Source organism: Pipistrellus hanaki, assembly GCF_964339955.1.
Source record: "Pipistrellus hanaki genome assembly, chromosome: 3".
Taxonomy (NCBI): Eukaryota; Metazoa; Chordata; class Mammalia; order Chiroptera; family Vespertilionidae; genus Pipistrellus; species Pipistrellus hanaki.
In genome coordinates this window covers 142755180-142881867 of record NC_140505.1, presented here as the reverse complement: position 1 = coordinate 142881867, position 126688 = coordinate 142755180, and the positions used below count along the sequence as shown (strand labels likewise).

At 45.8% G+C, this 126688-nt stretch overlaps 4 protein-coding genes across 10 annotated transcripts; 1 reads left to right on the top strand and 3 right to left on the bottom strand.

The window, feature by feature from the left end:
* Positions 1–5326: 5326 nt before the first annotated feature.
* Positions 5327–48274, bottom strand: TFCP2 (transcription factor CP2). 2 transcript variants are annotated; one of them, XM_084877457.1, is made up of 15 exons: positions 47507–48274; positions 30356–30507; positions 25741–25817; positions 24822–24927; positions 20744–20850; positions 19014–19166; positions 18129–18239; positions 17503–17591; positions 16387–16435; positions 15890–15983; positions 15026–15116; positions 10976–11112; positions 10385–10527; positions 7217–7268; positions 5327–6785 (listed from the first exon to the last, which is right to left on the bottom strand). In XM_084877457.1, exons 1-15 carry the CDS (start codon positions 47626–47628, stop codon positions 6748–6750), a joined length of 1521 nt encoding a protein of 506 aa, XP_084733583.1. In that variant the 5' UTR covers positions 47629–48274; the 3' UTR covers positions 5327–6747. The 2 variants fall into 2 exon arrangements, with proteins under 2 accessions (XP_084733583.1, XP_084733584.1); XM_084877458.1 differs by having other exon boundaries at positions 5327–6782; positions 47507–48250.
* An 8996-nt stretch (positions 48275–57270) lies between these two features.
* POU6F1 (POU class 6 homeobox 1) lies at positions 57271–85836 on the bottom strand. Of its 3 annotated transcripts, none has more exons than XM_084877411.1 (11): positions 85479–85836; positions 78469–78563; positions 75063–75258; positions 69852–69973; positions 68798–69023; positions 68032–68285; positions 67264–67392; positions 65921–66124; positions 63825–63966; positions 62211–62379; positions 57271–60785 (listed from the first exon to the last, which is right to left on the bottom strand). In XM_084877411.1, the coding sequence occupies exons 2-11, from the start codon at positions 78514–78516 to the stop codon at positions 60440–60442; spliced, it is 1836 nt and encodes a 611-aa protein (XP_084733537.1). In that variant the 5' UTR covers positions 78517–78563; positions 85479–85836; the 3' UTR covers positions 57271–60439. The 3 variants fall into 3 exon arrangements, with proteins under 3 accessions (XP_084733537.1, XP_084733538.1, XP_084733539.1); XM_084877412.1 differs by having other exon boundaries at positions 66008–66124; XM_084877413.1 differs by lacking the exons at positions 68032–68285; positions 69852–69973; positions 75063–75258; positions 78469–78563; positions 85479–85836 and having other exon boundaries at positions 68798–68912.
* Positions 85837–99836: 14000 nt separating this feature from the next.
* Positions 99837–104398, top strand: DAZAP2 (DAZ associated protein 2). The gene is made up of 4 exons (XM_084877535.1): positions 99837–100000; positions 101009–101127; positions 101543–101788; positions 102961–104398. The coding sequence occupies exons 1-4, from the start codon at positions 99988–99990 to the stop codon at positions 103087–103089; spliced, it is 507 nt and encodes a 168-aa protein (XP_084733661.1). The 5' UTR covers positions 99837–99987; the 3' UTR covers positions 103090–104398.
* Positions 103533–123509, bottom strand: SMAGP (small cell adhesion glycoprotein). Of its 4 annotated transcripts, none has more exons than XM_084877538.1 (4): positions 123375–123509; positions 122139–122266; positions 107179–107253; positions 103533–106501 (listed from the first exon to the last, which is right to left on the bottom strand). In XM_084877538.1, the coding sequence occupies exons 2-4, from the start codon at positions 122227–122229 to the stop codon at positions 106323–106325; spliced, it is 345 nt and encodes a 114-aa protein (XP_084733664.1). In that variant the 5' UTR covers positions 122230–122266; positions 123375–123509; the 3' UTR covers positions 103533–106322. The 4 variants fall into 4 exon arrangements, with proteins under 4 accessions (XP_084733664.1, XP_084733663.1, XP_084733665.1 ...); XM_084877537.1 differs by having other exon boundaries at positions 123245–123417; XM_084877539.1 differs by lacking the exon at positions 123375–123509 and adding an exon at positions 123125–123206.
* Positions 123510–126688: the final 3179 nt, after the last annotated feature.

Below are 126688 nucleotides of genomic sequence, written 5' to 3'. Positions count from 1 at the left end.
AGAAGAACTATGGAGCCAGATCTAGAGGGTAGGGTAGCTTGGAAAAAAAAAAAAAAAAAAAAAAGCCAAGAATTCCATGCCTCTCCCCTAGGTGACATGAGACTCCAAGAGGCTAGGAAACAACACTGCAAAATGAAACAGGAGCAAATCCCCAAAAATCAGTCCTTAGGGTACCAGGTATTGATCAATTCCCTATCTGCCAAAATGTAGGTGTGATATAACATGTGATCCTGGAACCAGACAGCCTGAATATAACCCCCAACTCCTCCACTCACTAGTAGTGTGACCCTCAACAATGTACCTAACTTCCCTGGGCCATAGCTTTTTCATCTGCAAAATGGAGATACCAGTATGTATCTTGTAGGGTTTTGTGAAGATTAATGTTTATTGTATAAAATTTTTACAACAGTCAGTGCTATGTAAATGTTCATGATTCTATTTCTTCTGGACACAGGAGACAAAAAGGAAGAGAAGGCCCCAGGTCACTCTGTGAATCAATGGGCGGAGTAACAAAAACAAACAAACAGCCTAAAAGTCATTCACATCCAGAGCAGAACTCATGGAAATTCATCTGAATACCCTTAGCCTCGGTGCTAAGGCTTTGTTATTTAATGACAGTAAACTATATGACAGCCAAAGCAAAGTTAGCTCATTCTTTAAGACTAGCGGCCCAGTGCATGAAATTCGTGCATGGGTCAGATAGGATGGAGGGGTGTTCCTCAAGCTGGCCTGCACCCTCTCTAATCTGGGACCGCTCGAAGGATATCCTACTGCTGGTTTACAGGGATCGGGCCTAAACCAGCAGTCAGACATCCCTCTCACAATCCAGGACTGCTGGCTCCAGCCACTTACCTGCCTGCCTGCCTGCCTGATTGCCCCTAACCACTCTGCATGCCAGCCTGATCGCCCCCAACTGCCCCCCCCCCCCCCACTGGTGGCCTGCTCACTCCAAACTAACCCCACCTGCTGTCCTGATCACCTCCAAGTAACCCCACTGACAGCCTGCTCACCCCCAACTGGACCCCTGCTGGTCTATTTAGTGTAGATAGCAAAATACAGGCCTCCATGGCTGAGTATCAACCTATGAGCCAGGAGGTCATGGTCTGGGCACATGCCCGGATTGCTGGCTCAGTCCCGGATGTGCAGGAGGTAGCCAATCAACGATTCTCTCATTGATGTTTCTATCTCCTTTTCCCTCTCCCCTCCTCTCTGAAATCAATAAAAATATGTATATTTTACAAAGATAACAGGCAGTGGCTTGTTTGGCTCAGTGGATAGAGTGTCAGCCTGTGAACTGAAGGGTCCCAGTTCAATTCCAGTCAAGGACATGTGCCCAGGTTGTGGGCTCAATCCCCAATGGGGGGCTTGCAGAAGGCAGCCAATTGATGATCCTCTCTTATCATTGATGTTTCTCTCTCCCTCTTCCTCTTCCTTCCTCTCTGAAATAAATAAAAATATATTCAAAAAAATAAAAATAAAATAAATAAAAATAAAAAGATAGCAGAATCCAATTTGGCAATAAGCTCTAAAACAGTCAAAATATCACCTGAGCCCTGCGCAGTGTGGCTCAGTTGGTTGGAGTGTCTGTGAAACAGAGGGTGGTGAGTCTGGTTCTCTCTCAGGGCACTGCCCAGGCTTCAGGATTAATCCCTGGTAGGGGTGCATGCAGGAGGCAGACAGTTGATGTCTCTCTCTCTCTCTCTCTCTTTCTCTCTCTCTCTCTCTCTCCTTTCCTCCCTCTCAAAAAAAAAAAAAAAAAAAAAATCAATACAAACTACAAGACATTTAAAAAAAATCATCCGAACCTCTAACAAACATCACAACCATTTTCACAGGGTTACTTATTCAGCATTTCATTTTCTTGATAGAATCACTAGCTAAAATTACCTCAATGGTGCCAGTTGGCTCATAACTGCAATTCTGCCTCCAGCCTAAGTAGGGCCTATGGAGGTCAAATGACCAGGAAGCTCAAGTGCAGTATATTAGAAACTACAAAGTGAAAAGAAATGTTATTATTATTAATATGTAAATAACCTTGGACATCCAATTCTAAATGTTACTGCTTTGTCCTAGACCATGCTGCTATGTATGTATGAACCAGCTCAGCATGCACAAATCAGGGATGGCTGATTTGTTTGGGGAACAATAAAGTCAAAGCAGAATAGGCAGAAAAGACACACTATCAAGAGCAGCAGCCAACCACCACCACCAAAAAGAATAGCAGCCACCAATGGAAAGCAAAGGTCAGGTTTTAGGTCCTGGGTAGTGTTTACACAATTGTCTTACACTGATGTGCACATTTCGTAGAAGAAAAGAGACCACGTGCTAATCTGACAAGCTTAGGAAAGGCCTCACGGTGGCTTTGCAAACTCAGAGACCTAAAATAATCACAAAGGACGGTCTGAAATTAAAACTTTTTCACTAAAAGCAGTGTATGGCAGATAGTCATGTTCTCTAGAAACTTCCCTGACAAAAGTCAATCTTTATCTTATGTAAGCCTGCCTCTCCTCTTAAGCATCTGTGTCTTCGAGAACATTCCTTTGGAATGTCGGGTAACTCCCTTTTCTTCCAAACCCCTCAGAGCACTACCACTGCACTACAGTGGAGACCATAAATCCTTTCATTGTTATTGTTATCATGTTGTTAAGTATTAATTATCCTGTGTCCGCCTAGGTACGAGATGTTTGTGTCTATCATTTTACTTTTCACTCAATCCCAGAGGTTTCCCGGCTTTGCTTCCTCCCAGCTCCCTAATCTATCACCAATGAATTCCATGTAACCCACTGGCATCTTCTGATTGTAATGTATAAAGTAAGATGCAAAACTGCCTTTCTCCCGTGAGAAATATATTTAAAACAAAAGTAAAACTGCCCTTCTCGGGAGTATTATCTTATCTTAATCTGTTGAGGTTTTGCTTTCCAGGCAATTGTTGACAGTTTGGCTCTAATAAACTCACAAAAATTCTTAATAGGATTAAACATTTCTTTTTCTTTTATATATATATATATATATATATATATATATATATATATATATATATATATATATAGAATACAAAATAATTAGCTATTTACATACAATAAACAACTGGCATAAATGAGAAATAGTTCTATGTGCCAAACTTTCCTCACTTGCCAAGCCTCCCCATGCTCCTCTCACTCTCAGTGGTGAGATCATGACTTCCTCCTCACAACATTCCCAACGCCTGACAGTGCCTGACTTCCAGGCATTAAAAGGTCTCCCCGTCATGTGGATGGCTTTCTCAGGTCTCTCAAACTCTAGTGGTCTTGTATTCATTGTCTTATAATTTCTTTCCAGACAATATGGCCATTCCCATTTCTCCTCCTTTTAAACGACTTCTTAAAGGAATAATTTATGTGGGCAAACATTTTTATTGGGCCATAATACTGGACAAAGTCTTATTACTTACTAGATACATTTCATGAAGTGACTAGTACTCAATTCTTAGAGCCCTGTAAATAGCTCTTTCTTTTTTATTTCCCAATAACCCGCTTTTAACTACCAAGTCTTTATACAGCAGATTCTTCTAGATGGAACCTATTACACTTCAAGGGAACAGAACAGACAATGTGAAGTCAAATAGAATGCTACTCTCTTCTCAGGAGGGCCTAGAATCTAAACATTCTCCTTCTCATACACCCTCACTCTAACAGAAACACTAACCTACTTTAAATATCAACTGTCACATTGGATCCAGCAAATTTGACTTCTAGGAATATATCTTAGAGGTACATTGCAAAAAAATTCTGATGATGCCCCTTGGCCAGTATGGCTCAGTGGTAGAGTGTTAGCCCTTAGACAAAGGGTCGAGGATCAAACATCAATTTGTTGCCTACCATATGTACCCCATCTGGGGATCGAACCCACAACCCAGGTATGAGCCCTGGCTGGGAATCCAACCACAACTTTTCAGTATATGTGAGGATGCTCCAAACAACTGAGCCACACCTGCCCGAGCATGGGAATGGCCGTTCATTAAAAAGGGTGATGTGGAATTATAAATTCTAATATAGAACTATGTTCAATATATATTACATAAATATAAAAAGCAAATGCAGACTATTAGTTATTACATAAACCCATCTGAGTATTTGTGTGTGTGTCTGAGAGAGAGAGAGAGAGACACAGAGAGAGAGAGAGATATGGAGGGGTATTTTTTAAAATGATGACCTCTGTGGAATGGAACTAGGAGGTAAGTAGTAAGTTATATTGTTCTTTATTATTTGAATTTATCACTTTGTACATGACTTTCATAACAAAAAAGCTAGTTTAAATTTTGATTTAATAGGAAGGGTAAACTGTGAACAGATGCCATTTTTAAAGAAGGTGAATAATCACAATACCAATTTTTACCAATTATATAGTACTAGAGGCCCGGTGCAGGAATTTGTGCAACAGTGGGGTCCCTTGGCCTGGCCAACCTCCCCCAAGGGGTCCTGGATTTCAAGAGGGCACAGGCCAGGCCGAGGGATCCCACTAGTGCACTCTCAGGGCTGGGGAGGGATGTGGGAGGTTGGCCTGCGGAAGGGTTCCAGGGCATGTCTGGACTGTCTTGCTCAGTCCCAATCGGCCAGCAGCAAGCTAACCTACCAGAGTGTCTACCCCTGGTGGTCAGTGAGCATCATAGCAGCTGGTCGACTGTCTGCCCCCTGGTAGTCAGTGCATGTCATAGCGAGCAGTTGAGCTGCCTTAGTATATTATTAGCATATTACATTTTGATTGGTTGACTGGACTACCAGACACTTAGCATATTGGGCTTTTATTATATTGGATTGGCACTACAAATATTTTCTGGAGCTAAAGAAAACCTAAGAGACTTTTCTGGATAATTTAGGATCTGTGATTACAAACTTGTATGAATTCATTCCTATAAATTTGAATACTACTCTGAAAAACACACACACCCTAACTCCAAGTAAAAATCAGTAACTGTAAGTTTATAGTAAACATATTAATAGAATTCTATGTATCATTTGCAGTAAACAAGAGTCACAGATTCAGATTTAGGTGTGATCTTAAGTCATCTATTCCAACCCTCCTAGTCTAACATCATTCAGACAGAATAGAAAAAACAAATCAACACAATAGAAACCTGCTGAGAGCTGACTTCCCTGAGGCTGAGAACCAGTCTTAGGAATACAGTATACTAGGAATGTCCCCCTCAAATGGAGGCATCTGGTAATCACTCACTAAAAAAAAATTTGGTCTAAGATGCCAAGTTGCCCAGGTCAGTTCTAAATAACTTAGTTGACTTAATTTTCTAGTTTCAAGGTTTTCTATTTGTTTCTAATCAAAAGAAACAGACTATGCTGCAGATTGATTTTAATGAACAAAAATCTGTATAAAAACATTTAAATTTTATCAAATGCTTTAAAAACACACACATCCAAATCCAGTACATAATCTTTGAACATTATCTTTTTCAACTCAACATATATGTAAAGGGATTTCTGGATAAAACTTTACACGTGAAAAAGAAAAATGACCCATAGTCTTACACATGTAAACACACAATCATTCTTTAAGAAGGAACAAAAATATATGGGAAGAATGTGAATGGAATCAGAAGGAGTTTCTTATAAAGCTTAAATAAAGGAACACCACAGGAGTAAAAGAACTTCCTATACCAAGAGAAAATGCAGAGAGGGGCAAAAGAAAGGAGGGGTTAGTTTATCTCGTTAATAAATAGTTTGAGAAAGTCATTCAAGAACAGTGAATTTTGGGAGTTACAGAAAATCCCTAGTTTTCACCGCCTCAAATTCTGTGATCTGATAACTGAAGGTGCTTACAAAGCACTTTTCGTAGATTTTGATTTGTTCATCATTAGGTGTGGTTTGTCCCTTTCAGTGGTTAGGTACTCAGTTCTCACCCAGTGTTATGTCCTATTCGCCAGAAAAGCCACAGTTATCGATGGTGCCGAGCACCGGGTACTGACGGGTGGCCATAGTGAGTGGCAGTTTTAGGAACCAGCCGACCTGGTTTCGGATTTCAGCAGCACACTGTCTGCTAGCTGCCCGTTACTGAGCAGGCTACGTAGCCACTACACGTCTCCATTTCCTCATCTTCAATCAGGGATCATTATTACCTACTTCATACAGGATTATTAAGAGGGTTTAACAAGATAATCCATTCGAAGAAATTATCACAATGCATGGCACAAATAAAGGCTCTGTAAATGTTAGCTAAAATTAATATTACTCATAATATTATAGGGGAACCAAAAGAAAAATTCTCTTTGATGAGGTTTTCAGGGGCCAACGGTGGTCAAAAGCCAGTTTATGTTTGATGCAAAAGGGATTGAGGCTCTAGTCTTATGAATATAGATGTTCACTTTTTTTATATTAGAAAAAAATTTACACAGCTTCATATCACAAAATTTAACGTCTTCCCATTAAACATCACACAATTATCATCATCATTATGCCCTACATACACCCCAAATGAAATGGAGTTTCTACTGATATTCAACAACAACAGAGTCCAGAAATTTTAACTAAGAAACAGCTGCAGAAATGCATGTTGGGCAGTAATCTGTGTATTCCTCAAGAGCTTGGGCCAACACCGATGGCTGAGATTCTGCCTTCATGGCCTGGCCTCCCCCCCCCGCCCCCAAACACACACACAGTCAGGGTCCTGCAGACCTTCCATCGCCATTTGCAACCCCTTGAGAGAGGCGTTTCCAAGAGGCGAAGGAAGCAGCAGCCAGCGAGGACAGAATGCCCACACCTACTTCAGTATAATATGATAGCTATCACTGGTTTCTGCTGTAAAAAAAGGGAAAAAAAGAAAGAGAGAAGAATCTTTAAGTCACCTTTAAGACATATCAGGAAGGAAAAAATACAGTTATGTTCTTTTGAGGAAAAAAACACAGAACAACAACAAAAATACACAGCAAAGAGCAGTGTACGTATTAATTATCACAGAATACTTATAATAAATTTGTATTATAAAAACATGCCTCAGTTTCCTCATTTGTCCATGAAAGGCAAAAGAGAATGGCAGAGAATCATCAGTTATACTTTGTTTACTCTGATAATGACAAGAAGCCAATTCATACAAAAGAACAACCTCTAATGTTATGTCACTTTCTCTGTCTCAAATATGGTGATTGATACCTTCCCTCTCTCCTCAAAGAAGTATGAAAAAAAGCTTTTAAGCTCCTTAGAAAAAGGTGTTTGGTTTACTATTTTATTACCTTTCATGGTGTCCAGAATAAAACAGGCTTCTTCCTGAAAATTCTGAATCATCTGGAAAAAAAAAAAGGCAAGAAAATTTGCTGATTTTTTTTTAAAATATATATTTTATTGATTTTTTTACAGAGAGGAAGGAAGAAGGATAGAGAGCTAGAAGCGTCGATGAGAGAGAAACATCGACCAGCTGCCTCTTACACACCCCCTACCTGGGGATCTGCCCGCAGCCAAGGTACATGCCCTTGACCGGAATCGAACTCGGGACCTTTCAGTCCGCAGGCCGACGCTCTATCCATTGAGCCAAACCGGTTTCGGCGAAAATTTGATTTTAAAAAACTTTGGTTTGTTGTATTTATTTTGCTTATGTGGCTTTTTATAATATTGAGATTTGAGTGAAAAATAATCCTTTGCTTTGTTTTGTTCTCTACCGTTTAGTTTTTAAGTTTTAAAAGTGAAGTCGTTTAAAACAGTGATCTTAAAATTGGAGCATTTTCCTGGGTTAACCCCAAGATTTTCCCAGGGCACACAGACACTGAGAGGCCCATATGCGAGAACTGGCCCCGGGTTCTCCAACTCCCATATCTACTCTTTTCTAAAATGGCCTGAAACCTCTTCAGTTTTCCTTTCCCACCTTTCCTTCTCAAACTCCCTTTCCCCGCTTTATAAAATAAAGGCATGAATCTCACCTTCCTGGAATCCTATCAAAATCCATTACCCTGGAGTATAAAAGGTTCCAGAATGCGCCAAAACCGGTTTGGCTCAATGGATAGAGCGTCAGCTTGGGGACTGAAGGGTCCCGGGTTCGATTCCGGTCAAGGCATGTACCTTGGTTGCAGGCACACCCCCAGTAAGGGGTGTGCAAGAGGCAGCTGGTCGATGACTCTCTCTCATCGATGTTTCTAACTCTATCTCTCTCCCTTCCTCTCTGTACAAAATCAATAAAATATATTAAAAAAAAAAAAAGGTTCCAGAATACCCCAGTATAATTGTAACTGTAAACACTAATGACTTAGTGGGTCACATGGTTACCAATTCTGTCTTTTCACCAGAATTGGAGTGACCTAATCAAAAACTGTCAAGTGATAGATGATTCATAATTTTTGACAATACTATGTAATTTTTGGCACATAACTCAGAAGTTAAAAAAACATAGAGCAATGTTGTCATAACAAAACAACATCCATTGCTGTTAGTCAATAAACATGAACCAGGTTCCACAACACTTACATCTAGAGGAAAAAATAGTGGAATTGATGCTGAACTCTATTTCATTATATAGGCAGTATTCGTCTAGAGGTGAATTACTTGTGTGTGAGACAGGGGGTAGGTAATCAAACAATCCCATCCATCTTATTACTAGATGCATTTATAATAATTTTTTTCTTCATGTTTAATAATTACTCATCAAAACATGTAATACATTTATATTGTTTTAATCAACTGTATAATTAATGATGTTAATTCTATTCAGAAGAAATAATCTATCAATTTTACTGAAACAAATTTTTTATTGATTTTTTTTTTTTGAGAGAGAGAGAGAGAGAGAGAGAGAGAGAGAGAGAGAGAGAATATCAATGATGAAGGAGAATCATTGATGAGCTGTAGATCCCCTACGGGGGATCAATCCCACAATCCAGACATGTTCCCTGACAGGGAATTGAACTGTGACCCTCCCAGGGTCATGGGTCAATGCTCAACCACTTGAGCCACACTGCCTGGGCCTGAAACAACTTTTTTTTAAAAAATATATATTTTATTGATTTTTTACAGAGAGGAAGAGAGAGGGATAGAGAGCTAGAAACATCGATGAGAGAGAAACTTCGACCAGCTGCCTCCTGCACACCCCCTACCGGGGATGTGCCCGCAACCAATGTACATGCCCTTGACTGGAATCGAACCTGGGACCTTTCAGTCTGAAGACTGACGCTCTATCCACTGAGCCAATCCGGTTTCAGCAGAAACAGCTTTTTTATTGAAGCAAATGTTTGTCTCAATTAAATATAATAAAATAATTAATAAAAAGCGTTCAAGCATAAAAATGTTATGGTAAGATAAAATTATATGGAGAAGTAAACATAAATATGAATTCAAGGAAATTATATAAAAATTCTGTTAAAAAGTATATATTTCTTTTAAACAGATGATGGTATTAAATCACTTGTATTTAGGTTACATGGAATATAGTTAGAACAGTGAAGGAATCATTTCAGAATTATTTTATTTAAAAAAATTTTTCCCTGATCTTCACCTTAAGACATGCTTAGAGAGGAAGGGAGAAAGAGGAAAACAAAGATTGGTTGCCTTCCAAACATGCTGCAACCCAGGTATGTGCCCTGACCGGAAATCAAACTGTCAAACTTTCCGTGTATAGGACACATCACTCAACCAACTGAGCCACTCCAGGCAGGCAACCATTTCATTTTTAAATATAATATAATATCCCCAGAAATAGCATCCTTTGCAACTTCATTTAAACTTAAAAGAGCCCTGGTCCGTGTTGCTCATAATTAGAGGGTCAGCCCTTGGACCAAAGGGAATGAGGTTCAACTCCCAGTCAAGGGCACGTACCTTGGTTAGATTCAATCCCAGTCCTCCCTCTCCCTTTCCCTCCCTCTCCCTCTCTTTCTCTCTCTCCCTCCCCCCCTTCCCCCCTCCCTTCCACTCTCTTTAAAAGTCAATGGAAAAAATATCTTCAGGTGAGGATTAATAAAAAATAAAAATAAATAAACTTAAGAGTAAAAATTTTAAGTCCCTAAATGTACAAAGAAATACATATTTAGCCAAAATAGGTTTGGCTCAGTGGATAGAGCATTGGCCTGCGGACTGAAGGGTCTAGGGTTCGATTCCGGTCAAGGGCATGTACCTTGGTTGTGAGCACATCCCCAGTAGGGGGTGTGCAGGAGGTGGCTGATCAATGTTTTTCTCTCATAGATGTTTCTAACTCTCTATCCCTCTCCTTTCCTCTCTGTAAAAAAATCAATAAAATAAAAAAATAAATACATATTTTAAAAAAATTATTTTAGGAGGTAAATAAGCAAAAACATCTGGGAACCTCTGGTCTAGAAAACAGAGCACTCTGCCCCAATAGAACTGCTCTTGCTCCTGCTATATGTCCTGACAAATTCACTGTCACCTGGTGATTCAGCTGTACTGAAAATTCAGATGTACATTACCTCATCACTAATGAGCACATGAATTCCCGTTGGCCCCTGCTTGTAGATCTGGCTGATCTGGCAAGGGGAAATGCTGAAAAGCTGAGCAATTTTTTCTGTCAATTCAACAGCTGTCAATTCCTCTAGGTAGATGGCATGGTACACTGCAAAAAGGAGAGAGCAATGGCAGTCAGTACAAAGTTTATCTGTTCTTAAACTTTATCTGCTCTTATCTGTGCCCCTGACTGGTAATCTGATCACTAGGAATGCCCAATTTCTGAAGGGCTCAAAGTCAAATCCTGAGTCTTGACTCAACCACTTGCTTGAGGTTGAGAGTAAGTTACTTAAGATCCCTAAGCCTCATTTTCCTAACCTAAATGTGGGAGATAATAAAATCTACTGCAAAGAGGAGATAGTAGTAAAACTTCAAATGTGTAAAAAAGTGCTGAGAATAGTGCCTGGGCATATATTAGAAACTCAAGCTATTACCATTATTTCTAGCAAATTGCTTCTAAATCTGCTATTAGATAAATTCCTATCAAACATGCTTGTAAGTAATCTCTTTACCTTTTTTTATTCACATCTTTCCGGGCCTTGTCCCGAATGACCTACCGAAGAAAGTACCATTTGAGTCTCCATCCTCGTGCTTCTGCTGCTGCGGCTGCTGCTGCTGCTGCTGCTGTTGCTGCTGCTCCCTCAACTGCAAGGATTCCTGACAAACATAAATGGTTAGCCTTGGGCGCACCATCCTAGTGAGAGAGAGAAAAAGCTATTAGTCTTCTATTTTTCACAGCAAGCACATTTTAAGGGACAACTTGTGCAGTTATGCTAACACTACAGAGCGTCGGTTGAAAGCTGGCAGCCCATGGGCTAATGCAGCTCATTTGACCTGTTTTATTAGCTTCTGAGTGTGTTTGTGTGTGGGTGCTCACATTTAACTGAATTCTTTCCAACAGAAGACGCCATATATGCTGAGTGGCCAGATTATTATGATCTCTGAACGCATAATATTCTGGCCACTCAGTGTGTATCCTATATAATAAAAGGCTAATATGCAAATTGTCCTCTCAACCAGGAGTTTGACCAGCAGGCAGGCTGGCCAATAGCCCACGTCCCCTCCCCCAGCCAGGCTGGTTGGACCCCACCCATACATGAATTCATGCACCGGGCCTATGTATGTATATGAGTAATATGCAAATTGACCATCACTCCAACATACAAGATGGCCACCCTCATGTGGTCATAGATGGCTGCCCCCGTGGGAACACAAGATGGCTGCCATAAGATGGCCAACAGGGGAGGCAGTTGTGGGTGAGTAGGCCAGCAGGGGAGGGCAGTTGGGAAGGACCAGGCCTGCAAGGGAGGACAGTCGGGGGTGACGAGACTTACAGGGGAGGACAGTTGCGGGGGGAGGGAACCAGGCCTGCAGGGGAGGACAGTTGGGGGGGGAGGGACCCAGGCCTGCAGGGGAGGGCAGTTGGGGATGGGACCAGGCCTGCAGGGGAGGGCAGTTGGGGATGGGACCAGGCCTGCAAGGAAAGGCAGTTGGGGTAACCAGGCCAGCAGTTAGGGGCAATCGAGCTGGCAGGGGAGGGCAGTTGGAAGGACCATGCCTGCAAGGGAGGGAAGTTTGGGGGGACCAGGCCTGCAAGGGAGGACAGTTAGGGGCAACCAGGCCTGCAGAGGAGGACAGTTAGGGTCAACCAGGCCAGCAGGAGAGGGCAGTTAGAGGTGACCAGGCCAGCAGGAGAGGGCAGTTAGGGGCAATCAGGCTGGCAGGGGAGCAGTTAGGCATTGATCAGGCTGACAGGGGAGTGGTTAGGGGGTGATCAGGCTGGCAGGCAGAAGCAGTTAGGAGCAATCAGGAAGGCAAGCAGGCAAGTAGTTGGGAGCCAGCAGTCCTGGACTGTTGAGAGGGCAGCTGGACATCCCTCAAGGGGTCCCAGAATGAAGAGGGTGCAGGATGAGGTGAGGAACACACCTTCCTCCCCACCCCCATGCACAAATTTTGTGCACCAGGCCTCTACTATGTGTACACACACTGAGTGGCCAGATTATTATGTGTTCAGAGATAATAATAATCTGGCCACTCAGTGTAAACCTCTGAATTTTGGCTTTTCAAAAATCAGATCTGGCAATCCAAAGCCCTCATTCCACAAGACAAGGTAACAATCAGCTTTTTTCTTGTATGGGGCATGCATTCTTCCATACACCCCAGGCTTGACTGTCACTCATTTACATGTGGCCTCTGTAATCACCTGAGTTAGTGACCTTTAATGTAGAGGTTAAAAATGCAGATGTTCCTCAGCATATGGTGGGATTATGTCCCAATAAACCCATCATAAACTGAAAATGTCATAACTCAAAAATGCATTTAATACACCTAATCTACCAAAGATCATAGCTTAGCCTAGCCTACCTTAAACATGATCAGAACACTTACACGAGCCTACAGTAGCGCAAAACTACCTTACCGCCATTACTCAGCATTATAGTATAACTACGAATTCATGCACAGGTGGGGTCCCTTGACCTGGCGAGATGGGGCCGATTGGAGCCGGCGGGGAAGGACCAAGGGAGATTAGCTAGCCACAGGAGGTTGGCTGTGGGAGCACACTGACCACCAGGGGGCAGCTCCTGTGTTAAGTATCTGCCCCCTGGTGGTCAGTGCATCATCATAGCAACCGGTCAGTCATTTAGTCAACTGGTCATAACAGTTGCTTAGGCTTTTAGATAGATAGATAATAGATAGATAGATAGATAGATAGATAGATAGATAGATAGATAGATGGATAGATAGACACTACTATCATTTGTGCCAGGAAAAGACCAAAATTCACAATTCGAAGTACAGTTTCTACTGACAGCATATCACTTCCACACAATCATAAAGTTGAACAATAATAAGTCAAGCCATTTGAATCTATATTCAAAATGTATGAGCCAGACCTGGCCAGTGTTGCTCAGTGGTCAGAGTGTCGCCCTGTGCACTGAAGGGTCTCATGTTCGATTCCCAGACGAGGACACGTACCTCGGTTGCAGGTGCATGTGCAGGAGGCAACCAGTCAATGTGTCTCTCTCATATTGATGTTTTTCTCTCACACACTCTCTTCTCCCTCTCTTCCACTCTCTCTGAAAAGCAATAGAAAAATGGCCTCAGGTGAGGACTAAAAAAAAAAATTTTTTTTTAAACACACAAAAACCTAAGTAGCCTAAGCCTTCCTTCTGTTCCTACTTCTTTGGAGAGAGTGGAAGGGAGGGAGAGAGACAGAGAGCAAGAGAAACATGAATGTGAGAGACACACATCGATTGGTTGCCTCCACATGTGGGCAACTGAGGTAGGTGTCAAAACCAGTTAGTGCTATTCTTACTTCTTTGATAACCCTATTCAATTACTTCTTGATCTTATTACCTTATTGCTCCCTATTTCTTTTTTAAAAATTTAATTTAACTTTTTCCATCACTGCTTCCTTTTTTTAAAAACATATATTTTATTGATTTTTCACAGAGAGGGACAGAGAGCTAGAAACATCGATGAGAGAGAAACATCGATCAGCTGTCTCCTGCACACCCCCTACTGGGGTTGTGCCCGCAACCAAGGTACATGCCCTTGACTGGAATCAAACCCAGGACCTTTCAGTCTGCAAGCCGACGCTCTATCCATTGAGCCAAACCAGTTTCGGCATGCTTCCTATTTTTTAGTGCTCTTTAGATAATACATGTAAAAATGAAATGTCCATTCTTTTTCTCCAAGTCATTTACTCCTGATTTTCACCTTTCCTTAAAATTTTTCAAGATTATAGCCAACCTGATAACTCTTGTGATGTACAAACACAAATACTACACAATCTGTTTTATTATTTAGTCACTGATTTGGTTTTATGGCATTGACCTGTATGTCTTTTCCATTAATATTACTAGTACCTATTGGAAATTGGAAATCACAAACTGGGTCTATAAGTCACTCTCTTTATTATAAATAATATTTGTAAGAAGACCACTTAAGCAATTCCTGAACAAACTTAAGAATGATCTCTTTCCTAGCTAAAACTGAATTCAGAGTCTTAACATCTCTTGTTCCCTCTGCCTAGAAGGCTCTTCCCTCATAGTTTCATTTTCTCATAACAGTTTAAATAATCCCTCCTTCCATCCAAGTACTAACCAGGCCTGACCTGCTTAGCTTCCAAAGTCAGGGAGGTGTGGCCGTAGATGATAAATAATCCCTCCTCAGATCTTCTCTAACCAAATGCTGCATTCCATAGGTCACAAACTTGTTTTTGTTTGTTTTATTTCAAAGTACTACCACTAACCTAAGTACTGTTTATAGCTTTAACTCTCTTTCCATTAGAAAGTAGTATCCATGTTTATTTTGCTCACCAATATATTCCCAGAGCCCAATGGCTCATAATAAGGACAACGAATATTTACTGAATGAAAAAACTACTGAAAATAAAAAATGGGGTATCATGAGGAATTCCTTGAATCAAGTGTAAGAAAGGATATTTTTCATCTTTGTTTACTTGGTACATAGTTAGCATTCAAATTGAATGTTTTGACAAGATGGATTTAGCTGTGCAACAGAAATTGTGAAGAATCCCTGAATCCAAATCCATTTGAAATCCAACCTCACTGATATTTTAACACTAAACATTAATCACATACCGGCCTTTTAACGCATTAAAAAGTCTGATTCCATCTGCAGGGCCACAGATTTGGATCACATCATCTCTAGTTAGTTTCAATAAATCTGCCCCTGAAATAAACATAAGAAAATGGGTGATAGAGGCAAAGATTTTCTTTGTTAATGACTATTAAAATGGGCTCAGTTACAAGGACACCTCATTATTACTATGTTATAATTCATAATCTTTTGCATGATATGTAAGGCCCTCCATGACCTGGCTCCTGCTTCATCTTCCACCTCAACTCCCACCCAATTACTTCTCCATTTAACCCTATGTTTTCATCCAATGATGATGTCTAAGGAGAAGTTGCTCCTCCTGCCGGAATTAACCTCCCACTGTCTGACCAACAGATTCCTCCTCATTCTTCATGCATCACACATGTTCCTAACCCCAGACCCTTCTCTAAATTCCTAACTTTGTATCTACTACATCATAACTACTTGTTTACCCTTTTTTTTTTGGGGTGGGGGGGTATTTTTATTTGATTTTTTTTTATACTAGACAATGAATGATCAGGAAATATGTATGTCTTATCCATCTGTGTATTCCTACCATACCTGGTAACCGAAGGTATTAAATAAAAGTGGAATGTGCAAATAAAGTACAATATAATGATATCAAGAGGAAATTTCACACTACCTCGAAATGTTCCTTGATAAAATACTATGTGAAGTGTTGTAAAGAATAAATATTTTAAAATTAAAGTGAGTTTAAACTAAGAGATCTTTTTTAAAAAATATTTCACAGCACGCGCGCACACACACACACACACACACACACACACACACACCCTCACATGAATATCCCATGCTGGAGAAAACAAAGGACAAGCAAATTTAACCTGAGAAGTTTGTAAAAAGCCTTGTGAATGTAGAAAACCGGTTTCGATGCAACCATTGCTGAGCTTCCTGAGGTGTGGTTGTTGGCAAGAGGTTCTGAAAGAGAGAAAGCAATTTTTTTGGTAACTAAATAGAGTGAATTAAAAAAAGGTAAATATTATTAGGTAACACATAGCCAAACACACCCTCACTCAAATAGGCCTAGTTTGCTTGGAAGTTGTTTGTACATCAGTCTTCTTTCTCTAACCATACAAGATACCCTTGGAATTCCATCCTTATCTTCCCTACTGGATTGTAAATTCCTTAAATACAAGGGTCCTGCATTACTTGTTTTATATCTCCAGTCCCTAGCATAGTATTTGTTCATAGTCAAAATTCAATAAATGTTTGTTTAATGAATGAATGAATACTCCTTACAAGTTGGACACTTCAACTGAACTACACAGTCATCAGAACATTATCAGTCATTCAAACAGCTGACATTTAATTTTGGACTTACATCTGTGACTGGAGGGGGCGGCTCTGGCTGGTGGTTTGGTGAACCATTTCTAAAGAAACATAATGAAAGGATGAGTCCATGACACATACTAAGGGTCATCATCATTCTTTACCTCTTAAATCCAATATAATAATTAAAATTGCTTATAACTAGGCTGAATAATCCATGTGAATAATAAGAGATTTTTCTTTCCTAAAAAGTATTTTCTTCTTCTTCTTTTGGCCTTAACTGTAAAATCCAAATTCAGTCTTCAAATTTAGTAACTTATCTCAAGGCCCTAGTTCACTATTCTTTCTACAACACCTACCTATTTTTATTCTTAACTGATACATGTTGAATATTTAAACCACCTGAATTAAATATTTCAGAAATAGGTTGAACACAAAGCCTAAAGAAATTAAAAACAAACATTACAACCAAGCAATATAATCACAAATTTCATAGCTTATTTGAAATTTCAATATGGCCCAGGTGGAATATGTGCTAATAGGGTGAAAAGACACTCTTTAGCTACCATGTTCAACCTTCTTCCCCTGATTAGCAACAATTCATGATAATTAGGTGTTAGGATCATTATTAATAAGTAACAAAAAAGATATTAATGTTTGTACAACTGTGTTTCAATTCCGATGACCAATCTCTGGTGAGAGTATGATCAGGAAGTGAAATAATAAAAAAAAGCAGTTCTAGGGAGAAGTGAAAAGCCCAGAAAATCAGTCCCTGACTCACTAAAAATCCACCATAAAAGTGATTTCCTAATGGGAGGAAAAAAGAAGAGAAAGGAGTATATAAAACTCTTTCGGTCTCTTACCAGCAACACTCTGGCTGATGATCAAAACTGTCTGAAACAATTTGAGCTTGCCATAGCAACAAAGTCTAATCTACTCCAGTGCACTCTCCTCTATGAGACAAGGCCTTACAAAGACACAGACAGTGTTAAAAAACAAAATATCTTCCGTGTCTTTGAAGGTAATCCAAACCTCAGTTACTATGTAAGTCCATCAAAGCCAGACCAAATAGAAGTACTGATTGATTTAGAAAGATCTTGTCTATAGAAAGATAATAAAAAATACACATTTAGGACAAACACGAGTCAATTTCATTTCCCAGACTTACCCTTCCCCAAGGGAAAAACTGCTGTGCGAACTGTTGAAGCCAGGGGACGGGGAGTTATTGACATATGTGATTTCGGGCCATGGAGAACACTACAACAAAGGAAAGCTTAGATACTAAAAAGTATAATTGACCCTAGTGTTCCACCAAAACACGTTTACTTCAATGGCACATCTTGATTAGCAAAAGCACATTTTAATTCTACAGAGCCCCCCATAATTAAGAGGCCAAATAAAATTCGAACAAGTGGAAAACAATTTTTAAAAACCGAGATATAACATTATATTACTTTAGGTAAATCACAAGATAATGATTTGATATATGTAATTGATTGGATTTTTTTTCTTGAGTAAAAAGCATTGCCCTAGCTGGCTTGGCTCAGTGGATTGAGTGTCAGCCTACAGACTTAAGAGTCTCAGGTTCGATTCTGGCTAAGGGCACATGCCTGGTTTGCAGCTCAATCCCCAGTGGGGGATGTGCAGGAGGCAGCCGATCAATGATCCTCTCTCATCATTGATGTTTCTATCTTTCTCTCCTTCTCTCTTCCTGTCTGAAATCAATAAAGAAATATTTTTTTTAAAAGAGTAAAAAGTATTGATTAAAATTGTCACCAAAAGAAATCCTTTTACCTCTGTAAGTATAGTGGTCTCATAGGAAGGTTGATATTTTTCCTTTTCATGAGGTGTTCGTTTCTCCATCTTCTCTCTATCTGTTTTTTGCTTTCTGTCTGCACCTTTGGGCTGAAATGAGAAATACTTTGTTTTAAACTCACCCTCAACCCAACAGTATTATTTCTAAAAATGTAAACAGTCACAAATAAAACAAAGATATATTCTAATGACATAAAGACAAAATGCATCATTGCATATAAATCTGAAAATAGGAAATGTAAATGTTTGAGGAAGTTAAAAAAGAATAGGAGATTTATAACTATGGACATGGAAAGATCTCAAAAGCACACAGTTAACTGAAAAAAAGCAAGCCTCAAACAGTTCATACCATATAATCCCTTTTATGTTTGAAAGAAAAGAAAATATGTGTATACATATGAACATGTGTATGTAAAAGCACAGAAGGTAAGGGAAGGATATATGCACACCAAATTAAAACAGTGGGGACCTGTGGGGAGAGGTTGGAGAGTCAGGGTAAGAGTGATAATGGGGAACAAGAGTGTTGTGCTCGGAATACCTTTGTATTAATGAATCTTTTTAAATGAGAACATATTTATCCACGTGATAAAGACCAAAATAAGGAAAGAAGATCAAGTATAAATATAAGCAAAACTGTCAACTTTTCATAATTTTTGTGAGTTTTTAAAAGAACTTATCACTTTAACAGACTTTAAGAGCATTCAATGAAAAACCATGCGTTTTCATAGTTTTATATTTGAAAAAACAACAACCAACAACACAAACACAAAAAAACCCCAACAAGCTGGCTTTTTGACTTGGTGACTGAATGTTACAACTGAAAGACGAGGCAAGGACTAGCTCCCGGGCCACGATGCCAGGCACCTTGAAGACTTTGATCTGGCAGCTGGCTGAGTGCAGGTGCTCCGTATAGTCCCCGTTCTCATTCTCCTTGAAGGTATCGATTTGTACTCGGAAGGGCACTCCTTTTTCCCCGCCATGCTTCCTCATGGTGAACTCTGTGCTAATACAGTGCACCTGAAGAGAAGACAATGTCCAGGTTTCAGTACTGCTAGCCAGACAAACCAGTCAACAACATTTTTGAGCAACTACTACAATAATAGCAAAACTTTTCAAAAGCATTGTGAACAACTACAAAAACAACTTTTACTCTTTTTATCTTGAAGAACTTATACCTGCTGTGCCAGTATAATGTGGACGGTATCCACAAATTACCTGAAAGATGGGGGAAATATGTAGCTAGCGATAGACATTACTTTGAATATCAAAGCACTTTTGATGTTTCTCTTGAAATTATCATGTTTTCTTTTATTACAATATCTGCATTATTAACTGGTACACCTGGTATTCTAATGATGGAAATAAGGAAAACTTAAATGATTTACAAATGCAAACAAAATAGATCTAATGTTGCCCTAGCCAGTTTGGCTCAGTGGATAGAGTGTTGGCCTGCTGACCAAAGGGCCCCGTGTTCAATTCCGGTCAAGGGCGCACACCTTGATTGCAGGCTCCTCCCTGTCGGGCCCTGGTCAGGGCCCCTGCAGGAGGCAACCAATCGATGTGTTTCTCTCACATCAATGTTTCTTTCTGTCTTCCCTCTCTCTCCCACTCTCCCTAAAAATCAATGGAAAATATCCTTGGGTGAGGATTAACAACAACAACAACAATAGATCTAATGCTAACAAAAGCTACTGTGAGGAATCAAATTAATTAACTGCTTCAGAGAATATAGAGTTAACATAAAAGAGAAATGATTTCTTTTAGTAAAAGTTTCCTGGACTTTTAGATAAGATTTTAGCAAGTGGAGGCACCACCTACTAGTATGTTGGGAAAACAGTATATATGAAAGCTGACAATAGGAGGAAAACGGTTTGCCTGGCTTCTGCATAAAGTCTAAGACCTAGGTGAATCTCAACAGTAGAACTCTGACCAAACAAATACTAGCCTGGGTAAGTTATTAACTTCCCTAAGTGTCAAGGACTAGTCCTACTCCACAGGATTATTGTTGAAAATCTTTAGATAAAATTATGCATACAAAGTGTTAACATGGGAACCACTTAAACTATTAGCTATCATAATGACAAATAAGAATTTTCAAGGAATCTATCCAAAGGTGATAATCATATGTGCAAATCAAGTTTTACATATAAAGATGTTCAAAATAACCTTATGGATAATAGTGAAAAATTAGGATAATCTCAATGTTAAATAATCATTAGATAAGTTATGGTACATCCAGAATAAAACACAGGGTGGGGCAAAAGTAGGCTTACAGTTGTGAGTATGCAAAACACAAAGTGTATTCTTATTTATTAATTGTCGTATTATTTTCCAAAGGAACAGCTTTAAACCTACTTTTTGACCTACCTTGAATTATGTAAGCATTTTGGGGAGGAACAATACATAAATTGGGGAAATCAGAAGAGCAATTAAGAAACTGCTCATTGCTTTCAGGAACATGTTGGGGAGTCTGCACTTGAGAGTCATACTGGAGCCCTGTAAAGATTACCAACTCAACATGCTTTATTCTTTAAGAAACAAATTTGGAGAAAGAGCTGCTCTCCATAACTGGAACCCCCTTTGCAATGCCTTACCTGAATAAACACAGACGTCCTCTTTGCAGGGTCCCACAGGAACTCCACGGTGTTCAGTTGGTTTGGATTAGCCCTGGGATCGATTATACCCACGGACATTGGGACATCTGAGAAACAAATGGTATTCATTGAACAATTCTGAGTGCTACTGGGTTTAAGTAAGAAAGCACTGATTCTTATACAGGTATTGTTGGCCTTTAGTTACCAAGATTTTTATGTAAACCTCTTTTTGCCAGTGAAAGAGGTCTGAATAGAGCTAACGTTTATCTAAACGCTCTGCTTCTGAGTATCTTTTCTCTACTTTAAAAAGTTTAATTCTACTTAAAAATAAATTTAGTCTACACACTAGCTCTAGTGTCATGAAAATTGTAACATAATCTGCTTCACTTAGTTTTTAGATTAGTGTTACTGCTTGAAGTACACTAAGAGTATTGCTATAGAAGGATAAAGTAGAGTGTCTGAATAATAAAGTACTGTATCACAGATAGAAGTGGGAAAGTCATCAAATAATCCTATAGCAGAGTGGCACATCTTATACTCAAGAGAGAAGCAAAAATGAATGGGCTTTAGTAGAACTTTGCATTCCATTCCATATAGCACAAACTCAAATACCATTCCCTGACTTCTGTTATTATTCAAACTAAGAGATAAGGCCAAGCTGACATTATTATAACTGTGCTCTAACTATACTGTTTTAGTATCAATGATTTAAACAAGAAAGCGTTAAGTGGATCCCACTCCACAGTGTTGGTTGTGTTGGATTCATCCTACAGCCAATTTTATTACAGGATATCTGTATGAGAACCAGTGCTTTCTCAAGCAAACATAGCAGTACTCAGATTTAACTGTTTACCAATAGGAGATAGTAACTAATAAGAGATCAAAGACACAGATGCTGGGATTCAAAGTACGTTTGTGAAGAGAGCCTGTGCATATTTGTAAAGATCTTTCCCTTTTGTGCTATGGTTTAAGAAAAACAAATTCTACTCTGTAGAAAAACTTGAACTGCAAACCAAGAGACATATATTCTAATCCTAGGCCTCTTACTTAAGGTAAGACAAAGTACTAATCTAGCTCTCAGGTATTAGTAAAATAAAAGAACTTAGAGGAATTTAGAGGCAAAACCTGCCCCCCCCCTTTTTTTTAATATATATATTTTATTGATTTTAGAGAGGAAGGGAGAGGGAGAGAGAGATAGAAACATCAATGATGACAGAGAATCATTGACTGGCTGCCTCCTGCATACCCCTCACCGGGGATGGAGCCCGCAACCCAGGCATGTGCCCTTGGCTGGAATCGAACCTGGGACCCTTCAGTCCGCAGGCTGACGCTCTATCCACTGAGCTAAACCAGCTAGGGCAAAAACCTGGCCCTTTTATACACTACTCAAAACAAAATATCAGACCTGAAATAGCCAAAACAATCTTGAAAAGTAACAAAATTGGAGGTCTCATACTTTTTTATTTCAAAACTTCCTACATGCTCTGGCCGGGTAGCTCAGTTGGTTAGAGCATCGTCCCAATACACAAAGACTGCAGGTTTGATCCCCGGTCAGGGCACCTACAGGAATCAACCAATAAATGCATAAATAAATGGAACAACAAATCAATGTTTCTCTCTCCTTTCCTCTATCCCTATAAAAATTAAAGAAAAAGGAAAAAAAAAAAAAAGACTTACTATGAAGTTACAATTATTAAAAATGGTGTGAGCCCTAGACAGTTTGACTCAGTGGAGAGAGCACTGCAGCAGATGAAAGAGTCCTGGGTTTGATTCTGGTCAAGGGCACATTCCTAGATTGCGGGCTCCATCCCCAGTCCTGGTTGGGGCGCATGCAAGAGGCAACCAAGAGATGTGTCTCTTCACATTAATGTTTCCCTCTCTCTATGTCTCTCTGCCTTTCTTTTATTCTCTAAAAATCAGTGGAAAAAGTATCCTTGGGTGAGGATTAAACAAACAAACAAAAAACTGGTGTGGCCGAAGCTGGTTTGGCTCAGTGGATAGAGCTTCAGCCTGCGGACTGAAGGGTCCCAGGTTCGATTCTGGTCAAGGGCATGTACCTTGGCTGCGGGCACATCCCCGGTAGGGGGTGTGCAAGAGGCAGCTGGTTGATGTTTCTCTCTCATCGACGTTTCTATCTATCTATCTCCCTTCCTCTCTGTAAAAAATCAATAAAATATATTTTAAACAAAACAAAACAAAACAAAAAACTGGTGTGGTATAGGCATAAAGATGAATATATGGACAAATGGGACAGAACAGAGAGTTCAGAAACAAACCTTCATATATATGGAAAAATGATTTTAGACAAGGGTGATAAGGCCATTCAATGGTAAAGGATATCAACAAATGGCGTTGGAAAAACTGGAATCCACATGTAAGGAATGAAAGTGGTCTCTTACTTTACACCATATACGAAAACTAACTTAAAAAATCGATCTACACTGCCCTGTCCGGGAGGGCAGTTGGTTAGAGCATCATCCCGAAATACCCAAGTTGAGAGTTCGATCTCTAGTCAGGACACATACAGGAAAGCAATCAATGAAGTATAAATAAGTGAAACAATAAGTTGATGTTTCTTTTTCTCTCTTAAAAACAAGAATTTCCTTCCTTAAAAAGAAATATCTACACCTAAACCTAAAACTCTTAGAAAAATTTCATGATACTGGATTTTCCAATGATTTCTTAGATATAACACCAAAAGCACAGAAACACACACACACACACACACACACACACACACAAAGATATAGTGGACTATATTAAAATTTAAAACTTTTGTCCATCAAAGGACACTATCAACAGTGAAAAGACAACCTACACAGAATGGGAGAAAATACTGTAACTCATATATCTGATGTGGGTTTAACATTCAGAATATATACAGAACTCCTACAACTCCACAACAAAACCACCAGACTCAAAAATGGGCAAAGGTGTCCAGGGTGGGAATGGCTAGTGGTGGTGAAGGGGTGGGGTGGGGGGTGTCAATTGGGGAAAAAGGAGACATATGTAAAACTTTAGAAAAAAAAAAAATTTTTTTTAAATGGGCAAAGGATTTAAATACACATTTCTCCAAAGATATACAAATGTACATGAAAACACCACTAATCATTAGAGAAATATAAATCAAAATCACAATAAGATACCACTTCATATCTATTGGAATAGCTAATATTAAAAAAATAGAAGGTCAGTGTAGGTAAGGAGATAATTAGAACCCTTGTGTAATTCTGATAGGAATGTAAAATGTATAGCCTCTGTGGAAAACAGTAGGGTGGTTACTCAAAAACTTTTAAATAGAATTATCATATAATAGAGCAATTCCACTTCTGAGTATACACCCAAAAGAACTGAAAGCAGAGAATGAAATAAGTATTTGCACACCCAGGTTCACAGAAGCATTATTCATTCACAATAGGCAAAAGGTAGAATCAACCCAAGCATCCACTGAGGGGTGAACGAATAAACAAAATGTGCTATCTATATACAATGAAAAATTATCTATAGCAATAAAAGTGTAATATGCTAATTAGGCCTGATGACCTTCTGGACAAAGCCCTGAAGGAAAGCCGGGGTCCCGGGTGCCTGCCAGTGGACAGAGGGCAGTTAGTGCCGCAGCCGTGGGAAGGAAGGCCTATTCTTGCATGAATTTAGTGCACTGGGCCTCAAGTACAATCATAAAAAGGAAGGAAATTCTGACACATCCTACTACATAAATTAACCTTGATGATTATGCTAAGTGTAATAAGCCAATCACAAAAAAATAAATACTGGATAATTTTATGTATTAAAAATAATTAAAATTTTATGTTATGTATATTTTACCACAACTAAATTAAAAAGAAATGAAAACAACAAAAAAACCACCTGAAGTAATGAATGATTGTTCTGGAACTGAAGTGTCTCCACTTTCTAAATTTTGGTATCATCATACTAGTAAGTTTTTATACTTAATAACCACTTCCAAGTACACGCTAATTGAGCCCCTGAAGCATTTTGAATCAAAGTAAACTCAAGAACACCAATTCTCAGGCCATAGATTACAGGTGTTTCCTGGGAACAGATTCTCTTAACTCACCAATGTCAAGAATTCTATCTCCAGGTCGGTTCCACCTCCAGCCCTCCAGCTGCTGGTGTTCAGTGTATTGTAACCGTCTGTCATGGAACACTACACGGAATATACTCTAAAAGGAAGCAACAAAATCAAATGATAATAGGATTCCTTTAAAATAATGCTGACAAACAAAACATTGCAGAAGTCACCCCCAGTTGGTTTTTAGATACAAGCTAAAATTGTTTTTCTTAAGACTTATTTCACTCTAAGACCCACACCATACCAAGCTCTAATTCAAGGTAAACTTTATAATTGCTCAGATATAATCTTTACAATGAACCAGTGCCATAATCAGTTCTGATAGTAACTAAGCATAAAGGACTCAAATCAGTAGCATTTCTACATGCCCCTACTGCAATCATGTAATATTCGGCTTGGCACTTCAGATGTATATCAAAAATGCACCAAGGCCCTTGCTTGCTAGCCCGCCAGATACACTGTAATCACAGAGCAGGTAGCAGCTATTTCCATCCACTTTACTTTTATTACTCCTCCTTTTTGGAGGTGCCTATTAATATCCTTCTTATCATCTTTCACAGCTGCTGCCCAAACTCCTCTGTCCCAACTGTACTGTGAATTCATTACCATCCGTCTAGAAAACCGCTATTCGTCAACTAGCTTCTGTTTTCTTGGAAAAAGACAAAGTATCCAAAGAGACAGGGGAACTCCTCTCAAGGATGTTACTTATCACGAAACTCTCCTGACATGGGGTGGTAAGCCTTCTGCTCCTGCAGCTCTGAAAAACCCATGTGAATAGAGGGGCTCACTTGGACCCCACATTCTGCCAGCAAACTGTAGCAGGTAAGATATCAGCAAGCCTTTTATGGAAGCAAAATAATATTACAAAGAGTCAATAAAAAGAATGTTTTTCATTTTCTTTTACCTTCACCAACTTGCCGTTAATTTCTGGAAGTTCTCCAAGTTTCCTGTTGTCTAGCATGCGGATTTCATAAGACTGTCCTGGGAGAAAAAGTAACTACGTATTACAGTCATCGTAATTAACTTTGCAAAATTCAGACAGAACAAACTTAGTTGTGAGGCAAGTTTCCCTCTGGTTCACGGTGGCAGCAGCAAGTTGAGTTTTAGGAGAGCAGTGTTCTCTGAAGAATCTACTGTATGGGGCTACCGCACTTTGTTGGATGGGCTGAAGGACTTGAGTCCTGGGGATGGGGAAAACTGTCAGAAACATCCAGGCGTCCAGACTGAGGCAGGAGGCTCAGGGAAGAAGTGGGTGCTCGGTGGACCTGGGCACCCAAGAGGGAGCTGGAGCCTGTGTGTGTAAGAGGTCTGAGATGAGAAACCCCTTACTCCCATGCACCATAGGCTGTGGCGTGCTTGGCCCAAGAGAACTGTTGGCCCAAGATGAAACTCACTGCAGACTGATTCATTTGTCTGCAGGTAAACTGAGGGGCCCAAAGTCAGATCCAAGGGTCTAGAATAAGCTCTAGCCTTGAAGCGGCTAGAAAATGGCCCACACACAAATGTATGCACTACCGCCCTTCAATACCCCAGGAATATTCCTCTCAGACAGATCATGTTTGGGATTACTGAACGATTCAAGATTCCTCTTTCTCCACACCCCCACTTCTAGGAAAGGGCATTTTTAGCAGCATTTTTGGAGCTTTGAAAGTAATGTTAGATTCTGTGTGGGATAGGAACATACATAAGCCCTGGTCCCTTTCCTCAGTTTAATGTAGCTGGAAGCCATGCTATTTCCTGGGTTTATAAACCCTGTTCTTCCATTGTGTGCCCTTTTCAAATTTCTTAATCTTTGCCTCAGTTGCCTCAGCCTCAAAACGGGAACATTCAGTAATTCTTCTCACAGGGCTATTGATAGGATTAAATGCCTTAATACATATGAAGCATGTAAAACAAGGCCTGGCACTTAATGAATCTACAAATGTAAGCTGTCATCATCATTGTCGCATTATTGCCAGCATCATCTAGAAGTGCCAGACACACTATAGAAAAAGAAGGGTTTCCAATCACTTAAGGATAGAGTAAAACTTAGTAACAACCTGTCTATCTTGAGAGAGTATAGACAGAACCATATGAAAGTTTGTATCCCCCCAAATATCCTGTGTATGGATATATGACAGGTAGTTGTTAAATGCAGGAACTTTCATAAATTGCCTTAAAGACAAAAAAAAAAAAAAAAAAAAAAAAAAGGAATAAAATTCAGTTGCTTGAATATATAAGAATATATTATTAGTATTAGTAACAACAACTACAAATCTTTTTTTTCTTTTTTTAAAATTTCTTTATTGATTAAGGTATCACATATTTGTCCTCATCCCCCCATTCCCATCCCAAACCCTTCCCTATGTATGCCCCCACCCCCTGTCGTCCGTGACCACTGGTTACGCTTATATGCATGCGCACAAGTCCTTTGGTTGATCTCTCTCCCTTTCCCCCACTCTCCCCTCCCTTCCCTCTGAGGTCTGACAGTCTAATCGATGCTTCCCTGTCTCTAGGTCTGTTTTTGTTCATCAGTTTATGTTGTTCATTATTTCCCCTAGATGAGTGAGATCATGTGCTACTAGAAATACACTTATAAGAACCGAAAATGAGACAAGCAACATTGGTCATGCTGGGAGGCAAATGAATCAGTCTGCAGTGAGTTTCATCTTGGGCCAACAGTTCTCTTAAGTTCCAATTTCAATGTTAAACAGTTCCTTATGTGTACATGTCAGCAATGATACAATTCTTTACTACTAGAGGCCTGGTGCATGAAATTCGTGCACAAGGCTGGGGGTGTGTGTGTCCCTCAGCCCAGCCTGCACCCTCTCCAATCTGGGATCCCTCAAGGGATGTCCGACTGGCAGGTAGAATTGGGCCTAAACGGGCAGTCGGACATCCCTCTCACAATCCAGGACTGCTGGCTCCCAACTTTTTACATGCTTGCCTTCCTGATTGCTTCTAACTGCTTCTGCCTGCCAGGCTGATAACCCCCTAACCACTCCCCTGACAGACTGATTTGATGCCAAACTACTCCAGTCAACCTGATTGCCCCTAATTGCCCTCCCCTGCAGGCCTGGTCGCCCCCAACTTCTCTCCTCTGTCAGCCTGGTCACCTCTAACTGCCCTCCCCTGCAGGCTTGATCGCTCCCAACTGCCCTCCCTTGCAGGCCTGGTCCCTCCCAACTGCCCTCCCCTGCTGGCCATCTTGTGGTGGCCATCTGTGTCCACATGGAGGCAACCATCTTTGACCACATGGGGGCAGCCATCTTGTGTGTTGGAATGATGGTCAATTTGCATATTACTTTTATTAGATAGGATAGGATAGGCACAGTGCTAAATGTTTTCATACATTGTATCATTTAATTTACACAACTCTCTCTAAGTTATTATCAATCCCATTTTTACAGATAAGGAAACTAAAACATAGAATTTATGCAAACATAGTCATATCAATTGATGCAGAAAAGCATTTGACAAAATCCAACATCCTTTCTTGATAAAACCCTCAGCAAAATGGGAATAGAAGAAGCATGCCTCAACATAATAAAGCCTTATATGACAAACCTACAGCCAACATCATACTCAAAGGGCAAAAACTAAAACCATTTCACCTAAGAACAGGAACGAGACAGGGATATCCACTTTCACCACTCCTGTTTGACATAGTACTACAAGTGCTAGCCATAACAATTAGACAAGAAGAAGAAATAAAAGGTATCCAGTTGGAAAAAAGTAAAACTGTCATTATTCGCATATGACATGATATTGTACATAGAAACCCTAAAGACTCCATAAAAAATTATTAGACTTAATAAATGAATTCGGCAATGTATCAGTATACAAAATTAATGCCCAGAAATTTAATACATTTTTACATACAAATAGTGAACTTACAGAAAGAGAAATTTAAAAAACAATCACATTTACCATTGCACCAAAAAAAATTAAGATACATAGAAATAAACTTAACTAAGGAGGTAAAAGACCTGTACTCAGAAAACTACAGGACACTGAAAAAAAGAGATAGAGGAAGACATAAACAGATGGAAGAATATACTGTGTTCATGGATTGGTAAAATCAACATCATTAAAATGTCCATACTACCCAAAGCAATCTATAGATTCAATGCACTCCCCATTAAAATACCAATGGTACCCATCCCCTCCCCTCTCTTCTCCTCACCTCTCTAAAAATTCATCTGTTATAAAAAAAAAGACCCAGAATAGCCGAAACCAGTTTGGCTCAGTGGTAGAGCGTCGATCTGCGGACTGAAAGGTCCTGGGTTTGACTCCGGTCAAGGGCATGTACCTTGGTTGTGGGCACATCCCTGATAGGGGGTGTGCAAGAGGCAGCTGGTCGATGTTTCTCTCTCATCGACGTTTCTAACTCTCTCTCTCTCTCCCTTCCTCTCTGTAAAATATCAATAAAATATATTTTTTTTAAAAAGACCCAGAATAGTTGCAGCAATCCTGAGAAAGAAGAACAAAGTAGGAGGGATCTCAATACCAGATATCCAGCTATATTACAAAGCCACTGTTCTCAAAACTGTCTGATATTGGCATAAGAACAGAATACAGACCAGACTTTAAAACCTCAGAGGGAAGGTGGGGGAAAATGGGGGGAAAGGGGAGAGATCAACCAAAGGACTTGTATGCACACATATAAGCCTAACCAATGGACAAAGACACTAGCGGGGTGAGGGAATGAGCGAGGCTGGGGGGGTTGGGAGTGGATAAGGGCACATATGTAATACTTGAGTCAATAAAGAAAAAAAAATTGTTTATGCAACTTGTCCAAGGCCATACAACTGATAAACAATAATGCTGAGTGGGGTAATTCTTCTCAAATAGTAACCAGTAAGGATGTTCAGAGAACATAGATTAGAAAAAAGAGGGAGATGGAAACTAAAAATGGGCATGCAGATAAAAGAAGCTATTAATATATATCTCATATGTTATTAAAACTCAAATATTTAAAGTAAGCCTTGGATTTAAAAAAAAAATATTTTATTGATTTTTTACAGAGAGGAAGGGAGAGAGATAGAGAGCTAGAAACATCAATGAGAGAGAAACATCGACCAGCTGCCTCTTGCACACCCCCTACTGGGGATGTGCCCGCAACCAATGTACATGCCCTTGCCCAGAATCGAACCTGGGACCTTTCAGTCCACAGATCGATGCTCTACCACTGAGCCAAACCGGCTTCAGCAGCCTTGGATTTTGACAGTCCACACTAGAAAGATGCACTTAAAAAAAAAAAAAGTTTATATTGATTTCAGAGAGATGAAGGGAGAGGCAGAGAGAGATACAAATACCAATTAGCCTCCTCTCAACCCCCACTTGGAATTGAGCCTGAAACTCCAGGCATGTAACCTGACAGGGAACCGAACCTTGACCTCCTGGTTCATGGGTCGACGCTCAATCACTGAGCAACACCAGCTGGGCTGAAAGGTGCACTTTTCTCGTAAAGTGTACCTAATTAATATCATGAATTCAGCAGGTCTGCAGTAATACTAACAAACAAGGAAGCATCTCACCTTGATTGAGATATGTCAGGGTTTCGTCGTGGAGTTTCACTGCTGGAGAGGTGGCAGCACAAAGCACATACTGAAAAGGTAGGATTTTATTCTCATTATCAGCAGGCAAACTTGACTCTTCTTGCTTAAAAATGGGCAAGGCAAGGACATCACTGAAATAAAACAAATAAATGACTTTTGTTAACATCTGACAAAGGTGCAAGAGCAGATTTATTGTGGAAGCAATTTAACTGCAAGTTGCTATGGCAAACCATAAATATTACTCACTTTTCTGGAGTTTCTTCCCAACTATTCAGTTCAGATTACCAGCTGTGATATCCCCCTGACCACAAGGTGAGCAATGACCGATATTCACTGTTAAAACCACATAAATGCCCGAAGACCATGTTTCTAGGGAACAGAGGTGTTTCTAAAAGGGTGGAAATCGTATGTAGAGTTCTAAAATCACAATTTAGAACGTTCAGTAATATATTTGTTCTCTGAAATGCACTTCCGTGTCTTTATTGTGTAGTCCCCCTTTATCCACAGTTTCTGTTACATGCAGCCTGAAAATACTAATCAGGGGTCTTCAAACTACGGCCCACGGGCCACATGCGGCCCGCAGAGGAGTCTGATCCGGTCCGCCAGGTTTTTTGGGCAGTGAGCGCAGCCGAGGTGTTACAGTAGGAATTAGTAGTTCATATAGTCCGGCCCTCCAGTTCTCTGAGGGACCGTGATCTGGCCCCCACTTTAAAAAGTTTGAGGACCCCTGTACTAAATGGTAAATTTCAGAAATAACCAATTCCTAAATTTTAAGTTGCAAACCATTCTGAGAAGTGTGATGAAATCTCACACTGTCCTGTTCTGTCCCACTAGGACATGAACCATCCCTTTGTCCAGCATATACTTGGTATACGCTACTCACCTGTTGGTCACTTAGTAGCACTCTCAGTTATTAGATAGTTACAGAAAGGGAGAGCAGAAAGGGGTGGGGTGGGGTGGGGGACCGACACGCACATATTCCTTTTATTACAGAGCAATAAAATATGTTAGTCTTGCCGAAACTGGTTTGGCTCAGTGGATAGAGCATCGCCCTGCAGACTGAAAGGTCCCGGGTTCAATTCTGGTCAAGGGCATGTACCTTGGTTGCGGGCACATCCCCAGTGGGAGGTGTGCAGGAGGCAGCTGATGTCTCTCTCTCATCGATGTTTCTAACTTTCTAACCCTCTTCCTTCCTCTCTATAAGAATCAATAATATATATATATATATATATATATATATATATATATATATATATATATATGTATGTTTTTTTTTTTTTAAAGCTGTTAGTCTTTGGGAGAGTTTGTTGCCATACATTTTTTTTTTTTAATTATTGATTTGAGGTGATGGAGGGGGAGGGGAAGGGAGAGTGGGAGATGGAGAGAGAAAGAGGCAGAGAGATTTGTTGCTCCACTTATTTATGCATCCTTTGGCTGATTCTTGCATGTGCCCTGACCAGGAATCAAACTCACAACCTTGGGGTTTCAGGACAATGCTCTAACCAACTGAGCTAACCAACTGAAATCCCGGGTCAGGGTGCTATACATCCTTAAGTAGATCACATTTGATGATTCCTTGAAAGGAAGGGTGAGTGAAGATTACTAGGAACTAAGGAAAATAAGATCTTGCAACACAGCAACATCTCAGCGTTTAGGAATGTAGAGTGTTTTTCTTCCTTCTCAAATGTCAGTGCCTAGCAAGGTTAATATACGTATGGCAACAGCTCCTAGACTTCTCAATATAATGTGGCATTACACCTAACCCCTCATGACTAAGCAGAGACATTATTTGAAGCTGGAATTCTAAAATTTATTCTAAAGTTACCCTTAAAATTAACCCAAATTAGTACAGCCAAACTCAATACATAAAACTATTTTCTCAAGAGAGGATTTAAGATCTAAAAACCTCAAATATATCTGAATTACTCATGTTCTTGGCACACTGAATTTCTTTTACTCTGCTGTGGGAACAAAAGCATCCTTCAATTCCACATTCCTATAGGTGGAGGCTAAAGGGCACCAGTAACTACAGTTCTAGGTCCCTGCTTATACCACCACAACAACAAATTCAACGATTACAATTTTGGAAATACACAGAAGTCTCCTCTTTCTCAGAGGTAAGTTGAGTACAGATTAGTAAAACCCACTCTGGTAGACTCTAAGTAGTTGCTACCAATGTATAATTTGGGACTTTATTATATTCTCTGATTCCTTTGTGTATTTAATTAATTCAGTGAAACATATGCAATTTGAAGAAATAATTTTTTTATGTGCTTATTAGTAAAATAGAGGCTTGATGCTCAAAATTTATGATCACCCCTAGGCCTGGCTGATGATCAGGGCTGATGGGGGCCTTCCTTTATTCTGGTGGTCAGTGCATGTTATAGCAAGTGATTGATGGAACTCCCAGTCTCATGTTCGAACTCCTGAGGGGAAACTTTGCATATTAGCCTTTTATATATATATAGATAGATATTTGTTGGTATGATTTATATTTTTGTTTATTTGCATTGTCTCAAATACTCAGCCCTAATACACTGTAATCATTTTGAAATTCTCAATATTTCATAGTACCTCTAATCAAGGATAAGGATACAGAAATATTACTGTTAAAAAGATAAATTGAATATATATATTTTTAATTTTTTAAAAATTAATTTTTAGTGAGAAGAAAGGAGAGGGGATGGGAGGGATGGAGATAAAGAGTGAGAGAAAAATATCTATGTGAGAGGGAAGCATTGATCATGCAATAAACCCACAACCTGGGTATGTACCCTGACCAGGAATCAAATGAACTCCCCACCTTTTGGTGTATAAGACAACATTCAACCAACTGAGCCACACCAACAAGGACTAAGTACTGTATATTTTTAAGATATGCATCGGCAAGTGGAAATCCATACCTGGGAGTAGAGGCATAGCAGAAAGCATTATTAAGAGTGATCTTCCCTGTATTAACTTGGATTCCCTGAAGAATATAAATTGCTTCTGATATAAATTACCCTTTTCTGAGTAGTCTCTACTAATTCTCAACTATGGTTTAATTTTCTCCCTCAGGCCTACCAGCTGTGGAATGCTCTCTTCTAAAAAGATCCTACAGCACAGAAAGGGAGAGGTTGGACGAGCTCTATCTTGAGTAAGAGAGGCAAACAGACAAGTGTCCATAGCATTTAAGGAAATTAGAAACTAACTGGGACAGTAAGATATCATGAGCTCCCAACTCTCTATTTTATAACCTTCATTTCACAATGATGAAAATATTTGAAAACATGCCAATCCTATATAATAAAAGGCTAATATGTAAACAGACCAAATGGCAGAACGACCAGTTGCTATGACATGTGCTAACCACCAGGGGGTGTGCACTGAACATGGTGGGCATCGGCTGCAGCAGGATGGTGGAGCAGGTGAGCAGGGGCACCAGACCAAGGCAGGGTGCTGGTTGCTATCATCAGGGTGAGCCTCTGGTGGTTACTGAAAATTCTTTGCTCCCACATACCGCGGTGCCTCCCGGACTCACACCCACTGCTGGCGCTGCCACATAGTTCCTTCCAAGGTGCACGAATTTGTGCACTGAGCCCCTAGTATCTCTATATGAGTTATAGTATAAAAGGGCAAGAATTAAAGATACTACATTCTATTCTGAGGTCAGCTTAAAAAAAAAAAATCCAGTAAATAACTGGTCATAAAGGCCCTGGCTAGGGAGCTGAGTTGGTTAGAGCATTGTCTGGATATGCCAACATTGTTATTTTGATCCCTGATCAGGGCACATAAAAGAATCAACCAATGAATGCATAAATAAGTGGGATAACAAATCAATGTTTCTTTCTTTCCCATGAATTAATAAAAAAAATATTGTTAAAAAGAACACCAACGAATGCTGGACAAGACATTTAAAAAACAAACAAAAAACTGGTCATAACATCTTTAAAGAGGAGAGAAAATAACTGATTTCCTTGGATTTGTGGCAAAGAGAGATGGCCCTTCAAGTTTTAATATGAAGACAGTGAGATGGCCTGACTACTGAGTAATGGTGAAATTATCTTACTTTCTTGGCTAAGAGCATGCTGTCACAAAATGATAAAAGATTTCTGCTAGCTGAACATCTAATAAAAAATCTCATTAAACTAAAAAGCAGCACATATAATTTTTAAAATTGGCTTGCTAATTATTCTACCACCCAGAAGACTAAGAAATAAGAAGAATTATATTCTGAATCTAATTTGACCAAGAAAAAGAAGCTGATCAGAAAAGAGAAAGTGGTGGGAGCCTCAAAAGAGAGCAACATAGCCAAACAGACAGGAAGGACAGGGAATAAATACAGCGGATGTCATTTCTAGTTTTTTAAAGAATAGGCTTCAAACAGTGAAGACATGACCCAAGCCCATGGATGTGAGGTTCTAAAATGGAACACAAGAAAATTGAGTTCTCAAAAATGAGACTCTGCCCATTTCACATTATCTGAGATGGCGGGGGAAGATGATCGGAGGTGTCTAGAAAGACTAGACAAAAAACTCAGCACTCAACTCAGAATTAGAAGGAGGTGTACAATAAAAATACATACAAAGGAAAGAAACTTTTTTTTTTTTAAGTGGTACTGACATAAATAAGAAGCAAGCGTGGGCTGAAACCCACAGTGTGCTAAGACTTGCAAAAATGGTTAAGAGAGCCCTAACCGGTTTGGCTCAGTGGATAGTGTCGTCCTACAGACTGAAGGATCCCAGGTTCGATTCCGGTCAAGGGCATGTACCTTGGTTGAGGGCACATCCCCAGTGAGGAGTGTGCAGGAGGCAGCTGAATCGATGTTTCTCTCTCATCGATGTTTCTAACTCTCTAATCCTTTCCCTTCCTCTCTGTAAAAAAAATTAATAAATATATACTTTTTTAAAAAGCTAAGAGAGGCACGGGTCTGCTCTTTGATGTAAATAGTATATTACTAGATAATATGAGGCAGAGACAGAAGAACATCTCCTATCTTTTCTGTAGTAGTAGTAATTTTTTAAATGAGTCAAGTATAGTCTCCATACCTTAACCAGAGTGGTCTGACATGAAATCTGGGAAAGACTAAAAGAGATTGTTAAAATAATAGTTTGAATATTTAGGCAGGGCATCAGGGATTACTAGGAGCCATAAGCAAACAAACTCATATTCCCTTTTCATATAATTTAACTGGGGAATGCTGGAAAGATAAATATTTCTGGTTTTTAGCAATATATAAAACAAAGTCTCTCTTGATATCTCTGTTCAAGGTGAAAAATATGAATTTTGCTACAGTTAAGTGGCTTTACAGATAACTATACAACTGTATCTAAAGAGTGCAGATAAATCTAGGAGGTATAGCAGTATTCCTCAAGACCCCAAAGAAAATCATCCCCTGCAACATTTCAAACAAATAAATGACTTGATAAGGACACTAAAAAGGATGATGATCAAATATGCAAATCACAGGAATCTGGTATGGGAAAGCAAATATCCTATATGATAGAATAAACTTTTAAAAGAATTCTAATTGGCTGGAACAGGAGGCTAAATCTAAATAAGATTTAATAAAGATAAATATTAAGCCATAGACTTAAAACTAAAAACAGCAGAGTGATCCAATATATGTAAGAAAGACTAGGGCTTTAAAAAAAATCGATTTCAATGAGACAAACAGTGTGATATGGTTGCCAAAAATGCTGAGATCAGCTTTCATGAAAAACACCGTGTGGCCCAGCTGGCATGGCTGAGTGGTTGAGCATAAGCCTCTGAACCAGGAGGTCACAGTTCGACTCCCGGTCACACGCCTGGGATGCGGGCTCAATCCCCAGTGTGAGGTGTGCAGGATGTTTGTCTGAAGCAAAGAAGTCTTGTTAGATACACTCTATAAAGATATTCAATTCCCAGTTCAGGGTTGAAGAGTAGGCCTCTTTAAAGTGTTCTCCAAATCAATGGGGCACGCTCCCTCTTGAGAGCATGCGCACACCTTTCTTCCCTCTCAGGCATGCATCTCTGAAGCTCTAAGGGTCACCGCCAACCAGGGGAGCAATGGGCAGTGGCAGCTGGTCCCAGGCTAACCCCCTGAACCTTTCTCCAAGGCTTCCTTTCTTCTGACTTCCCAGTGAGCCAAAGCAGCCCTGACTTGGCTCATGTCTTTCCCATAACATTTCTAGGGAGCCAAATCAGCCTCACCTAGTCTCTCTCCTGTTGCTTCTTCTATACTAAGCCCTTTCTTATTTCACTGTCCCCAGCTTTAATAAAAATTCTCTCAAAAAAAAAAAAAAATAAAAATAGCCCAGCCAACCTATAAGCCAGGAGGTCACAGTTTGATTCCAAGCCAGACCACATGCCCAGGTCAGAGGCTTGATCCCAAGTAAGGGCATGCAAGAGGCAGCTGATCAATTATTTCCTCTCATCATTGATGTTCCTGTCTCTCTCTTCCTTTCACTCTCTTCCTTTCTAATAAAGATATCTTTAAAATTAATTAATTAAATTTAAAAATAAAAAGGACCTATATGTTTTGAGCATGTTAAGGTCTTAAAAGCTGTGTTGGGATATACCTAGGGATCCTCTAAATTATTAGAAAATACTAAGAGGTATATAGTATTCTCTAATATACAGGAAATACACTAGTTCACCGCTATTATAGTCCAAAGTATATGTCATAGCATCTGCTACAGAAGGCAGCAACCAATTGATAACTACAAAAGTCGGTATATGGGCTAGGCCAACTGGCTTCTGATCCTGTTTATATCTTTAAAATTTCATTTCTACTTTTGTGTATTTGCCATGACAAAACAAGGCACAGATAAGACCTGGGCATGCTAAACCTTGTATATGCCAAATCCAAAAGACTTATCAGTATAGTATTTTCTAACAGATGATTCCTAAAAATCATACTTTTAAAATTTTAAAAAAATTCTCACCCAAGGATATGTTTAGTGGGGGTGGGGGGGAAGGGAGGAGAGGAGGGAAGGCGGGAGGGAGAGTGAGAGAGAGAAAGAATGAATGTATTATCGACTTGGGCACCTATTGAACACACCCTAACTGGGGATTGAACCCCCACCCTAGGTTTGTGCCCTGACTGGGAATTGAACCCACAATGTTTGGTGTACAAGAGAACATTCCAATCAACTGAGCCACCCGGTGGCCAAGGCTAAAAATTATATTAATTGAAGCCAAGACAGAAAAAGGTTTTCAATTCTTAGGAAGTTTATATCTTATCTATTTGGGCAAAGTGATTCTAAAGAACTATGATCTCAGAATACACTCTTCTAAAATGATGTATGAAGCAGCTCGTAGTAAGTGGAATAGAAGTTGCCTGAGGTATTTATTGTACATGTGAGAGAGCCATCTTGATTGTCCAACATAAAGCAAATCTGCACCATCAATCCAGGGATTCATGAGAAGTCAAATTATTGTTTCAAGCCACTGCATCTTAGGGGTGGTTTGTTAAGTAGTAAGATAGAGCAGTGGTCAGCAAACTCATTAGTCAACGGAGCGGCAAACTGCGGCTCGCGAGCCGCATGTGGCTCGAGAGCCACGGTTTGCCGACGACTGAATACAGGAACAGGCCCCCGTTCCAATGTTTCTATAGAATTCTTTACGACAAAACTCAATAGTAGTGGTGAATATGTAAAGGAAGATATTAAATCGCTCACTCACACACACAGGAAACACAAAAGGGTACATTCCAAAAGCCACTGTATAGCACTTAAGAAAAAATAAACAACAAAGCACAGAACCGCTTTACTTACACGTGGCTCTCCAATGTCTCCTATCTCAACAATTCAGTTCTCGACCACAGAAAACTGCCTCAGTTGTCAAACAAAACTTTGGTCTGGACCTACCAATCCTTTCGTGCTGATGCCTATATGAAGAGTCACGAGCCTCTCGGATGACAGACAAAGGAGAGAATGCTGGAGTATGAGTCAGTTTGCTGCTAAATCTGGTGTTAACGGCGCAGGAGACTGTGCGGTGAATATTTGAAAACTATCACCATGACAAAGAAGTAACAAACCTTGCAATAAACTTGTTCAGTGACAGTGTAAGTGTTTTCCTTCAGGCAACTGTTAGAACACAGGCAAAAACAAACAGCATTGGACAGTTTTTTAGTGAGGCAGAGGCCCAGGGAGCCTGAAGCAAGTTCCAGTGGAGCAGAGAGGCAAAGAGACCGAATCCAGAACAGCTGCCTGATGGTTTTTACGGAAGGGTCTCCCCAACAATGATATCCCTCCATCGCTCCTCTCGATGTTCACTCATCAGTAGCTCTCAACATGAAAGGTAAGTTCTAGCTGAAACCGGTTTGGCTCAGTGGATAGAGTGTCCGCCTGCGGACTGAAGGGTCCCGGGTTCGATTCTGGTCAAGGGCATGTACCTTGGTTGAGGGCACATCCCCAATAGGGGGTGGGCAAGAGGCGGCTGATTGATGATTCTCTCTCATTGATGTTTCTAACTCTCTCTTCCTCTCTGTAAAAAATCAATAAAATATATTTTTTTTAAAAAAGGTAAGTTCTAGGATGTATGTAAATTTTTATTTCTTACTGTACATTTCATTTCCTTTTTGTTAAATTTTCACTTTTATTTTATGTCCTTTCGTTTTTAAAGTGTTTATTTATTCAATAGTACGTTAGACATGTGCTGTAGTATACAAAGAAGGTTAAAACAGGTCGTCATTTGGGGGTCTGGAACAGATTAATTAAATTTACATAATTTCTAATGGGAGGGAAAATGATTCCATTTTCAAGCAAATCGCTTCTCGAACAGCCTTCCAGGATGAATTCAGTTTGAGAACCGAGGCTCAGCAGTAAACTGACTCATACTCGTGCGTTCTCTCCTTTGTCGCCCACGAGACTCCTGACTCCTTGTATCAGGGTCCAGAACAGAGATTCTGTTGACCACCAAGACATTTCTCCGTGACAACTTGGGTCGAGAATTGAATTGTTTGAGATGGGAGACATTTGAGAACCAAGGTCTGACTCTACTGTTCCTGGAACTATTTTCCAGGTCTCAATATGGTCTTAATATTCTTTAAGTACTTTAAGTAGGTGCTTTTAGGTTTAAACCATTCTATTTCTTCAGCAGTTTAAGAGAGACCAGAAGCTTTTCCCAAAAATATGAAGCTAATTTGTTTTCCCTCCAAGTTTTTGAACCTCCCTCATTTCTACCCTGCTGAACTATTTGTCACTAATTTACTTCTATAAGCAATGCGTTTTTAATTTTTATTTTAGGTGAGAAAGTCACGAAAAACTTCTCATTTCAAATGTCTACAAGTCTTACTTATTTTTGAAGTGGAAAAGAATCTGACCAATGTCAGATAACTTCAAGAGAATTTTTAAGATATTAAATGTTTAATCAGAGACTTCTGAATCACCAAGTCCTACTCAGGGGATTTGCCAGATATAGGCCTGCTTTCCCAGTTTTTTCCTGCATTACAGGATTAGCTCTAACCAGCCCACAAACCTCATTAAAACGCTGCTAATTGAAAACATCACCTGTGGCATCATTAGTACCAGGCTTTTTTATTAAATTTCTGAAATTACTGACTCTTCACGTTAATAGCAAGGTGATGAATGGCAACCTGCAACAATAGTCATGGGTAATATGTTCTGGAAATCTGACAATTTTGATATAGAAAGTAGAACTCCCCCTTTCAGTATTCAAAGCTTCTTTTCAGGTCCAAAATGACCACCTTTGGGGTTCTTCTGCCTTGCCCATTCCATCCCCATCACCACACCAAGCTTCAAAGCCACACAATCCCCCAGTCCCCAGTTCTTCCCAATAGTAAAAGATAAGCACAGGTATTTGTTGGTTTGTTTTCTTTTGTGTGTGTGTGTGTGTGTGTGTAACTTTAACTGGAGAAATCCTCTAAGTACCAGAACACTAGTCCTATGTAACGGTAAGAGGCTTTACTGTCCCTCTCCCTTTAAGCTCCCTTTAAGTGTAGGGCTTTACAAATTCTCTTCCTCCTCCTCCTCCAGACCAGACCTTCGATGAAGGCCCTTTCTTCTAAAATGGCCAACATGTTCCAAGGTGCCCTTGTCTAGATCTGATGATGCAATCACAGCAGGTCTTTTATTTGCTCCCTTTCCTCTTCTTTTAGAGAATTAGTTACATCTCTAAGAATATGCAAAGCAGAAGATAGCCAGTCCACTGAGCTCCAACCCTTCTTAGGAATGATAACTACTTTTCATCATTATCCTCCCATCTGCAGCCAAAGTAACCGCTAAACTGTAAATCTAAAATATCATTGGCTCTGTTTACATCAAGCATGTCAAACTCACGGCCCACCTGAATATTTTTGTGGCTCAGCCAATGTAACCGTATGTAAGAAACGTTTTAATATAAATTTTGTAATTTAATTTTTACAATATCCTGTTATACATAACTAGAGGCCCGGTGCATGGATTTGTGCACACTGAAAGGAAATTAATTAGAATGTGGCCAGTGGAGCAGGACTGGGCGAGACAGGCCGGACACACCCTGGAGCCATCCTCCTGTGGTCGCTGCCAGGCCGGCTGCACCTGGGGCGGCGCCAATGCTTAAAAGGCGTCTGCAGAGTGAATGGGGTTCCTCTGGCAGGTGGGGTCCCTCGGCCAGGCCTGTGGAGATCGGGCCAAAACTGGAAGTCCAACATCCCCCGAGGGGTCCTAGAGTGCAAGAGGGCACTCTGCACAGTTGCTGTCGCTCAGCAGCACCTGGTTGGCTGATCAGCTGGTCACTTAGCTTTTTATTTATTTATTTATTTTTTAAAATATATTTTATTGATTTTTTACAGAGAGGAGAGAGGGATAGAGAGCTAGAAACATCGATGAGAGAGAAACATCGACCAGCTGCCTCTTGCACACCCCCTACCGGGGATGTGCCCGCAACCAATGTACATGCCCTTGACTGGAATCGAACCTGGGACCTTTCAGTCTGCAGACCGACGCTCTATCCACTGAGCCAAACAGGTTCGGCTCACTTAGCTTTTTATATATATAGATTATTAGTAACGAACTACAACGTTCACTAATGACTGATTACTATAATCGTGTTGCATTCATTTCCCTACGTGCCTTACGAGCAGGCACACCATTTCTCTCCACTAATACTAACAGCAAATATTTTAGCAGCTGACTGCCATGTCATTAGTCTTGCACTGACTTGTTTGGTGCGCACAACAGGAAATATTTCGTTTCTGGAGAACAAGAAAAATAGGTTTATTTGCATTATGCTTATTAATTTGTGCAGTCATTCAGTGTGTGGTAAGTTACTAGGAATGTTCAAGAAAAAATATTAATTTTTATTAAAATGTTCAATTTTATGTTAATGATTACTCATTTATTTCAGCCCTTTATATTCTGCATTATTTCTATGAAAATTGAAGCTTTTGGTTTTTTTAGCCCAAATAAACTTGTTTCCATGTTACGTAGCCTTTGAGTTTGACATGCTTGGTTTACATGCTTCTGTAGCTTCTCAGTGAAATCATGACAGTTCTCATAAGGGCTCCCAAGGCTCTTCCAAACTGGACTTGCTTACCTGTACAGTCTCATCTCATTACCTTTCCCTTGCTAAACTGAAGTTCCTTTTCCTTGCTGTCCTCTACTCCAATTCCTCTCAACTATTACCCCAGAAGAGTAATAACAAATGCAAAGGCCCTGAGGTGGGTATGTGCACAGCATCTGAGGAGCTGTAAGAAAGCCAGATGTGGTTGGGGCAGAGCAAGACAGGAGAACAGAAGTTATGGGCAAGATGTCCAGCGAGGCACTTCATGTGTATTAATCAGAACTGAGGCTTTTATTTAAAGGGTGATGCAAAATCATTGGAGAGTTTTCAGGAGAAAAATAACATGTTCAGTGGTTGAGCATCAACCTATGAACCAGGAGGTCACCAAGTAACAACAGTAAATTCTAGGGAGGGAGTAGAATCTCATTTCCAATGTTACCACATTACAATACTCAAAATCCACAGTTCTCAACAACAAAAAATATGACACATATAAAGACACAGGAAAGTACGGTCCATTCACAGAGGAGAAAAAGAAATTGACAGAAACCATCCCTGAGCAAGCCCAGATACTAGATTTACTATTCAAAGACTTTAAATTAACTGTCTTTCTTCCCTCCCCAAACTATAGAAGAGAGTTTATTTAGAAAGTCACAGAGGTAGAAGTTAGCCATAGAAGAAATGGGCTCAGGAAACAAGTTACAGAGGCAAAAGAAGGGTCTTTGGAGCTCGGAAGAAAGAGAAAGGCAAGGGGGGAAGAGGGTGGGGAAAGGAGCAGGCACACTCCTTAGAGAACCACTAAATTAGCTGTCTTAAACATGCTCAGAGAACTGAAGGAAACCATGGACAAATAACTAAAGGAAATCAGAAGAGCAATGTATGATTAAGTAAAGAATGGCAATAAAAAGATAGAAAGTATTAAATAGAACTGGGCAAAAGTTCTGGATAAAAAAAAGTACATTAGTTGGATTTAAAAATTCATCAACAATATTGAAAAACAAAGTAGGGGGACTCAAACTTCCAAATTTCAGAACTTGTTTCAAAGGTACAGTAATCAAAACTGTGTGGTACTAGCAAAAAAACAGACATTTCAACCAACAGAATAGAACTAAGAGTTCACAAACAAATCTTTATATCTATGGCCACTTGATTTCCACAAGGGTGCCAAGAAAATTCAATGGGGAAAGAAATGAACAAATGGTGGATAGGACAACTGGATATCCACATGCAAACAAATGAAGTTGGATCCCTACCTCACTCCATATATGAAAATTTACCTAAATATAAGACTCTCGGAAGAAACCACTGGGTAAAACTTCATCACTTTTGATTTGGTGATAGGTTCTTTTTAAAAAAATATATAATTTATTGAATTTTACAGAGAGGAAGGGAGAGGGATAGAGAGCTAGAAACACCAATGAGAGAGAAACATCGACCAGATGCCTCCTGCACACCCCTCACCGGAGATGTGCCCACAACCAATGTACATGCCCTTGACCGGAATCGAACCTGGGACCCTTCAGTCCGCAGACCGACGCTCTATCCACTGAACCAAACCGGTTTCAGCATGGCAATAGATTCTTAAAGTTGAAATCAAAAGCATGAATAACAAAAGAAAGCATAGGTAAACTGGACTTCTTCAAAATTAAACACTTTTGTAAATCAATAGTTTATAGTATTGTATTGGTATTAAGTTCCTGATTTTATGTAAGAGAATTTGTAAAAAGACAACCTACATAACGGGAGAAAATATCTGCAAACCATTTATCTGATAATGACCTAGTTCCTAGAATATATATAAAAAAAAAAACTCTTACAACTCAGCAACAAAAAGAAGACAATCCAATTTAAACCTGTGCAAGGAACTTGAATAGACACTTCTCCAAAGATATACAAATGATCAACAAGCACATAAAATGATGTTCAACAACATGCCCATTAAGGAAATGCAAAACAAAACCACAATGAGATACTACTTCACACTCACTATGATAGCTTTAATTTTTAAAAAAAAGAAAGAAACGGTGAGGATGTAGAGAAACAGAAACCCTTGAATAGTGGGAATAGTTCAGATGATGCTGTGTAAACAGCTTGGAAGCACTTTCCCTCTCGGGAGCACACCCACACCTTTTTTTTTTATGTAAGAGAATTTGTGCATGGGCAGGGCCCCTGGCTGCTAGCCGGGGCCTTCCTTAATTCCACACTGCCCCCTGGTGGCCAGTGCGTGTCATAGTGAGTAATTGAACTCCCTGTCGGTTGAACTCCCGAGGGGACACTTTGCATAAGAGGTTACGCGGTTTTTGTGACTGGCTTCTTTCAGCATGTTTTCAGAAACTCTCCTTTACTTTAAAGTCTGTGCCATGTATTTTTTTTTTTTAAAGGGGAAAGGTCTTTTTTTTTTTTTTTAATATATTTTATTGATTTTTTTACAGAGAGGAGGAGAGAGGGATAGAGAGCTAGAAACATCAATGAGAGAGAAACATTGACCAGCTGCCTCTTGCACACCCCCTACTGGGGATATGCCCGCAACCAATGTTCATGCCCTTGACTGGAATCGAACCCGGGACCTTTCAGTCCGCAGACCGACGCTCAACCACTGAGCCAAACCGGTTTCGGCTGTGCCATGTATTAAATGTAAGAAAAAAAGTAAGGAGACTATTAAAGGATACTTATGAAAAGAATATTTCTGAATAGAATGGCAGATAAAAAATAAGAGAGAAGACTCCAACTAAAATGAATCTTCATAAAATATAAATCAATAAATTTGAAGCAAAATCATTAAAGTAAACAAACTAGTATAAAACAAATATATAAGGGAAAGAATTTTACAGTGCAAATTGCTTGTCAAAGAGAACATTTTCCCTAATGAAGGTGTAGGAAAAGCAATCACAAGGTCTAATTAAAAGGAGAAACAGGAAGAGCAAAAAGCCATGACCTCTGTCCATAAAAACTCCTCTGGTCAGTGTTTCTTGAAATGTGGTCCCTGAACTACTCACATCAAAATCATCTATGAACTTGTTTTGTCCCAGACAATCACCAAAGTGGGACTTTGGAAACCATTTTTGATAAGTACTCCAGATGATTCCCATGAATACCCAAGTTTGAGAACTAATATCTAAGTAACACAAATTAATGCAAATGGTATTTAATGTATGCAAGAACAAAGAAAATAGTGACAAGAGCAAAATGCATGAAAAAAAGCGAAGAAAATAAATAAATAAAAATGTAGTACATTATAAAAATAAAATGATGGTTGAAAACTCCTGTAAATTTGATATTGAAAAAATTCTAAATGTGTAAATATGCAGGCCATTCTTACTAATACCTGTGAAGACCACTCACAGTGATAGAAAACACTTATCAATGTAAGGTCATGTAGCAGAGGGAGTCCATAGTGGATTTGCAAATGTTTGTTAACAATGTTAACTATTTTTATAACAAATACAGTTATGTTTAATTATCTCCATCTTCAACTCAACCTAGACAAGAACCGAACTTTTGCTGTGGTAATCTTTAAATGGACAACAGCATAATATTTGACAACAGGCAAGCTGAGGGTCCAGACGTTTACTTTCAGACCAATTTAATCACTATTTTTAAGGCCAGACTTATGTAAACAAGGACAGGCAAAACTAGAGTTAAATTTCTCATGACAGCCCTAGCCTGTTTGGCTCAGTGGATAGAGCATTGGCCTGCATACTGAAGGGTCCCAGGTTCGGTTCTGGTCAAGGGCACATGCCAGGGTTGTGGGTTCAAACCCCAGTAGGGGGCATGCAGAAGGCAGCCGATCAATGATACTCTCTCATTGATGTTTCTCTCTCTCTCTCTCTCTCTCTCTCTCTCTCTCTCTCTCTCTCTCATTGATGTTTCTCTCTCTCTCTCTCTCTCTCTCTCTCTCTCTCTCTCTTTCTCTCTTTCTCTCTCTCCCTTTTCCTTCCTCTCTGAAATCAATAAAAATATTTTTAAAATTTCTCAAGACTAAGAGCATTGCATGATAGAACTCAAATTTCCTTGAAAGTCACAAATATATGTATACACAGATAGCTTTTATTGTTCTAACTAAGCAAAAATTCCTGAAGGTGAAGTATTTACTAAATTCTAACTCCTAATTTTACTTTAGTGAGGAAAGTCCAATTTGGTTTCATAGGGATAAAGAAAGGAAGTTTGCCGGGACCGGTTTGGCTCAATGGATAGAGCGTCGGCTTGGGGACTGAAGGGTCCTGGGTTCGATTCCGGTCAAGGGCATGTACCTTGGTTGAGGGCAGATCCCCAGTAGGGGGTGTGCAAGAGGCAGCTGATTGATGACTCTCTCTCATCGATGTTTCTAACTCTCTCTCTCCCTTCCTCGCTGTACAAAATCTATCTCTCTCCCTTCCTCGCTGTACAAAATCTATCTCTCTCCCTTCCTCGCTGTACAAAATCAATAAAATATATTTAAAAAAAAAAAAAGGAAGTTTACATTATGTAACTCTCAAAGGATCTCACTATCAGAATGCAAAATTTATCCACCTTTCCCATAAAAAGCATCTTTTCTCTATAACCTCCTAAACCCAATTAAGGTGTTAAATTCTAAAGTCCCTTTGAGGGAAGGGGGTTGGAGGGCTGGGTGGAAAAGGTGAAGGAATTAAGCAAAAAAGCACACAACAACAAAAAATGCCCTTTTAGACAGACAACAGTATGGTGATTCCCAGAGGGAAAGGGAGAGGGGTGTGTGTGTGTGTGTGTGTGTGTGTGTGTGTGTAAATGGGGGATAAATGGTGACAGGAGACTTGACTTGGGGTGGTAAACATACAATATACAGATGACGTATTAAAGAATTGTACACCTGAAACCTATATAATTTTATTAACCAAGGTCACCGAAATAAATTCAATAAAAACAAAGTCTCTTTTGGCTTACTTATTTAGATTAAGCCTTATAATACATTTGGAAATCCAATTACATTCTATCTAACCCTAAGATGCAGATGTTTCAACATTTCCAGACATGATTCTTGCAAATCTTAAACATGAAACAAACCATACTGGGAGAATGAAGTAGGTAAATGCAAGCAAATGAATTACATGGGAAAGTAATGTTGCTTCAAAAGGGTACTTTATTATCAACATTTGGTTTGATACATTAAAGTCTAAAAGCATCTAAGAGTCCTCTTTAACACTTTTTCATTTCACAACTATGTTTCAAAAGTCCCTGGAATTAAGCAAAGCATTAAAAGCAGGCTAAGATACAGATGTGTGGACTTCTTCACCAAGGTCTCATATTTTCTTCCAACAGTCAAGCAATATTCATCATTAAGACCCAGTTTCCAACACCCGAACTCCCTGGACATTCCTTACATGCTCAATACACACATACACACACACACCACCACCACCACCACCACCACCCTCCCAAGTCTCCCACACTGGCACAACATCCTCTCAACATTTATCTGGTTGCTATGCTTCCTTCTCCTACTGATCCTGCAGACTTGACCCTGCCCACAATCTCTGGTTCCATTTCTCCCACCATACTCAAACTCAAAGCAACAAAAGACACCCTTTTCCCTAACTGCAGACAAGTTCTTTAACTCTGCCCCCCCACACACACACACACACCCCAGCTCTGCTCTCTATCCTGCCTTTGTTTTTCAGAAGGTGCGGGGTCTGGGGCAATCTCACTCACCTCATGCTATAGGCACCAGCACCCAGCTCCTGGCCGATCCCGGACAGGCTAGCATCAAAGTCCTGCACCAGCCCGGATTCGATCACTTCGTCGGCTAGCGGCAGCTTCAGAGCCCAAGCCATCCTGGCTCCTCCCTGGCCCCAGCAGACACTGTTGCTTCCACAAAGGTGAGCAGTGTGTGTGGTTCTATCCAATGGGGGCGAGGACTGTAGGAAACTCCAAACCAAGATTTCCCACGCAGTACCCACCGGCTACCCTTGAGCCCGACCCGCACGGATTCTCCCCTGCCCTCGGCTCCTTGTTCTGGGGCGCCCTCAGGCCCTTCTGTTCTTTATTCCAGACTGCCCAGAGGCAGCCCTGAACTCTCACCCTCCTCCTCTCGGGGCTCTCCCTTTGGCGCGTGGGGGTCACTGGCTGCTTCCTCCACAGACCAGCAGCAGCGCCCCGCCGCCCCGCCGGCGCTCCCAGGTCGCTGTCGCACCTTTCCCCCCCGCCCCCTACTGCTTAGGAACCCCCTCCCTCCCGGGACCCGCGCTCCCTGGACCCTCCAAGGCCTCGCTTCCGGTCAGCCCCAAGATCACTTCCGGTCAACCCCGCAGCGCTCGGGACCAAATCCAGGTTTCCGCCCCGCCGACTCCCCGACCTCTGCGGCCACCCCGCGGCAGCGAAACGGGGAGAGGGAGAGCGCGGCGCGGGTTCCGAGCCCAGACTCGCCAGACTGCCCCACCGCCCGCCGCCCCGCCGCCAGCCAATCATCTCGGCGCCCTCTTCCTCCGCCCAGCCGGGGGACATGACGTCACTCGGTCGCTCACCAATGAAAAGGAGACTGCGCTGGGCTCGGCAGTGCTGATAGGCCAGCTCCCCCTGGCTTCCCGCCCCGAGAGTGGGCGGGGCTACCTGGAAGGGGCGGGGACGGGCGTGCGTCAGGTGTCTGGGTTTCGGCGTGCCTCCTCCCTACGGCTACCTGCGCGCCCGGACCGCTAGGTTCCCCACCCCGCTCCGTAGGGCGTGGGTGGGGCCATCGTCCTGGTCCTGCCGAGTCCTCCCTGACGCCCGGAGAGCTGGACCATTTCCCAGGCTCTACCTGCGTGCGCTCCTTGGCTCCCGGAATACCCTCTCTCCTGAAACTCACCTTTCTGGAGGTCAAGACTCTGCTTCAAGCCCACTTCCCTGGATGGTCGTCCTCCTCTCGTCGACCTTTCCCCGGCCCTCTCTTGTTTCCCTGTCCCCAGCTTTAATGAAGGTTAAAATTCACCTGGATTCGTGCTGTACAACTTTTCCTGCACAAAGTTAACACCCAACCACCCCCACATCCCCACTGCCCTCTGGCCCTAGGCTAGATCCCGTTTCCAGTAACTAGATAACTGAGCCATATCTAGAAATCTCATGGAGCCCTGTCCTCTGGGAAATATTTAGGGAAAGACAGACCTGTACTTCTCGGAAATGGTTGAGCCTGTGTTTAAATTCTGAACCCACATTAAGACTTCACACAGGTTTTCTTTACCTTAATTCTAATTCTAAACTACACTGAGGTGCAATGAAAGGCGACTCCTAAACCTTTGCTCATCCAAATTGGAATGCAGCCATCAGCCTTGAGATTGTTAACGTAAAACAAACAAATAAGCATTGAATTTTTGTGAGTTTGAGCCAAACTGTCGACATATGCGGGGAAGCAGAACCTCGATGAATTGATATAGTATCAAAGGAAAGGGACATGGGTGAATTACGTGAATTTCATTGGTGATAGTTTAAGGAGGCGGGATAAAGCAAAACAGTGGGAAACCCCTGGGATTGGATAAAGTAAAATGATGGACACATACTTAGGTGGGCTCAGGAACAATTAACATGATAATGAAGGAATTTGAGGCACAGTCCTGGCGTCCACCACTGCTGGTTGTGCCCCCAGGGGGCTCCAGAAAAAGGGAAGTTACAAGTTACCCAGACATTTCAAGGGTATGTTATCTTAGAGCCAAAAAGGCAAATGGGCTAAGGAAAGATCTAATTTGATCTTTGTCAAGAAAAATATCAGCCTAGGACATGACTGCCCACTATAACCTGTTTGTAGTTAAATATTTAATTTTTAGGCCATCTTTTATGGTAACTTTAGGTCTCTGAGTTTGCAAGGCTGCCACGCACGCCTCCGCTGAGCTTGTCAGGTTAGCATGTGGCTCCTTTCGTCCACAAGATTGACGTCCTTGAGCCCAGTTCCCCCGTGAAGGGAGAAGAGCCTTGGAATTCTGTGAGTGGGAGGAGTGGACTTTTTCCTTCCTCGGGCCCCCCCACCCCCCAACTAAGAGGGAAATCCGAGTGCCATGGCTGGAAACCAGGATTCCAGGGGCAACCCTGGCAGCTCTGCCTCCAACAGGAGATCCCCAGTGTCCCCCTGGAAATCCAGCAACACCTATCAATAAACTAAGTTTCCCCCCACAAATTCATCCCACCACAAAAACCGTGGCTCCTGTTAGAATAAATAGGACTGATTAACCAGAGCACCTGTGGCACAGAGCTCCAAAACCCTTATTCTAGAATCAGACCATTGGGTAAAGTTAAGGCTCACTGGGAAGAGTTCTTTTGCCTAGACTGGATCCTGAAACTAGACTGTTCAGATGGAACAAAACAGGGTTTACCCTGGTGTGTAGAAGTCTGTGGAAATCCTATAAAAGAGATGAGGATAGAGAGCAATCTCCAGGTGCCACCCTGTATAAGGTAAGGAAGGTTAAGCACACAGGCTTTAGAAATAGCACATTGTGTTCAAGACATGGTTCTGCTGCTCACAAACAAAGCAACCTTGAGTATGTTACACCCAGACTTCGTGATCCCCAAGGACCACCAGGGAGCTGAGTCCGATGCAATTGTAGAAAGTCTGAATTCCATGCCAGCATGGGCTCTGTCCCACTCACGCCTACAGCATGGCAGAAGAGAGGCCAAACTTGGACAGGTCAGAGGGTTTTATAGGGGTGGTGATGTCACTGCTTTGGCTGATCCTGATTGGTTGGGCGAGGGCCAGTTATAAAATGGAGGATTGCTCCGCCCTGCTCCGCCCTGCCCCACAGTGCATAATGGAGTCAGGAGTTAGCCTCTCCCCACCCTGCCCTCTCAAGTAGTTTCTCATTTCTCCTGTGCCTCAATTTCTTACCTGTAAAATGGGTATAATAGTTATTACTTTATAAAATTCAGTGAGAATTAACTGAAATAATGCACGTTATATGCTTAGAAGAGTGACTAGTGCATAGTCAGTGCCCGGTGAAGGCTAGCTATTATTATGATTGACAAAAAGGAGACCTATCTGCCTATCTCATAAGACAAGTCCATTTCCTCAGAGGCCTGAGGCTCACGCTCTTTGGATCAGCAACCCAGGCTTCCCTTCTTACTCATTAACTGAAGTCAGTCACTGTTTCTGGGTCCCTGGCATTTTCTTCCAGGCGTGAGAAGAAACCAATTATCCAGGCAGGCTTTTTTGAGGGACTGACCATCTGGCGTCAACTTTTTTTTTTTTTTTTTTTTTAATGTTTTTATTGATTTCAGAGAGGAAGGGAGAGGGAGAGAGAGAGAGATAGAAACATGAATGATGTGAGAGAATCATTGATCGGCTGCCTCCAGCACGCCCCCTACTGGGGATCGAGCCCAGAACCCGGCCTGTGCCCTGACCAGAATCTAACCGTGATCTCCTGGTTCATAGGTCGACGCTCAACCATTGAGCAACACACGCAGGGCTAGTTATAACTCTTTATATCTTCTTACATCCCACACAGTCAGCCTGTGAGGCTTACTCTGTCTTCCTTGAAAGACCCTGCAGCTGAGAGAAGAGGAAATCAAAACATTTCATACCCATGAAGCTTCAAGCAACCTCAGATTCCCTTCAATTCTCATCTCTAGTCCAGAAATCAGTCCCCATCTTCTCTAGTTCTTAAAAGGTCAGTTCCTCCTTCACAGCTATCCACAGCACATAGGACATCTGTGATACTGTGATTTACAAGAAATATATATATATTAAAAAGAAAACTGCAGGTCCCAAATGGCATTATTAGTGCTAAAAGCCCATGATGCCAAACCTAGATTTAATACCTGATCTAATTGCAGTTTTAACCTCTCCCAGAAATGTAATCTTAATTAACCTTAATCAGGCTGAAATTTTCTGATCAAGAACCAAATAAATATGACTAATTAACCAGTAAGTAGAAAGAAGTAGCATGACAATCTACATGACAAAAACCCTTCCGCTTCCCTACCCCTAAAGAAAAGATGTTCTGGCCCCAGCTGGTTTGGCTTAGTGGGTAGAGCACAGGCCTGCTGACTGAAGGTTCCCGATTCTATTCTAGTTAGGGCACATGCTTGGGTTCCGGGTTTGATCTCCAGTAGGGGGCATGCAGGGGGCAGCCAATCAATGATTGATGTTTCTATCTCCCTCTCCCTCTCTGAAATCAATTAAATTTATATATATTTAAATATATATACATATTTAAATATATACATATCTAAATATATACATATTTAAATACATATACATATACATACACATATATATACATATACATATACATATACATACATATATATATATGTTTTGTTTTGTTTTTTTAGAGGCCCACTGCATTAAATTTGTGCACAGAGGAGGGCATGTCCCGCAGCCCAGCCTGCATCCTCTCCAATCTGGGACCCCTCGAGAGATGTCTGACTGCCCATTTAGACCCAATCCCACTAGGATCGGGCCTAAATGGGCAGTAGGATATTGCTCTCACAATCCAGGATTACTGGCTCCCAACTGCTCCTGCCTGCCTTCCTGATTGCCCCTAACTGCTTCTGCCTGCCAGCCTGATCACCTCCTAACCACTCTGCTGCCAGCCTGATTGATGCCTAACTGTTCCCCTGCCAGCCTGTTTGCCCTCAACTGCTCTCCCCTGCAGGTCTGGGTCCTGCCCAACTGCCCTCCCCTGCTTGCCTGATCGCCCACAACTGCCCTCCCTTGTAGGCCAGGTCCCTTTCAACTTCCCTCTTCTGCTGGCCATCTTGTGGTGGCCATCTTGTGTCCACATGAGGGAAGGATCTTTGACCACATGGGGGCAGCCATCTTGTGTTTTGGAATGATGGTCAATCTGCATATTACTCTTTTATTAGATAGGATAGAGACCTGGTGCATGGATGGGGACCAGCTGGTTTGCCCTGAAGGGTGTCCCAGATCAGGGTGTAGGTTCCCTTGGGGTGTGGGGTGGCCTGGGCAAGGGGCCTGTGGTGGTTTGCAGGCAGGCCATCCCCCCTGGCAACCCAAGCAGAGGCCCTGGTATCTGGGATATATTTACCTTCTACAATTGAAACTTTGTAGCCTAAAGCAGAGCCAAGCCTCCTGCTTGCTCCTTGGCTGCAGCCATTTCTGTTTGGATTTATTTACCTTCTATGATTGAAACTTTGTAGCCTTGAGTGGAGGCCTAGGCCGGCAAGGGAAACCCAAGCCTCCCTCTGCTCTCTCTGGCTATAGCCATCATGGTTGGGTTTATTTGCATACTCGCTCTGATTGGCTGGTGGGCACGGCTTGTGGGTGTAGCAGAGGTATGGTCAATTTGCCTATTACTCTTTTATTATATAGGATAGATGTTCTGGCCCCCAAATAACCATCTTTTCTTTCCCTGATAAATCTATCTTCCTATAAAATCCCTCTTTTTTGTATAACCCCTGGGATGTTGCTCAATTGTGAATCACCTAATAAAGCCAATTAAATCTTCGAATTTACTTGTTTGAAAGGTGTTTTTTGTTTTATGTTGTTTTTGTTAATCCTCACCTGAGGATATTTTCCCCATTGATTTTCAGAGAGAGTGAAAGGGAGGGAGAGAGTAGGGGGAGGAGAGGAGAGAGAGAGAGAGAGAGAGAGAGAGAGAGAGAGAGAGAGAGAGGGAGAGAGAGGGAGAGATTGGGGCCTGGGATGGAACCTGCAACCCAGGTAGGTGCCCTTGATCAAGGATCAAATCTGAGACCCTTTGTTGTGTGGGTTGACACTCTAATGATTGAGCCACACCAGCCAGGGTGAAGTTTTGTTGTGTGGTTTGTTTGTTTTTTAACATATCTGTGGTAGGCAGTTAGACAGAATATATGCCATTAATGATGGGCCAGGTACAGAAGGTCACTAGAACAGAAAGCTCCAGGTGTCTAGTAATGGGCAAACTGGGAAAACAAGGCCCTCACCCAGAGGGTAACCTCTTCTCCCCCAGCATATAGATGGTCATGCGGTTTAGCCCCCTGACCTTCCCTCTCACTGCCCATGCAGTTTGTGCCCTCCCTGTCCTTTCCTCCCTGGCATGCTGCTAGTCATGGGTTAGACCCCCACCCCTTAGAGGAGGGCAGTGAGGTTCCAGGACAGTGAGGTTCTGACTGACCCACATCACATATATCTACGCCTTAGTTGTGTTTCAGCTCCAGGCCCAGAAAAAAAGCAGGGGAAAAAAAAAAAAAAAAAAAGACCAGAGACACCATGGTTGACATTAGGACCAGCTGCACTGACTAATGAGCTCCTCCCTGGCACCAACCCATCAGTAGAGACCACGACCCTGAAAGGACACACCTAGAAAGCTGATGAATATTCTCTTGGGATCCTTCCCTGAGACCTCCAGTTAAATAACCTCAAGAGTGAGGACCCAGCCCGCCAGTGTGGCTCAGTAGTTGAGCATCAGCCTATGAAGCAGGAGGTCACGGTTCTATTCCCAGTCAGAGCACATGCCCCAGTTGCAGGCTCGATTCCCAGTAGGGGGCATGCAGAAGGCAGCTGATTAATGATTCTCTCTCATCATTGATGTTTCTATCTCTCCCTCTCCCTTTCGTTCAATAAAAATATTTAATCAATAAAGTCAAGAAATCAGCCGAAACCAGTTTGGCTCAGTGGATGGAGCGTCGGCCTGTGGACTGAAAGGTCCCGGGTTCGATTCCGGTCAAGGGCATGTTCCTTGGTTGTGGGCAAATCCCCAGTAGGGAGTGTGCAGAGGCAGCTGATCAATGATTCTCTCTCATCGATGTTTCTAACTCTCCATCCCTCTCTCTTCCTCTCTGTAAAAAAATTAATAAAATATATATATATTTAAAAATCAAGAAATCAATAAAAACATTAAAAAAACAAAACAAAAAACAAACGACAGGCCCCAGTGCAGCTCAGTGCAGTTCTCTGTGGAGCGTACCCCTGCCTTTCCCATCCTCCTTCCCCCTCCCCTGGGACATTTTCCTTGTCTCTGAAGCTCCAAGCCACCCACCCCTCCTCCACCCCCCCTTTTTTTTTTGCCTCTGTAACTTGTTTCCTGAACTGACTTCTTCTACCTCTGTGACTTTCTAAATAAACTTGCTCTTACAGTTTGAGTCTTGGTTCTGAATTCTTCCTTAGCCAGAATTCAAGTGCTGAGGTTGCTGAACGAAGGTTCGGTCTGATTCCACTGGCCTAACACCTCGTGCCATTACTGCTGCCAACATACATGTTTGGCCCATTGAATGACCACAATACATTTCTCATGTATGCTTGGTCTTTGTCCGCAGCTCCTGGTTCACAGTTCCCGAAGACCTTGGACTTGCTAAGCTTAAGAGCATCGGGAGCATCTTTTGTGATACCGTTCGGCCTCTGGTCCTCAGTTCTTGAAAACCTTCCAAGCCATAAGGTGAAATGGGTCTTGATTTCATCACCGGCCCCTTTCCCCCACAACTGCCACCAGTAGGCTCGTGTTAAGGAAGGTGACTTTTGGAAGGAATCCAAGGCTGGGGGCTGGTTGCGAGGAGAACCAATTGAGAATAAAGGGTTGGAACTTTTAATTTCACCCCCGTACATCAGGGGAGGGGATTGGTACCTGAAGGGGAGGGTGGTCTTGTGGAACTGAGACATTTATCTGTGGGATCTAATGCTATCTCCAGGTAGACAGCAGAATTGAATTGAATTCTTGGATTCCCTGCTGGTGTCTGAGACTTGCATGTTGGTGTGGGAATCCTACACACACACACACACACACACACACACACACACACAAATACACACTTGGGAATTGGGTCCAGAAACCCAAAGGCCATCCTAGATAGACCTGGGAATAGAAACTACAGTTTCTTTACAAACCCACCGCTTTAAAACCTTCCTGGCCAGCTGCCAGAAACCACACTTGACAGGTCTGAGCCAGCGATATCAGCTTTCACGGACTATTCTGATGGCATCTGCCTCTCTGCAGTCAGGGTCCGTTGCTACTCAGATTCCATTCATTCCCACATACCACATCTAAACCCTGGGTAGCTAAGCAGAATTATTTCTCCCTGCTTTCTCCCAGTAGCCTGGGGTCAGGGTCTCAGCTCTTACTATTTCCTTGAAGGAGAGAAGAGGAGACACATTCAGTCATCTGTCTGAAATTTGCCAAGCACCTACTGTGCGCCCCTGGCCCGGGCACTGAGGAGTCACAGACTAGTCTGGGGTTCTAAGTTCCAGGAGGGCAGCTAATATTAGGGTTGTGAGATCTGTGCAGAGGTAAGTGCTGGCTTCTATTTTTATTTTCATTTTTATATTTTGCCCCATTATTTTACAGCTCCTCTGATCCTTAAGCCTTACATCAGAATCTTAGACGTCTCTTGTCCCTTGGGTAGAGGTGGGGTGATGGAGCACGATCTAGAACCCAGCCTAGTGCCCGGCTCAGAAATTCTGGTTGGTTCAGAATCAAAGGTGATGCCTTGGTTTTTACCAAGTTAGATTACGTAGCCCAGACCTTGTCCATACCAGGTGGGGAGAGGGGCAGGTGGGAAGGCTGCAGGGGGGCATGGCATAAACCCTACTCCCAGGAGTCAGACAAGCGAAGAGAGAAACCTTTACTCTCGCTGTGCTCTTCCAGCTCTCAGCTCAAGTATCAGGCCCACCCTGACATTTGCAGGCCTGCAGAAGAGCACAAGTGAAGATCCACATAACACACATCTAAATTTTATAAAGTGCAAACCAACTTAATTGTGAATGATCGAGCAGCTAATAATGATAAGCAGTCCTTCAAAATGACCTAAAAGGTCCGGCCAGCATGGCTCAATGATGGAGCATTGACCTATGAACCAGGAGTTCCAGATCAGGGTACATGCCCGAGTTGTGGGCTTGATCCCTTGTGTGGGGTGTGCAGAAGGCAGCCAATCAATAATTTGTTCTCATTGACATTTCTCTTTTTCTCTCCCCCCCTCTCTCTCACCCTTCATCTCTAAAATCAATAAAAAATATTTTTTAAAAATGACCAGAAAGACTGGGTTTGAATTTAAACTTCTAAGAGTCCTTGACATTTTGTGCTAGAATATTCTCCAGCCCTGACCCCCAGCCTATGGCCTGCTTTCTCTTCCCCCTTGCAGCCCCATCTCCCATTGCGTATATGTTTAGACACTCTGGCCTGCATAGTCAAGCTCCACCCACCCAGGTCTCTGACAAGCAGCTGTCCCTCGGTCATTTCTTGGGTCTAGGGGTAGGCACACCATGTCTGTTGTCAGAACCCAGAGAAAAGGGGCTGGACAGTGGGCTTGGCAAGGTATCCTGGGGTCCTGGGTACCTGGATGGTCTAGGAAGACGAAGGGCACATCCCCTTGACCCTGCACCCCATGGACAGGGTCGTGGCTGGAGGGCCAGGGGCAGGGCCCTCTGAAGTGTGAGTCTAGAGCACTGACCTTCACCCTCTTGCAATGGCGTTTTCCTGGCCACGCGCTCTGACCGCAAAGGCAGCTCACGGATACTCCTGGCCTCTGACAAGAGGGCGCTTCTATCCCCACCCGGAGAGGCAAAGGAGAAACAAGCAGACGCATACAGAAGAAAAATACTGTTTATTCCACACAGCTACAGCAAGTGCTTCTCCCGCCCCGGCCCGCGCCCCGGCCCTCAGCAGGCTGTGCCCCGTGTCCGGGGACAGTCAGAACCTCAGTGTCGGAGCCTGGCCTGGCAGACAGGAGGGGGACCCAGGCATAGGAAGATGACTGGATTGCCAAGGACACAATAACATCAGGGACTCTCGTTCCAAATTCAAGTGAGTTCCTCGATCCATTTGGCCAAATTCTTCCCCGGGACCCCGCCGGGATAAAACACCATGCTTAGAGCAGGGTCCAAGGCCTCGGCGAATCCACCAGGCCATAGGAAGTTTTGGTCTGTCTTTCATTTAAAACAAAAACAGACGAAACCACAAGCAAACAGTAAAACAGGTTCTGCTCTTCCTCCTGCCTTTCCATGGCGAAGGAACCATTGAGCTCTGGCTTTAAGTCCAGAAAGGTGCTTTCAAGACAAATGCATATCAACTCCTTTAGAGTCTGATGCTACTACCAAGAACAAAACAGATGCTTCCCAGGGCGGGGGTGGAGGAGTGGGGGGGATATGGAAGTGGCGGGGAGTGGGGGTGGGAAGGGAAGGGGGCAGTGAAGGGCCTTCAGTGGGGAATCAGCAGAGCGATGGCAGGCTGGTAAGCTCTGCTTTGGGCATGTTTGAGGAACACCCCATGCCCTCCTGCCTGGGGAATTCGGCTGCAAATATTCGGACCCTGGTATAGCTCCAGAAAGGCCTACCACTCTTCCTAAACAGGAGAAGACGGTTCAGCTCTACCTCAGCCTCTGGAAGACGGGTTTAGAAGAGGGGGGAGCTGAGAAGGCAAGGCCAGGCCTCATTTGGACCAGCAGCAGCAGCTCCTTATCTTTTTCCCACCCGGACACCAGACGGATGTGTCCTGCAGAGCCACTGCCATGGACACGGCCTGGACCATGTGCGGCTCCCGGGAGGCCCTCCATGACCCAGCTGGGAGAAATCATAGCTGAACGCAAGCATTTGAGGGTGAAAACCCGTCTCTCTCTAATTCAGAGACGTTCAGCCTGTGTGCCACAGACAATGTTTAAACATGCACTGCTTGACTACTCGGTCAGGGGCCCTGACCCCTTTTCCCTCAGATTGTCGAATTTAAAAATGACAACAGGCCACACAGAACAATAGCCATCAGTGTGACTGAATCAAAAGTATGCCTACTTTTTTGTCTGATTGGCAAAAAAATATATTTTGGGGGGTGCTGCAGAATTACAGTAATCCACCTACGTGTGCCGTGAGATGTAAAAGGTTGAACACTGCCGCTCTGATTTATTGAAGTGTAAATCGCCGAATCCTTAAACTCCAGGACTTTAACGAGTACTGAAAACCTGTGTACGATTCTCCTCCCTTCTTCTCCCCGAGTTGGGGTTCACCCTGCACTCGAGTGTGGAGCCTCCCCTTGGGGACATGTTTTTGGGGAAAGTGGGGCGGGCAGGCTGCCCAGCAGCTCCCTCCCTCCGGCAGGGCTGCTGGTCCCAACGCAGTGGGCAGGAGTGTGTGTGTATGTGTGGCAGTTTGACACACCATTGTCTTCCCACTGGCAGGGCTACCACGAGGGTGGCCCCTGGCACTGCGGGGCCTGGGAGGGACCAGGTGCGGGCAGGGAAGGAAGCAGCATGCTGGCCGGTGAAGGCCAGGCCAGGAGGTGGCTGCCAGTGGCCGGCAGAGCTGCACACGTGAACTTGCCGGCAGTCCCCTCCTCAGTGTACCCTGGGCGGTGGAAGGCGGCTGCAAGGACAAGGATAGTGAAGGGGGTGGGGACTGACCCCTGACCCTAAAGGATGCTCTACACAGCAAGGCTGGGCTCATCTCAGCAAACCTCTGAGTGCTCTCCTGACTTCCTGGAGCCACAGGCTGCGTCCCAGGGGTTGGCCAGCCGCCGCGAGGCTGGGAAACTCAGGAGCTCAGATGAGGTGCCGACCCCCAATGTGCCACAGTGACCCTCTCCAGAGGCAAACCCACCCTGTGCCAGGGATATGCTTGGTTCGGTGGAGCACTGGGGAGATTACTGACATAACACAGGGTCAAAGACTCGGGGCAAAGTAAGATTTCTCATCCAGTACCCAAGGCTTAAAGCTACAGAGAAACTTGGCGTTAAGTCACTTTCCACAGGAGACGTTTCTGGGCTGGATGCTGGCCTTTCCCCCGGGCCTTGCTGTCTGGTTTACTGTTTCATTTGCCCCTTCTGAGACCTGTCTTGGGTTGGGGAAGAATGTGAGGATGAGAGAGTATTTCTTTCCTCGTTTTTCTCCAAAGCGCCCGCTTACTTGGGAAGGGGATTTTCCAGGCTGCACGTTCTCTTAACTGTCTTGGGAGGAGATGGTCATGGACAGAGATTAGATTAAAATCTGGAAGAATGGCCTTAACTACTAGGTGCCCGGCCTGCCACAGGCCTAGGTCAACTCCACAACAGCTAGCATTCGCTGACGTTCGCTTCCAACATGGATTACCACAGAAAAGGTTCTGCTTTAGTGCAATTTTCCTTCAGAGGAACCAGGAGGAGGAGATAGGAGAGGGGAGAAAAGGGGGCTTGTTCTGGCCCCAGGGCTGTGGAATCTCCGGACTCTGAGGTCAAGGCAGACACGGAGTCTGACCTGAGCAGCACATCACGCTTTCAAAACTGTGTCTCAGTCCTTTCAGGGGGCAGGGTGCCTGCAGGCAGAGGGTGAAGCTGCGGTTCTACTGGGTGAGCTGCCGTACCTGCCACATACACGTACACAGAGGAGCGAAGAGGAGAGGGTGGACAGAGAAGCCATCGAACACAAGAGCTCATGGCCAGTCTTTCGGGGCTGCTGCAGCCCTCCCCAACGACGGGGGACTTTCTGGTTCCCAACCAGAAGGCACCCCTCAAACACCACGTGAGCAAAGTGCTTCTGTAAGTGACACCACAAACCCCTCCCTGGGCGTGACCAGCCCGGAGCCTGGGCTCTCAAAGGCCCTCCGCCCTCCCCACGGTGTGCAGTGTGTGGGGGGCGGGAGGGAGGCAGCCGACGGCCATGCACACGGTGGAGTCTCAAGACCCGGGACACGTACAGCCACACGCACCAGGAGGACGGTGCCGTCGCAGCCGTGGCTGCAGCCGGTGCCGAGGGACGAGGACAAAGTGCTGGGACCCGGGGCCGGGCCGAGCCCTACGGGATCTGAAAGACGTTCAGCTTGCTGGTGTTCTTGAGCGTCTGGCGCCGGTTGCAGAACCAGACCCGCACGACCTCCCGGTCGTAGTTGAGCTCCTTGGCGATCTCGGTGATCTCCTGGCCGGTGGGCAGCGGGTTCTTCTCGAAGTAGGCGTTGAGCGCCACGATGGCCTGCGGGGTGAAGGAGGTGCGGCGCTTGCGTTTCTTGGAGGGCTCGCCGCCCACAAACTCCATCAGGTTCTGCTGGCCTTCCTGGTTCCGGAGCTCGGCTTCGTTCAGCCACTTCTCCAGCACTGGCTTCAGCTTCTGGGCACTCTTCGGCGTGATGTCCAGCTTCTCGAACCTGCGGGAGGCCCAAGCCCAGGGAGGGACCGTGAGAGCGTCTTACCCCCCCCCCCCCCCCCCCCGCCTGGGTGTGAGCACTCTGCTCCTCACCGCCCCCACCGGGACCCCGATGGCTCGGGGACACCCAGACTTCTCAGACCGTCCTGTGTCCCAGGTCACAATGGAGGGGCCATTCCCATGGCCTCGGTCCAGTAGGGCAGTGATAACAGTGCAGCTGCTGCCTGGACAACCATTCTAGAACTTTCACAACCAAATTAGTGCGGTCCTTTGAGGGTGTTTGTGTGTGTGTGTGTGTGTGTGCGCGCGTGTGTGTGTTAAAATATTTTTTTTTTATTGATTTTTTACAGAGAGGAAGGGAGAGGCACAGAGAGCTAGAAACATCGATGAGAGAGAAACATTGATCAGCTGCCTCCTGCACACCCCCTTACTGGGGATGTGCCCGCAACCAAGGTGCATGCCCTTGACTGGAATAGAACCTGGGACCTTTGAGTCCACAGGCTGATGCTCTATCCACTGAGCCAAACCGGTCAGGGCATTGAGGTGCTATCTTGAGAGATCTGCAGACAAGGCAGTAGACATCATGAGCACTGTCCTCCTCCAATTACCCTCTCATTGCAGCATCACTGAGTCAGAGCCCGGATGTGGCTGCAGACTTCCCAGCACAGCAGTGAGTCTAACCGTCTCTCTAGTCTACACATGGAATTGGAAGGCAGATGAAACCTTTGGGCCATACTGAGCCTCATTCTTGTTGGAACCCCTCTACGACCCCTCCTAAGATACTGGCACCAGGACCAGCTTAGACGCTGCACACAGAAGCCAGACACACCTCTTCAGGGTCATGCCTTATAAAACGGGGAGATGACAGCATGGCAGGGGTGACGGTGGGACAGAGTTGAGAGCTAAGACAGAACTGAAGTTCCCACCTTTGTGACTCATTTCATAAGCTGTACTCCTTTCCCTCTAGGATACCTAATGGATTAGGGTCTTGGGATCCTAGAAAAAGACTATTTGCTTGCCCTAGCTGGTTTGGCTCAGTGGATAGAGCATTGGCCTACTGACTGAGGGGTCCCAGGTTTGATTCCAGTCAAAGGAACATGCCCGGGTAGCAGGCTCGATCCCAAGTAGAGGGTGTGCAGGAGGTAGCCGATCAATGATTCTCTCTCATCAATTATGTTTCTCTCTCCCTCTTCCTTCCTCTCTGAAATCAAATATATTTATTATTTGCTCAGGATTGGAGGATAAACATCAGAGGACCTGGTCAGTCTTTGGCTACTCCGGGTATTCATATCTTATCCTTAAAGCAGCCTTCCTTATTTGGAAGAAGGCAGGAGCAAGGGAGAATAAAGGGGCCACCAGGTCCTGTGGGTACCTGGTGGCACCAGGCCGCTGAGCAGGCCTGACCTTGCCAGGGAGCCTTACTCACCGGCAGATGGCGGACTGGCTGTAGGCCGGGCCTTCCGTTGCAGTCAGAGCCTGGCCCACCTGAGTCTGTGTGAGGCCCAGAGACAGCCGCCGGATCTTGAAGTTCTTGGCAAACTCCCGGATCTCTTCTAAGTTGATCCCGTCCTCGTCCAGACTCGGGGTATGTGGCTCTAGGCCAGAGAAGAGAGCAGAGTGAGCGCAGAGGACAGATAACCATCACTGCTGAGCTAGCCCACTGGCCTGGCCCGGGGCAGAGGGATGAGGACGTTTGGCAAAAGGCCCACCTACCCTTAAGACCCTCATTAACTCTGTCCCCGAGACAAACAATGGAGGAAGGGGCCCTGGACCAACCTGTCTGGGGGTGGGGCCTTGTTTCGTTTGTCCAGCTCTGACTGTTGACCTTCCCCATTCCCCCTGCTCCTGGCCCCCACACACACCTGCTGGCCACCCACATTCCTCACATACTGGGTGAGAATCCCTGGAGAGACAGCCAATGGGGAAACAGCCTCCGCTATCATCATGCCTAGAACCCAGCTTAACAGGAATAAGAAAGCCAGTCCTTGGCATCGAGCACCTGCCCTTCACCCTGGGACCCCAGGAAGTTTATCAAGAAGAGCAGCATTCAGCCGGGACCAGTTTGGCTCAGTGGATAGAGCGTCTACCTGCGGACTAAAAGGTCCCGGGTTCGATTCCGGTCAAGGGCATGTACCTTGGTTGCGGGCACATCCCCAGTGGGGGGTGTGCAGGAGGCAGCTGGTCGATGATTCTCTCTCATCGATGTTTCTAACTCTCTCTCCCTCTCTCTTCCTCTCTGTGAAAAATCAATAAAATATATTTAAAAAAAAAAAAAAAAGAAGAGCAGCATTCAGCCAAGACTGGTTTGGCTCAATGGATAGAGCATCGGCTTGGGGACTGAAGGGTCCCGGGTTCGATTCCAGTCAAGGGCATGTACCCTGGTTATGGGCATATCCCCAGTAGGGAGTATGCAAGAGGTAGCTGATCGATGACTCTCTCTCATCCATGTTTCTAACTATCTCTCTCTCTTCCTCTCTGTACAAAATCAATAAAATATATTTAAAAAAAAAAAAAAGAAGAAGAAGAAGAGCAGCATTCAGCCCTAGCTGGTTTGGTTCAGTGGCTAGAGCGTCAGCCTGCAAACTGAAGGGTCCTGGGTTCCATTCCAGTCAAGGGCACATGCCCGGGTTACAGTAGGGGGTGTCCAGGAGGCAGCCAATCAATGATTCTCTCTCATCATCAATGTTTCTCTCTCCTTCACCCTTTATGAAATCAATAAAAAAATATATATTTTTAAAAAAGAACAGCATTCGCCAAGACCGGTTTGGCTCAGTGGATAGAGCGTCAGCCTGTGGACTGAAAGGTCCCGGGTTCGATTCCGGTCAGGGGCATGTACCTTGGTTGTAGGCACATCTCCAGTAGGAGGTGTGCAAGAGGCAGCTGATCGATGATTCTCTCTCATCGATGTTTCTATCCCTATCTCTTCCTCTCTGTAAAAAATTAATAAAATATATTAAAAAAAAAAAAAAAAAGAACAGCATTCACAGGGTCCAATAAACGCCTCTCCCATTCTCCACAACCTCCTTCAGGAGCCACTTACTGGACACCAGCTGGCTGACAGTGGGCGTCTCTGAGCAGGTGATTGGGATGGGAGCAGAGGCCGATGGTTTGGCCGCTGGGGCTGGGCTGGCGATGACCACTGTCGGCGGGGGCACGGCCGGCGTCGGCTGGATGGGCTGCACCTATGAGAAGAGAACAATCCCCTAATGCCTACCTGTCCAGCTCAGGGAGTCGGAGTCCCTGCATGGACCAGGGACAGGGGCAAAAATGGGCATGAAGGCTACACTCCTCCCTGGGCCCCATCAAAAAGCAAGACTAGAAACTACTTATTATCACCCACCCAACGATAACAACCTCCGAAATAAGCTCAGAAACATGCTCCACCAAGCTGGGGCCTCATGGCCACCGGTGACAGGCAGGTCAGAGGCTCAGAAAGGTCAGTACTCTTGGTCAAAGCCCCGCCAGTGTCCACCCTGAGAACTGCTCTCAAATATCTGCTCTCAGAGGAGAAACCTAACCTGGTTTTAGAGCCTCCCAGGCCCAAACATCCATCAATAGGAACCAGCAAGTGGCATCTGGGACCTCCCTATTCAAAGAATAAGGTATATCTCTTAACCACTGGCATGGAAAAAGCTCAGTGTCATGGTGCTAAGTGAAAAAAGAAAAGAAAAGAAAAAAAAAGCTTCCTGAAAAGTTCAAATCTCTCTAGGACGGGCCCTGTTCCCTGGAGTCTACCTCTTGGTAGCTCTGAAGTCCACTGCCTCTTGCTTCTCAGAGCCTTGGCCTTAGTAGAGTCCTGGTCTCTGGCTAGAACTGTGTAAGCTGCCTCCTAACAGGTGACAAGGATTCAAGTCTCACCACAGTCGTTCTCGGCTCCTCTGGCGACAGGGAATTTTTCAATGTGCATTTAGTTAGCCCTTTCCCTGCTAAAAACCCCTCCCTGGCCCCTCACTAGATAATAATAGTGATAACATTTGTTTTCAAGTGCTTCCTGTGTTAATTGCCTAGGTGTAATCTGTTCTCCAATGCTCATAACCTTCTGCAGTTGATCCCCTTACCATCTCCGTTTTACAGACGAGGCTAAGAGGTCATTCACAAAGCTGAGAGGCAGCACACCCCCTGGAGGATCATGGGAACTTGCTAAAAGAGAGATTCCTGGGCCCCACTCCAGACCGGCTGAGTAAGAAGCGCTGGAGGGGGGCCTGGGAGCTGCATTCCCACGAGCCCTCCCGGGGGTTCCGCACTCCCCCAGGTTTGAGAACCCCTGCACACTCTGCTCTTGCCGTTTCCTGAAGATAAAATACTCCCATTCAAGTCACCCCTTTAGATTAGCTCAACGTCCCTTCTCCAGGAAACCTTGTTGAACGTCCCAGTCTGTTGAGAGCTCCCTTCTCTGGGTCCCCTTGTCATGCCCTTGTCCGTCTGTCAGGCTGCTTTGTTCTTGTCCCCAGTGCCACGCTACCTAAGCTAGCTACGTATTCCTCAGCACCTGGAATACAGGAGGCACTCAGAGACTGCTCCTAGAATGAACAAGTAAGTGAATAATCAAAGTGAGGGGTGCAGTGGTAAAGGGGGAAGAGGGAGGGCATTTAGACCTAACCTCTAAGAGTGTTTCTATCAATTTTTTCTCACCCTGGAGCTGATCAAGGCCTCTTTACTTTGACCACCTCCTCCCAGGCCTTCTCAGAAAGGCTAGCTTCTGAGGGTCCATGGACACGCTTTTGGTGTGTGTGGGTAGGGGTCAGGGGTGAGGAGCGTGGTTTCCCTGGGCAGAGCATGTGTGACTCATGTGAGCCTTCTACCCTGGACCTCCCCTGCTTTCTCAGGAGCCTCAGAAACTAATCTTGTCCTGCCCATCGTCTAAAGCACATGTGTCAAACACAAGGCCCGTGGGCCAAATCCAGCCCGCCAGGCCTTGCAATGGCCCGCACCGCGCTGTCATCACTGCACTCCGCTGTCAGTTTATGACATTGTCAGTTTATGACTGTTCAGTAAACCATTCGGCCCGCGATTTAGGCTGGATTTTAGATTTTGGCCCCTTCTCTGATTGAGTTCGACACCCCTAGTCTAAAGAGAGCCGCGTATGCCAGAGAGCACTGCCTGCCCCATCCCCATCCCCAGCCCCAGCCCTTGTACCTCACTCTTGGCAGGGGACTCGGGCATGCTGGGCTTCCGGATAGCCACAGGTGGAGGCAGGGGGTTGCTGGCCAGGGTTGCAATCACCTGGCCCTGGGCGTTTAGCAGCAGCTGGGGGGTCACAGCCTGGACCTGCAGGCTCTGGGCTGGTGCTGGCGTTGCCACGCTAGCTGAGTTCACTACCCACGGAAGAGTTCCGATAACCTGGGGGGAAATAAGGCAGGGACTCTAAGTGTGAGCCAGTGGCCAGCTCCACCTCCAACTCAAGTCCCCACACTGGTCGGGGAAGGCATTCAGGTGAATCACTCAACCTCTAGGACCTGTTTCTTTCTCAATAAGACGAAGGGTTAGCAGTCTGGGGGCTGCTTCCTTTGTTTTATCTCCACGGCTGTGAGGGAGCAGGAATGGGTCTGTGCGTGGAGTCAGAAGGACTGGATGTGAATCCCTGCTCTGCCACAGTTTCGCTGTGGCTTAATTTCTCTGAATCTGAGCCTTCTTCCCTGTACTGGTAAAATGGGAATAAAAATCTCTACCTAGCCGAAACCGGTTTGGCTCAGTGGATAGAGCATCAGCCTGCAGACTGGAAGGTCCCGAGTTCGATACCGGTCAAGGGCATGTACCTTGGTTGCGGGCACATCCCCAGTAGGAGGTGTGCAAGAGGCAGCTGATCGATGTTTATCCAGTGCAAGAGGCAGCTGATTGATGTTTCTCTCTCTCTCTCTCTCTCTTTTTTTTTTAAAATATATTTTATTGATTTTGTACAGAGAGGAAGGGAGAGAGATAGTCAGAAACATTGATGAGAGAGAATCATTGATCAGCTGCCTCTTGCACACCCCCCACTGGGGATATGCCTGCAACCAAGGTACATGCCCTTGACCGGAATCGAACCCAGGACCCTTCAGTCCCCAAGCCGACGCTCTATCCATTGAGCCAAACTGGTCTAGGCTGATGTTTCTCCCTTATCGATGTTTCCAACTCTCTATCCCTCTCTTTTCCTCTCTGTAAAAAATCAGTAAAATATATATTTTTAAAAATCTCTACCTAATAGATCTGTACTCAAAACAAATGAGGTGATGTATGAGGAGGCACCTCGCACAGACCTGGCCACGAAGTAGGTACTCCATAGAGGAAGTGGGTGTTCACCTCAGCCAGAGCGGGTGCCCCCAGGGCAAGGCGGTGGCTGTGCCCCTGCCTGCTCTCAGGATCCGCAGGGCTGCCACACAGGAGCCGTGAACAGCAGTCCCACACCCTGTTCGAGCTTCTGCGACCCGCAGCCCACGTCCTAGTGCCCCGGCCAGCTTGTCCACAGCCCCCACCCCTCAGCCCTGGCTTTGACCACTTGCCTGTCCCTGAGCATTGGTGAGGATCTGACTGCTGATCCCCGGCATGCTGGGAATGGTGTTGGCAATGACCGGAGTTGTCGTGAGGGAGCCCAGGATCTGGGTCTGCCCCCCGAGGGAAGCGGCGCTGATCTGTGGGTGGAGGGAGAGCCTCGTCAGGAAAAGCCCACGGCAGAGGGAAGAGGGCTCAGGACACTGGGGTGGGGAGGTAGGGGCGTGAGGCAGATACGAATATAGGCCACAGGCTCATGTCTAACAGCTGAATAGTATCAGGAGGAGGGTGGCAGGGGGTACACCAGGGAGGGTGGGGTCAAAGCCATGGAAGAGTAACCGGCTAATCTCTCAGGCCAGGCCTGGGAGGGCAGCAGTGCCAGGCTGGAGTAGCCGATGTGGATCTAGTCACATCTACCAGCTCCACTGCTACTGCCAAGCCAGGACAGACACTGGCGAGGGGCGTGGGCCTCTAGCTCCACCTTAGTAACGCTCACAAGCTTGCAATCCCCAGACATCGTCCCACCCTCCAAGGCTGGTCTCAGGTTCGGGAGAATTTGCCCAGCCCTCTTGGCAGAGGTTGTCTGCCCATGTCTGGGACGGACAGGCCGCAGCTGCGAGGAGGCGGCTTCAGAGGGAGCCGTCCCTGCTGATGTGCTGGAAAAGAGCCGTGTTCGGGGGCCTGGGCCTCCCCCTCCTTGCTCCCCCCAGCAGTTCCACCCTTGGCCCATGAGTTGATCCGTCCCTGATCAGCCCTGGGTGAGGGCAGCAGCAGCTTACGATTCCTGGGCTAAACGCGAAGCTGGCGGGCTGCAGGGTGATCTGAGGGGGGGTGTCCACAGACTTGGGGGTGGGGGCGGTAGCGGAGGCAGCAGCGGGCTGCGGTAGAATGGCGGGCGTGCTCTGCGGCGGCGGAGGGGTCTGGAACAGCGGCTGGGACTGTGCTGGTGGCCGGGGCTGGACGGGCGAGGCGGCCGGTACCGGTGGGGCAGCTTGCACGGGTGCCGGGAGAGCGGTGTTCAGCACGGCCGCCGCTATGGAGCAAGGCAGAGACAGAGGTGCTCAAGTGCCTAGCCGTAGCCCAGAGCAGCTCCAATCCCAAGGGATCTGGCACAGGAACAGAGGGGGCTGGGCAGCGGGGAAGGGGGGCAGGCAGCGGTGACTCCCTTGATCCGTGCAGGGGGCAGCAGGTGCCCGCATCTCTCATCCCCCCTCCCTTGGGCCTGGAGATGTGCAGGTTCAAAACCAGACGTTGCATCTTCTTGTGGTCCTTCTCAGGAGGCTGGTCTGGCGTGGGGGGAGAGGGGCAGTCTCAGACAGACGGCTGAAGCAGAGAGGCCTGCTGGGCCGGATGGTGTCCTGGCCTAGAGTCCCGAGGTGCTGCAGCTCGGTGCTGGGTGCCTGGGACACCGGGTCCGGGCTGCAGGGCTGTGGCCCGCCCTGGGCGGGCTGCGGGCTCTGAGTCCAGCATGGCAAGCGGTCGTGCAGGAATGGCAGTGGTGGGTGGTGGGGGGCCTGGTGCAGTCCTGGGGAGAGCTGCTGTTACCTTGGAGACTGGCTAACGGTGGCTTGAAAACGCCCCCCGTAGGAGAAGCGGCGGTCAGTCCTGGGAGGGTGGCCACGGTTGCTGTAGGAATTGTCCACACGGCCAGTCCCTGCTGACCAGCCACTTGACCTGCAATACTGATGGGGATAAGAAGAGGTTGAGTAACTGCCCCTGCTGGAACCATAACTCCTGTCAGAACTGTGGCTAAGTTTTCCTGAGTCAAGACCTGCAAAAGCAAACAAGATTTCAAAAAGAAAAGAAAAAAAAAATAAAAATAAAAATCAACATCGGCAGCGCAAACACTGGGTCTCTCTGACCCAGCGGAGCACAAACAACGCATTCTGAGGGCAGTGGGGGGAAGGCCGCGCAGGGTGGGGAAGAGACGGGCCCTAGCTGGAGGCTCGGCCTCGAGGGGGGAGTCTGTCTTCAGAGAAGCAGCCCAAATCGCGGGCAGGACCTGGCCTGCTCACAGGGCTGCTGCCCCCAGCCTCCCTGAGCCCCTGCCCACAGGACCAACACGCTGTGGCCAGACGGCAGGGGGCAAGGGCTCCCAGAAGCTTCTGAGAAGCTCTGAGGGAGGCTACCCTTGCTGGATGCTCAAAAATCTGTGCATATAGCAAAAGGTCACAGGGCGTTCAGCATGCCTGGAGGGTCCCGGAGGCAGCTCGCTGTGCTGGGGCTGCCCCCTCCTCAGCCTCCCTCCCCTAAACGAGGGCTGTGAACAGTGCATTAACTCTCCCAGGCAGCCCCTGGAGGGCGGACAGGGATTCACTCATCTAGTCACTAAGCAGAGTGGCCTGCGGCAGGAAAGAGTTAATGTAATCTCTGCCATCCTAGACCTGAGGAGAGACTACCCGGCAAACCTCTTCCCGGTGGGCCTGATCGGGGCAGGGGAGAGGCCAGGGGTGCCTAGTGGGGGACTCCCCCTCTCAAGCCACAGCCCCGGCCCTGTCCTGCCTCCCGAGTCTCCAGTCCCATAGCCTCTCCATGGTGGGGGTCCCGTGTCTTGCTTCTGCCCACTGCTCTGTGTCCGGCTCCCAGGCGCGGCTCTTACCTGGGGGGCAGCTTGCACAGCCAGCGGCGTCAGGGTCTGCGATGCCTGAGGCTGGCTTGGGGGCTGGCTGAAAGTGGCGACAGCGGGGGCTGGACTCGAGGGGATCCCTGGGAGTGACGTCACTTCACGTGGCATCGAGAGAAAGGACAGAGGGTGAGCCGGTGTGAGCGGACTGGAGCGTCCTGTCTGCAACTCTCAGCCTCACTTAGTCTTTCTGCACAACCAGAGACCAATCCCTGGCTCTCCCTAGCCCTGAATGAGAGTAGAGTAGCGCCGAAACTGGTTTGGCTCAGTGGATAGAGCGTCAGTCTGCGAACTGAAAGGTCCCAGGTTCAATTTTGGTCAAGGGCATGTACCTTGGTTGAGGGCACATCCCCAGTAGGGGGTGTGCAGGAGGCAGCTGATCAATGATTCTCTCTCATCGATGTTTCTAGCTCTCTATCCCTCTCTTCCTCTCTGTAAAAAATCAATAAAATATATTTAATAAAAAGAGAGAGAGAGAGTAGGGTAGCTTCCCAAATGCTACCGGTAGTGAAACCAGGAGGCTGGAGAGCCCTGTGTCAGACCTAGAATGTGGGCCCTCTTCTCCCCACATTCAGATGAAGAAAATGCAGGCCTATCCACAGCTGGTGTCAATCTCTCATTCCCTGGCTCTACAGAACCCTGTGACCTATGACCCAATCAGCAGAGGGGTCTGAAGGGAAGGAACTTGTGTCTGGGAGGGAAGGAGCAAGATAGAATCAATGGGAGCAGCTTCCCCTGGCTCAGCCAGCAACCGGACCATTGCTCAACCCACCTGCAGGCTACTTCCCGGATGCAGGGGCTGGCTTGGAGAAGGGACAGGGATTCTGAAATCCCGGAAATGACATCCCTGAAAACTGGACATGGCTTTACCACACTCAGGATCACAATGGCTCTCCAGGCCAGGTAGCTTTTGTTTGTTTGCTAATCCTCACCCGAGGATATTTTTCCGTGGAATTTTAGAGAGAGTGAAAAGAAGGGGGCAAGAGACACATCGATCGGTTGTCTCCCACAATCGCTCTGACCAGGGCGATCCAGCCACAGCCCAGTCACATGTCTTTGATCAGAATAGAAACTGGGACCCTTTAGTCCAAGGGCCAACGTTCTAACCACTGAGCAAAACCGATTAGGGCCAGCCTTTCTCTGCCAGTGCCTGAGGTCTGAAGTCTCATGAGCAGCTTCAGTGAGTTTCTAAGGGAACTTCCCATGAACCAAAGCTTTTCATCCAGGTTACAGCTTCCTCCTACTACCCTGATTTGTGAGGTTTTGGGAATCCCCACCAAGAATTCACACAATGAGGAAAAGGGTTATTTCATATACTAGAGGCCTGGTGAATGGATTTGTGTACTGGTGGGGTCCCCCAGCCTGGCCTGTGCCCTCTCGCAATCTTGGACCCCTGGGGGGAGGTCACACAGCCGGTTTCAGCCCAATCCCCGTAGGCGGCCTGTGAGGATCGGGCCAAAGCCAGCAGTCCAACCTCCACGAGGGATTCAGTAGTGCTCGAAGCTACAGGCAGCTGGGGAGGAGCCCCAGCTTCGGCCTGGTGTCACGCCACCCCCACTCATCCTGGCCCCACTGCGCCTGCTGCGGGCTCATGCCCAGTACCGATAAGGAGAGGCTCCCACCCACTGCAGTGGCACTCGCCAGCTGTGAGCCTGGCGTCTGGTGCCCGTCGCTTACATGAGTGGCGTTCCCTCTGTGGGAGTGCTCTGACCACCAGGGGGAAGCTCCTGCGTTGAACATCTGCCCCCTAGTGGTCAGTGCATGTCACAGCAACTGGTCGACCAGTCACTTAGGCTCTTATACATATAGATGGTGAGACATTAAAAGGAGTCTAGGTATTGGGTGATGGACATTAGACCAGATCAATGGCCTCTTAATACTAGCTGGGCATGGATTTACTGAATCAGAATCTCTGGGAGTGGAGGCCAGTAACCTCTTCTCTCTCTTTTTCTTACTTTTAATTAATTTTATTTTTCAACTACAGTTGGCATTCAATATTATATTAATTTCAAAAGTATATCATAGTGGCCAAAACCGGTTTGGCTCAATGGATAGAGCGTCGGCTTGGGGACTGAAGGGTCCCGGGTTCGATTCCGGTCAGGGGCATGTACCTTGGTTGTGGGCATATCCCCAGTGGGGGGTGTGCAGGAGGCAGCTGATTGATGTTTCTCTCTCATCGATGTTTCTAACTATCTCTCTTTCTCCCTTCCTTTCTGTACAAAATCAATAAAATATATTTAAAAAAAAAAGTATATCATAGTGATTAGACACTTTTATAACCTATGAAGTACTCACCCCTAGAAGTCTAGTACTCCTCTGACATCATATTCAGTTATTACATTATTATTGACTATAGTCCCTATGATGCACGTTACATCCCATGACTATTTGCCTAACTGGCAATTTGCACTTCTTGATCTCTTTGTTCTTTAAGTTCTCCTGGGATACAGCACACAGCCACAGTGGGAACCATGCGGTCAGATAACCTCCCAACCTGTGTTCCCAGCCCATGGTTTAATCTGGAAAGGCACCGATCTAAACCAGATTGTTTAAGTATTAAAAGAAATTCAGATTGTTTAAGGAATTAGAAAGACAACCAAGCAGCGACAAAAGCCTTATAAAATACTAAGTGGGGGAAAAATACTAAGTGAAAACACTTAGAATTTCACTCCACCGCAGAGGGGAGATGCATTTCCAACTACTGGGGGGGAAATCAGAGAAGAGAAAATTTTAAAACATTTTGCTTGACAAATATAATGAATTATAAAAAGGAAAGTGAAAATAGGAATATGATAAACATGAGTGATAAAGCTTACCATCCGAAGAAATGAGATATTCATTTTATTAGAATGTATTTCCAAAGTAGGACCCAGAGTTCCGAGTGTGTGCACATACTTAAGCTTTTGTCACTGCCTTCCAGACTGCTTCTCAGAAAGACTAAACCAACTCACAGAAACATCAACCGTGTACCTTCTCTCCACAGCATCACCAGGTTAGCTTTTATCACTGCTGAGTTTTCTGGCTTAACAGGCATGTAGTACCTTATAGCCAGTTACGTGTTCTCTCATGGATAGCAAGAGTTTGCATTTTTTCATGAGATGGCTTCTCCCTATATAAACAATTGATTTCTCTTCCAAAAGAATTTGGGTGGACTATACCTCAAAGAAAAAAAAAATTCAAAAGACCAGTACAAAGATATTCCAAACAGCACTAGTTATGATAGTCTGGCAATAGTTAAAACCAGAACAGGTTTGTGAATCTGTGTCAATAAAGGAAAAGGGTGTCTGAAATAATGCAGTGGTCAGAGCTATGCTCCATAGTCTACCCTCCGTGGTCACAACTATAAAACTGTGCATGTGTGACAAGGACTGGGTAGTAATTTAGACTCCCATCAATCACTAGATTTTTTTTTCCACCTTGAAAAAGTTTCCTATTCCTTTGTTTTTGTTTGATATATTTTTATTGATTTCAGAGGGAGAGAGAGAGAAACATCAATGATGAGAGAGAGTCAATGATTTGCTGCCCCCTAACAGCCCACACTGGGCATATGCCTTGACTGGGAATCGAACTGTGACCTCCTGGCTCATAGGTTGATGCCCAAACACTGAGCCATGCCAGCCAGTACTTTGGTTTTAAGAGGAAATGCTTAATATCTAGCAAGGTCACACCAACACCACAATCCATGTGGCAGCTTCTTAGGGAGCAGCATCAACATATCTGCCTTATCTGCTTGACAATGATTCAGATTCCTTTACCGAGAAAAATGTTGGGAAAGGCTTAAGTATGCCAACCTTTGGAAGAAGATGCACATTACCATAAACACTCAGCTAAGGGGTAAATAACTGGCTCAGGATCTATTTCTGGGAGCAGGTTTAGATAAGGAGCAGATGAAGATACCAGAAGAAATTAGGTATGGAAGGTCATTAAAAGGATAAAGAGGGAAGCCAGGGCACTGTGGATAAACCCGGGAAACCTCCCAAATTTCCTGAAAAGGGGCTCCAGCCCCATGAGGGAAAGCGATGGGAAGGGTGGCTGAGGCAACCAGGAATCTTGTCTTCCCTGCCTGCTCTCCAGGGCACGGGTCCATGGGAACACGGGAACGCCCATCCTGGGCTCCACACGGATCAGAGCATTTCCAGGAAGGGGGACATGGTCATGTCTCTGGTCATTTCTTTACTCAAAAGCAGGGGAGTCCCAAGGGAACCTGCACTCTAACTTGCAGGGAGAACACAGGATGCGAGGTCTTGCAGTTTCCTTGCTAAGGAGTTGCTGTTCCCGAAGCCTGTCTGCTCTCGTGTGCTCTCTTCTTGGCTCCCCGCTCTTAGCCTCCACCCACCGCCCAGATCTCCAATCCGGGGAAGGGAAGATACGCAGAGGACAAGGGGAGATGAGTCCTGGTGTTCTGGGGAGACTGGCAAGGGAGGCCTCAGGCTTCCTGCAACAGGAGATGTCTGTTCTGTGAGGTGTCAATGAGGAAAGCACTGAAATGGCGCCTGTGGTCAGAGAGCAGTGTCTGGTACCAGCCCCAGCCTCTGGAACCGCTCTCCTGCAGTAATCAGGGGAGATGGAGTGGGTGGATCAGCCATGTCCATTTCCATGGGGAAGAATCAAGCTCATGCCCTCCAGTCATCTTTGGAGGAAGGCAGAAATAAGCCCACCAGGCTTGACTCCCACCAGCCCAGCTGGCAGTAAAGAGCTGGCATTCTTCAAGGTCCTACCGAACCTACACCCTTCGTCCAAGGTAGGTAAGATGCCCTCCCACCCCCGGCTTCTGGGACCTCCCAGCTTTCCCACGGCAGGTACTGAGCTGGAAGGGCTGGAAGATCCTAAAGGCCTAGTCCTCTCTGCACTGGGGCTGGGTCTGGTTTAGAATGAGGAGTCCTCTCTGAGGTTTACACACTCCCTTCAGCCGAGCCCTCACTCTCTACCCACCCACCCACCCACCTCACCCTGATCCCTCCCAGTTTAGGTCTGGAAATGACTGAAACCAGAACTAAAGCTCCAGGGACAAGGAGTGCAGCCCTGGAAGCTGACCAGAAGTACAGGCCGTGGCCAAAGGCTGCCCAGTGGACAGAGAGACGACAAGACCCTAAAGCCACAAGGCCCCGAGGCCCTGAGCTGGATCCCCTGGGAACCACAGAGAGGGACCAGGCGGAGCAATGCCCGAGGGGAGCGATGGCCTCGTACCAGTTGCCTCGGCAGAAGAGCCTGGGTTGTCTGGCCCCGCGGCACCAGCAGGTTCACTGGCCGCAGCAGGACCTCCACTCGGGCAGCCCTCGGCGGCCACAGCCTCCAGGCCTTTGCCCTCCTCCTCCGCAGGGACCTGGGCGTCCACTCCAACTTCCAGCACGCGGATGGTCTCATGGCCTGACATCACGATGACCTGCAAACAGAGGACAGGGAACGCCGTGGGGCAGGGGCCTCCCGCCTGGCGGCCGGAGCTCTGGGCATGATTTCGGGAGAGAGGCAAGGGTAGACCTCCTGTCCTGAGCGCTGTGTGCTCTGTGAGAACGCCGGAGCCGGGGGCAGGCTGCAGCTCCCTGGCTCCAGAGGGGGAGCGAGCGAGGAGAAAGGCCCTGGGGAGGGGACTGGCGGCGGCAGGGCCTGACATAGCCAGAAAGAGCCCCACGGAGCCAAACCACGGGAGGATATTGCTATTTGGTCCCTTTCTTGGGCTCAGTTCAGGGAGTGGTAAAAGTCTATTCCGCAGCCAAAACCGGTTTGGCTCAGTGGATAGAGCGTCAGCCTGCGGACTGAAGGGTCCCGGGTTCGATTCCGGTCAAGGGCATGTACCTTGGTTGCGGGCACATCCCCTGTTGGGGTGTGCAGGAGGCAGCTGATCGATGTTTCTCTCTCATCGATGTTTCTAACTCTCTATCCCTCTCCCTTCCTCTGCAAAAAAAAATCAACAAAATATATTTAAATAAAAAAGTCTATTCCACAGCCTTGTAAGGATGTTCTCTTGGCTGCCGGGATATTGGTGCGTGGCTATGAGGGCCCCTAACACAGCACCCACAGCGTAAGCTGGGCCAAGAGGCAAATCCCGCTTCCCGTCCCTTGAAACCTTCAGAGATAAAGCAGTAGAACAAATGCTCCACAATGTTGAGTAACTTTTTCAGCTCGTGATTCCTTTATTTCCCAAACTCTGGGGTAAAGGCCAAGATTTTCCTACAGGCTAACTTCCTGAGGACAGAGCCTCTCCCCACCCCTGCCTGGAGCTGTGCCCTGTGGCTACATGGTGCCATCCGCTGTGGGCCTGCTCTGACCTTGAAGGGAGCCTCCGTGTCCCAGCAATGTGGAGGCCGGGCCTCCTCAGAATAGGACCTTCCTCCCTGCTCAACCAACCAGCACTCAGCTTTCTAACTCAGCACGGAAATGCTTCCAACGGGGCCACTCAAAAAGCAGGGGCACGCTCCACTGAAAGCTCTGTGCCCAGCTCCCCTGCACTGGCCTGTGCCTACGCTACTCTCACCACACAGTCTTAGGCCTGCAGGCTGGACCCAGCCGGAGACTCTGCTGGAGAAAGTGACAGCGTGACCCATCGCGGGAGCTGGAGGGAAATCACCCCAAAGCAGCTGCCTTTCTGACTCAAACTTGACCTAGGAGGGACTTAGTTACATTTTAAGAGTTGTTCATCTTTTTCCTCCTTTTGGTTCCTGGTCAGGGCACATACCCGGGTCGTGAGTTTGATCTCCGGTCGGGGTGCATGCGAGAGGCAACTGATCCATGTTTCTCTCTCACATTGATGGGTTTTTTTTCCTCTCTCCCTCTCCCTTCCTTTCTCTCTCTAAAAAAGATTAAAAAAAAACACCAAAAAAATTTTAAGATTACATAAGTAATAAATGGTCATTGTAGAAAAATTAGGGGAAAAAAATGTAAGAAAAAATATTAAAAACAAAAGCAAACAAAAGAAGAAGGAAAAAAAAAAAACACAGGAAAAGAAATAAGAGCAAATTATCCAATGTCCAAATATTTCCCCATGTAAGATACTATATAATAAAAGAGTAATATGCAAATTGACTGCCACTCCAACACACAAGATGGCCAGCAGTGGAGGGCAGTTGTGGGGGGAACCAGACCTGCAGGGGAGGACAGCTGGGGGTGACTGGGCCAGCAGAGAAGGGTGTAGAGGGGGACCAGGTCTGTAGGGAGGCCAGTTGAGGGAGAGGGCAGACCTGCAGGGGAGGGCAGTTGGGAGGGGACCAGGCCTGCAGAGGATAATTGGGAGGGACAAGGCCTGTAGGGGAAGGCTGTTGGGGGGAGGGAGAGAACCAGGCCTGCAGAGAAGGGCTGTTGTGGGGGGGACTAGGCATGCAGGGGAAGACAGTTGCGGGGACCAGGCCTGCAGGGGAGGACAGTTAAGGGTGACTGGGCCAGCAGGGGAGAGCAGTACAGGGGGAATAGGCCTGCAGGGGAGGCCAGGTGGGGGGGGCCAGGCCTGCAGGGGAGAGCAGTTGAAGGGGGGGGGGACCAGGCCTGCAGGGGAGGGCAGTTGGGGGGGACCAAGACTGTAGGGGAAGACTGTTGTGGGCGGGGGGGAGGGGTGGAACCAGGCCTGCAGGGTAGAGCAGTTGGGAGGGACCAGGCCTGCAGGGTAGAGCAGTTGAGAGGGACCAGGCCTGCAGGGGAGGGTAGTTGGGGGTTACCAGGCTGGCAGGCAGAGCAGTTAGGGGCAATCAGGCAGGTGAGCAGTTGGGAGTCAGTAGTCCTGGATTGTGAATGGATGTCTGACTGCCCATTTAGGTCCGATCCCACCAGGATTGAGGCCCGATCCCACTAGGATCGGGTCTAAATGGGCAATCAAATATCATTTGAGGGATCCCAGATTGGAGAGGGTGCAGCTGGGCTGGGGGATACCTCCGTTCCCCGCCCCCCATGCACGAATTTCATGCACCGGGCCTCTAGTTATACATATTTGTACAATTTAATTTCACTTTTTAAGATCACACCTTAGCCTGGCTGGTGTGGCTCAGTGCTTGAGCATCAACTCAAGAACCAGGAGGCCGGTGTTCCATTCCTGATCCGAGCACATGCCTGGATTGTGGGCTTGATCTCCAATAGGGGGCGTGCAAGAGGCAGCCGACCAATGATTCACTCTCATCATTGATGTTTCGCTCTCTCCCTCCCCCTTCCTCTCTCTGAAATCAATAAAAAATAACTATTAAAAAAAAAAAAAAAAACCTGTAGCCAGTTTGGCTCATTGGATAGAACATTGGCCTGTGGACTGAAGGTCCCAGGTTCAATTCTGGTCAAGGGCACATGCCCAGGTTTTGGGCTCAATCCCCAGTGGGGGGGATGCAAGAGGCAGCTGATCAGTGACTCTCTCTCATCATTAATGTTTCTCACTCTCCCTCCCTCTACCTTCCTCTCTGAAATCAATAAAAATATATTTTAAAATAATAGTAAAGTCACAGCTTACATTCCCAAATTAAGCCCCTGAGAAATCCTAGCTGGTAACTAAGCCTGATCAGGTGAACTGACCATGAACTTTGGTAAGAAACAAATAATGAGGAGCTCTATGAGGTCTTCCTGCTTTCCCACACCCCTGATCCATCACCCTCACTCCACCACCTCTTTCTGCCCCAGAAGATACCTGCTCATTGACGGTGAGAGATGACTCTGGGCCAGCTCCTGGGTCCATGGTCACTGGTCAGGGTGGGGCGGGGACCAGCCAACACCTAGCACATCCTGTGGGGGGAAATGGTAGGTGAAATGATATGACACAGTGGTACGATTTCCATAGCATTGCAAAAAAGTCACAAGTAGAATGGTAGGAGAAGAGAGAAGCTAAGTTCTCTCAAGTATTTGTAGACAGAAAGTATTCTAAGGACTTTAAAGTGTCTTGCTTCCTACAGCTTCCCCGGAGAACCTCCACTCAGGGGAGGTGGGAAAGAAGAACCAGGGTGACGAGAGAAGGGCCAGATACTGTCCCTGGGTTTCCCCCATCCATTGGGAGAGAGAAGACTCAGCGGAACCCAAAGTAACTCTGACCGGCACTCAGAACCTCAGACCCGGATAAGGAGCACTTCGGGTGTCAGAGTGCCTCTCAGGGGAGGAGTCTGAGCAGACCTCCTGGAAGAGATGGTAAAGACGGGAATACATTTAAGCATTAGCCTCGCCCGCCAGTGTGGCTCAGTGGGCTGAGCATTGTCCCATGCATCAAGAGGTCACTGGTCTGAATCCCGCTCAGGGCACATTCTAGGGTGGCAGGCTCAATCCCAGTAGGGGACATGCAGGAGGCAGCCAAATGATGTTTCTCTCTCCCTTTCCCTTCCTCTCTAAAAAATCAATAAATACATGTTTAAAATAAAACAAATAAAAATATTAATCTCAAACTTTAATGTATATGATCAGCACAGGAGCACTTCTTAAAAAGCACAGGCCTGGATTCACCCAGATAAACATCCCCGGAGAGCCTGAGCCAGCAGGGGGCCCCCACAATGAGCTCCCCGGTGACCTTGTGGCCGGGGCCCAAGGACTGGCCTGCCCCCCTGGAGGCAGGACAGCATCCCAGACGCAGAGCAGCTGCCAATGCAGGGAGGAGCGGGAGAAGCCCTGGTAAGCACAGGCTGTCTGGCTGGAGCCACAAACCACAGTCATAAGAAATAAAGGTAATAAAGGGACAAATAGGCTTGGACACTTATATAGAAAAAGAGGCAATTAACTGTGAGTGCCTCCTGTGCTAATAAGCATTCTATGTGACTAATTCATGTGTTACTCATGCCAGTTGGGGGCTGGGACATTATCATCACCACACAGATGAGGAAACGAGGCTCAGAGAAGTGTTCTGGATTCCTCACCTTTCCCTTCCTCCTCCTCTTTCATCTCTGCATCGTTTGTTTTACTTTTCTGTGTTTTTATTGAATTAGATAAAATCCATTTATAATGATAAAGCATAATATGCTAATTAAACCGGACAACCGAAGGACCTTCCGGACAACGCTGGGGCTGCGAGGGCCGAGCCCCTAGCACGAATTTTGTGCATCAGGCCTCTAGTAGAACCTAAAATTCACCATTTTAAAGTGGCGAGAAGTCATCCATTTAGGCACTCTGTTAGATAAACCAAATTTTAAAGTGAAAATTTAGTATTTTGCATAAATTTGCCAAGAAAACAACATTTAAAGAGATATTTACAATTTTAAATAATGATAAAAAGTAATTTGGGCAATTCTGGTTAAAGCTGGAGGGAGCCAGGGCCCACAGAGCCTGCTCCTTGCTTCCTTCCTCCAGGGGTTGCGTTTGAAAACACCTGAAGCAAACCTGGCACGCACTGTGCTTGGCTCACCGATGGCTGTTCCTGGCTTTCCTGTGCCGACATTTGCCTGCGAAGGGAAACCCCAGGGCCATCGGGACCTCCAGAGGAGGGGCTGAGAGAGTTTTCTTTTAGGAACTGCTTTGGGCTTCGGGCACCATCCCCAAACCCCAGAGGAGCATTGGGAAATCTCAAACAAATCAGGCCCCCTAAAACAGCCCAAGTTCATATTAGAAAAAATCCTGAAATGCTTTGTCCTTCATTTATTTAACGGATATTTCAGTGGCTGCTGGGTGCTGGGTGTTGGTGATGCAATGGGGGAGGGGGGCGGGGGGAGAGAAATCCCCCAGCTCTGTCAAGAAGCCTACGGTCTAGCGGCTCTCCCTCCCCAGAGTCAGCAGCGCCTTTTCCTTCCCCTCTCCTTCCCCCACCCCACCACCGAGGTCCTGGCCTTGCTCTCTCCTCAGCTCCAAGGGCCTTTCTTTGGCCTCTGTAACTTGTTTCCTCAGCCCATTCCTTCTACAGCTCACTTCTACTTCTGTTACTTTCAAAATAGACTTTCTCTTATTACAAAAAGAAGAAAAAGGATGAGGATGAGAGGAAGAGGAGGAGGAGGAGGAGGAGGAGGAGGAGGAGAGGTTGCCACTGCCTGCAGTCTATATGGTAGTCAAGGATATACAAAGTATGTTTTCAGTTTATTTTAAATACAGAGCGGTAGAGGATGCACAGAAGGGATCCCCAATAGAGTTTGTGTGGTCCTTTGTTCTAGAGTGGCATGTGTTTCAGGTATGAAATCTTACGTATGAAGAATCTTGTGCCACGTAGAGGAAAATGGAACTTAATTCAGACTCATTTCTGTGGTTTTACTCACTCCCTCAGCACTTAATGTGGCTGAGGTCTTGCAGGTGTAAAGCACCTCGTTATCCGGTCATTTTGGGGAGAGGAGGTACTCTGCATGAAATTAGTTGAGTCCAAAGAACAGCTGCTTGAGCTGAAATTCGTTTTAGCAGTATTGCACTGGTAGAAAGTCACATTTTTTTTTTTTTACAGGAAATTACCTTTCACATTTTATGTGTAATTCTCACAGACTAGGCTGTTTGTAGACATCAATATCCTCAGCTCCACGCCACTTTTACATTTAAACTGTGCACTCACTTACCTTCTGCAGCGCTGCCATTCAAATAGACCACGAGGACAGGAAGCAAGAGTATAGACTGGTAGCTGGGGCTGAGCCGAATGGGGCAGGTACCCCACTCTTCCCCATCCCCCAGTCTGACAACCAACAAAGTCTAACTCTTGTCTGGACCTCACCTGGGAACTTTAGACTCATATGTCCAATGGCCTACTGTTTGCTCATATCATCTCATACTTAACAAGTTCAAAACCAAACTCCTAATTTCCACCCCAAATCTGCTCCACCTGCATGCTGCGTTTCCCATCTCAGCAAATGGCAGCTTTATCCTTCCAGATGCTCAGGCCAGAAACCTTGTCGTCACCTCACCTTCTCTCTTATCACATGCTTATTCCTTCAGCAAATCCTGCTAGCTCTCCCTTCCAATATGCCCAGGATGCCCCCATTTCTTATCACTTCTGCCCTGGTCTGCACAGCTTTGGTACCGAGCGTGAAGAAACACCACACGCCCTTCTGCACACAAGTGTCCTGTTCTTAAGTCGCCAGACTCCAGGCAGGCGCCACCTCTTTTAAGTTGTCATTTCCTGATGGACTTCTGTATGTCCTCCTACCCTTCCCCATTTCTGGCCCCAGGACTCAGACTTCCCTTCCCACCTGTTGAAGAATAATAATCACCGACAGTTTAAACAAATCTATATATATGAAAGACTAAGCCACCATCCGGCCGTCTGACATGCACTGACCACCAGGGGGCAGATGCCCAATGCAGGAGCTGTCTAGCTGCGGTGACTTGGCAGCAGTGTTTCTCGGGTGACCCACCTGGACCCCACCTCTGGAGGGACTGCTCACTCCACAGATGCCCTTCAAGCCTCGGTGCTGCCCCAGGTGCGGCCGGCCATTGGCTCCAGGGCATGTTCGGCCATTTTGCCCCGTCCTGCCCTGCTGGCCACCTTCTAATTAACTTCCTTTCAATGTGCATGAATCGGTGTATTTATTATATATTTGATAATAAATCACTGATAGTTTATTGGGACCCAGAAAGCTCTCAGTTCTGCTCCAGGCCCTCCCCTCAGGCCCTGGATCCGGGGCAGAGATAATGGCTTGCCAAGCTGTTGACAGACTGGGTAGGCCCACACATGGGCCAGAAAGAAGAGAAAGGGGGAAAATAGGGAAATAGTGAACAAATTTATTTCCCCTCAATTAGCATACCATTTATAATCTTAGATCTACACAGTCAAACAGTAAGGACTAATTTTATAAGGACAGAATTAGGTTTAGTTTATCCTTCTGCCTCCTTTCCTGTGGGCCCAAACTTGATTCACCCAGGCAAAGTGAAGGGAGGGGGCACATAAAATGTGAAAAATAAAACCGAGGTCTGTTGCCCCACAAGATTGTAAACTCCAAGAAGGCATGTCCACTTATCACCATATCCCAGTGCCTAGTATAATACCTGGTACACATGGGAGCTAATGAATATAAAATAATTAAGACATTATAAATTTAGGACATATATTAAAATATAAATTAAAAAATAAAATCAGCCCTGGCTGGTTTGGCTCAGTGGATAGAGCGTTGGCCTGCAGACTGAAGGGTCCCAGGTTCGATTCCAGGCAAGGGCACATGCCTGGGTTGCGGGCTAGGTCCCCAATGAGGGTGGTGTGCAAGAAGCAGCCGATCAATGGTTCTCTCTCATCACTGATGTTTATAATCTCTTTCTCTCTCTCCCTTCCTTTCTAAAATAAATAAAAGTATATTTTAAAAAAGAAATCAAATCACATCACTTAGCCTCCTCCTATTTCCTCCTCCCCTCCTCAAAACACACGTCTTATTTCATATTGTGCCCCCATTCCCAGTACTAGGGCTATCTAAAGTGATTTCAAAGTAGTATTTCTGAAGAACCTTGATCACACTTAACCTAATGTGCCGTCCCTGCTCCTCATTCCCAGGCCTCCCCTCCCAGCTATCACTCCCTTTGTGGCCTCACTGACACTCATTTAGACACAAAGGGCTTGGGTTTAAAAGAAGAACACTCAAGCTGAGTACTGCTTCTGCCTCAGACAACCCCCTCGAAGCCTCAGTTTCCTTATCTGTCAAATGGGCCTAAATTATACTACCCACCTCGTGGATTATTGTGAGGATTAAATGGATAATATTTCTGTAAGGAACTTAGAACAGGGCCCGACACACAGCAAATACTATGCGATTGTTATTGCTATTATTGTTATTTTGTTAACCCTCACCCAAAGATAATTTTTCCATTGATTTTTAGAGAGAGTAGAAGGGAGGGGGGAGAGAGAAACATCACTGAGAGAGAGATACATCCATCAGTTGTCTACTGAAGGTGCTCCGCCCTGACGTGGGCATAGATCAAACCTGCAACCCAGGTACATGCCCTCCATTGAAAATCAAACCTGCGATGCTTGCCCTGGCTGGTGTTCTCAGTGGTTAGAGTGTCACCCTTGAACCGAAGGGTCTTGGGTTTGATGTTTCTCTCTTTCAAAAAAAAAATCAATGGAAAAATATCCTCAGGTGAGCATTAAAACAAACAAAACAACCCTTGACCCTTCAGTTCTCAGGCCGATGCTCTATCCACTGAGAACACCATCCAGAGCTATTGCTATTCAAAAAAAAAATATATATATATTTTTTATTGATTTCAGAGAGCAAGGGGGGGGGGTAGAAACATCAATGATGAGAATCACTAATCGGCTGCCCTTCTACACCCCCCCACTGGGATGGCGCCCGAAACCCAGGTATGTGACCTGACTGGAATGGAACAGTGACCTTCGGGTCATAGGTCGACACTCAACCGATGAGCACACTGGCTGGGCTATTGCTATTCTCTTTTAATTACAGTAAAGCATGCATATAAAATGTTTTTAACTGTCAAGTTTTATTAAAAAATCACTATTATGACTTTATAGTGAGTAAATCCTGGGGAGGGGAAGATGATCTCATCCTGTGCTCCTTGCCCTGAGAGAAGCAAAATTTTCCTGACTTTTTCTTACTTGCCAGGTAGTACCTCCAAGAGAAGAGACAGCCCATCTCACACACACACGTCACACCACGTCATAGTATCTTGTTCGTTTTCATGTTTATGATCTGCCTGTCCCCCCAAACTGGAATGAAAACTCCACGAGGGAGGGAGTTCTAGCTCTATTGTTCAGCGTGTGGCACACAGTAGGCATGTTTGTTGGGCCAGTGAACCACTGAATGAGGTTCTACCGCTGATGGGCAAAGAAGCACCTGGCCACAGAAATATCACCCTGGGCACCAGGACTTCAAACAAAACGGAATCCTACATGGGATCATTCCTCGGAAGGCCCTGCCTGTCCACACTGGCCACCTTAGACGGCCAAGACAGGTGGAGGGACAGATGAACAATGGAAGGCCAGCCCTCTGCTTTGGGAACGAGGCCTCAGAAAGAGCAGGTCAGGCTAAAATCTCTGCCAAGAACCTCTTCCATCTGCGGGGAAGGCTCCTGAGGCGGCTGATGGCCCTGCCCAGCAGCTGAGGCTCTTCTCCCAGCCCCAGGCGCAGCTGAGGGAGGTACCCCACCGCTCCAGCTGAGGGTACCAGGCACCTGGAGGCTCCCTGGCCTTGCCAGCCGAGAATGCCCAGGGAACACATACTGGGCCCATTATTATGACGATTGATTATTATTAATAATATTAAATATTTATGAAGTGCTCACTCACTCCCCCACCCTCCCAGCAACGCCTGGGCCAGGTCCCTAACCCTGAGTGCCAGCAGTCCTCCCCCGGCCGACCTTAACCGCCGGGAACCCCGAGGGGGCGAGGACCCGAGGACCCGTCCTGATGGCCCCAGGGTCTGGGTATGGATCGTCCTATAGGGTCGGCACCCAGCCCGGGCTCTAGGGGCCGACACCGGGAGGGAGGGGCCCGGTGCACGCTCCCTGCGGGGCCCCCCAGACGGCCGCCCCGCCCTCCCGGTCCCCGCCGCTCCGCTCCGGTCCGTCCCGCGGGCCAGCGAGGGCGGGACCCGGGCTCCCGGCCCCAGGCGCGCGGTCCCGCTCCCGGAGCCGCCGCCCGGCCCAGCATCCCGCGCCCCGGCCCCGCGGCGTTTTTTCTCTCTCTTTATCATAAATATATAAATTATGCTAATTACGGGCATTGCATATTAACCAAACCCGAAACCTCCCCCGCCCGGCCCCCTCCCCCGCCGTGCAAACCCCTCCCCGCCCCGACCCGCTACTCACCGGAGCCCGCCCGGCGCCGGCGCCTCCGCCTCCGCCTCCGCCCGCGGTGCGGGGCCCCGGTCAGGGGTCCATCTCCGGCCCGGGGCCGGGGCAGGGCCGGGGCCGCCGCCCGCAGACAAAGAGCCAGAGCGGCCGGGCTGGGCTGGGCTCGGCCCGGGAGCCGATCGGGACCCGCCGCCCCCGGAGCCCGGCCCGAGGCGGCAGAGCGGGGGCTCCGGGCTGCGCGGGCGGGGGCGGCCGCGGGGAGCGGGCCGGGGCGCGGGGTGGGTGGGGGCGCCCAGGTATATGTGTGTTTTTCTTTTCCCTTCCCGCGGCCCCCCCTTTCCCTCCTCCCTGTTCCCTCCTCCAGCTACTTGGATTTTTTTAGCGACTGCGTCATGAGCATAATTTATGCAGAGAGAGCGCTGCGGCACCGCGGCGCGGGGAGGGGCCGGGCCGGGGCGGGCGGGGGCGCACGGGGGCTCCCCGCGGCCGCGCCGGGAGGCCCGGAGGCTCGATCCCGGGACGGGCGTGGAGGGTCGGTGGGTGAGGGGGTCAGGCAGCCCCTCCAGGGCACCGGTTGAGGTGGTTTCCTTTTGGGAGGTGCGAGATGGAGATGGGGCCCGGGAGCCGCTTTCCCTGGAGCCTGGGATGGGGCGGTCACGGCGGGGCTCCCAGCACCCGCCTTCCCTCCCTCGGTTAGCCCTCTGCCCTTCTCCAGGTTGAAAGTCAAGTTCCTGTGCAGCCCCGAGCCCCGGGCGGGACCCCACGGGGAAGAAGGAGAGGGAACTCAGACACAGTTCGGCAGCGTCCAAGCTTGGGGAACAGAACCTCATTCCACTGGGGAGCGGGACCCGGGTCCTGCATGCCCCCCACACCTCCCCACCCCACCCCAGGAGGGCTGTAGGATACTGCCGGGCTTGGAGGGGTTGTGTGGTCTGTAGTCCCTGCAGCCCTTCCCCTCCGACTGTGAATTCCTCCACAGCACAGGCTGGGACTGAACTCACTTTTGTGTTTCCTACCACTCGACGTGAAAGGGGCCCGCATTGCCAGTGAGCGCGTCACCAGGAGGGCAGAAGCTCTCAGGCGTTGGGACCTGGGTTGGTGCTGCACACAGATCCGAAGCCTAGGATGCCACGGATGCCAGTGGTTGTGTGATTCGTGGTCCAAGGGGCTCAAGGAGACATACATAAAAATGTTCATTGTGGTTTTATTTGGAGAAAAGGACATCTTTAATTGATCTTGTATACATTTCTCTGAATATTACTTTTTTATTTATTTATTTTTTATTGGGACATGACATGACACCCAGGAAAGGACACAAATCGTAAATGTACACTTCGAGGAATTTTTATTGTATACATGTAATTACCACCCACAGTAAGAGACAAAGCATTCCCAACACCTGAGAAGGCTCCCTAGTGCTTCTTGAGAGCTGGTCAACTACCAGGACTACTGTTCTGATTTCAATCACCACCGGTTAGTTTTGCTGGCTCTTGAAATTCATATAAATGGAGTCAGACAGTATATACCCTTTTGTGTCTGGCTTCTGTCGCTCAACAGATGTTTTTCCGATTCATCCCTGTTATTGGGTCCAGCAGTTTTACTTGTTATTTAAATATATATATATATATATATTATTTATTTATTTATTTATTTTACAGAGAGGAAGAGAGAGGGATAGAGAGTTAGAAACATGGATCAGCTGCCTCTTGCACACCCCCTACTGGGGATGTGCCCGCAACCAATGTACATGCCCTTGACCGGAATTGAACCTGGGACCCTTCAGTCTGTAGGCCGATGCTCTATCCACTGAGCCAAACCGGTTTTGGCTACTTGTTTTTTTGGGGGGTTTTTTTGCTATATATATTTCATTGTGTAATTACGCTCCAATTTATCCATTCTATTATTGGTGGGCATTTGGGTTGTTCCTGTTTTTATCTTTTATGAATAAAACTGCTATGAACATTCTTGTACAAGTCTTTTGGTAAATACAGCGTGTCCCCCTAAAATGTATACACACTAACAGCTGATAGCTCAATTTTGAAAATGAAATGTATTTTAATAAACACTGCCTTTATATTATAATTATTCCAAGTGTTTGCTAGTATACATTTTTTGGGACCCCCGATATATGCACTTATTTCTCCTGGGTAAATACTGAGGGGTGGAATTGCTAGACTTGGGGTTTATGTTTCGCTTTTGTAGGTACTGCTAAATAGTTTGCCAAAACGTTTGAACCAATTCCTGTCCTTGCTGGTAACACATGAGAGTTCTAGTTGTTGCACATCCTCACCAATACTTATAATACAATCTTTTTCTGTTGTTGTTGCAAGATTGCAATATAATCTTCTAGGAATAACATATATTTTATAATCAGAAAAAAGTCAGAATATAAATATTTCCATGACCACAAATCTTCTCAGGTGTTGGAAATGCTTTGCATCTGATGGTGGGTGGTAATTACATGTATAATATAAAAATTCCTCAAGTGTACATTTACGGTTTGTGTAGGGAGAAGCTGTCACTCACTCATGTCTTCCCTCTGCTTCTCATGCCAAATCCAACTCTTCAGCAGTATCCTCAACCCAGCACAGTTTCTTTTTCTCCTCTACTCCCACTCCTTTGGGCCTACAAATATTTATTATTATAATACCATGTGCCAGATACTGGGCTGGCTACTAAGTGTCCAGTGGAATTTATAGTTTAGTGAAAAAAATAGACATTCAACAAAAAGAAAAGCACAACACACATAAATATTATACATGATAATTATTGTAATAAACAAGAAGGGATATGAGAGAGATTAACAATGGGGGGCAGGGAAGACCTCTGAGGAAATCTTGAGTATTTAGGGCAAAGTTTGAAAGAATAAACACGGGTTAGTTTTGCTGGCAGGAGGCAGAAGGAACAGCAGTAGAGACAATGAGGCAGGAAAGAAACTGGCTGACAATGTGGCTGGAGCACAGCGAGTGACGGCACAAAGGAGGCTGGACAGAGAGAGAGGCATGGCCCAGGTCAGGCAGGCCTGGATAGATACCCCCTAATCTTCCTATTTAATTGGGCCCCTTCTTTCTTTACAAACTCTGTCAAGATTTACCTCCTCTAAGATGCCTTCTTGAATAATACATTGTTCTAATAATACTTTTAAAAATATATTTTATTGATTTTTTATAGAGAGGAAGGGAGAGGGATAGAGAGCTAGAAACATCAATGAGAGAGAAACATCCATCAGCTGCCTCCTGCACACCCCCCACTGGGATGTGCCCACAACCAGAATCGAACCTGGGATCTTTCAGTCCACAGGCCGATGCTCTATATCCATTAAGCCAAACCTGTTAGGGCTCTAATAATATTTTTTTAAGTGTATTTTATTGATTTTTTTACAGAGAGGAATAGAGAATAACATCGATGAGAGAGAAATGTAGATCAGCTGCCTCCTGCACACCTGCTACTGGGGATGTGCCTGCACCAAGGTACATGCCCTTGACTGGAATCGAACCTGGGACCCTTCAGTCTGCAGGCCCATGCTCTATCCACTGAGCCAGATCTATTAGGGCAGTATTATTATTTTAATTGCCTCATTGTTCCAATAACTTCATTATGTAATTTGTTTGTAGGCCATTCATTCCGTTTCCTGGAAATATACTGGTTTATCCCACAGATGTGGGACAGCCTTCTGTCTCCTCTTTTGCCCGATCTCCAAGCACCCAGCTTACCAGGGATGGCCTTTTGACAGTCAGTGTCCCTTGGCACATATTTCATTCCTAGAGACCTCTAGGAATGTAAGCAGATAATCCCTGGGGTGCTTGCTTCCCTGGCTGGAGAACTGACCCCGTTCCAGATCTTCAAAACCTGGTGCGGAGCAGCCACATTTCCCCAGGTTCTGAGCCTATTTCCCCAAACACCTTCCTTATCTCCATCTTTAATCTCACCCCTCCTCCTCTCCAGTCGCCAGACTGCAGGCACCGCTGCTGTTGCTAAGGGAGTGAGGCTTGGGAAGGTGGGAGTGAGCTGAAAGACGTCCAGCGGGAAGTCAGGTTGGTCAGCAGGAAAACGCAGCTGTAAGGACAGGAAAGCGAGCAGTGCTTTTCCAAGTGCTTCTCCGGCCAGTTTTGTTGTTTTTATCCCCTTTGCGTTTGTTAGCTGCTTGTTCTCGCTGAAAGCTTTTAGAATTACAAAAATAAAAATCTGGTGACTTAAAATTTACGACGTTATGGCTCCTTGTGGTTGGTCAGTTTTGATAAAACAAGGAAGCTGTAGTCCATCCATCTCGCCTGGTCATATCAAAGGCCTTGTGAGGAGATGGGCTGTGAAGGAGGCCCTGAGTGCTGTGAACAATCCAGGGAGAGTTCAAGGTGAGAAGCCAGAGTTTTTGAAAACTTGTATGTGACCGGGAGTGTGGCTGTGCATGCTCCTCTTTTTCCAGAGCTCCCACCCTGAAATGCATGTATTTTCTTGTATTTAATTTTAGCAGCAATATAAAGGCATATGCTGGGCTGCTGTCGCTCTGACAGATCACCCTCCCAGCACAAAGGGTAAATATGGTTTTCTTTTCATAACTTTTTGTACAGTAACAAGGTGAGGAACATTTTAGCTCATAAATTATTTACCAAACCTCGCAGGCATAATAGGCTGTGTGCATATTCATCAGGCTATCATCCATTATTCATAAGAAGTTCACTTCGACTGTTAGCAGCAAATGAGGTTGTTGATTGAGATGCTGAAGAAATGGGGGCTTTTGTCCTCCCCTCCTCCTTCCTTCTACCTGAGTTGGTCTGGAAGTTTCCATCAAAAGATGACATTGTAGGGAGGAAAAATTTATTCCCAACATGCAGATGTGGAGATAAAAGGGAAAGAAAGCTTGGCGTAGGAAAGGAATTGGCAGAATCAACCACCATCCATTTAAGGTGGCGAAAGGCCCGATTCCTGCTTCCACAGAGACTGTGGGCAGCGTCAGCAAATATGATACAGTTAATGCTTATCTTAGCCAAGACGGAGGTTGCAGGCTACAGTGTGTATCTTCTTATTTGCCCTTCACAAGTCTGTGAGGTAGGAGTAAGCTTCAGGATGAGGAAACTGAGGGTCAGAGAGGTTAAATGAGTTGTCTACGGCCAACCAGCTGGTGAGGAACAGACTAGGACTAGAGCCTACATTTTCTTCGGCATTTCATGTTCTTTAAGTTCTGTCTTCCCAAGTCCTCTGGATGATAAAACCCTACCATTCCCAAGACAGAAGCATCTCACCATGTTTTCCATGAACTATGGATTTTATTGTTTCCCCTTTTTTATAGCTTTATTATTTTTGTGAACTACAGGAGCAGTGTAGGCTTGATAGCATCAAATAATATGAAGTTCTATAGACTAGAGAATAACAAATGTCCCTCGTGCACAGGCAGGCTGCTAAGGGCCATGCCTGCCAACCGCCACTGCCATAGGAGCAAGCAGGAGACATTATAATCCGTTCATATCCAGAGATCTAGGTTCCCGGCTGGCCGTGGCCACTTACTAGAGCAAGTTAGCCTCTTTAAGCCATAGTCTCCCAATCATAAAACGGCAGTAACACGCCTAGGGGTTTTTAAGTGTTGAATGAGATAGTGTATATGAAACCCAGGTGTCCGCCTTTTCCTCCACTTAAGGGTTACCTCTCTCTAGTATATCTGGGGACGTGGAAAGGGAAGCCAGGTTCCTTTCATGGCTGTCCCCCAGGTCTTCTGCTTGACTGCATGTTTCATTCCGTCCTGGGCCACTCACCTGGCTGCTAGCCCCAGCCTAGAACTCCTGGCTCCTCTGAATGAAATACATCTATATTCTCAACGGGGCACAGCTGTGACTTCTCTCTAACATCCTGTGTCAGTGGTCTGCAAACTCATTAGTCAACAGAGCCAGATATCAACAGTACAACGATTGGAATTTCTTTTGAGAGCCAGATTTTTTAAACGTAAACTTCTTCTAACACCACTTCTTCAAAATAGACTCTCCCAGGCCATGGTATTTTGTGGAAGAGCCACACTCAAGGGGCCAAAGAGCCGCATGTAGCTCTCGAGCCACAGTTTGCCAACCACAGTCCTATATAAGAAAGAGCTAATATGCTAATTAGACCAAACAGCAGAACGATGTCTGAACCAAACAGAAACCAGGGCTGCGAGGGCCGAGCCCCTTGCACAAATTTCGTGCATCGGGCCTCTAGTGACTACACAAGGTTATACTTGACGGAAGGGCTGGAGGAAAAGTAAAGCAAATTCCATTGACCAAGGGGAAACATTAAAACTTTGGTTTTAAACTTTCTCTGTGACCCAAGTGTAAAACAGCTAAGAAGTTCAGTCTTTATTGAGGGGTCAGGCCCTTTCATGGATGAACCCGACCCTAGCGTGTTCTTAGGTCTGCTTCCCTCCCTACAGACTCCTCCTTCACATCTCCTCTCCTTTTTGGGAAGCCCATTCCTTCCTCCCTCTGGTTCCTCAGCTGTCCCCAGAGGTATACTTTCCCAAATATGACAGTCCACAAGAGATGAGTGTGCGCGGGGGGAACAGGGATAGGATGCCAAAGTGCATGTGTCCCAGGGAGCTTTGGCACACAGCCCCTCCAGCAGAGCTGTCTAGGGAGGCTGGCGCCCCAAGTCCAGACCCCTTCCAGTCTCCTGAGGCAAATGAGTGCATTCTTCTGAGTGCCCCTTTGGAAAGTAAGCAAGCTTTGGAACACACACACACACACACACACACACACACACTCACTCACCTTAAAGAATAAAATGAAATCTCAACCCCCAAACCTGCAGATGTTGATGTGTGTTAGCATCACTCCATTACTTTATTGTGTTGTTTTTTTAAATATGTTTTTATTGATTTCCGAGAGGAAGGGAGAGAGAGAGAGAGAGAGAGAGAGAAAGAAACATCAATGATGAGTGAGAATCATTGATCAGCTGCCTCCTGCACGCCCCCTACTGGGGATGGAGCCCATAACCTGGGCATGTGCCTGAATAGGAATCAAACTGTGACTTCCTGGTTCATAAGTCAATGCTCAGCCACTGAGCTACACCAGCCAGGCTGCTTTGCATTTTTAGAAAGCACTAAATGAGCCCTAGCCAGTTTGGCTCAGTGGACAGAGTGTCAGCCTGTGGACTGAAGGGTCCCAGGTTCATTACCGGTCAAGGGCACATGCCTGGGTTGTGGGATCGGTCCCCAATAGGGGGCCTGCAGGAGGCATCTGATCAATGATTGTCTCATCATTGATGTTTCTCTCTCTCTCTCTCTCTCTCTCTCTCTCTCTCTCTCTCTCTCTCTCTCTCTCTCTCCCTCCCTCCCTCCCCCCTCTCTCTCTCTCTTTAAAGCACTAAATGATTCTGATGCCGAGATGCGGTGGTTTGGGATTTCACATTGAGAAAAACTAATCAAAACCCCAAAGGAAGAGACACTGCCCTAGGATTTACGAGGCTGCCCAGCAACAGTGGAGTTAGCCCTGCGCATTAGGCAGAGCAGTGTCAGTGCCTGCCCTACCAGGGCTTGCCAGGAATAAGAAAGGAGGCTCTGTTTCTGAGTCATATATCATGTAATCCTTGCTCCCTTAGTTACACAAAGACCAGCCAAAGTTTTGAAAGATTGCTTCAAAGAGCCTTGTTGGATTCTTCCACAGACCTCCACCCTCCCAGTTTGGGCTGGCAAATAGGTGGTTTGTTTTTTTTTCTCATGAAGAGCACAACACATAGTAGGTGTTCAAAAAAGCTCTACTAAGTCTTATTAACTGGAACTAGGGGCCCAACAGGAAGAGGCACCTTTGTTCTCTGAGCCCTCAGAGCAGTTTACCCAGCTCCTCTGTAGCACTTACCACATTTAGCCGTCATTTTCCTTTCAGCATCTGTCTTGCCCAACCACATTAAAAGAGCTCATTAGCCATCATCCTGGGCTTTTCCCTTTCTTTATCCCCACACTATGTTTTTAAAACACCTTTATTGAGGTGTAACTGACATATAATAAGCTGCACATGTTTAAAATGTAAAATTTTGTAACTTTTTAAAATACACATTTTTATTGATTTCAGAGAGGAAGGGAGGGAGAGGGAGAGAGAAACATCAATGATGAGAGAGAATCATTGATTAGCTGCCTCCTGCATGTACCTTAGTGGGGGTCAAGCCTGCACCACGGGCATGCGTCCTGACTGTGAATCAAACCCTGACTGCCTGGTTCACAGGTTGACCCTCAACCTCTGAGCCACACTGGCTAGGCAATTGTGTAACTTTAAATTTTTTATTTTATCTATTGATTTTAGAGAAAGGGAGAGAGAAACATTGATTTGTTGTTCCACTTACTTATGCATTCATTGGTTGATTCTTGTATGTGCTCTGACCAGGGGTAAAACTGGCAACCTTGGTGTATTGGGACGATGCTCTAATCAGTTGAGCTACCAGGCCAGGGCCCAATTTTGTAAGTTTTGACATGTACACACCCATGAAACAAAGCTAGATAATGAAAATATCCACAAAAAGTTCCCCCTGGTCGCCCTAACCTGTTTGGCTCAGTGGATAGAGCGTCAGCCTGCGGACTCAAGGGTCCCAGGTTTGATTCCGGTCAAGGGCATGTACCTACTGCGGGCATATCTCCAGTAGGGGGTGTGCAGGAGGCAGCTGATCGATGTTTCTCTCTAATCGATGTTTCTAACTCTCTCTCCCTCTCCCTTCCTTTCTGTAAAAAAATCAATAAAAATAATTTTAAAAAAGTTCCCCCTGGTTTACATGGGCAACTGTCAATCTGTTCTATATCAGTATAGATTAGTTTGTGTTTTCCAAAATTTTATACAAATGAAATCCTACAGTCTGCACTCTTTTTAAAAACCTAGTTTCTTTCACTCAGCATAATTGAGTTTATTCATGTTGTATGAATCTATATATTTCTTATTTAAAAAATTATCGCCTGAGAATATGTTTATTGATTTTCTTTTAGAGAGAGAGGGGAAAAGGGGGGAGGGGGGAGAGAGAGAGAGAAAGAGAGAGAGAGAGAGAGAACTGATCGGTTGCCTTCCGTATGTGTCCTGACGGGGGGTTGGGACCTCAAACCTGGTATGTGCCCTGATGATGTTCTAACCACCTGAGCCACACTGGCCACTTTTATAGGTATCTTGTGTATTTTTTCAGAATTTTTTTACTCAAATACTAATGAATATTCTTGGTTTCCCTGTCCTTTTACACAAAAGGCATCATGCTAAATACACTATTCTCAAAATTTTTTATTCACTTAAAAATATTGTGGAGAGCTTTCTCATTCTTCGTTACAGTCTCACAGTCCTTAAATGTATAGATGTACTAAAATTTATGTTACTAGTTCCCCATTGATGGACATATGGGCGATTTCTAACTTTTTCCTGTTACAAACAATGCTGCAATGAACAGCCTCATATACAGTGTTTCTCAGTAGTGCAAATATATCTGTAGAAGTCATTCCTAGGAGTGGGAATGGTAATTTGTAATTTTGATGGGTATTGCCAAAATATCTTTATAGGAGTTGTGCCAATTTACAGCCCGACCATCAATAAATTGGAGTGTCTGCTTATCCACAGCCCTGCACACAGAGTAAAGTTAGCAAGTGTTTGGAGTTTTGCCAATCTGATAATGGTATCTGTGTGGTTTTAATTTGCCTTCTTATTAAGAGTGAGGCTGAACATCTTTTCATCTGTTTGAAAACAATGTAAGCAGATTAAAAACAATGCTTATAAAGTCAAGCAAACCCGAGTTTGATACTGGCGCTGCAGCGGTGGAATTTAGTTTAGCTACTTAACCTCTCTGAAACACAGTCCCCTTACTTGCACCTTTCCTTGGAGTCTGCTGTGGACATTAAGTGGATAATGTCTGTAAGATCACTGGCACAATATCAGATTCCTACCTAGTGGGGAATAAAGGGGAGCTGAATAGATGAGAACCAAAGTCACATAGTTGGTGACAGAGTAGGACCAGAACTAGGATCCACCTCCTATGCCCATTGAAATAGGCTTTTAGGACCCAAAACCTTACACTCTCAGTGACATGAGCTACAACAGTCAGCACAATCCCAGGGTCCCTAACTGAGGGTTCAGAAAGAGAAATAAGAGAAGTTTCCTTTCTTAGTTTCTCTCCTTTATTTTCTGGGGTCCTGGCATAGGATAAGGGTGGGGATAGATTAGTGACTTCTCTCTCCAGTTTCAGGCTTTATGCTGAAATTAATTTAGGATCTGATTTGGGGAGAAGTTAGAATACAGGGGAAAAGATTTGCCTGATCTGACCTCCAAGGATTTATTCGCTCATTTATTCACCAATAACTGATTGCAAAGGTCCTGGGGATAATAGTCCACTAATAAACAGTGCTTTTCAAACTGTGAGTCCTGACTTGTTAGTGGGATGTGAAGTCACAACCAGAATTGGAAAAAAAAAAAAAAATAGAAGAGAATAGAACAGCGTTTTTCAACCGCTGTTCCGCGGCACACTAGTGTGCCGCGAGATGTTGCCTGGTGTGCCGTAGGTGCAGACAAGACAAGAATTTTATAATTTTTCACTATTTTGTTTACTTAATATTTCATAATAAAGTAATTATAAAATACTTTCTTTGTGTTTATTTGATTCCTATTCAAGAGAATTACTTTATATATAGTCAATATAGGCACAGAGTTAAATTTTTTAACATTTTCTAATGGTGGTGTGCCTTGTGATTTTTTTCATGAAACAAGTGTGCCTTTGCCCAAAAAAGGTTGAAAAACACTGGAATAGAAAATACCACAGTGCATTTGTTGTGCATATAAAGACAAGCACAAGGTCAGTTAAGTTTGTTTTAGTTACATGTATAAATGTGTATATGCTGGGTCATGATTCAGAGTGAATTACGGTGTATTTTGGTCAAACAGTTTTATAGGCTCCTGCCCTAGAAGGTAAACTGCGGGAGAGCAAGGGCTTTGTTTTCTCTTGGGACAGTGCCTGGTGTTGGTAAGTGCTTTACAAATAAATGTTGAATGAATGTTTAACACTGTGCCTGCCTTCCAGAACAGTCAGGAATACAGGAAAAGGTATATATCAGAGGCTTTATAATATCAATGTTAGTCTGAGTCAAGCTAATGATATATATATATATATATATATATATATATATATATATATATATACACACACACACATACACACACACACACACACACACACACACACATATATATATATATATGAGGTAATATGCAAATTAGCTGGGACGCCATAACAGTCGCTGCTGGCTCAAGAGGAGGCTGCATGTGCAGCTGGGCTGGAGGAACTGTGTGCCTGCCGCCAGTGCCGCAGTGTGGCTGGGGCTGGGGGTGGGCCTGGAGCAGAGACACAACACACAGGGGGGCCCACCCTGATGGGCAATAGCGCACCTTTTCTTATTGTTCTTTTCTTATTGCTTAAGCAACCTGCACGCCTCGAAGTGTCCTTGGTAACTTGGGTAGTAAGAATCCAAGAAGGTGATCTAAGGTTTTTCCACCACACTCCTGGAGGAAAAAAATAAAGGTCTGCTACTGGAGGGGCTAAGGAATGTTACATCCTGCCCTCACCAGTTTGGTTCAGTGGATAGAGCCTCGGCCTGCGGACCACAGTGTCTGGGTTCAATTCTGATCAAGGGTATTTTTTAGGTTGCAGGCTCCACCTGGCCAGGACCCAGGTCAGGGCTCATGCAGAAGGCAACCAATCAAAGTGTCCCTCTCACATTGACATTTCTCTCTGTCTTTCCCTCTCTCTTCCATGCTCTCTAAAAATCAATGGAAAAATATCCTCACATGAGGAGAAAGAAAGAAAAAAAGAAAGAAAGAAAAGAAGGAAGGAGTCATATCCTATGAAAGAGACATCTTGAAAATGCCTAAAGAAAGTTGTCATTTTTTCGTGGTAAAGGGACTGGAGTCCGTGTTAATGAAAACACCTGGGTGGCTGTGGCAGCTGGCAGTGGCGGCAACAGCAGGGTGATAGGGTGGCGCCTTCCCCTGATCAGCTGGTCACTTCCTGCAGAGGAAGGCCAGACTGTGGCTTAGGCCCACCCCCCCCTCCCCACACCCACTGAGGGCTCCTGGACTGTGAGAGGGGGGAAGCTGGACTGAGGCCCCCCCCCCCCCCCCAGTGCACAAATTTTGTGCTCCAGGCCTCTAGTATAAATATAAAAGAAGTCCCCAAACAACAACTCTTGAACACTGGACTTTTAGAGTATTTCAGTCATGATAGGCAGTGTGACATATAGGAAACAAACAAACAAAAAATCCAGAACAAAATAAGAACACTGACTTGGGACCCTGGAAGCCAGGACACAAGACCTGATTCTGAAACCAGTTCACTGTGTGACTCAGGACAACTCTTTAATCTTTTCTCTCATTTGAAATGCAGGAATGCTCATGTAAGCCTTGCCTGCCACACAGGGCTGCTGTAAAGATCCCTGGAAACCATGTATTTGAGTGGTGCTCATACAATACTGGAGAGAAAGTGAGAGTTGAAGTGAGTAGGGGCCTTTTTGGTGGTTTAATGAACCAGCAAACTTGATCAGGTTTCTAATGTTGACTGAGAGCTTTTCTTTCCAAAGTTTTCTCTCTTCAGGTGCTTTTCTTCTACTCTTCTTACTACATACGATAGGATGTAAGCTCCATGGGAAAAGTGTTGAGCTGTCTTGTTCAGCTTCATCTCTGTACTTGCACATAGCAAGCGCTCAGCAGGTATTTAAAAATGAAGGGTGGAAGGAAAAACTTAACTGCTGCCCGAAAGGAGAGCATCTTTGCCCTGTAGGACAATTAAGTCAGAGGCAAAGAGATACACAAAGAAAACAGACCCAAAGCCCCGCGCAGGTCACCTGTAACAGGCGAGGAAGGAAGGGCAGGGGCGCGGGCACTCCTTACCACTTTAGCTAAGGTGACCCGACGTCCCGCTTTTGGAGGGACAGTCCTGATTTTTAACAATTTGTCCCGCGTCCTGCGGCGTTTGAAAAAAGTCCCAATTTTTGGAAAGAATGCACGACAAGCTAGGGAATGGTGGGAGAACGGGAAGGGAATAAACGGTTTTCGGCGGCCATGTGGCTATTTAGCCAGGATATGAGTTTTACATTATTTTTGTTAATTTTATAATGTTAAACTTTAATAATAACAAATAATTGTTGAGAACTGATTATCGAGAACTGCTTATCAAAGTTCACATTGTTGGTCAGTTGTTAGAATTCGATCACCATTGTTTGGACTTTTTAAAAAATATATATTTTATTTATTTTTTACAGAGAGGAAGAGAGAGGGATAGAGAGTTAGAAACATTGATGAGAAAGAATCATCGATCAGTTGCCTCTTGCACACCCCCTACTGGGGATGTGCCTGCAACCAAGGTACATGCCCTTGACCGGAATTGAACCTGGGACCTTTCAGTCCGCAGGCCTAAGCTCTATCTACTGACCCAAGCCAGTTTGGCTCAGTGAACAATGGCATTTATTGGGATTGACAACGATGAAAACATTTTGTAACTGTCTCTCAGACGATACACATCGTAATTTCTACTAGTAAGCTAGTTAAACAAGTGATGTCATTACAAATCAACTATTCAAATAATTTAGGTAAGTAATTTATTATTTCATAATTACATAAATTTTCTTGAATTTAGCAGACAGTACTCATTTATATTTTATAGTGGCGGCAAAAAGTCTAGCGCCGGCCTTGAAAGTGACACTTATGACTATACATAATTGTTTTTTATTTATTATATTTGTAAATTGTACTTTTGTTGAAATTAAAAAAATATATTACAATACTATTTTTGCATTCTATGAAAATTTTTGTTGCTCCATATAGACCAAATTTTTAATCAAGAACCCTCCCCCCCTATGGTGTCCCGCTTTATCAATGTTAAAATCTGGTCACCTTAGCTTTAGCTGTAGTGGAGGACACAGCACAATGCCCTTGCTTTTGGTGAGAAAGATAGCAACACAAAAGCACATGCTGACAGCCGGCGGGTGGAACGGACAAGAGGGCGAAGACTCGAGTGAAGGTCTAATTCAGAAAACAATACGTGTGCGCTGGACTGGCAAAAGGAATGTTTACGGAGCTGAGGATTACGTGGGGATGGGTAGGAACGCGTGGCAGTGAGATAAATTACTGAGCTCTATGCCCCTGCGGAAAGGCTGTAAGCTGAGCTGACCTGGAGCCGTAGCGCGTAGGCGGGAAATGATTCCGGGAAACAGTTTAAGATTCTGCCTCCCAGCGCCCCAGAGACTGGGTCCCGTTTTTTGAGACAATACGGGCACGCGCACGCGTAGACAGTATTTGGTTTTCCACTAGTCGGCGGGCAGGGGTGGGGATTGGAGGACACGACCGGGAGGGCGGGGCCAACGAGAGTGGGCGGATCACGCGGGCTCTTCCCTTTAGCTACTGGAGGGCTGGCGAAGGGGCGGGGCTTCCGGCGCAGAGGCCCCGGCGTCGGGTGACGCTAGAGGACGAACCGGCACGTGACACGGAAGTGACTACGAACAGGAAGAGGACGAAAAAAATAACCGTCCGCGAAGCCGAGCCGAACCGGACCCGCAGCCACCATGAACAGCAAAGGCAAGGCCTGGGGGCGGCTGAGGCCGTCGGGGAGAGTAGCGCTGCCCGGAGCGAGCGGCCGGGAGCCCGGGGTCCACTTATTCTAAATGTGGGGCGAGCTGCGCGCCGCCCTCCTCGGCCGGCTGCGGTCCCCGGGGCTGCGTCAGCCGCCTTCGTCACCCCCGGATTACGGCCGCTCGCCCGCTCGCTTCTTCCCGACCCTTTCCCCCTTCAACTCTGTGGCGCAGTTTGGCGCTGCGGAGTCGGGGTTGGGGGTGGGGGGTGGTGGTGGTGGTGGGGGAAGGTTTGTCATGATGGGCATCTGCAGAAGCAAATGGGGAGCTAGAACAGGGATTGGGGTAGGCCAATGGGGAGCCGGCGGAGGCGGGGCGCCGCGCTCCCGAACCACAGGCAGGCCCCGGGCGTCACCGGAGCGGGCGCGGGTGGGCGGGCCAGCGCCCGAAGGGTCACTTTCCCTGTCCCTTGGCCGGCGACCATAATGTATCCTGCTTCCCGCGATGCTGCTAGTACGTCTGGCAGAACACGACCTCCGCTTTTCAAGTCAGGACTCTCCCCTTCCTTCACCCTCTGTCCAGTCTCAAGGTTCTCTTCCTGCATCCACGCTTTGTTTTGATTTGAGGTCGACCTTGAGTGGACATCTGGGAGAGAACCACCGTTACTCGTTACGAAGTCTTGGCTGGTTACAGCCGGGCCTGTGGAGACTCCGCGGGCGAGAACTTGCCCTGCCCTCTGGAAGGAACCTGGGCCTAGCTAGATTTTCCACGTTCACCAGCACACGCAGTGGGGAGAGCGACTTTCCTCCCGTTTATAGCCTAGCGTCCGTGATAAGGGACTGCTTAAGCAAAGAGAATACTCCCCCCCCCCCCCCTTGGCTACAGGAATCAGGCCCTCCAGGGAAGTCTGGTTTTGCAAACCCCCTTTTGCTTGCTCCCACTGGTTTACTACCCGATAGGCCCTTCCTTGGTGGCTCTGTATGGCAAGCAATAGGCATGTTTTCTTGTCTTTCAGGTCAATATCCAACGCAGCCAACCTACCCCGTGCAGCCTCCTGGGAACCCGGTGTACCCTCAGACCTTGCATCTCCCTCAGGCTCCACCCTATACCGATGCTCCGCCCGCCTACTCAGAGGTGCTCCTAGTTTACTGGACTTGACCCTGGTTGAGAATACTACTTTTGGATCACAGTTTCAGTCCTTAGCTAAGTCTCACTCCATATATTGACAAACAGAAGAATGAATAATGAATCATCTAAAACAAGATATAGTTCATCAATATCTGTTGGGTTCAGAATGTATTATCTGATTATTGTGCATTATTTGGCACAGGCTGAAGTTAAGATGAGTTTGCATTCTTTCAGCTAAAGGTTAGCTGTAGCAGGAAGTGATTTAAGAATATTGAGTGGTAGGGGAAAGGCAACTTGTATAACTTCTAGATTATAATCTGAATAAAGAGAAGTAAAAGTGACTCATTAAAGAGGAAACAGGAATGAAATCTGAAATAGGAATGTCATCAAGTAACATTTGGCCTTCTCCTGCCTTTTCTAGCTCTATCGTCCGAGCTTTGTGCACCCGGGGGCTGCCACCGTCCCCACCATGTCAGCTGCATTTCCTGGCGCCTCACTGTATCTGCCCATGGCCCAGTCTGTGGCTGTTGGGCCTTTAGGCTCCACAATCCCCATGGCTTATTATCCAGTTGGCCCCATCTATCCACCGGGCTCCACAGTGCTGGTGGAAGGCGGGTATGATGCAGGTGCCAGATTTGGAGCTGGGACTACTCCTGGCACCATTCCTGTGAGTATGACTTTATCAGAAAAAACTCAGCCCTTGTGTATTTTTAACTTTCTGAAATGACTCCATATTCCTCCTTTCACCATCCTTGGATAAGAATTGCTGGTATTAGTGTAACCAATGACGGCCACTAATCAGGCAGAAAGTGACTGAGAGGGCAGGAGATCTGTGGCAGGTCAGTAGCATCTGGAACATTCACTGGCTCTGAGTTAACCAGATTCCTTGGCTTTCCAGTCCTAGGAGTCTTACCTGCTGCGTGTGCAGTTCACTTTGGTACAGTGAACTGCTCTAGTGACATTTTGTATTCATTCCATAGCATTTACTTAATATTTGCCATCAGCATGGAGCCATGCTGATTAAAAAAGTAGAACGAATAGTATCTATTAAGTAGCTTTTAGAAAGATACCAGGGAGTTTAGTTATGTCTCCTGCTTAGTTAAGCAGGAGACATAACTAAACTCCCTGGTTGTCAGATTTAAGTGGAGTTGTCAGATAAACTAAACTCCAAATGGGATTTAGAGCCCAAGTGGTCCTTGCTAGGTCTTCCCTCCCACCCCCTCAATGGATTTTTAGAGAGAGTGGAAGGGGGGTTGGAGAGAGAGAAACATGGATGTGAGAAAGACACATCAGTTGGTTGCCTCTCGGGGCAGGGATTGAGCCTGCAACTGAGGTACATGTCTTTGACCTGATGAACCCATGACCCTTCAGTCTGAGGGCCGACGCTGCCAAACTGGTGAGGGCCTTGCTACGCCTTGAGGCCTGTCTACTCACCATATGTTAGAGATGAGGTGGGAATGGGGTCATTAGGTAGAGCCTTTTGGTTATCCCATTGAAAAACACTGAGGGACCCTGTGGTATAGGACCATGGACCTGGCACCCCATCCCTGTTTTTGGAATGTGGGTAGGAAACCACTGGGCCTAGACTACCCATACTCAGAAGGGATCCATAGGCTTTCTCTGGAAGCTAGAGCCCTTGGAGTAAGTAGTGCATGCTCTCCTGTTTGTGTCTGTGGGTTCACAGATCTGCTTTAGGACCCAGATTGGTGGTACAGCTAGCTCCTAAAGTTGCTTTTGGTCAGCACACTGCCGTCTTCCTAACGGGTCTTCTGTTCACCTGTGTCCATTTCCCTTGTGTCAGCTGCCCTATGCCCAGTCAACCTTGTCTTTTCCTTTCAGCCTCCACCCCCTGGATGCCCTCCCAATGCCGCTCAGCTTGCAGTCATGCAGGGAGCCAATGTCCTGGTAACTCAGCGGAAGGGGAACTTCTTCATGGGTGGTTCAGATGGTGGCTACACCATCTGGTGAAGACCCGAGGCCACCTCTGTGCCGGGAAAGACATCACATACCTTCAGCACTTCTCACGATGTAACTGCTTTAGTCATATTAACCTGAAGTTGCAGTTTAAGACACATGTTGTTGGGGTGTCTTTCTGGTGCCCAAACTTTCAGGCACTTTTCAAACTTAATAAGGAACCATGTAATGGTAGCAGTACCTCCCTAAAGCATTTTGAGGTAGGGGAGCTATCCATTCATAAAATGAATGTGGGTGAACCAGCCCTAAAGATCTTCCTTTAATTCCTCTGGAGTAATACTGTACCATACTGGTCTTTGCTTTTAGTAATAAAACATCAAATTAGGTTTGGAGGGAACTTTGATCTTCCTAAGAATTAAAGTTGCCAAATTATTCTGATTGGTCTTTAATCTTTAAGTCTTTGATTTATATTGCTTGTTATAAGTGAAACGCATTAGTTGTCTACTTTTTCTTTTCCATCTTTTGTCCCACATCCCATGCCAACCCATCCTCCATTCCCTCCCGCCAATCTCCATCAAATCAGTGGTGCAGGACAGAAAGCCAGTCAGACTAATTTCCTTCTCTCCTTGCACTTGTCCCCACTTGTCATCTTTAACTTGTCTTTCACAAGGATCCTCTGAAACCCCGTCTGTGCCCAAAGCACAGACCCCATTATTTCTGTTTTTGCATCTCCTCAGGCAAAAGCGGAGGGTGCCTTTTGGACCTTCCTCATAGGCTGTCTCTTCCATGAACCAAACCCAACCTTGTTTTGGTGCCAGAAAAACAGCTTATTTGAACAAAGGATAGCAGCACAAACTGTAAACAACAGTTTGCTTAAAATGTGTGTGTTGGTGGGGAGGGCAAGGAGGAGAATGTATTTCATAAGCCTGATGACTTTAGAGCCAAATTTAAGTGGAGTTGTCAGATAAAAAATTGGTTACCATTTATTGTCCAAGTGTCTGCTGCAGCCACTCATGGCTCCCAGTAATTCCTAAGCTGCGTTAATGTGGTCATGTTGGGAATGCCTCTACAAAATGACTTGAGTCCAGTGAAATCTCATTAGGGTTAAGAATATTTCAGGGATCCTTAATATTTTAATTTTTGTTTTTTGCAATTGGGTTTTATTTTTATAATTTCAGTTCATCTAAATTTTGTGTTCTGTACATGTGATGTTTGACCGTACCATTGACTTATGGAAGTTAAGCGTTGTATGTCTCTCTATTTACACTGGTGCACTTAACTTGTGGATTTTTTTATACTAAAAATGTAGAATAAAGACTATTTTGAAGATTTGAATAAAGTGATGAAGTTGCATTACACCTCACTTCAAGGATTCATTACTCCGCTTGTTTTTAGATTCTATTTATAGCTTTTATATCCCACCAAGAATTCAGATAGGTGCCACTGCCATTTTAAACAATTAATTTTACTTCCTAAGCTCTTTGTTTTTTCCCCATTGTGTGAAAAATTTTCTCCTTATTTTGTCCCCCTTATACCTTAACTCACTCCCCTTTCAATGTGAGTGTGTGTGTGTGTGTGTGTGTGTGTGACCGGGAATCAAACTGTGGTTTATAGGCTGACACTCAACCATAGCCACGCCAGCTGGGCTCAGATTCTAAAAGTCTATTATGCCAAAGGAATTCAGAACATAAACTTAGAAATAATGGAGTGATATAGACTTCTAACTTCCCCTAAAGTTTGACTTGAAAATGTTTTCAGTATAAAAGTTTGTGTAAGTTCAGGGTGACCTTCAGTTTCTCCAAAGTTCTGTGTGAAAACTGGAATCTGGGTTGCTAAGATTGACTCCTCAACTCCTGAGGTGTTACTCTGGGTGGACTTGGACAATGGAGACAATACATTAAAGACCTCAAAGAAGATTTAGCTTAATCCCAAAGAAATATCTGGGGAGTTAAAAACGGATCGATTGCCTCTGGTATGCTCTCCGACCAGGGATCGAACCCGAGACCCTTTGTGCACAGGGCAGTGCTCCAGCAGCTACCTGGCAGGGCCAATGGTGCCTTTAGAACATACCTCATTCTGAGATACAAGTTAGATCCAAGAAGCTTCTCAGCTTGATTCAAGGAGATGGTGGGAGAAGTAGTAGGCAGACTGCTCCTGGCGCCCTCTGTACACACATAGATTCTGGGAAATCGTGGCTCTTGCCAGGAGAGAGAATGAGTCAATCCATCTCCCAGGTTATGTTTGTAACGACACTTTCTAGGACCAATTTTGTTTCAAGCGGGCCCCCCCCCCCCCCCCGTTTCAAAAAATTGTTTTGGGAACTTTCAAAACTTCTTAAGAGTTCTTTTAGCTTGGGAGAGGACATAGGCAAAGGAGTCTCGCAAAAGGAAATGTCAGAGAGTTTAAGCAGGGATAAGTCACAATGTAAAGGTAGTAACGACTTCCCGCCACAACATGCCTCTCGCTAAGGATCTCCATCCCTCTCCAGAAGAAAAGAGGAAAGAGCCCCAATTCCTTCTCCATGGCTGGGTGGGAAATGCCCAGGATGCTGTAAGACCACCCCCGTGTTTACCAGTGCACAAGCGGTAGTTTTGTGTGTGGGCTGCTCCACACCTGTCAGCCTACAGGAGGGAAAGCCAGGCTCACGGAAGGCTGCTCCTCCAGAAGGCAGCAGGAAGAAAAACGCCCCGAGTCAAGATGAGCGGGAAACATCCCAATAAAGACATTTTGGATTAAAAAAAATTATTTCTTGTACATGAGAATGATTTCTTAATGAAAAATTTTAATTGTGATAAAAATAGCATTAAGTATGAGGCCGGGGAATAGGGGAAGGATGGGCTCAGATTAAGGGACGCTGCACATTCACTAGGAGGTAAGGTATCTAGTCTCCTCCCCCGCACGCCTGGCCTTTTGTTGTGGTATCAGCCTCTGGGAAGAACTCCTGTGGACACATCTCCACTGGGGCTGTCACTAGGTAGGGAACAGAGCAGCCGCCAGTGACCTAATCCCTCCCCTGTGACCTGCTGGAGATGACTGGGCACATACTGAAACACTGCCTGGTACAGCCCCGCCTTCTTGGTCAGTGACAAACACTCCTGTCTAAAGACATCAGCAGCTTTCTCCCTGTCCCCGGTCCCTACTGTCCGTGATGGTGGACTTGGGCCTCCTCCTGGAAGGAGATCAGGGTTGCCCATGCAATGCTTCTCACTGGCTTCGGATAAAACGTGCACCTAATAAATTAAATAGTCACTGTGTCAGCACTGGGGCCTGGAGGAGCTCCTGGGGCCTTAGATGAAGTATTCCTCCTTCTCCCTGCCCTTGGCCGCGTCACTCTCCATCTGAAGGATGGTGCTGGGCTCCCCTTCGGCCGGCTCGTAGGTGACGTAGCTGCCTTTGTTCTTGTACAGGTAGAAGAAGATCAGGATCACGACCGAGAGCAGGGTGAGGAAGACCACGGTGATCACAACTTGTAAAGGAGAGGGGGAAACAGAGATGTTTTAGGATCCAGCGTATCTCAGTGATTCCCGGGGCCCCCTGAACTAGATGGCTCCCTCGCTTTTCACAAGGATCCTTCTGGTCTAGTTAACGTGTCCGCTTCCAATCTATATTCCCCCACCAAGCTCAATCCCCGTGGGACATGATCTCTGGGGACTCAAGCTAAGGATACAAGGCTTCTGACTTCTGATACAATGGAACTCTCTCTCCACCAGTTCCTGATGATTATGATAGAAACAGGAAGGAGGCCAACAGGAAATGGCTTATCCAACAGGAAGGGCTGTTTGAATCCATAGCCTCCTGCAGGGGGTTCTCTGCTCCCTCCTATCCTCTTCCTCACCCACTTGGCAAACCACACATCCTCCTCCCTGCCCACACACTGGAGTGTGCGCCCATACCCACCTAGATCTACGTGTGGCCACCTCCCAATGGATCATGTACTGGCAGTACCTCTGCCAGAAGCCCCAGGGAGTCTATCTGAGCTTTGTGTGTGAGACAGATAACCTACGTGCCCAATGAGCCCCTTGGTGGGTCTGCTCCCTGATTTTTAGTGCTTTCCTGGACAGGGAAGTCCTAATTCACCACCACTGGAACGAGATGGCCCTGAACTCAGCAGGCCCCTTGGATCTGGCTCAGAGCCGCGGTTACCTGCGATGAGTGCTGTGCTGGCTTCAGCTTCAGGGGACAGGGCCGCGGTGACCTGCCGAACTGTGGTGATCAGTCCTGGAAAATTTACAAAAGTGGAGAGGGAAATGGGTTGAGTTGTTTTGTTCTAAAGCATATGTTTGTCCTTCAAGCTTCACCACCCTTGTTCCCTATTCAAAAGTTTATCATTCAACTTCAATAGTAAACCTACACAGAAAACCTGGGGAACAGAGGAGAAAATAAACCACCACCCAGAGACAGAACATCCTGACGGATTTCTTTCTGCTTGACTTCGGAGTTAAAGAGTGTGGGCTCTAGAGTCTGACTGACAAGGTTCGAGCCTGTCCCTCACTGGCTGTGGAATCTTGAGAAAATGACCTCACTGCCCTGTGCAGCAGCTTCCTCCCCTGAAAAACGGAGAGAAGAGTGTCTGCTTTACAGGGTTGTTGTGACGGGTGGTAACTAATAAAGCTAAGCTGTTATTAATTAGGAATGCATGTTTTTGCATAAGTGAAATCAAATGCTGAGTGTATATACATAATAGATATATTATATGGTACATGCATTTCTTCAATGTTCTTACAAACACTTTGTAAACACTACCTAAAAGTTTTTAATAAAATTTTTTTTAATCTTCACCTGAGAATATGTTTGACTTAGAAAGGGAGGAAGACAGAGGGGGGAGTGGGGAGAGAGACAGAGAGAAAGAGTGAGAGAGAATTATTGCTATGAGAGAGAAACATCGATTGGTTGCCTTCTGTATGTGTCCCAACGGGAGATCGAACCTGCAACCTTTTGCTGTATGGGACAATGCTCCAACCTAGTCACACCAGCTAGGGCATGTAAACATTATTTTTAAATAATGAGATGAGCCAAAATCGGTTTGGTTCAGTGGATAGAGCGTCGGCCTGTGGACTGAAAGGTCCCAGGTTAGATTCCGGTCAAGGACATGTGCCTTGGTTGCGGGCACATCCCCAGTGGGGGGTGTGCAAGAGGCAGCTGATCGATGTTTCTCTCTCATCGATGTTTCTAACTCTCTATCCCTCTCTCTTCCTCTCTGTAAAAAATCAATAAAATATATTTTAAAAAAATGAGATGAGGTTCCTTATTAAGAACCCTTTCTACATTTCTGGAGCAGGCCCTGTAATTGGAAAGGTTCTGAAACAAGGCCTCTCCTATCCTAAATCATCTCCCGCTCCCTCCGCTCTTAGTGACTGACCCACCCCTGAAGCCATTATCCTGAGCGGGACACACAGAACCACTGGCCTCCAGAAGTCCCTTTTCAACGTGTTCCTGGGAAGTCAGGAAGCCCTCAGTCCCCCCTGGTTAGGGTTTTAGTATAAACATGTGGAAAGGTAACAATTAAGTTAAGGTTACTGTAGGACAGAAGTACCCTGAGCAAACAGGCTGGCGGATGCTGTTTTCAGGAAGCATCCACAGGAAGCATCTCAATGTTCACTCCATAGATGATAACAGCGTCGCCCAGTAACTGCCTGCTAGGTGCTGTGTGCCAGGTACTGTGCTAGGCAAGCTGGGGATGTAACAGTGAGCAAAACATTCCTGGCCTGTCCTTACTGAACTTACCCTCTGCCACACCACAGTCCACAGTAACGTACTTCCCATAAATGCAGCAAAGGAAATACCCGGCACTTAGCATGTGACGGAGGGGCCTGGCCTAGCCTTCGAACGGAGACTGCCTGGCTCCCCAGGAGGAAGACCTGCATAGGGAGCTGAAGCAGGCGTAGGAGCTCACCACGGGGTAAAAGGACTGGAAAGTAGGGCACATTCTATGCAGAGGGAAGAGCCTAGGAGTTCTGAGACAAAAGGATTCCAAGGCCAGGGTGGCTGGAGCACAGGGCACAGCATGCTGCGTGTCCAGTGCCGGACACGAATAATGTAGGCACGTAAGTTTAACATAAAGGTAAGCAATATTCAGTTCAATCAATCCACAATTTACTTTGCCCCTACTATGTGCCTGAGGCACTGTCCTAGATGCTTGGAAGCAGCAATAATGAGGGCAACCAGGGAGCTGAATGTTAGTGATGAGGGTTCGGGGCGCAGATACGTGTGAGTCCCTGAAAGAGAATCTGGGAGGAAAGACGATTCCTAGTTGGGAAATTCTGCAAATGATGTCAACGATGACAGCTTTGTGCTAGGTGCTTTACCGACATGATTATTAGTCCTTAGAACACCAGTCGCTTCCAAGTGGCGTTTTTATTTGCTCACGCAGACCCTGAGGCCCCGGGGAGGTAAGTGACACGCTTCATATTATAAACGAAGAAATAGTGGGCGGAGCCAAGATCTGAATCAGGATGACCCACTCCAAAGCCCAAGCGAAGTGTTAATGCTCGCTGGAACTGGTTTGGCTCAGTGGATAGAGTGTCGGCCTGCGGACTGAAGGGTCCCAGGTTCGATTCCGGTCAAGGGCATGTACCTTGGTTGCGGGCACATCCCAGTAGGGAGTGTGCAAGAGGCAGCCTGCTGATCGATGTTTCTCTCTCATTGATGTATCTAACTCTCTGTCCCTCTCCCTTCCTCTCTGTAAAAAATCAATAAAATAGCCGAAACCGGTTTGGCTCAGTTGGTCTGCGGACTGAAAGGTCCCAGGTTCAATTCCGGTCAAGGGCATGTACCTTGGTTGCGGGCACATCCCCAGTAGGGGGTGTGCAAGAGGCAGCTGGTCAATGTTTCTCTCTCATCGACGTTTCTAGCTCTCTATCTCTCTCCCTTCCTCTCTGTAAAAAATCAATAAAATATATTTTTTAAAAAATCAATAAAATATATATATTAAAAAAAAAAAAGTATTAATGCTAAACCTTCCTGCCTCTGTCCTTTTCTTGTTTTCAACAGGAAAAGAGTGGGAGAGTTAATGAACGACAATATGAGGCAGCACAACAAGCTTTCTAAAACGTTCAGAAGATGTGGGTAAAGGCAGAAGAAAACCAGACAACCACCATCAAACACAGACTGTCGGCTTCAAAGAGTGCGCCTTCTATGGGGATTCACCCACAGGCCATCGGCACACAGAGAATGACGTCAGGGTCACGTGGAAATCACGTGGTTCATAAGCAACTGTCCCAGCTCTCGCATTTCATGTTCTACATCTAAAAAGAACATTCCGGCAACATCAAGACCTTAAGAAACACAAGATTCAATGGAAATGTCTTCCTTGGGTGCAGTCATCAGTTGGCTTCTACTTTATTAAGCCGCCTGGTGAAGCAGTAAGTACAAGTGAAGGGCTGACAAATACATGTACCTGTATGTGGAAGCCAAGGGTTAAGGAGGATTTTTAGTTTTGACGAACAATTTTACTTTGTTGGAGGTGAGGAGTCCCTGGCATCTACGTCTGAAAGGAGGACGCACACTGGCCAGGGCACAGGGGGCGAAGGACGGGCAGGGATTCCAGGCTGGAAATGCTGATGGAGTTCACTGTCCATGTTTTATTTATTTATTTATTTTTAAAATATATTTTATTGATTTTTTTACAGAGAGGAAGGGAGAGAGATAGAGAGCTAGAAACGTCGATGAGAGAGAAACACCGACCAGCTGCCTCTTGCACGTCCCCTACCAGGGATGTGCCCGTAACCAACGTACATGCCCCTGACCGGGATCCAACCTGGGACCTTTCAGTCCGCAGACTGAAGCTCTACCACTGAGCCAAACCGGTTTCGGCTCACTGTCCATTTTTTCATTGAGATGGCTGTCGTATTTTTAGGGTTTTCGTTACAGAGTTTCATAAGTGTTGAGTGGTCGGTCCTAATCCTGTATTTCCTGTAAGCCCATTTTTAGTAGTGTGATTTCAGAATGTGGGTCTTACAAAACAAAACAAAACACATCACGTTTTATAGCAGAAATGCCTGTATTAGAGACTTAGAAGAATAGTGTCAGAAAACGGGCAAACAAATTTAAAAAGTGTTATATTTGGAGCAAGAACAGGGAAAGAGCTGAGGGTGCTGTTTGGGCCTGAGGGTGTCGGCGTGGAGGTGACAGAAAGCAAGATTCACCCAGCCTTCTATTGCCTCTGTCTCCCATCAAAGAGGAGGATTTTTGCCCAGAAGCAGCAGCAGGAACTCGGTGAGGGGGGTGGGAAGTGAGCTTAAGAGAGAGATGCCACCCAGAAAGCACCAGACTGATCTAAAAGGGATCCAAATAAACGACAGTCCACGGCACTGAGAGGACACGCAATGGGCCACCATCGGCGACGTGGGAGCGTCTGAGGAAGAGGGGCCAGGAGCCTGACAAGCCATCGAAAAGGTGGATTCCGTAAACAGCTGGTGATTTCCACAGAGTTCCCCCGCAAAATTCTAGGACACGTTCTCAGGGCCTGCTCTGGGGGCCCTGATCTGAAACAGGATGCATGAGGACCACTGTGAGCACGCGGCTCAGACAAGCCGCCCAGCCTGCTGAGATGGAGAGTCCAGGCTCACAGAGAAATTAACAGTTAATTCCGTAATTAACAGTTAATTTACTGGCCGTGTACTCGGTGCTAGGCTCTGTGCTAGGCCCTGGCCGTACGCCAGCGCACACAACAAACAGCCCGGGCCTTCTCAGTTCCTTAAAAATTAAGCACCATTACCACAGGAGCCAGCAATTCCTCTTCTGGTTGTACACCCAGAGAAATGAAAGCATGACCTCAAAGAGATATTCACACGCCTGTGTTCAAAGCAGCACTAGTCATACAGCTAAAACGCAAAATAACTCAAATGACCAATGGATAAGCAAAATGCCATGTACACATGCAATGGAATACTATTCAGTCTTAAAAAGGAAGGGAATTCTGGCATATAATACAGACTAGGTGAACCTGGAAGACACGGTACATTGAAATAAGCCACCGTGAAAGGATAAGTATGGTATGACTCCACTTCTATGAGGTAGGTGGAACAAATTCAGAGACAGAAAGTGGAGTAGTGATCATGAAGAGGTGGGAGGAGGGGAGAATAGAGGATTCTTGCTTAACTGTGCGGAGTTTCAGTTTTGGATGAAAAGCTGTGGTGATGTTGCGTAACAATGTCATTCAGCCTGGAGACACGACACAGCTGTTCCCGTGAGGAAGAACACAGAACTGCAGACTTAAGCATCTTCAGAGTTAGCCCTGGCCCGGCGGCTCAGTGAACCGGAGTGTTGTCCCACACACCAACAGGTGCAGGCTTGATCCCTGTCTGGTCATGTAAGGGAGGCAACGAATTGATGTTTCTCTCTCTTAAATCAATAAAAACATATCCTCAAATTAAAAAAAAAACAACCCTGTAAATTTCATGTTATGTATAATTTTACCACAATTAAAAAAATGTTTAAAATTTACATTCTGAGCGGGGAGGACAATAAACAAAGTGAAAAAACAGACGGCATTAGGTGCTGACCAGGGCTACGTAGAAAAACAGGCAGGAAGGGAGGCGGGGCGCTGGGATTCGGATGGCGGTGGCCAGGGAACGTCTCCCTGAGGAGGCGCCTTGAGTGGGGACCGCTAGGTGGGGAGGCGGCCATGCAGGCCTGGAGAGGACCTGCCGGCGGAGCTCAGTTCGGGCTATTGTCACATGGACATGCACGTGGGCCGGCACACTGGGCCTGCCAGGGTGCGGCACGGAGGTCGCCTGGAGCCTGGAGGGCGCAAGACGGGGAGCAGGAGAGCAGTGGGGAGCCCAGGGCTGTCTGAGGGCGTGAGATGGGAATCCCCGAGAGGTTTCTGAGGAGAAACCGGCCGGATTTATAGTTTACACAGCGCCCCTCAAACTCTGCGTGCCCGAGCGTCTCCGGGGATCAGGTGAGAATGCAGGTTCTGATTCGGGGCCTGAAACCCCGGGACCACCCTCCGGAACACGGAGGCCACTGTGCTGGGAGGAAGCCGGATCCGGCCTCTGAGGAGGAGGCCACACTGAGGAAACGGAGGCCCCGCCCGTGCCCACCGCTCGGTGTGTGGGGCGGTCGCCTTGCCCCTCTGGCCCAGCGGACCCTGCGGAGGACTGCGGCTGCGTCAGAGCGAGCACAGAGACAGCACAGAGGAGTGCCTGGCCAACACACAGAATTATTATTTTTTTAAAATATATTTTATTGATTTTTTACAGAGAGGAAGAGAGAGGGATAGAGAGTTAGTAACATCGATGAGAGAGAATCATCAATCAGCTGCCTCCTGCACAGCCCCCACCGGGGATGTGCCCGCAACCAAGGTACCGTATTTTCCTGCGTATAAGACGACTTTTGAAATGAAAAAAAGTCAACCGAAAATCGGGGGCAGAAGACCAAAATTGCACAAAAATTACCTGCAGATCTTGACGGCAAAGTAAGTCTTTTTTTGAAGTGGGGGGTAGTCTTATACAGTGAATATAGGCCTAAACCTATGTTTTAACTGTGAAATTAGGGGGTCGTCTTATACGCCGGAAAATGCGGTACATGCCCTTGACCGGAATCGAACCCGGGACCATTCAGTCCGCAGACCGAAGCTCTATCCACTGAGCCAAACCGGTTTCGGCTCACAGAATTCTAAGGAACAATAAATCACTATTGTCTTAAACCTCTAAGTGCTGAGGTGGTTTGCTATGCAGCAATGGGTAACAGCAATGGGTAACGGAACCGAAGTTGATTCTAAAGGCTCCTGAGCGAAGGTGGGATGGAAGTAGAAAGAGGTTCGACGTGGCACAAGGCACAGCTCACCCCCCCAAAGGGGGCCTTTCTCCGGTTTGCACGAACACACTGACTGGGTCTAGCGGCAGCTCAGGGGAGAGTGGGGGGATGCTGGATATGTTCTGAAGTTAAGGCTGACAGGAGGGGGGTGAAGTCAGGAGGACACTGAGGTCTGGGTCTGAGTGACCGCAGGGAGGGAAGGCATGATGCCACCGGAGCTGGGAAGCTGGAGGAGCCGATTGGAAGGGTAGATCCGGCTGTGGACAGACTGCTTACCAGATGTCCACGTGCAGTGCTAAGGCTGGCATTTTGGGAAGAGGTGTGCACTGGAGATTTAGAGTCAGCGTATTTAAGATCATGAGAGTGGGTGAGCAGCATGGGAGCAAGTACAGGTTAGGAGGATCAAGGTCCTCTGGGTTTCACCAAGCATGAAGCCATGAGTGCCTTGGACAGAAGCAGCTTTGGCAGCCCTAGCTGGTAGCTTAGCTGGTGAGAGCATCGTCCCAATATGCCATCGTTGTGGTTCAATCCCTGATCAGGGCACATATAAAAACCACCCAATCAATGCTTAAATAAGTGAAAGAACAAATTGATGTTTCTTTCTCTTTCTCTTTTCCTCTCTCCCTCAAATCAATCAATAAAAATAAAAAAATAAAAATTTAAAAGAAGCTTTGGTGAAGTGCTGAGTATAAACCCCTGGTTTACAGAGGGTTCCAAAAAAAAAAAAAAAAAAAAAAGGAATGCTGCCCTAACCGGTTTGGCTCAGTGGATAGAGCCTGGGCCTGCAGACTGAAGGTCTGGGGTTTGATTCCGGTCAAGGGCATGGAGCTCAGTTGCAAGCTCCTCCCTGACCCGTGCCCTGGTCAGGCTCATGAAGGAGGCCAACCAACCGATGTGTTTCTCTCACCTTGATGTTTCTGTCTTTCCCTCTCTCTAAAAATCAATAGGAAAACATCCTTGGGTGAGAATTAAAAAGAAAAAGAAAAAGATGGAATGAGAGGAACCAAAGGCATAACATAAACTTTTTACTTATGTTTTCCTGTGAAGGTGAGCGGAGAAACGGGCTATCGCTAGAGTGAGGAGCGAACTCAAGCTTTCTGTTTGCTTTTGTCTTTTTTGAGGACGAGGGAAATGACAGCATGTTTATGTACGGACAGGAATGAGTCAGGTGAGAGGGAACAGCTGATGACGCATGAGAGAGAGAGGCCGGAACCATGGCCTTGAGGGGTCTGGGACCTAGTGTACCAATAGCGGGTTGGCTGCAGACAGTGCAGGGACCATTCATTACCAATGTGTACACAGGAACAGAGGCAGGGAGTAGGCAGATAGGGGAGGGATAGGAGCCTTTAGCAATTATCTTCTGAGAACTTTCATTTTTTCAAGAAAACAGAATATCGGGTCATTAACTGAGTGAGGAGAGGAGGGGTTGAAGGTGCCCCTTGAGTAGCTAGAGGCTCCTCACAGAACATAGGATGGAATATTTATTCTCTCCGTATGGAGTAATCAGCCTCACTGTAAGGACTAAGTGGGTGGTGACAGACGGTCAGGGAAAGGAGTGAGTGGTGCCAGTCTACACAGAGGTCCTTCCACTGAGGTTTGACTTCAGTTCTTTCTGAATTGATATTATTACATCAAACCAGGGACAGGCTACATTAAGGCCTTTAGGCAATTAAAAAGATTAAATCGTAAGACAGGTAGAAGAAAGTCCAATACTATGATGTGTCCCTTATGATGACGACTCTGGCTTTCGGTTTGTTTTTAAAAAGATAGTGAATATGAAATCCTTTGCAAGATCTTTTGTTTTGGTGTCCCACTCCATCGGTACCTTCCCCACGGGCTTGGTGCCCTTTGGGTAAACATAGCCCCCTGGGGACTCAGGGAAGGGGTGACAAAACTGTGAAACACGCAAAGCCAGAGGGGCACCGAGTAAGCTGATAGACACAGAGATTTCAAATGACTGAAGAAGCCGGCCAAATGGAACAAGATGAGAATTTAACAGAACCTCTGCTCTTCGGTCCAGGAAACCAACGAACTCACAAGTAAAATGGGGACTGGGGATGAATGGAGGAAGCCATGGCTTAGTGGCAGCGAATACAAATATAACAGGATCATTAGAAAGCCGCTGACCCAGGAAGGATAGACCCCCAACTAACAGCAAGAGTGACGGGTAAGTTATAGAATTTGGGATGATTTTTATTTTCTTCTACTACCTGCTTCCCTTTTTCTTCCAGATTTCTTACGATGATAATTACTCATAGAACATGTTCAACCTGCTGTTATATTATGCACATCATTTCGGTCTCTAATGGACACGGCAGTGCAGCCTTCCTTTGGCCACACCTAGACTGCTGAGTTGCGTCTGGATGTCACAACTTTGAGGTGAGCAGCCAACATGGTGAATGGTTTGGCAACCGCTCCACATAAGGGAAGCTTGCGACAGGAAGCCCAGAGAGGAAACTCAGGGGGAGCCGAGCACTTGAGCGCTGCCCTCAGATATGCCACTGGATGACCTGCACCCGGGGCCGACGCCACCCACAGAGGAAGCGCACAGCGGGACAGATGCTTCGGTACCGGTGAGGTTCTGACTGCACGGGGGGGGGGGGGGGGGGGGTGAACCAGCTGGCCCTCAGGACCTTTCTCAGCCCTAATTTTGGGAATTTTTATAAACTGAAAACATTCTATCAGAATTTACTTCAAAATCACATTCCCGAACTGGCGACATCTCAGTGAAGCCTGTAGTTGAGTTAATAGCATTGTAACAATGCTAATTTCTTGTTTCTTCCACCAATGTACCATGGTCATGTAAGATGGGTTGAGGGGAAACTGGCTGAGGGGTAAATGGGAATTCTCTGTACTATGTTTGCAACGTTTCTATAAACTTAAAATTATTGCAAAATAAAATGTTTATTTTTAATTTATTTAAAAATATTTTATTGATTCTTACAGAGAAAAAAAAGAGAGGGATAGAGAAGACAGAAACATCGATGGGAAAGAAACATCGTTCAGCTGCCTCCTGTACAACCCCGACTAGGATCGAGCCTACAACCAAGATGCATGCCCTTGACTGAAATCGAACCTGGGACCCTTCAGTCAGTCCATGGGCTCAAGCTCTAGCCACTGAGACAAATGGGGTTAGTGCTAAAATGTTTACTTCTCAAAAATTAAAATTTTGGCCAAAACCTGTTTGGCTCAGTGGATAGAGCGTCGGCCTGCGCACTGAAAGGTCCCAGGTTCGATTCCGATCAAGGGCATGTACATTGGTTGCGGGCACAACCCCAGTGGGGGGTGTGCAGGAGGCAGCTGATCAATGATTTTCTCTCATCAATGTTTCTAACTCTCTATCCCTCTCTCTTCCTCTCTTTAAAAAAATCAATAAAATATACTTTAAAAAAAATTAAAAATTTTGAACATACACAAAAAGTGCTTGTCTCAGACTAAAGATCAAAAACTGTCCTGAGAACTGATGAGCTGGAGCCTTTCCGGCTTCAAGTATCAGGATTATTATCTATATTTATGATTTACAGTTTACAAGACATACATTACTCTGTCTCCACCCTAACCGAGAACAGGACGTGGACAGGGTTGTTGTTGTCATTCTGTACACACCGAGAGGCTGGAGCAGCTCAGGAACGCGGGGTCGCTCGGCAGGCGGCTGCGCTGGGTTCCAAACCTGTGCCAGCTCCTTCCACCACAAACCACCTGCCCTCCGCGGTCTGGAGACACCCTGCGCTGCCCCCAGCGAAGCCGAGCGTGTTCTCCAGGTTTTACTGCAGCCGGAAGGGTGTTCACTGCTGCACTGTTTGCGAGAGTGACACATATCTGAATGTCCACAGGGAGGAGGATGATTAAGTAAATTACAGGCCATTCATTCTGGAAACACTATACAGTTGTTAAGAAGAACGTGGCAGGTCTGCATATACCGCGGGACAGGACGTGTGGTGAGATGAAAAAAAGCAAAATTGCCGGGGCAGCATGTAAGATGATTACACGTTTGTGAAAACTGTAAATGAAAATAAAACTATAAACACACACACACACACACACACACACACACACACACACACACGTCTATAGAGGAAAGGTCAAAGAGGCTATTTTGAGGGGCATGAGCTAGCTTTTTAATGAAAACAACAACCAAGGTTAACAAAGTTCAGGAAGCCTGGGATGAAAGCGGGGGGTGGCTTACAGCTCCCTCCCCACTATCTCCCGCTGCTACCCCATTTCTCCTCCGTCTGCTGTCCAACAAAGGAATCACAATGTCTCTCCTCCCCTCCTCAGGCTGGGCAGTGCTCTGGTGCGGCCGGCTCTTCTCTCCGGGGGCAGGCCTGGGGCTCAGGACCACAAAGAGGTCCCACCCAAATCCTCACCAACAGCAAATGAACTTGGAGATCTGTTTTGCTCGCTCCCCCTCTGCTCCGGGGTGCGCTAACCCAGATACAGGTTGGTTTCTTTGTGTCCCTTGTTCCCCTAAATCTCTTATCACCGCGGCATCGGATCCTTTGCCACCTGAGTCTGCCAACCTACTTATTTGCTCTCGAGCTGCCCGGCGCAGGGCGGCTCCCGGCCTCCTTCCCACGGGAACCGCCCTGGAATTCTGCTCCCTCTCTCCCTCTCTCATGTGGCCGGCGGGGCGGCGTGGGCTTTAAGAGCAGAGTGCCGTGACGGAAAGAACAGGCTCCGGAGCCAGCCAGCCGTGGCCCAAAATCTCCTTCTGCCAGTTAGCCACACTGACCTTGGGAGAGTTTCCTAACCTCTGAAGCTTTCTGAAACTTCCCTGAACCTCAGCTTTGGCTTCTGTAAAATGAGACCGAAACCTGCTCATAGGGTTTTGGTAAAAAAAAAAAAAGTGAGATGAAAAACACTGAGTGTCCAGTCCGGAGTGAGGAAAACCTCGGAGGCAGCGAGTGTGACCAGGCGGGAAGAAATGGGCTTTCCTGGTGGGAGGCAGAGCCCACAGCGGCAAGTTCCGCTCCATCCCACTTCCCAAGGGGCGACCTGGGCACTGGGCACAGCAGGCACTGAGCCTCGGCTTCCTGATCCTGCTAGGCGCCCATGAAAATGGCTTTTAATGATTTTCATTTCTTTTAAATGTACAGGAAACATTTGAACATTTAGGTCAAGGAAATTGTAATACTGTTATCAATTAATTGTTAATTTTACGTACAACTTTAATATTATTTTTCTTCCTTACACCAACACAGGTGTAAAATATGATTTTTAACATGTATCTTTTTGTTTATTTGATAGTCCTCACCCAAGGCTATTTTTCCATTGATTTTTAGAGCGAGTGGAAGGGAGAGGGAGAGACAGAGAGAGAAACCTCTATGCGAGAGAAATGCATCGATTGGTTGCCTCCTGCACAGGCTCTGACCAGGACTGGGGATCGAGCATGCAACCCAGGTATGTGTCTTGACTGGAATCGAACCCAGGACCCTTCAGTCCAGAGGCCAACATTCCAATAATATATATCTTTTTTTTTTTTTTTTTTTAAAGATAACCTTCTTTTTTACAAAATATATTTTTATTGATTTCAGAGAGGAAGGAAGAGAGGAGGGATAGAAACATCAATGATGAGAGAGAATCACTGATCGGCTGCTTCCTTCTGGGAACTGAACTCACCACCCAGGCATGTGCCCTTGACTGGAATTGAACCTGGACCCTTCAGTCCTCAGACTGACACTCTATCCACTGAGCCAAACCAGCTAGGGCGTGGCCCTCACTTTCAACCCTTCTTTAGAAGATCTTTATGGATGGACTAGGGGAAAGGATGGGAGGGGACAGGTGGGGAAGGACAGACCCTCAATGATCTCACTGTGATTTCTCCCGTATTGTCTCTGAACTTAATATCTGCTTGGACCCAGTGGGAGGGGACTGTACGACATATCCTAAAATACTATATCACTAACTGATGTCACTAGGTGGGTCAAGAATGTAAATATAGCCGAAACCGGTTTGGCTCAGTGGATAGAGGGTTGGCCTGTAGATTGAAAGGTCCCAGGTTCGATTCCGGTCAAGGGCATGTACCTTGGTTGCAGGCACATCCCCAGTAGGGGATGTGCAAGAGGCAGCTGATCGATGATTCTCTCTCATCGATGTTTCTAACTCTCTGTCCCTCTCTCTTCCTCTCTATAAAAAAATCAATAAAATAAAAAAAAGAATGTAAATATACAATTCAACAAGAACAACAAAACAAGGCAATTAAAAAATGGTTACAGGGCTTGGATAGACATTTCTCCAAAGAAGATATACAGCTCAACATCACTAATCATTAGGGCAATGTGAATCAAAGCCACAGTGAGATACCACTTCGCACCCATTAAAATAGCTACTATATAAAAAGATAAAGTAATGAGAATGTGGAAAAAGTGGAACTCTTGTGTACTGCTGGTGGGAATGTAAAACGGTGCAGCCACTGTGAAAAGCAGGCTGGCAGCCTGGCCGGTGTGGCTCAGTGGTTAAGCGTTGACCTATGAACCAGGAGGTAATGGTTTGATTCCGGGCCAGGGCACGTGCCCAGGTTATGGGCTCGATCCCCAGTGTGGGGCATGCAGGAGGCAGCAGATCAATGATTTCTCTAATCATTGATGTTTCTATCTCCCTCTTCCTTCCGCTCTGAAATCAATAAAAATATATTTTAAAAAAGGAAAAGAAAAACAGTATGGCAGTTCCTCAAAAAAGTTAAACACAGAATTACCACATGATTCAACAATTCCACTTTTGGGTATATATACCCAAAAAAATTGAAAGCAGAGACTCGGAGAGAGATCTGTATGCCCATGTTCATAGCACCATTATTCACAATAGCCAAAAGATAGAAACAACTGAAGTATCTATCAGTAGATGAACGGATAAACGAACTGATTTATTATGTATACAAATAATATAATTCAGCCTTTAAAAAGGAAAGAAGTTCTGATATGCTACCACATGGATGAAACCTGGAGATGTTATGCTAAGTGAAATAAATCAGACACAAAAGGACAAATATGATTCCACTTCTATAAGGTACTTAGTCAAATTTATACAGACAGGAAGTGTAACGGTGGTGACCAAGGGCTGGGGGAAGAGGGAATGGGGAGCTACTGTTTAATGAATACAGAGTTCAGGAATATGGAAAAGCTCTGGAGATGGACGGTATTGATGGCTGCACAGCACTCTGAATGCTAATACTTAATATCACTATACTGTCCGCCAAAAAAACGGGAACACATATTATGTGTAATTTATCACAAATTTTTTTAAAAAGAGAAAAGGAATGTAAATACCTCTCCTTTTACCCAAATGCTGATTGCTCAGCTAGCTGCCCCAGCATCACGTGGTTTCCCCACGGGCAGGCTTATCCTGCAGGTCCCCTGCCCTCTCTTCTCCTCTGTCAGAACCCCTCCGGGGGAAATGCGATCTCTGCAGATTCCCACACGTGCCACCCCTGTGCAAGGCTGTCTGTACCCCACTCTGCCATATCCGTTCTCCGCCCCTCACCCGGGCGGGAGGACTCTGCCAACCAATCTAACCTTCTACCCATGTCTCCCCTTTCTCTCACCACACAACTAACAGCCTGAATTGTGTGCATCACTGAGGACATTGCTTTAGCTTTCCTGGGGGTTGCCATGCACCCGTGTCCACATCAGTAAAACAGAGCATGTCTGTCCTGATGACAAACGAAGCTGTGCATATGAACACAAAGGTGACTGGACCAACCAGGTGGTACCTTCCTCCCTTAACCTAACTAGCACACAGTGACAGTAATCAATGAATATATTTCATAAGCAGATCAGCTTGGTGGGAATCCATTCTCAAAGCGATGAGAGCATAGCTCCAGGAACAATGTTTTTTTTTTTTTTTTTTTTTTTATCCTGGAGTGTATCTCCAGAGGAGTGCAATTAGAAAGACGCAGAACTCCTTTCCAGGAAAAGGTGGGTTTTCAACAAACACATAATAACAACAACAACAACAACAACAACCATCATCATCAATGCTATTGAGAGCTTATTAGATCTGAGACACTGTACTAGGTGTTTTATATAGGTGGTCTTACAAATAACCCCATAAGATAGGTATTATCTCCCCATTATACAAATAAGGAAACTGTAGCTTAGAGGTTAGATAACTCAGTGACACAAAGCATTGAGCGGTAGTGCCGGGAACTGGCCCAGCCCACTTCGATGCAAATGGCACCAAAGTGCACGCTAATTGCCTCCTGCTTCCTCCCAGGACCTTCCAGGGGCGAGGCAGCCAGAGGTCTTCCCAGCTGGCCTGAGGCCTCAGGGCATCCAGAGATGGGGCTGGGGGTGAGGAGGCTGAAAAGGTGCCCGCCATTCCACCTGGCACAGGCCTTCACCTACCTGCTGGAGAAGGCGTGGTGGGGAGGCCGGTCATGGCAGCCAGCGGATGGGCACCGTGAGGAGCTGGAGGTGTGACCGGGAGGCTAGTCATGGCCGCCAGCGATGGGCACCTGGAGGCAGGAGCAGATCTGCAGGAGAGGGGAGAAGGCAGGAGTGAGGTGGGAGGGGCGGGAGGAGACAACGGGAAATGCCAGAAGCCGCTGGTGCCAGGTTTTCCGGAGACCTTTCCCCATCCCCTCTTCCCTGTGGAGCTGGCCCTGAACCCTTGTTTGGTTTCCCTGGGTAACTCCCCAGGCTGCCGTTATCAAGAGCAGGTCCGGCCGAAACCTGTTTGGCTCAATGGATAGAGGGTCGGCCTGTGGACTCAAGGGTCCCGGGTTCGATTTCGGTCAAGGGCATGTGCCTGGGTTGCGGGCACATCCTCGGTGGGGGGTGTGCGAGAGGCAGCTGTTCCTCTATAATCTATGTTTCTAGCTATCTATCCCTCTCCGTTCCTCTCTGTAAAAAATCGATAAAATATGTTTAAAAAAAAAAAAAAAAAAAAAAAGAGCAGACCCGGGAGACCACCGGTGTTCGGGGTGCATCATCTCTGAATGTCCTACCCCGAAGTCCTGCCACCGGGTCACAGTCACCCAGCCCGAGCAAGTTGCAAAATGAGCAGCGGCCCCAGCTCGCCGACCTCGGTCCCGGTCCCCGGTCCCCGGTCCCCAGCTCCCTCCAGCCCGGAGTCGGGCGGAGCCGCCCTCCAGGGGTCAGGCTGGGGGTGCGCGGACCTGCACCTGGCTCGGGGCCGCGTGGGGGCCGGGGCGGTGTTGGGGGTGAGCCGGGCACGGATGAATGGGAGGCGGGGGCCTTAGCCTCCTTTTGGACCCAAACCACCGGCCCGCGGGCTGGACCCGCTCCCCGCGATCCTGCCTTCCCGGTCCGCCCGCGCCGTCCGCGCACAGACCTCCGACTCCACTGCGGCCACGAGGGCCGGACCCCACCTGGCCGCGCCCGAGCCTCTGACGCCGGGCAGCCACGGACCCCGGGGGGACCCCCGACACGTCGGGTCCGCGGCGCCGGGTCCCCCCCGCGCTCCGCCCCCGGCCCGTGCCCCGCGTTACCGGCTCCGGCGTGCGCCGCGCTGCGCTCGGGGCCTCCGCCGGGGCCGCGCTCGGCGCTCCGGTTTCGGTTCCTCCGGGGCCGGGGTGCGGCGGAGTGTGGGCGCCGGCCGCGCCCGCCCCGCGTGCTCACCTTTCCAGTCGGACGGGCTGCGGCGGGGCCGGCGCCGCTCCGCGCGTCCAGGCAGCCGAGGGGGCGGGCCGCGGGGCGCACTCCCGTGGGGACCGGCGCCGGAGCCCCGGGGAGGCGCGGGGAGGCCGGCGGCGGGGTGGGGTGGGGGCCGGCCGATGGGTGGGACAGGAAAAGAGGGGAGAAGCCGCCCTCTGCAGGTTCCCCGGCCGCCGGCGCCGGGCCCAGGGAGGAAGGGAACGGCTGGCTTTCCTCCGCCGCCGGTCGCCGTGCCCTCCGTCCGGCGCGCTTCCTCCCTCGCCCCGGCGCTGGGTGGGCGGGGGCCCGTGGGAGCTGAACCCCGGGCCGACTGGGATCCGCTCGCTTTCCTCGCTACCCACTTTATTGGAAGTTTCAGTGAATGTGGAAAATCCCATTTACTTCCTTATCACTTAGGTTCATGGGTCGGTGTCCCGAAGCTTGAAGCGCACGGTACCCTCCCGCGGCCGGGGGGCGGGGAGGCGGGTGCGGGGGACGTGGCCCCATCCGGACGGATGGTCTTCCTCTTCGGATGTTCCTCTGAGGTCGAGGAGCCGCACGGACTTTGGACTCAAATAGTCTCAGCTCCGCAGCTTGTTGGTTGTGGGACTTGGGTAAATAGCATCTCTAAAATCTGTTCCCTCATCCCTGAAATGGAGGGCTGAAGCTGATGCTGCCCGTGAAGCCATTTCATTTCATAGACGTGGTTCTGCACGTGGTAGGGTTTAATCAATGTCTTACTTTAGCCTCCTCTTGACTCACTTTTTTGTGGCAGGAAAGTTACCCAATGAATGATGATGAACTCAGTGACTAAGGATGGGCTAGTATAAACACAGGCTCTGAAATCTGCGATAAATTACTTGTCTAATTTCTCTTGTTGGGGCAATACTTGTCTCAGAGTTGCTGTGAGGATGGAATGGGTTACACATAAACTAATTGCTAAAATTCTAGGGCAGATTATATATATATATATTTTGTTGATCTGACAAAAATAGGTATAATTTTGATTCAGTCCCACTGGAAGACTATTGTGTTCACTGTTGTCATTTTGAAAATTTGACAATCTACGTGGTCAGGTATTGCATGTTTTAAAAATTCTTGAGGCACACCGGTTGAAAATCACTGATCTAAAGCATTAGAACCTTACCTGGCATATAGTAAGTGCTCAATAAATGCTAGCTATTGCTATCCTGGCCTCCTAGTTCGGGTTAGAACTCTTGTGGTTATTCTGCCTTCCATCCCAGTGAAACACACTTCTGTGCTTCTTATTCTTGTAAGGAGTTTGGGAATCTAGGTTTGGGAATCAATGTTTATATAGATTGAGAGAGAGAGACAGGGATTGTGCAAGTTTATTTGTGAGACAAAGACTGAAAGAGCAAGTCTCAGAGAATAGAGACATAGTGTGAGGGGGAAAAAAGCAAAGACATAAAATAAGCAAGGGTAGATGCTTTCATTCCTAAAGGTGCTATTTACTTGGTAAAAACTGAGGATAAAACAGAGTAAGTTAATAAAATTCATTTTATTTAAATCTATCTTTAAGGGCATAGCAGTGATCAGTGAAGAAGAAAGCCCAAGAGTGGGAAAACTACTCCAACCAAGAAAGTCACACACAGGCAAGGCACATATGACATGGATGAGTCCTCAGATCAGAGAATACTCAAGAGAAAAGGAAATCCTAAGGGTTAAACTCCAAAGGTGGACAATTGCTTGTATTTACTGACAAGCTGACCATGAATTCCAGGTAAGGTTGCAATTTTTCTTGTTTCGTGGTTGGTCTCTCTCAGCACATATTCCATTATGAATTGAAAACTGATAGAACCACAGACTCTCTTGCAATTAATTCTACACAGAGATGCATACAGATGATGAAGCCTCATGAGGGGACCTAGCAGTGTTCTCCAAGGACTAAATGCTAAATCTCAGAAACTAGAGGAGCCATCCTTTTGTCTACAGACCTCCAAGGGCCTCAGGATGGGAGATAAGAGATATTCATCTCTTCCCAATTCTATTGGATTTCAGCCCTTTATGTGGCTGCCAAGATGAGTCTTCTGAGTCCTGGCCTTTTCCCCCTGGACAACTTTATCATTTTGTATATCTCAATGAACAGTTTGGTTCTTATCTGGGAATAGCTATCCTAGATAAGTAAGATTATCACTCCCGCCCAACCACTGGCCCTTCCTCCTGCTTTCTGGAACTTCCAGGAGTGTCATATACAAATGAAGGGCTCATTTCACAGAGAATCCATTTCCTAGGAGATGAGGGTCAGTGAAAATCCTGCAGAGAAAAGGGTTTTGCCAGATGAATGAATGGGTGGGGCATTCCCAGGAGGGCCTTGGACAGCTGGTGGCCTGTATTCCCAGCAGTTTCCCCACCTTCTAATACCTGTGGAGCATCACTCCCAGCAGTGATTCTGAGTGCCAAAGGACTGGGATGCCTTCTAGGAGAGGTATTAAAATACAGGCAGTAGGCCTTTGGGGAGGGGTGGGGGGTGGGGGGATGCAGCCTTCTCTCCATTATAACAGAAGAGATCCTCTGAAGGTTTTTAAATAAAATAGCAGGATTCAATTTTTGAAAAATGTCTTCTAAATACAAACATGTAGCCTGGCTGGTATGGCTCAGTGGTTGAGCAACCCATGAACCAAGAGGTTCCTGGTTTGATTCACAGTCAGGGCACATGCCTGGGTTTTGGCTTGATTCCCGGTGGGGGATATGCAGGAGGCAGCTGATCAATGTGTCTCTCTCATTTATGTTTCTATCTATTCTTCTCCCTCTCTAAAATTAATAAGAATATATTAAAATAAAATATATAAACACACATTTTCAGTTCCCTAACGGACATACCTACTAGAAAGTCCTGCAAGTTCTCAAATATTTGTATGAAATACCCAAAAATCTGCACACAAAGCATACAATTTGACCAATTTTGACACGTGTATACATGTAATAAACTATCACAATAAAAATTAAGAACATTTTATCATCCCATAAGTTTCCTTGTACTTTTTGTTGTTATATTTTCATTGATATCAGAGAGAGGGAGAGGGAGATACAGAAACATCATGATGAGAATTATTGATTGGCTGCCTCCTGCACATCCCCCACTTAGGATGGAGCCCAAAACCTGGGCATGTGCCCTGACCAGGAATCGAACTGTGACCTCCTGGTTCATAGGTCAGTGCTCAACCATTGAGCATACTGGCTGGGCTCCTTGTACTTCTTTGTAATCCACCGTCCTTCTACCATCGCCACCAACAGTCTTCTTCCTGACATTGAAGACACTAGCATGCCTCCCCTCAAAC

Coding starts and splice junctions, on each gene's coding strand:
- TFCP2 (XM_084877457.1), bottom strand. CDS start 47,628: ATGGCTTGGGCTCTGAAGCTGCCGCTAGCCGACGAAGTGATCGAATCC. Junction 24,928..25,740: donor TTAACGGCAAGTTGGTGAAG/GTAAAAGAAAAT, acceptor GCTTCCTTTTAG/AGTATATTCCGTGTAGTGTT. Junction 19,167..20,743: donor GGACGTCTGTGTTTATTCAG/GTAAGGCATTGC, acceptor TCTTCTCTTCAG/GTGCACTGTATTAGCACAGA.
- POU6F1 (XM_084877411.1), bottom strand. CDS start 78,516: ATGGACCCAGGAGCTGGCCCAGAGTCATCTCTCACCGTCAATGAGCAG. Junction 68,286..68,797: donor ACCGTTAGCCAGTCTCCAAG/GTAACAGCAGCT, acceptor CTTGCTCCATAG/CGGCGGCCGTGCTGAACACC. Junction 66,125..67,263: donor TCACCAATGCTCAGGGACAG/GCAAGTGGTCAA, acceptor ATTTCCCCCCAG/GTTATCGGAACTCTTCCGTG.
- DAZAP2 (XM_084877535.1), top strand. Junction 101,128..101,542: donor CTCCGCCCGCCTACTCAGAG/GTGCTCCTAGTT, acceptor TGCCTTTTCTAG/CTCTATCGTCCGAGCTTTGT. Junction 101,789..102,960: donor CTACTCCTGGCACCATTCCT/GTGAGTATGACT, acceptor TTTTCCTTTCAG/CCTCCACCCCCTGGATGCCC.
- SMAGP (XM_084877538.1), bottom strand. CDS start 122,229: ATGACTAGCCTCCCGGTCACACCTCCAGCTCCTCACGGTGCCCATCCG. Junction 107,254..122,138: donor CACCACGCCTTCTCCAGCAG/GTAGGTGAAGGC, acceptor TAAATTTTCCAG/GACTGATCACCACAGTTCGG. Junction 106,502..107,178: donor CAGCACAGCACTCATCGCAG/GTAACCGCGGCT, acceptor CTCCTTTACAAG/TTGTGATCACCGTGGTCTTC.